General features: G+C 39.8%; 13 protein-coding genes across 15 annotated transcripts in view; 7 read left to right on the top strand and 6 right to left on the bottom strand.

Moving 5' to 3' along the window:
- The window catches only part of LOC115812583 (inactive all-trans-retinol 13,14-reductase), a 5,590-nt gene extending 4,242 nt beyond the window's left edge, over positions 1-1,348 (top strand). The window contains exons 9-11 of the mRNA XM_030775069.1: positions 129-295; positions 891-1,050; positions 1,182-1,348. Coding sequence (XP_030630929.1) covers positions 129-295; positions 891-1,050; positions 1,182-1,348 — 494 coding nt within the window. The remainder of the gene's footprint in view (positions 1-128; positions 296-890; positions 1,051-1,181) is intronic.
- Positions 1,349-34,963: 33,615 nt separating this feature from the next.
- col1a1b (collagen, type I, alpha 1b) lies at positions 34,964-58,533 on the top strand. Its single transcript, XM_030773669.1, has 51 exons — positions 34,964-35,143; positions 36,598-36,795; positions 37,314-37,339; positions 37,521-37,553; positions 38,667-38,759; positions 39,738-39,803; positions 40,256-40,300; positions 40,734-40,787; positions 41,186-41,239; positions 41,373-41,426; positions 41,766-41,819; positions 41,924-41,977; positions 42,228-42,272; positions 42,482-42,535; positions 43,533-43,577; positions 43,882-43,935; positions 44,145-44,243; positions 44,513-44,557; positions 44,658-44,756; positions 44,979-45,032; positions 45,194-45,301; positions 45,577-45,630; positions 45,970-46,068; positions 46,173-46,226; positions 46,345-46,443; positions 46,726-46,779; positions 46,957-47,010; positions 47,131-47,184; positions 47,427-47,480; positions 48,896-48,940; positions 49,822-49,920; positions 50,221-50,328; positions 50,610-50,717; positions 51,068-51,121; positions 51,369-51,422; positions 52,088-52,195; positions 52,363-52,416; positions 52,635-52,688; positions 52,854-53,015; positions 53,471-53,578; positions 53,691-53,798; positions 54,358-54,411; positions 54,508-54,615; positions 54,897-54,950; positions 55,039-55,146; positions 55,399-55,452; positions 55,804-55,911; positions 56,117-56,393; positions 56,608-56,798; positions 56,960-57,202; positions 57,390-58,533. The coding sequence occupies exons 1-51, from the start codon at positions 35,062-35,064 to the stop codon at positions 57,534-57,536; spliced, it is 4,344 nt and encodes a 1,447-aa protein (XP_030629529.1). The 5' UTR covers positions 34,964-35,061; the 3' UTR covers positions 57,537-58,533.
- A 1,476-nt stretch (positions 58,534-60,009) lies between these two features.
- Positions 60,010-63,703, bottom strand: sgca (sarcoglycan, alpha). The gene is made up of 10 exons (XM_030775700.1): positions 63,661-63,703; positions 63,094-63,222; positions 62,652-62,806; positions 62,263-62,332; positions 61,784-61,982; positions 61,434-61,605; positions 60,957-61,165; positions 60,673-60,699; positions 60,228-60,422; positions 60,010-60,040 (listed from the first exon to the last, which is right to left on the bottom strand). Exons 1-10 carry the CDS (start codon positions 63,701-63,703, stop codon positions 60,010-60,012), a joined length of 1,230 nt encoding a protein of 409 aa, XP_030631560.1.
- Positions 63,704-66,141: 2,438 nt separating this feature from the next.
- rfng (RFNG O-fucosylpeptide 3-beta-N-acetylglucosaminyltransferase) lies at positions 66,142-73,071 on the top strand. The gene is made up of 8 exons (XM_030774386.1): positions 66,142-66,652; positions 70,018-70,066; positions 70,307-70,409; positions 70,898-71,051; positions 71,221-71,306; positions 71,644-71,809; positions 72,361-72,446; positions 72,726-73,071. The coding sequence occupies exons 1-8, from the start codon at positions 66,200-66,202 to the stop codon at positions 72,790-72,792; spliced, it is 1,164 nt and encodes a 387-aa protein (XP_030630246.1). The 5' UTR covers positions 66,142-66,199; the 3' UTR covers positions 72,793-73,071.
- Positions 73,072-75,511: 2,440 nt separating this feature from the next.
- On the top strand, positions 75,512-80,655 carry dcxr (dicarbonyl/L-xylulose reductase). Of its 3 annotated transcripts, none has more exons than XM_030773940.1 (10): positions 75,512-75,555; positions 75,744-75,833; positions 76,028-76,111; positions 77,375-77,472; positions 77,739-77,893; positions 78,127-78,169; positions 78,278-78,377; positions 79,019-79,083; positions 79,661-79,778; positions 80,065-80,655. In XM_030773940.1, exons 3-10 carry the CDS (start codon positions 76,060-76,062, stop codon positions 80,166-80,168), a joined length of 735 nt encoding a protein of 244 aa, XP_030629800.1. In that variant the 5' UTR covers positions 75,512-75,555; positions 75,744-75,833; positions 76,028-76,059; the 3' UTR covers positions 80,169-80,655. The 3 variants fall into 3 exon arrangements, with proteins under 3 accessions (XP_030629800.1, XP_030629801.1, XP_030629802.1); XM_030773941.1 differs by lacking the exon at positions 75,512-75,555 and adding an exon at positions 75,563-75,584; XM_030773942.1 differs by lacking the exons at positions 75,512-75,555; positions 75,744-75,833 and having other exon boundaries at positions 76,047-76,111; positions 77,339-77,472.
- Positions 80,656-81,919: 1,264 nt separating this feature from the next.
- On the bottom strand, positions 81,920-86,158 carry rac3b (Rac family small GTPase 3b). The gene is made up of 6 exons (XM_030773227.1): positions 86,118-86,158; positions 84,552-84,623; positions 83,967-84,084; positions 83,420-83,482; positions 82,859-83,018; positions 81,920-82,050 (listed from the first exon to the last, which is right to left on the bottom strand). Exons 1-6 carry the CDS (start codon positions 86,150-86,152, stop codon positions 81,920-81,922), a joined length of 579 nt encoding a protein of 192 aa, XP_030629087.1. The 5' UTR covers positions 86,153-86,158.
- A 927-nt stretch (positions 86,159-87,085) lies between these two features.
- On the bottom strand, positions 87,086-94,330 carry lrrc45 (leucine rich repeat containing 45). Its single transcript, XM_030775324.1, has 18 exons — positions 94,274-94,330; positions 93,246-93,532; positions 92,797-92,858; positions 92,611-92,681; positions 91,872-92,050; positions 91,460-91,588; positions 91,048-91,160; positions 90,876-90,934; positions 90,619-90,696; positions 90,267-90,402; positions 90,001-90,078; positions 89,721-89,832; positions 89,547-89,617; positions 88,803-88,895; positions 88,511-88,603; positions 88,110-88,283; positions 87,719-87,866; positions 87,086-87,358 (listed from the first exon to the last, which is right to left on the bottom strand). Exons 2-18 carry the CDS (start codon positions 93,499-93,501, stop codon positions 87,162-87,164), a joined length of 2,049 nt encoding a protein of 682 aa, XP_030631184.1. The 5' UTR covers positions 93,502-93,532; positions 94,274-94,330; the 3' UTR covers positions 87,086-87,161.
- Positions 94,331-97,547: 3,217 nt separating this feature from the next.
- Positions 97,548-107,401, top strand: LOC115812582 (WD repeat-containing protein on Y chromosome). Its single transcript, XM_030775068.1, has 16 exons — positions 97,548-97,621; positions 99,727-99,973; positions 100,124-100,270; positions 100,440-100,571; positions 100,793-100,975; positions 101,282-101,419; positions 101,850-102,038; positions 102,729-102,920; positions 103,393-103,638; positions 103,733-103,897; positions 104,768-104,869; positions 105,268-105,462; positions 105,648-105,750; positions 106,133-106,278; positions 106,395-106,547; positions 107,213-107,401. The coding sequence occupies exons 1-16, from the start codon at positions 97,548-97,550 to the stop codon at positions 107,399-107,401; spliced, it is 2,601 nt and encodes an 866-aa protein (XP_030630928.1).
- A 6,417-nt stretch (positions 107,402-113,818) lies between these two features.
- On the top strand, positions 113,819-124,198 carry fam20a (FAM20A golgi associated secretory pathway pseudokinase). Its single transcript, XM_030775334.1, has 11 exons — positions 113,819-114,478; positions 117,780-117,973; positions 118,400-118,450; positions 119,972-120,050; positions 120,322-120,414; positions 121,655-121,770; positions 121,912-122,092; positions 122,294-122,403; positions 122,547-122,628; positions 122,713-122,772; positions 123,036-124,198. Exons 1-11 carry the CDS (start codon positions 114,132-114,134, stop codon positions 123,301-123,303), a joined length of 1,581 nt encoding a protein of 526 aa, XP_030631194.1. The 5' UTR covers positions 113,819-114,131; the 3' UTR covers positions 123,304-124,198.
- A 4,319-nt stretch (positions 124,199-128,517) lies between these two features.
- On the bottom strand, positions 128,518-133,186 carry prkar1ab (protein kinase, cAMP-dependent, regulatory, type I, alpha (tissue specific extinguisher 1) b). The gene is made up of 11 exons (XM_030774380.1): positions 133,100-133,186; positions 131,049-131,248; positions 130,734-130,901; positions 130,518-130,609; positions 130,361-130,422; positions 130,204-130,250; positions 129,926-130,084; positions 129,684-129,744; positions 129,289-129,410; positions 128,991-129,072; positions 128,518-128,701 (listed from the first exon to the last, which is right to left on the bottom strand). The coding sequence occupies exons 2-11, from the start codon at positions 131,220-131,222 to the stop codon at positions 128,529-128,531; spliced, it is 1,140 nt and encodes a 379-aa protein (XP_030630240.1). The 5' UTR covers positions 131,223-131,248; positions 133,100-133,186; the 3' UTR covers positions 128,518-128,528.
- A 1,415-nt stretch (positions 133,187-134,601) lies between these two features.
- cntd1 (cyclin N-terminal domain containing 1) lies at positions 134,602-136,545 on the bottom strand. The gene is made up of 7 exons (XM_030775067.1): positions 136,383-136,545; positions 136,098-136,173; positions 135,835-136,015; positions 135,581-135,743; positions 135,258-135,402; positions 134,921-135,017; positions 134,602-134,718 (listed from the first exon to the last, which is right to left on the bottom strand). The coding sequence occupies exons 1-7, from the start codon at positions 136,543-136,545 to the stop codon at positions 134,602-134,604; spliced, it is 942 nt and encodes a 313-aa protein (XP_030630927.1).
- A 760-nt stretch (positions 136,546-137,305) lies between these two features.
- On the top strand, positions 137,306-138,464 carry coa3a (cytochrome C oxidase assembly factor 3a). The gene is made up of 2 exons (XM_030775321.1): positions 137,306-137,504; positions 137,893-138,464. Exons 1-2 carry the CDS (start codon positions 137,306-137,308, stop codon positions 137,994-137,996), a joined length of 303 nt encoding a protein of 100 aa, XP_030631181.1. The 3' UTR covers positions 137,997-138,464.
- Positions 138,465-139,804: 1,340 nt separating this feature from the next.
- wnk4a (WNK lysine deficient protein kinase 4a) overlaps positions 139,805-139,814 on the bottom strand; it is a 36,195-nt gene continuing 36,185 nt past the window's right edge. The window contains exon 20 of the mRNA XM_030775066.1: positions 139,805-139,814. This exon is cut by the window's right edge and continues 5 nt beyond it. Coding sequence (XP_030630926.1) covers positions 139,805-139,814 — 10 coding nt within the window.

Below are 139,814 nucleotides of genomic sequence, written 5' to 3'. Positions count from 1 at the left end.
GAATGATCACTGAGACCACCACATTTCAATACAAATATAATTGGTCGAAGACAGTAATTTGCTATAATGCAGGGCCCAAGTCAAGGACCATACAGTTCATATCTTGGTATTAACTCTTATTTTCCCAGGGAAGTCATGTATGACAATTCTGACCATGGTTAAATATGAGTGGTTTGAGGAGTGGAAAGACACAACTGTGAGGAAGAGAGGAGATGATTACCATAACTACAAGATGAGATTTGCCAACAATCTCTTTGACTGGGCCTGTGTTCATTTTCCCAAACTGAGAGACAAGGTACTGCAGAGATGGAATGAAGATGATTGATTCATTTTCTGCCTTATAATAAGTGTCCCTTATTTGTAAAGACCATTACGTAGAACAATGTAGATACATCAATGCAAGTGCAGCATTAAAACATGGAGTCAGCGTTCTACTTACAATATACAAGGGAACAACAGACTGCTATACATCACAAATGACTAAATTCAGTGTACCAATTTGTACAAAGCAGCTACACGGTAAATGTTGTAAGGCCGTGAATGCAATTTAAAGAGAGACTTGAGGGACAATGCATTGATAGCTTTTGAACTAGTAAATGTTGTATTCTGTCACAACAGAGATGTTTGTAAAAAGATACGAATAGCATTAAACTTCGCCTGCAGTCTCTAACAAAGACAATTCCCCCCTTAAATTAAGTCCTGATTTGACAACTGCTCAGAGCTATCTTGCATGCAACATCTTATACTGGTGTTTGTGACAAAAGAAAATGATTGTGTATCACTTATATTGCATACCTTCTTTTTTTCTTTTTTTTCCCCACAGGCCCTTCCCATTCTTTCATAACAATGTCTAATACCGCTCTCTCTCTCTCTCTCCCTTCCTCTCTCAGGTGGTCTTCCAGGAAGTTGCAACTCCGTTGACTAACGTGCATTACCTGGGATCTCAGCGCGGCGCCATGTATTCTGCAGAACACAATGTAGAACGTTTCCTGCCCGAGGTCATTGCAAAGAACCGTTGTGATACACCTGTCAAGAACCTCTACCTGTCAGGTAAAAAGCATAGAGACTTATGCACAATGTATAGAGGCATAAAGAATGAGAGTCACCCTCTATCAATAGTGGCTTAAGAGCTCTTTGTAATTGTGTGTGGATCTGTGTCTGTCTGTGTGTGTGTATTTCAGGTCAGGATGTGTTTAGCTGTGGTATCGCTGGTGCATTGCATGGCGGACTCCTCTGTGCATCCACGGTACTGGATCACATAGTCTACCTTGACCTCCTATTTCTGAAGAAGAAACTAAAGAGGAGGAAGGCAAAAGAGATGGCAAAATTAGCAAAGAAGCTTCAGTGAATTTGAAACACACTGCTCCTCCGTACACAGCAGTCCGAGCGATTTCAAATGCCTGTGTTTTTTTTTTTTGTTTGTTTTTGCAGTCCAAACCTTCCAAACACAGGCTCAAAAGAAGAGTTAATTGAACTCACCTCAGTCGTGTTTTTCAGCAGTTAACGCTCGTAAATGCTGGTGAATGTTTTCACGAGTGTATCATCAGCTGTTCTCAATCTGTCACAGCAGATTAGGATATCAGCTCCTTTCCTATGTGTAGTCCAGAGCAGTGAGAAGTGGAAAACGTGAAAGGTGTAAAGAAAAGCTTTGAGTCCTCTATTGTACACCATTTTGTATTTGTTGTTATTGTTAACATTGTAGCTATGAATGTAATTCAGTTTTTCTGCTAACAACATTTCTCATAGTTAGCAAGAGAAGACAGGTAGTATTGCCAGATCATAAAATGAACAAAATGAGGCACGATTTGGGATGTGATGAAATGACAATGTTCCTCGCAATGGCCTCAGGATGGAGTGCGTTCTCATGATGTTGTGTCCTGGTGTTTGTGAACATGCATAATCATAGAAAAATGAAGACAGAACATTCTACAGCTGTTAATGTTCTGTTGAGAATGTTGGAATTAAGAAGAAAAATGTTCCAACGTTAAAACTAGTAAGGGAACAAACTTTGGTGAACGTTGAACTTAAATGTATTTACGTGAACAATGAAAGTTAGTATAAAACATCTTTAAATCTTGTTAAACTTTTCATAATAAACAGTAAACAATAAAACAATAGACAATAAAAAAATAAACAATAGACAATAAAAAATGTTTGACTTTTTGACAATGGCTCTTTTGTAAACAACATCAGATATACAGCTCTCTCTCAAATGTGTTTGCTTCACTTTGGTAATGTATGTCCATATATATATATATATACTGTATATATATGTGTGTGTGTGTGTGCATATGTACAGTACCATTGTGCTTTGTTTAAACTTTTTTGCTTACTATATAATTTCTTATGGGTGGCACGGAGGCGCAGTAGTCAGTGCTGTTGCCTTACAGCAAGAAGGTCCTGGGTTTGATTCTTGGCCAGGCAGCCAGGGTCCTCTCTGTGCAGAGTTTGCATGTTCTCCCTGTGTCTGCATGGGTGTACTCCCACAGTCCAAAGACATGCATGTCAGGTGAATTGGAGATACTAAATTGCCCCTAGGTGTGAATGTGTGCATGAATGTGTTTGTGTATCTGCCCTGCGGTGGCCTGGTGACCTGTCCAGGGTGTCTCCCCACTTTTCGCCCCAATGAGCATAAATGAATTATTCCATATGAGTTGTTTCACAGTTTTGATGCCTTCAGCATTGTTCTACAATGTAGAAAATAAAAATGATAAAAATAAAGAAAAACCATTGAATGAGAAGGGGTGTCCAAATTTTTTGATTGGTACTGTACACACGTGTGTATGTATGTGTATACATATATATATATATATATATAACAGTACAATATATATATATAAGGAAATGTCTTTAAAATCTGTCAAGTCAAAATTCTCAGTCAACAGGGAAATATAACAGTGTTGTTATCTCAGATTTTTTCAGACAGATTTCAGTTTGACTAAGCCACTCAAGACAGTTAACATGATTCCTGTGTTGACTTGGATTGACCAAATACTTCAGTGATATTAAAGACCGCTTCCCTCCATAATCTACCAAACATTTGGGTTAATTAATGTGTTCTAGTTTCTTTCAGTAAAGCAACAGAGGGTGGACAGTTTGAGGCGGGAGGTGACTTTCTACAGACACAAGTGAAACATCACCATGACAAAATTACCTTAAAAATAACGCTGTAGATCCTTAGAGGCTCATCACATTTAAAAGAAAAACAAAAGTCAAGTTTTACCACAGATATCTAATATTCTAATTTATTTGGTCATTATTCTGGTGAGAAGAGACCCCCAACACACCTATGTTGTTCTAACCTATTTTGGAGTCTTGTGGATATTTTTGCAGCAGTTGGCTTGAAAGGAACTGTTGGAAACCTCAGATTTCCTGAACTAAGTGAACATTTCCTCTGAGAGCTCCTTGCTGGCTGGTTGGTTGGCATAACATAACCTCTGATGGATGGTGTGGAAAAGGGAGGGGTGATGTTAGGAGTGTGAAGAATACCCCTCTGTGTGAGCCTTCAGTGGGCCTGCAGTGCAGGGCGTTTCTTGACTCAGCAAGGCACTTGTCTAGTGATCCAATGCTGGAGGTATTACGTAGGAAAGTAGGGGGATTTCAGTTCATATATACAGTAAATGACGTGGTCCCCTGAAGCAAAGCCATCATTAACTAAATTACTTGTGTGACCCTGAAATTAGATTTTCATAGTTTCATAGTTTTTTCTAAGCCTGTTTTAAGAGAGAGTTTTGGCACAAGAAAGAGTACAACTAAGTTATTGAAAAGAGAAGAAAAGGCAAGAAAAGAAAAGGAAAGAAAGAGATCTTGGTTATAGTGCAATGATTGTACTGTTATGATTGAAGTGGCAAAAATTTCTATTTCTTTGCAAAAATGAGAAATCACACTTTTCAAACTGTGCTGTATTAATGCTTACCAAGTGTAACCAGTGTATTTATTTTGCTTAAGCCATTTTAAATTAAAGAAAACCTTGGAACAAACTTCATTTTGTCAAGAACTAAATTTGAAATGTTTTTGAGTGAGATAATACTTTTTCAGCTATTATGGAAAATTATCATATTTCCTAAAACCTGAGCCAAGCCAGACAAAAACCTCACTTTTAATCCATAAAAAATTGTAGTGAATCTGAGACTGAATATTTTCAATTTCCATGGTCAATGTGGGAATCCAGTTTTTTAGCTGAGGTTACCTTTAGCTGGAAATTACAACTGAGGACAATCAGCTTCCACAAAAGACCAAATGTATGAGGAGTATTCAGGAAGAAGGTACCAAAACAACCTAAAATACAAAAATCTTAAGAAATTAGAATGAAATTTAGGATTGTGGGAATGTGACTGGGATTCTATTTTCAAATCATTCTTAAACAGCTTAGTTATTTCACCAGTAAATTTAAACAAAGAAAAATCTCTCCCATGATTTGGAATTAAAGTCACAACTGTTTTCAAGTGATTCTCACATCAAATGTAAGTGAAAGAACTGGCAGTGGCAGGAGTGCCTGTTACAGTATACATTACATATATAATATAAGTAGCCTAGCTGTCGTTGACTCTGAGGAAATCTGGTGGACCACAATCCTTTTTACCCCAACTTTCATGTGCATGGGAAGATATATTTAGCGAGAGGCCTGGTTTGAGTTAAATTATTATTTTAAAAGTTGGGAAAGCAGAGACTTCATCTTGAGAAATCTTGAATAGAATAAGGCACAAAATGATTCACTTTTCCATCTTCCGTTGCACTGCAATGGGAAAGTTGAACAGTCTGCATGTGCTTCCGCAAAACGTTTTGTGTGTGTGTGTGTGTGTGTGTGTGTCTCAAAGTAGCTGACGTGTTAAATTGTTCTATTTTGTAAACTTATTTCAAAATATAGTCTTGTCCTACAAAACTGCAAAAATGAAACTCAAAAGAAAAAAAAAATCATTCAGTTATATTTTTTCAACAGTTCTGACTTGATTCATACTACAGAGAGTGCACTCTAAGGGGTTTGGGGCATTTTTGCTGAACTTCTCTTTAGTCCGAGGATCTAGCCCCACCTGTGGGCATGGCATGGCAGGCTTGACCTTCCCTTTGACACACAGCAGCATGGGAGCCAGATCCCACAGCTGGTTCCAATTTAGGTAGACTGCATTCAGACAGCCCTGTGCTGTGAAAGGCACAATGCGAAAGACCCTGTCTAGGCAGAACGGATAGGAAAAGCTTACAGTCCGGGTACCTAAATATAAGCAGGGGATCACACAACTAATGTCAGAAAAGAAGGCATGACCATATCAGATCAGTGAGGATACTTGTATTTTATTGACTGTATACATAATTTTAAGATCACTTGGACGTGTTCCTGTCCTTGATTTTGGAGATAAACAGATAAAAAATACAACCTGCTTTGGTTGGTGAGACTTGCTTGACAGCGTCTGAACACTGTCATAGACGCTTTTATTTATAGTCTTGGACAAACTAGAATGGCTAAAATTGCAGTAAAAATGATCCAGGGCATACACAGCTTTCTCCGTGTCTGTGTCTGAGCAGAGAAAACCAGACTACAAGAGGAGAGAGTTTTCTCCTCAGAGACGGCAAATGATCTCTTTTGACTTTGGCGGGGTGACTGGGAAAAAGAAAACAGATAACTTAACATGGCTGCCGGAGCAAGAGGACAGTTTCTTTACAGGAAAATATGAGTCATGTTTCAGAAGCACACTTAGCATATTACCCAGTCGACAATAAGCAGGGTTTTATACGCTCCAGAATAGGTTTCCTTTCATAAGAAATATACTGTGTGTTTCACACGTTGGTGAGAATGGCTTCTAATCTAAGAGGGAAAAAAAATGCCTGCAAATTTGGTGTCCCAAAACAGCTTTCTTATGTCCACACAACATTTCATATTTCATTTCACATGCATTATGATTCGTTCAGTGACCGAACATTTTGTTTGTGAGCACACGGTCTACTTCCAATCTCTACCCCTGATCTTACTGATGAAATAAAAACATATTAAATTGATTACACAATCTCTTTATTTAAACCTACATGATTATCTAAAATGTGTCATTTCAGTTTCAGCGTCAAGCCATTTTTTTCAGGGTCATCTCCCCTATAATGACACACGATGAAGAAGGCCTGTATTGACTGGACTGAGCCATGCTTGTCGTTGACTCACATTACAGGAATGTTTCTTGGCATGCCTTGTCCTTTCCTTGTTCAGCTGTTAGTAATTTCATCTGCAGGACTACAGAGCACATTGAATTATAAATTACACTATAAGGACAAGCCAGAGTGGAAAGAATAGAAGAGAAAGAGTGTGAGGGAGGCCCAAGAAGGAGAGAACATTTGGTTTGCAGCTTTTGGTGTGAGAGAAACAAAAGCAGTAAAAAGGAGTGAAGACCTGAGATAAAATACATGAGAGAAAAGTTGTGGTAGAGAGTAGGGAGGGGGAAAGAGAATGCTAAGAGATCCAAGTAAGGACAGGGACAGTTTAAAAACAGCTTGTAGTTTTACGACTATACGTAGAAATTACATGTTGCGCTACTTTTAATTTCTCACCTCAGCACACACAGACAGCGTGTGTGCTTGAGCTAGTGTATATGCTCTGACATGTTTAGGGTTGCCTGGTGCGCTAAGAATAGAAGCCATCCGCTCTTACTGCATGATCCTTCCGTCCAAAGCAATCCTCTTAAAATAGTTTTTTATTGCTTTTCTTTGTATTTATGTTTTTTTGTTTTGTTTTGTTTTTTTGCAAATGTCAAAAGTCCACTCTCTTCTTATCTTATGTCTCTGTAACAACAGTGACAGCAGGAGATCAGAAGGGTTATTGAGTTATAGGGAGGGCAGTCACCGCCCCCATCTGCCTCATTGCCCCGTATTTGTCCAAATAACACCCCTCACAGCACTTTCTGTCAGGAAAGTTATTGCCCTTACTTTACCCTAAATACTCCCTGTTGACAGCACAGTGACACTAAACAGGTCTCTTCCCTATGAGGGAAGCTGTTGATGTTGATGGAGTGCTAAAGAAGGTTACTCTGTTTCTAAACTATTCAGAAGAGACAAATGATGTTTACCTCATCCATGAGCAGGAAATGAACAATGCCTTTGCTCCATTGTATATTTATGAATTAATCAGATTGGTTACTTACCATCAGAGCGTAATTTGGGCATACAGAGATTTTCTGATAAAACAAAAAAGTTTCTTTGTAAAGAGTAATAATTTTTTTTTCCCTTCTTGTCAAGCCGTTATAATCCTCTGCTCTTGTCTGGATACTGGGATTTGAGAAGATGATTTTTCAACATTTGTGTATTGCAGACACTCAGAAAAGTTTTTTTTTTTTCAGTTTCAAACACAGAAGGAGATCGCGTACCACCGTTTTGGCGCACACCGAGTAAATCTGTCACAGACAAATACTGCAAAGTCCTTTTCTCCTGTGTGAAATCCATCTCTTTGATTCTGGTGTCTAGAGCACTGTTTGCTGTCCCACTGGGAGTGTGGGTGGAAGTGCCTCTGTGTATATGTGTGGAGTGAGGGGTTTACTCTCTGGCTGCACCACAGATAGAAAAGTCAGGGGCAGAGGTTTCACAGCTTGTACTCTCATAGGGATCTAACCGCTCTGTGTGCTCATCTTGCTTTAGTATTAAGACTCCACCCTGTACCAGTCACTGGAAACACTGCATACATATAGCACATCAGTTGCACAAACTGAAAGTGAATGAACTAACTTCAATGCCCAACAAAATACATTACGCCTAACTTTTCCATCCATTCACATAAAGTTGTAAATTCATCTTATTTATACAAAGCACTTCCACAATAATCATGTCCATCTTTTCTGTTCTAATTTGGTGTTTTATTACTGCCTTGTATGAGTATTGTGTTTGAACAAGTATTACAAATGCTTTTCCCTCACCGGAGGCTTTTTGAAGAGTTTTCAGCTGAAGCAACAAAAAGTCAGTATCTCTCTGAGGGGTGTTTTACTTCTGACTGTCAGGATGAGAGGAATATACAGTCAGTTACTGTTTCAAAGTTACTGAAATAGAAGTCCTTTTAGTTGGTGGCTTGATCAAAGTAAGATCATAAACACAATTATAGACGGAGGCCACTAGTTTGGTCTTTTAGAGGAAGGATCTAAATCTCTGCAGCGTGTCGGGGCTTAGCGTTGCTGTCTGATCACTCCTTCTGTCATTGAGTGAATCATTCTCTCCTAACAGAAATCCAAACGTTGGAATACAAGGCTCTGTTGGAATTATGAAAGGGAAAATACATTACTGCATTGCCAGTGGATATGCCTATATCAGTATGCGTTATGTGCCGCAGTGAAGCCATTTCTGTCCGTCCATGGACCTTCCCCCTGGTCACGCCTGCTAAAATTCACTCCTAACAAATAGGGCAGCTGGTTAACCCTTTGTAAACCACTTATCAGGTCACAAAGTCCAGACCAGATCATAAGTGATTTTGAAGCATAGCCGTGGTCTATAGGTCAAGAATTCAGATGTTTGATCTAGGTTAGAAAAAAAAGCCCCGTTAAGGTGGAATTTAAAGAGAATTTATTTCAATAACTGCTTGAAATGTTAAATCTTAAATCTGTGTGTCCAAATAAACATTGAGTGAATCATTTAATATTTCACTTGTACCCAAAATAGACAGTTTAAAAATATGTAAGTGTATATTTGTCTTAAGATCAGTTTAGTAAAGAAAACTAATTTTCACTTTTCTTACCTGTCTGTACATTCAGATTGTCAAATGCATTTGTTTTAGTCACCCTCAGCATTGTCAAATGTGCAGAAGGCAATTTGGGGAAAGATTTCCCGTGCCTATATGACATCGTCTGGTTAGAAAATTAAACTGACCAGGTGAAAATCTACATATAGATCCTTTCAGTCCCAGAAAGTAGAACTTTGCTTGATCTACACATAAACAACTGTCCCCTGGCCTTATTGTGAATAAAATGGTTCTTGTGTTGCAAGTTTAGTGGGACTTAAAGTCAAGAAAACAGTTGCTGGTATTTCTGAGAACATAAGAAGCTGTTGTTAAGAAAGCTGTGCATTTGCATTTAAAGAAGCTATAAGAGGCTTTCCTATGAGAGGCTCATGCAGAAGCTCATGCAGGGGAAGTCGGCAAATGCGGCACGGCTTCTGCCGAGTCGCTGGGATGACCTGTTCTTGCTTGCAAACACCTTGAGGTTAGAAAACTTACGCCTGAGAAGAGAAGGGCATAATGAAAGTGCTGTAGTAGAGCATACTGTACAGTAAATTCACCGTGTTAATTTAACACTGAGAGTGTAGATATTAATCCACTCGAATTCCGCCCAGACAACGTAAAATGGAGACGTTTGATTTTAATCACACAATACCTTGCAGTGGTTTTTAATCTGCATCAAGTGGCGTAGTGTTTTTCTGTATGTGTACTTTTCAGCCATTTTCCTCCTTCCAAAAACACACATAGTACGTTTCATGTGAACCTTTTCTCCACAGCTGAATTCACACATCTGCATGCCAGATTCCACCTATCAGGGTTCTCCCACTCCTAAAAAAAAGGGGTGGGGGAGGGGGGCTCAGTCTGAGTGAGCTGGGAGACAGGAGGAAAAGAGTTGACTTGGGTTCCAAACCACAGGACACAGTTCTCTCTAAGTGTCTATTACTGGTGTCTCTGGATGCACAGTGCTGTGTAAACAATAGGGGGAGACAGAGAAGTTGTGTGGAAGTTAGGCTCGTCTGTGGGGTTTTTTTTTTCTTTTTTCTTTTTTTTTGCGTGTTCCAGTTTACAAGAGCATCTGCTGCTTCTCTGCAGCTCCCACTTTCTTTTAAATGACACAAGGTTAAGCTGACCATTTTGCTGTTGATGCGCTGAGGAGCTAAAACCTTTTTCAAAATCCTCTCACAAAAAAAATTCAGCTTAACGTGGTAATGTAGTGTAATGTAACATATACAACATGACATTGCAAAGGAAAATGGCCATTATCAAAAAGTAATTAAGAAAATAGGGCATTTGTGTACATAATAATTTGGCTGTAAAAACAAAAAAAGAGAGTGTGTCGTGGTATAATGATATGTTACACAGAGCATCAGGGAGTGTTTCATTTCACCGTGACTCAGTGAGTTTGATTTAGCCTTAAACATTCAGACGTCCCCTCTGCTGGACTTCTCTTTTCATAGTTCAGAGTGCCACATGGACGTGAGTCAGAGATATGATTCTCTCTCTCTCTCTCTCTCTCTCTCGCTCTCTCGCTCGCTTTCTCTCTTTCTCTCTCACTCTCAGTCTCTCTCGGTCTTTCTCTCTCTCTCTCTCTCTCTCTCTCACACACACTCTCTCTCTCTTTCTCTCCCTCTCTCTCCGTACTTGTATGTGAGTGTTTGTCTATGTGTTTGTGTGTGGGCGTGTTTATGTTTTGTCCGTGTTTGCCAAACCAAAGGTTGATCATAGGTCTTGTTGCCAGAGGTGGCTTACAAGTTAAACCAGTGAATTAACACTCAGAGGAAGCAGTAGTTTGTATTTACAGACATGTCGTATCTAATCTCAGAGTATCTAATCTCACAGGGATATCCTTTAAGTGAAAACGTATAAAATGCATTGAAATCTTATGCCAAACCATCGATGTGGCGCATAGTATTAATAATATGCTATCAGCAAACTTCAGCTCACACTAGAGCAGCCATCTTATTCCTGTAAATGAGCTTTAACTGCCATCTCAATTCCACGCTGTACATATTTTGCCTCCGAAACTTTATTCACACAGTCGACAAGCCCCCAAAGTTCTCAGTGACTTAAATGCTTCCAGATGGCCTTAACGCTCAACTTTATCACCAGAGGCTGTTTGGACAGAAATGTGCCTTTTTTGCCTCAGAAATCTTTTTCAAAGACAGACAAAGAGGGACACCCCACCCTTTTTTGATCTGCATTGTCCTGTAGGCAGGATAGGCTATGTATTTTTGTAAAGTAAATGAGAACAAAACTCATTAATTTTCATTCCAGAACAATCTCATATGGAAAAACCAAGCAAGATTACACCACACTGTTGTTCTTTTCTTCTACATACGCAATTCTCTTCTTCTTGTGTCTGAGTCTAGGAGTCCACATCGAAGAAGAGCACATATTTAGGAAGAGAAGAGTTGCTAATGGCTAAGAAAGGCTGGAATATGCATATATTGGGTTTCCTCATGAGGGGATGGAAAAAAGGCAGTCACCCTCTGGTGGGAGGCAAAGTCTTTAAAATGATAAATGGAAAAAAGTGCATCAACACCAAACACCAGCCTTTTTTTTTTTCTTTTCTTTTTTTTTTCACTTTTCCTCCAGTGTCTCGCTGAATGTAAACAGTTCTCCTTGCAGTCAAAAAGACACTTGGAATATTTAACTGAACATTGACAAATGCCCGTTCTGGCTTGATGACAGACCTGATATACTTCTGAAGTATCACACATGAACAAATATTTCAATCCTTTTTCACTTATGTTGATTGTTTCTCGTGTTATTATGGCATCATTTTTTCTTATTATATAAGATGCTGAAGAGGCAAAAAGAGGCATTAAGGGTGAAGCCATGCGAATCTGTTGAAAAGTGAAATCATCTAGGAATTTCAGCTCACTGAGGAATGTTCATCTTGTGAGCATGTTAAGCATGTATACCAATTTTTTTTTTTTCAGTGAAGGTGCATTTGACGTCAGAGGTTTCTTTTAGATTGGCAGTGAGAATGTGTGTGAGCTACGAACAGAAGCTCAGAGGCTCTGTGTGGGTGGGTGGGTGTGTGGGATGGGGTTGGGTGAGGTTGGGTGGTCCCACGTGAGGCGTGGCAAAGCTGAGGTTCATCCTTTCAAAGCCAAGGGTTAAACGAAGGGGGGGATTGGATAGGAGGAGTGCAGGGAGGGGAGTGTTGTAAAAAAAAAAAGTGTGTGTAGAAAACTCCTGTAATGTCCCAGGCAGGTATAGGCAGGCACGGAAGGAGAGAAAAGGAGGTAAGGAGGAGGTGGAGGAGGAGGAGGAGAGAGTGAAAATAAGATCAGTGCATTGAGGATGTGGCAGTATCTGGCAGATTGCATGTCTCTCGTCCACTGTATGAGACTAAATATAAAGCATAAAAAATGTTTCTCACAGCCACAGATCAGAACTGAAAAATCATTCCTTTACCCCTTATGACATCACAGTAAATATTACATATCAACCAGAAAGATCACAGCAAGTAGGCAAAGCAAAGCAAAACAAAAACCAAAACAAACAAACAAGCAAAAAACAAAACAAACAAACAAAAAAACCCAAATGCAATCAAATATTCAAATCTAATGTTGGTAACTGCTTTCAAACAGTGATTTGAGACAATCATTTCATTGATTGCAGACTCCCTGTGCTTGAAACATGCCATATCTTGATATCTTGGTGAATTATTATTAAATTAAACACAATAGTTTTGTGTCTGCTAAAGTACCTCTCATGTCTTTTTGTGTTTCTGCTGTTGTGGGTGAACGAATGTCCAGTAGAGAATACTGCTTTGCCTGTCTTAATGTTAAAGTAGCTGTGCCGTAGAGGAATGCTGTCTGTTCAGTGTCTCAACATGTTCAGCATTAGGGAGGGGACATGGGCACATGCAATTAATGGCCATCTTCTATCTCAGCTTCAGGGTCAGTCTTTAACCTGCTCTCTATCTCAGTGTCTCTGTCTCTCTCTGTCTGTCTCTGTCTCTGTCTCTGTCTCGCTCTGCCTCTGTCTCTGTTTCTCTCTCTGTCTCTGTCTGTCTCTGTCTCTGTCTCGCTCTGCCCCTGTCTCTGTTTCTCTCTCTGTCTCTGTCTGTCTCTGTCTCTGTCTCTGTCTGTGCCTCTCTCTCGGTCTCTGTTTTTGTCTCTGTCTCTGCTTCTGTCTCTGTTTCTCTCTCTCTCTCTCTGTCTCTGTCTGTCTCTGCCTCTTTCTCTGTCTCTCTATCTCTCTGTTTCTCTCTCTGTCCATGTCTCTGTCTCTGTCTATGTCCACATATACCACTATCTATAAACACTGATAGTTGACATTCTTACAGTCGAAGAATGATCATGTGCTCATCTCTGTTTTTACGCTGTGGGACATACTGTTTATTATTGCAGAGTTAGGGTGAAATAGCTCAATTTAGCCCATTTAGCATCATGGTTTTTTTTGTCTGTTAAGAATGACTGGTTGTTGTATTTGCTACTGTACTGTATGAAGAAAGAAGAAATATAATGTTGCTATATTGTCCAAAATATCACCTGCCTCAAATGTGTTCCACCCATTTAATTATCCTTCCTTTGGTTGTTTAACATCTGAAAGTTATTAGAATCACTACGTGGCAAATTCAAATGACTCATCTGTTCAGTGAAACATAAACAGACCACAAACAACATTAGGCTTATCCTTGTCATATGCTTAAGACAATACAGTTAAATTCATTTTTGTCAGTAACATCCCTGAAATTTGTCAGACACTATTTAGGGAATCTTTTGTTTTTGGTCCAGTGTTTGCTGCACTCTTGAAACTATATTAACTGAACACAGCATTGATCATCACCCACAATATAAACTAGAGAATGAGAGAGGAATGAGTCATGCGTTACCACAAAGACCTGGATTTGTTGTAAACAACTGGAATTCAAAGAGTACTCGTGGAATGCTAAGGGTGAGGGAGACTGAGTTCAAAATCATGTTGCCGAAAGCTATCATTTCATTAACGCCCAATCTGAGACACCTGTGTTGCAAAAGAATCTATTTAAGAGAAGTTAAGGTTTGCATGCAGTCTGAGAGTACAGAAAACAGGGACGAACCAAACCATGAGAAGCAGTGTTTGAAGAGTGGAAACACTGTCGTTGACTCAGACAGCACATCATGGGTTTGGGCATGGACGATGTGGTGTGTTGGCAGAAGAGGATATGAAAGAGCGCAGATGTGTAAGAGACAGAACAACAAAAGAAAGGAAAGAATAAGAATAATGTATGTGCTCGTCATACATCCAGCAATGTATAAGTTCAGTTCACCTTTAAAACAACCCCTCCCCCGACTCTTGAATGACTGTGTCCCATTTCTCTCTGTCTCTCTCTCTCTCTCTCTCTCTCTTGCTTTCTCATTCACTCATTCTTGTTCTCTCTCTCCCAGTTCGATCTGAGGACATGGTTTATTCCTCCCCCTTCTTCTTCTTTTTTTTTTTTTTTTGTCTTGCACTTCAGCCAAACTTGCTCCCTCCTTCTGTAGATGTGGCAGGCTTAAAAATGACATCTTGCAACTTTTGTGTTTGTATGCTCTGCAAAACAGATCTCTCTCTCTCTCTCTCTCTCTCTCTCTCTCTCTCCCCCCCCCTCTTTCTCTCTCTCTCTCTCTCTCTCTCTCTCTCTCTCTCTTTTCTTGCATCCCTTTTTCTCACTGTCTCTAAAACACTTGAAACTTAAAACTACAGTGTGTACAGAAATGTAATGTATATGTAACTGCTAAAGAACTTCATGTATTGTGCTGAGAAACTGAAGAGAAAATGCTCATATCCTAATTTGTCAGTGGCACAAAATATCTGCAGCCATCTTAGTCTCCCTCTGCTCTCATGATGCAAACTACAAAATCTGGAATCAATCAATGTAACCAATACCAGATATTTTCAGGGCCATTCGGCATCAACATTTTACCAGTGAAAGACTATACTCTACATCTGACTTGATCTTTTTGAAGACTTTACACTATCTTCAATTTCACATGAATTCTTTTTCTGTGATTTATATTTAATAATGGCTGACTTCAGAATGAGCTAATCAAACTGATATAATGAGAAAAGGGCGGGGCATGTGATGCTTTTAAATGCATTCTCTTGTTGTGTGCAGGTATTTAGATGTGATAATATAATATAATGTAAGATAATACAACCCTGTTCTTTTGCTGAGTGATTTGGTTGCAGCCAGTCACAGAAATGGTGGAGTAGAGCAGCAAAAAATGGTGTGATGGAGGAGGGGGACGAATGCTTGGCAAGTGTTTCCATGATGTGATGAGGAGAGAGGAAACAGGCTGTTTAGCTCTCTTGCCAAAGACACAGCCATACACAAGACTGAGGAATTACTTATCTAAATATGGTCATCTGCTCCTAGCCAATCAGTGAAGACATTTCTGACTAGCTCCACCCATCACATATTAGCACACATGTGAGTACATAGCTCAATACCACCCCCGTGTACTTTTTGTCTCACTCTGTCTTTTTCTCTCTCTTTCTCTCTCTCTCTCTCTCTCTCTCTCTCTCTCTCTCTCTCTCTCTCTCTCTTTTCTTTCTCTCTCGCTCTCTCTCTCTCTCTCTCTCTCTGTCTCTCTGTCTCTGTCTCTATGTCTCTCTCTTGAACTCCAGCTGGATAATATAAGAGTTAAACACAAACCAGAGCATGGGACCAGACGTTTCTGTTTAACTGTGGTCGTCTCTCTGCAGAGTCTGTTCTTCACATATGACAAAAAGCTGACTAAAGATAACCAAGAAACGTTTAGACACAAAAACAAACAGGTTCAGTAAAACACAATAAAGATCAATTTTACCACGGTCACCAGTTTGTTGACCATTTTATCAGAAGAGCAAACCAGGGCACATTCACTCTTTCCATCATTGGTTTTCCTCACTGGTTGGGTTTCAAAATCTCATCTCCTTTCAAAAAGATCAGATCTTCATGTTCTTTCTTTTTCGTCTTGCAAGGTTAAAACGCTACAAATGTCATATCTATGTGTGTCATGCTACTTTTAGAGTAGTTCAATACCAGAGTTGCATGCCCTACCCCTCCTCTCTAACATCCAGACTCATCTGTGTATTTTCCCTGGAATTTCCTGCAGGATGGTTGATGACATAAACTTCTGCTCATGGAGGACTTGGACCATTCCTGGAAGGTGCTTTGAACATTCTGCTTGACACAAAAAGATTTCATACTATAATATCTGTTATACACCTCCGTCATTATGTACTACTTGTGGCCACAAGTATTTTCAAAGCCAGAAAATTAGGTTGATGTTAAAATAAAACTTACTTCTCTCCCTTAGCATAATAGTTCTGATATCAGCAGTATTAATTCTGGGTATGTGAAAATTTGTGTCATTATGTTCTTGCTGTTTGGTGTTAGTTCTTTAGCTTTTTACTTTATTATGGAAGAAAATACAACTCAGACAGGTTGTGTCAGTCCACGTAGACTCATCTCAGACTTGGCATTTCTGACTCAGAAGCAACCTCATCAATCAGAGGACTCTTAACAGATGGTAGATATGGTAGATGCTATTTTGTTTAGGAATTATTGAATCTCGTTTGAATGATATCCTAACTTTGCCATACTTGTTATAGGCGTTAGCTGTACACTGAAGTTTGCATTCAGGGCCCTAACACTTGGTAATTTGGTTTGAGGGAAAGGATCTGCAGCTTAAATAGAGTATGAGTGTAAATGACGTTAAGGCAAATCCAGTTTCTTTTCTGTTTATACAAATGAAAACTAAATATGAACACTATGTGTTCAATATGCATGCCCATTCATTTTATTACCATTCAGAATCAGCTGATGGGTTCAGTCTAGTCTAAACAATGGCTGGTGGAGGGGTGCATGGCTCACTTAGAGTTCACGCCAAAAGATTCTCTCTCTCCCTCTCTCTCTCTCTCTTCTCTCTCTCCCTCTCTCTCTCTCTCTCTCTCTCTCTCTCTCACCCTCTCTCACCCTCCCCCCCCCCCCTCTCTCTCTCTCTCTCTGTGCATGTTTCTTTCTCTTTTTTGTTTTTTCCTCAGCACCCCTCCCTTAAGGTATGTCGGACTGCATGTCCTTCTCCTCTTGACCAATAGGAGGCGTTCTGACAAGAGTGAGTGCAGCTGCTTAAAGCATGAGAGTTAGCAGTTCTGGCCGGCCACTGAAAAAAAAAAAATAGTAGAATCTTTTTATTGCCTGGTGTGCAGAGATCTCATGCACGTTTCCAAGAGTCTCCTCTGAAGGGCTCCAGCTTAGGCCACACCTACAGTATGTACACTTCAACAATATTTCTGATCCACTGTTAGCTAGTCCAGAACAGGAAGCAAAATTGAAATCTTTTGGAGGCTCCTCGAGTTGGCACAGATGAGGTTAATAAAATATTATCGAATGGTATATCAGCTTTGAGAGCCTACAGAACAGAACAGTTTTCCTCCAACGCACACATCTGATTCCGTTAATGAACTAACCATTCAACCTTTGATCGAGAGAATCCACCATGTTAGTCCTGCTAGTCAAAAAAAACTTGGTTTCTTTGGTTCTACTGGATGAAAATGAGCTCCTCAGGTCTGCATTATTTTCCTTGTTTTCTGGTGAAATAATGGGAGGGACCACAGTGTGTGGTAATAGCATGGGAGGATGCCCTGGGTGTCTGAGACAGAGTGTGAGGTACTCTGTAAACAGCAGCAGGTTCTCCACAGGACCACATTATTCCCATATTTACTGTATGGTCTTTATTACCTAGCAATTTACTTAGGCTTCTTTATAGACCCCTATCTCCAGGAACTCGGGTAGAAACAGCCTGAAGGCTTCTTGGCAACAACAGTGGGTTCTTAGAGCACTGAGAAAGTTTGGTCCTGGTATTATTCCTTGATTTCTGTACATATCCTACCAGCTGCTCTGTGTTTCTTGTGTTTTCTCTTTCAGTGATTTTGAATTTGAAGGCTGCTTTTTGTGAAGCATGTGTGATACCAAATGTCAAAATTGTTGAAGCGCTGACATTATCTCATGTGATATGATTTTGAAGTGAGGGCAAAAAAAGACTAAAGTGGAGAGATAAATCTATCTATCTATCTATCTATCTATCTATCTATCTATCTATCTATCTATCTATCTATCTATCTATCTATCTATCTATCTAAAAGGTTGAGGCCTTGAGATCATAATGTGGATGATAAAACTTTTTGTGGAGCATCTCTGGAGACATCTTTTGTGACAGGCATCCAGTCCAAATGGTGGTATCTCAATAGCTCTCAGAGGTTAGGCATCTTTTTCAAGAGCACCGAAAATATCGGGAACCTTTACCAACTATTCTACAGAAAGTGGTTCATTTTCCCACCAATGTCAACAATTGAACCTTCAACCTGCTCACTGCTGCTCCTTTACCCCATACGACCATGAAATACAAATGCACGACAAATTTTCTACAGCGTTCACTTTAAATGTAGATTACACTGAAGTTTCAAACATGTCTTGAGTCCTGACTTTGATTCAAAGTACAGTATGGTAAAAAAAAATTCACCTTTTTACAAGACGTTTTCTGACAAATAGTTTTTCGGATTTGTAATGAAGGTAATGGATTCAGTTTTCATACTGCTGCCAATGTCAGTTCCATTGACAATGTTCACAGTGTTTCGACCCATAGAGTCCAACTCCATCTGGTTTTGTCCCTCTGTTTTCTCCAAGTGTTCTATGTCAGTGAGCACATCCTGCAATACAGTGGCCTGTTTTAGACATTAGGCTGGGTGAAACCCTTACTGAAGTGCTTAAGGAAAGCCACAGAAAATACAAGTTGTGGTGCACAGCTATATTTTTCTTCTTCTTCTTCTTCTTCTTCTTCTTCTTCTTCTTCTTCTTCTTCTTCTTCTTCTTCTTCCTTTTGTTATTCCATCTCTCTCTCTCTCTCTCTCTCTCTCTCTCTCCCTCCCTCGCTCTCTCTCTCTCTCTTCCTCTCTCTCTGTTTGTCTGTCTGTCTGTCTGTCTCTCTCTCTCTCTCTCTTGCTCTCATTCACACACACACACACACACACACACACACACACACACACACACACACACACACACGCACACACACCCATGCGCACGCTTCTGTCTGTTGGAATTTAGTTCAGCATCATAAATTTCTTCTCAGCCTTAACATCCTCATTCCACACAAATGAAAGTAGTAATCCACCTCAAAAAAGAAAAGCATAGTGCAAAATTTCTTTCCAGAGCAATTTCTCAAACAGTTCCAGAGAGGGATTAAAAAAGATGTGATGATCAGACATTAGAGAGAAAGGGAGCAGGGTGACAAAGAGGAGTATGGAGACAGAGAAAAACAGGGGAGGGGAGGAGTTTGGCGTTAGACAGAGACAGTGAGTCAGACTGCTCCTTTTCTTCGTTCTCTACCTGGCTGCTGACCAGAGAAAACATGGAGTTACAGTGTCTGTGTGGGGCGAACAAACCAGCGCAATCTTTTTTCTTCCTCTTCTTCTTCTTCTTTTTTTTAAACAGTTTCTACTTTTTCCCTTCACTTCAAAGCCTCTAATTTGGGGCTTTTTATTTTGGACAACCTCTCAGATTGCATTCCCTCTCATACAGAGAGAAAGAAGCTTGAAGTCAACAATTAAATTATGTCCTTTTTTTTTCTCCACCGTTTTACTGTCCTTCACATGAGTTTTAGCTGCTCTATAATTTAAAGGATTGTGGGCCTGCTACATTACAGTGTTGTGTTCTACTGTTGTGTCAGAGATGAGTATTCTAGATAAAAGAGAAAATAGTTCTATAATTTTTTGATTAATATCTTGAAGATATTGCTTTTATGAGTAGTGGTCATAATGGGAAATCCCATTTTACCTTTTTACATAAATGTCAGGAAAAAAAAAAGCTAGATCAGAACCATGTGAACTCAAGATGCTCGTTATTATGTCTTCTCAAGTCTCAAATTAAACTTCCAGTCTGAGTCTTAAGACTGAGGTTTCCACCAAGGAAATCTCTGCACAGGTGAGAAAGGTGAGAACAGGTGGAAACTGAGACATGTCATACTTTTGCTTTTAATTTCAATGTGGAGATGGTGGTAACTGCTAAAATACTATTACCCTTATGACTTTAAGAAGCTGGCTGTTCTCAGAATTTTACAGACTTTTAGCTTACTAAGATTTAAGGTCACATGATTACTTGGCTAATTATAACCATGGGAAGAAAATGACAAAACTATAAATATGTGTAATGCAAACTAATGTACTATTATGTATTATCCCATTATAAAACCATTATAATGTCCTAATCTAGAATGTAAATAATCCATTCCTTTACCAAGCTGTCTCTGCTTTAAGTAACTTAGCAAATTTTAAACGCTTTTATTTTCACATGAACATAGTCTTGCTCTTTTATGTTTATCAATGTTAATGTTTACCAATAATAAACATTTGAAAAATCATTTAACACTACACAGAGATAGAGTAGTGATGGTGGATCGTAGTTAACGCTGACACATCTGGATCTTGGCTCTCCCTCCCTTTATTATATCTCTGTATTATACACTTACATATTATAATTTATTGTTTTATATTATTATTGTGTGTAAGTACATACATTCAAACTTTTATCTTAGCATATGTCAAGCCTATTCCCGTTTCTTACTCCCAGGTTAAGGACAAAAATACATTTTTATTTGAACACCACAATATTGACTTTAATCTTGTATGGTTCAATGCTCCTATGTAGCCCAAATTGGGATAACTAAGAGAAAGAGTGAAAAAACTTTCTGACAAATGAAGCAAACAATATTCTCTGCAAATGAGACCAAGTAGGAAAAAAATTCTTAGTCACTGCATTTAAAGCCATCAACATCTGAAAACTGTTACCACTGTGTTTCCATAGAGATGAGTATAAATCTCCCTCCAAACCCCATATGAGGCATGTGGTCTCCAGCAGGAGATCCTCTCAGAAAAGTTCTCTCTCTCTCTCTCTCTCTCTCTCTCTCTCTCTCTTTTTTTTTTTTTCTCTCTCCCTCTTTCTCTCTCTCTTTGTCTGTCTCTCTTTCTTTCTCTGTCTCTCTTTTTCTCTCCGTTTCTTTATAGGGGTGTGCACAAGGAAATTCCACTGACGAGAACACAAGTAGGACAAAATCACAGTGTGGGTCATCACTATCTGAAATAATTAACAGTCATTTTTTCAACAAAATAAGAGTAAATGTTTCTTTTCTGTCCTCATCAGTTCTGTATTGTCCTCTCACTGTCATAATCATCACTATGGTTGTAAGACTTGCGTGCTGTCCTCTTCAGATAATTCGAGGAATCGCAGGAATTCAAAGTGTGCCAGAAACAAAACTGTTTGTTTTTGCAAAATCTCTGCTCCTCTCTCTCTTTCTCTCTCTTTCTCTCTCTCTCTCTCTCTCTCTCTCTCTCTCTCTCTCCCTCTCCCTCTTTCTCTCTCTCTCTCTCTCTCTCTCTCTCTCTTTCTCTCTCTCTCTCTCTCTCTCTCTCTCTTTCTCTCTCTCTCTCTCTTTTTTTTGGACAGTGGGAACCACAACATAGATTCCATACTCCATCAGACGTGGCAATGCTGCGTCCAATCCAATAAAGACGAGGGGGAGGGAAGAGTATGGAGACTGAGAGAGGGAAAGATGAGGGAGTGTTGTGGTCACTAAAATAAAGAAAAAACACATTCTGACTCTTTTCCTACCCTCCACTAAAGAGAGGGTTAGAGAGTGAATGTGCTGCCTGAGCGAGAGTGTTCAGGGAGGAGAGGAGACCGCTGCACATTCTTTTCCATTGAAGTCACACTTTCTGCTCAGTTCTAGAGATCCGAACGAGGCCCGAGCAGACAGAAGTACACATGTAGGACTACAGCTGTGTGGAGTTGTCTCGTCCTCTCAAGAACGGAGCACAGTTTAAGCAGCTGAATTTCTTCTGCGACTGAAGAAACTGCTTTAAAAGCGCTCCACTGATGTGAAAGAACGTTAAATGCGTGTTCTTGGTACCTATTGGGCAGTTGATGTGTCTTGTCTTCTTTGGCAAAATAAAACAGTTATAAACAAACATTAATGAGTTCATCAGTTCAGCATGCAGTCCTCCTTTCTACTTCCTCTGAATGGACTTCGTACTGACCCTTCAACAAGAGTTAGCTTTCTGCTTTTACACACTACTGATCTAGAATAGAGAGAACCTCTGGAATGTTTTCTTCATCCCATCTCCATCATTTGACTCCTGGTATAAGTGAGAGCAAACCATACCCACATCTCTCCCTCTCTCCCTGTCTCTCTCTGTCTGTCTGTCTGTCTGTCTGTCAGTCAGTCTGTCTCCCTCTCTCTCTCTCCACATACTTAACACAATACGTTAAGTGGCCTACTGCTGATCTCTCCATTCCTGTGAGGGATATCCTCCAACCACTGCTGAGTTGTTGCTCTTCCACTCCCTCCTACCACTGATGTCATGTGTTACAGTTGAGCTGTATGGGGCATGGTATAACAGTCCACAGGAAGTCCGGTCAAACAGTCTAAACCTGTGCCTTTTGGTAAAGATGGATGTCCAGTCTAAACACCAATGAGCAAATCCCTCCCCATGTTTCCCTTCCTTCTCTTTGTGAACTTTGTGAGATTTACTGCTGAGAGGTTTTTCTTGTTTTGTCTACGTGTATGAGGCTCCAGGTACCCACTACAGGAAACAAGTAATAACTACATGCACATTGAATTCAGTTTTAAATGGCAGTTTTGAAATCGGTTTTAAATAGTTTTAAATGGCAAATAGGTATTTATAATCTAGGTGAACCTTTGCTGAACATTACCACAGGTATTCATTTACATGATACAGCCCTCATGTGTTTGGTACCATGTAGTCTTACCATTCTAATTATGTGGCTTTGAAACTACATGTTATCTGAAAGCACAGTGAAGGTATCTGTTCTTGTTCATCATAAGGGTGTTTGGTGGTTAACCTACAGAGATGGTTAACATTATTCAGCTTAAGATTTGAATCTCTGAGGCTCTGAGTTTGTGAAACAAGTTGTAGTAGTGTTTAAGAGAATTTCACTTAATTAGTGAAACTAACTAAGTTGTGTTGTTTTCATATGTGAAAAAAGTGTTATGTATGCAAAAAGTGTTATACCAGAAAAAATATATTTTAAGATATTGGTCAAATATTTATGTCAAACTGAGCTCTTATGTGACTTCTTTTCTAGTCAGGATGCGTTTGTTTGTTTCTTTGTTTGTTTGTGCGAGACTCACCAGAGTCCATTGGAATTATATCAAACAAAAGGAATTTGAAAAGTAAAACTTGACTCATTTCTTTATCTGCTGGTTATCTATTACCAGGGGGATTCTGCTCTATCCAATGTAATCAAGTAACAATTTCTGTTATCATAGTAATTACTGAATAAATACATAAATACATATCAAGCATTGTATTTTCTTCTTGATCTGTTAGGGTTTGACAGTGAAAAAACTTGCCTGGTCTTACGCTCTACTGCTCCACAGATAAACTTACCTACTATTTGTGGAGTAAAAGGTGAAGTTAGACTCTGGAAAACTTGCTACGTTCTGGAACTTTGTTTAGGGTCACCAGAGACACTAATGGATTTCCCTGATGTGCTGAACAGAACAGATATGGCAGCGGTTTTTATACGAGACAGAGTAAGAAAGGGAAACACAGATTTCTTGTGCGATTTCCTGGCAGGTTAAGTGTGGGGGAGCAAGAGATTGGTGTTGGCGTTCATCTTTTCCTTCTTCTAACTTAAGACGACATTAGCAACAGAGAGACAGATCTTGGCTGTGTTATAGGAATGCTTGAGTGTTCGGGAGGTATTCCTTACAGAGTTTTAAGTTAATTGCCAAATTGCAATCCGTTGCCAGTATTTTGGAGACACCTGTCTTAGACATGACTTACTGAACATAGTGGTTCCAATCCACCTGCAGGGAAAACTATAACAGTGGTAATTTCGGTCTATTGGTTATTTCAGTGTATGGCCTCACATAAACGTAAATGAGACTCTATAAGTACAATATGTGTAGCACCACAGGTTCAAAATAAGAAGAAGAAGTACTTTATCAGTCACACACACCTTAGCAGTGAACAGTGAAATGAAGCCTCCGCATTTAACCCATCCTACGCACCAGTGAACAAGCAGTGAACACACACACACTAGGAGCTAGGAGGGGTGGGCAGCCACACACACTCGGGGGCCACTGGTCTTTTTGCCAGTGCCTCAGTCCAGGTCACTGACAGGAGTATCAATCCTAGCACACATGTCTTTGGTGGGAGGAACTGGAGCACCCGGAGGAAACCCAAGCAAACACGGGGAGAGCGTGCAAACTCCACACAGAAAGGACGGCCAGGATTTGAACCCATTGCCTTCTTGCTGTGAGACTACAGTGCTAGCCACTGGGCCACCGTGAAGCCCTGAAAGGCCTTGACGCTTCAAGCCATTAGATCGGTCAGTCTAAGCTAATCTGAATATCATTCCTTCCTCAGCCCTGCAAATAGTTTAGGTCTGTAAATATTCCAGAGAGGCCTGCGTAGCAGGGGTGTGTTCTTTTCCCTCAAAAGACCTCCCACATTCCAGTTACTGTGGATTTTCAAATGGGCTGTCTTTTGATAAATGTTTGAATAACTTAGCTTCTGAAACGCAGCAGTAATAATGATTTTATCTCTTCGGCCTCTGGTAGGACTGAGGTGTGAGGGGTTACCATTTTTGGGGGTGGGGGAGGAGCACATGGGCTCTCTTGATGATATAGAGAATGCAATGAAAGGCATCTGTAGGAGAAACAACAAAGGCTGAAGTAAACAATACAGGTCAATGCAAAGACTATTATCTGTATTATATCTGTATTATACTGTGTGTAAATCAGGCCTTGAGGCTATTTCAGGTACTGAACTCAAAAGCCCTGAAAAAAATGTCTGATTCAGATATAGATAACTCAACATTTTTCTGTTTTTACCACACGTTGGGTACATTCTTATATTACTTTACCTTTCTCTCTCCTTCTCTTCTCTTTACCCCTTAGGTTCTTCCCCAGTTCTCCATGCTTCATCCTTGCCATTTTTCCTTTTGTCTCCTCCTTGTTTTTTTTTTCCATGTGTTCTTTCTACTGCTTCTCTCTCTCTCTCTCTCTCTCTCTCTCTCTCTCTCTGTCTGTCTCTTTTCTGTCTCAAAGTTTCTGTGCAGACCTGCAGCAGTATTTATGAGTGCTTGTGTGGTGGCGTCAGGAGAGGACTGATGGAGTTTCCAGACGGAGCACTGAGCTAATTTCCCCCGAATCACTCTCTCCACACATCAGCAACAGCACTGAATGGGACACACTTAACAAATTTCACTCTTCTGTCATCTCCAAGCTTTCCTTCAGAAATTCCTTCTGTCCTGTATAAAATATTAAGGGCAGGATTATTTTTTTGTGCAGCACTGGTCAGTCTTTATGAATGTAGTATCATTGTGCAAGATGAGACAAATAAATAGTACTGAGGGTTAGCATATTATGTCTTCACAATTATACTGAGGCATTTAAATGTTTTAAGCTGAAGTCATGGTTGTATTGTGTACTGCAAAAATAACCCACTTAGGTACTAAGAGTAGAACTTATTGGAGGAAAAAGAAAGCAGGCTTCCAACTGTAAGGCAGAAAATAATTAAATCTGTTGTTACTTAATCTGTCTTCCATAATAAAATGTTACATCTTCACCATGGCACCAGACATTTTAACAAACAATAAAAGTTATGTTTCAATGACACTGTTTTTAGTATTTAGCACGAATTTATTATTGTGTTAGAAAGTTAAATGGCTGCCATTGTTGTACCAGACCCAAAGGTGATGATCTAGTGAGGGACAGAATAAAACCCAGAGGGATTAACTGTCTTTTTCCCCGGTAGTAAGTAACACACATTCATAAGGCTAAATGTGGACTCATCTCAACCTCTAGAAATGAGGTCTGATGCTTTTATTGTTTGTAAACTTCATATTGTCCTTTCTTATTTGGCACTGGATATATACTCATTATTTGCCTTTGCAAATAGACTGAGTGAGGGACTTGCCTTTTAAGATGATTTATTCACTAGAAATAAATAACTAAATACAAACGACAATAAATAAATACAAAGCGAAAGAGAGATAGCCACCATGAAAGATAATGCAGCTTAAAGAAGGATGATGTACTGAGTGCTTCAAACTTTTTTTTACCAGATGTTTCTTTGGGCAAACGTTTAGATGTTCAAAATGTCTGCCAAGGCAGCTGGAAATAATGTCGGGATCCAAGCAGACAGAACTAGGGTTCCGAAGTTTTCCAGCAAGAAAGGAGAAACAATGTCTTTTGTGAATGCAGAGTCTGACTGGTGTAGCACATTATGTTTAACTTATTGTATCATTGCATTCACTATAACACTTGTATTAACAAACATGCACAGTTAATAACACACAGAATTGTCATTATTCAGTAAAAAATGAATCAGTAACGTGAGGATAAATGGAGAGAAAGTATAACACTTTTCCTTTTTTTACAGTTTGAGAAGATCGTGGTGTAAGTTCAGACTCAATGCTTTAAGACATGTCATTATTACAATACAAAATGTCTAACACATGCACGACAACTTCTGCCACGTAACTACTGAGGTTGTGCTTGAAGACATAGGAATAAGAACACAGATCATCTATTCATAGTCTTTAATTCCCTTTCATAAATATATGCAACTCCTATCTTAAGTTGGAGCACTTTTTTTATCGTTTGGCTCAGAGAGGGAAATAACTCTCTCACGAAGTTGGTGCAACTTTGATTGTGAAAGGTAGTGCTCCTACTTTAGTCTCATATCTAAATCGGAATGTGTCATCAAAAAACAAAAAACAAAAAAACGACAGACTTATGTGACTGGTCTGATTTCTCCTATTATAATGTGATAAGTTTTTGCCTCATTACATATCTGCTGTGCGAATCCTGCTAAATCACTGACTGGTCTCTCTCCTTCTGCAATGGAGTGTGTCACGTCTACCAGCAGTCAAATTCACATTATTTGAAGTCTGGGAAGAATTCAGTCATATTTTCCATTCTCTTTTTCTCCTTCTCAGACCTCACCAGCTCTCAGTTGTGGGGTGTCTGAGGGAGTGGGCGGAGCCTGCAGCAGGGGGGGGGAGAGGGGAAAAAGGGAGGGATCTATACAGACAGGATCCAAAAATTTGGAGCAAGGCTTAGTAGAAAGTTGTGTTTCACAGGCTCCAACATGACCAGAAAATCGTTTTCATCCAGAATTCAGCAAAGACATGCAACTACCAGCTCTTGCTCCACCAACATTTCTCCATAAGAGTTTCTTCCCCATTTTACCTTTCAGTGTGGTGGCACTGGAGCCTCAGAAACCTGAGTAAGACCCCAGAACAAAATAACATCACTAGATACCATGTAAACATAAGCATTTAACACACACACACAACTCAGTTCAAAGCTATCAAGAGAAGTTCCATGTTGAAAACATCACAAGCTTTCCTTGGTCATGCATTCTTTGGGGCAGAGCTTTGATGGGTGGAGACTCAGAGGTCATAGACAGGGTTGAATTGCATAAATCATTAGGGTTCTTTTGTTCCCGCCTCTTTTTCATGGCCATTCCGCTGATGACGTGGTTTGTGCAAAGAGCACAGTAGTCCATGCAACAGTATAGTCACGTCTACCAATGTTGTGAATTTTAAGAATAACGTCATGGCCTTCATGGCCCCCAGGAAAATGTCACGTGCTTGAAACTAAGAATCTATAGAGTCTATATGCCTGTGACTAACAACTCATGCAGCCAAAGCCTTCCCATAAATTCCCAGCAGAGTGCAGTAAAATATTGCTCTCTTGGTAATAATGGCTAGTCTGGAAGTGGAAGGCGGGTTAGGCATTAGTCTAAAGACAGCCAAACTGAATGATTGCAGTTCAACAAAGGTTCCACATAGCAAACTGTAAGATTGCCAAGCAGTCAGGCGAAGGACTTCCACCCTATAATTGAAGTTGTCTTTACCCACACGGGAGGAGTCAATGTTGCCTTGGACAGATTTGCTCATGTGGCCATTTAGTGCAAGTGCCACATGCTATTTGACATCTGAACCTTCCCACTGAAGATCTTACTTTTTTGTTGTTGTCGTTGTTTGTTTCTATGTGTTATGAAATTTAAGTTGAAGGTTTGCAGCTATTACAATGACATAGCGATCTTTATTTTTTTTTTCTCCAGTGCAACAGGCAAACTCGAATTATCTCGTAATGAAAAGAACAAAAAACAAATCAGGAGATGCATTTTCAATTGCTGGAGGAATACTTTGGTGTAGATTCTATGGAATTTTGGTTTTCCTGATTCTGAAACAAACACTGTAGTTCTGTAACTCCAACCCTCTCTCTCTCTCTGTCTCTCTCTCTCTCTCTCTCTCTCTCTCTCTCTGCTTGTCTGAGTAACATTTTGATGCAAGTTATATCTTGGTAAATTTAAAATATAAAAAAAATAAAAAAGAAGGGAGGGCTGGATAGAGGGCTGGAGTGAGAGATCAAGGATGGGAGTGGTGTTTCAGCTGTGTTGAAATGTCCAAAGTAGATCCAGAAAAGCCTTTCCACTGAAGACATTTTTACAGTTGGAAGCTTCACAAAAAAATGTTTACAGAGTGAAGTTCACTTGTTTTTTTTAACGCTCTCCACAAAAGAAATCCTTTAGAGTTCAAAATAAATTTCTAAAATTAAGACCAATCAAACTGTGATTTGATCAAGCCTTCTGTATCTGCGACATCCCAAAATCAACATTTCAGTGCAGCATTGTCCCTCATCCACGCTCTTGAACATGCCTTTATTCTGTCTGCTAGAATATCTCTTGTAAGTGTAGATTGGAAAAACAGAGCAGAGATTCTGGAACGTTTCAGATTGCAGGGAGTTCGACATTTTGCAGAGAAAAGCTGGAGTGATGTCAGGAAAGCATTAGTCAGACCCAGATTTTCTTGCTGCTATCTCCAAACTTTCCTTTAAAACAAGCAACAGTCCCTGAACCAAAGCCTCCAATGAATTTCTTATCCTTTTTAGTTGTTTAACATCAGCCACACCATTTGCATTGTGTAATAGGTAATCAGTTATATATGCAATATATCCCAATAGCCAGAGCTCCATACCATTACTTTAAACGTGATGTAAACCTAATCTCTAAGAAAGGCTTTTGAGTTTTCAGTGGATAATAATTTAGATCAATTCACAAAGTGCACAACAGCAGCCATATTCAATGGATAGCTCAGCACCCTCATGAACAGCATGTGCGCACTAGGCAGGGCTGGTAGAATTATCTGAAGCTTTTTGAGAGAAAGAGAGAGAGAAAGAGAGAGAGGGAGAGGGAGAGAGAGAGAGAGAGAGAGAGAGAGTGAGAGAGCAAGAGAGAGAGAAAGAGAGAGAGAAGAAGAGAGAGCAAGAGAGAGAGGGAGAGAGAGCAAAAGAGAGAGAGAGAGCGAGAGAGCAAGAGAGAGAGAGAGAGAGGGAGAGAGAGAGAGAGAGAGATCTGGCGAGAGTCTAGCGTTTGCTACAAGTAGAAACACGTGGAGAGGGCCAGATGCTCCGTGGCTGTGCTTGTTCAGAGACCTGTGAAGAATCCTCTCTGCCTTAGGCCCTCCTTCCACTGCCCAAACACCACCATCACAGCTTCTGACAGTCATATTTCTCTCCTAATTCTAACCACCATCTGCCCACTGCTGATTCAAAAATACTGGAACTTTCCCTTTATGATTACAGATTAACACCTCTGTGACATTTAGTGTCAAGTTTATTATAGAAGTGTTACAGAAATAAAATCACCAAAATATTGATATCTATCTTTCTTGAAATGTTGTATATATGTGAAATGATGATAATACCATTTATATAAAGCTTAGGTTAAACCTTTTTTACATGCTTATTATGACACAGTACAGACTGCAATGTTTTTACTGAAGCATCTGTTAAAACCCCAGAGTAACAAGAAATGTTTCAGGGATGAAAAATCAGCAGACACTGTCATGTATTATCATTTTAGAAGCCTGTTGTCATGATTGTGCATTTTTTGTTTGTAGGCCTATGTGTTGTTTATTATAGAGAACACTACTGTATCATAAATTTCAGTTTTCATTTTGGTATTGTCACCTTCCCACTGCAGTTCACCTCTGTACATATTTTAAGAGGGGTGAGACAGGATTGGAGAGTGATTTTTTCCCCCTTTTTTTCTTTTTTTTTTAACAAACTGCAGCACCGACTTTTCCCTGTTCCTGTAAAAATTTTTCTTTTATTTTTGCATTGGAAGTTTTCCTCTTTTCTGGGTAACCTGGGAAAATAAAGCACTACCTACCTTGTACCTTCGGACATCTCATCCATTGCTTATGGAAAAAAAAATATGTGTTGAAATCCCAGCTCCCACACCAGACATGTCTTAATTGTGTTTGCTGGTGTAGAAAGTCACTACACCCAGTTTCATTTTGTTTAGTTTAGTTGAGGTAAAAGTATCTTTTGTTATTTATTTTGCTTTCGGTGATGGTGTTAGTTTACCATTCAAACAAACCAGTGAAATGTTAAGAGGAAACATGACTGCAGGGTTATTATTTCATATTCAATATTTACATGAGTAATTGAGATGCAATGATTAAATATTGACAATGACACGTTAAGACTTTCAAAATTTCAGAGAAGAGTTCTTGTGACATTTGTTTTCAAGGTCCTGTCAAAGATTTAACTTTCTATGCCTATCTCATTTATACTTATACTAGATGTGGCACTGGAAACTACTTTAGAAAAGCTAAAAGTTTGCCTTACCACTGACCTGTCAGATTATTAGTGAAATAAGTGAGCACCAGATGAGAAGTTACTTCCCGATGGCAGCCATAGGTGGGTTTCCTATTGTATATCTACTTGCATTTGTTGGGTGTTTATTAAAAATGCATAATTAGCCCTGAAGGGAGGGGAAAACGCTCCAGGCTAAGCGAGTAGCGACACCGTTAAGCGATACGCCACTTTGACGAACTGCTGAATCCAACTGTGAGACCTGCTGAGTCTATAAAAAAAGGTGAAGTTTAAATGTATGCTGTTAGGCTCCTCTGTTTAAGGTTCTCACTCAGTACCATCCAATTAACTATGTCTTTAACAGGAGGAGCTCCATGTACCCATTTAAAAGTGTCATAACCCCCTCTGTGCCATTTTACTCTGGTTTATCCTCTCTCAAGTGGTTCTTTACAGTACTGGGGAGAGATATATGGCACTGAACATAGTAGACTGCAGCAGACAAATGTTTTCCAACCTATTGGTAAAATGACATTAAGGGAAACATGGGCATGAGCCTATGTCTTTAATATGCTTTAATACTTCAGTAATTCAGTAAAATTTGGAGTCATTTCAGAGACAAGGCCTGGGAAATCAGTAATATAACTTGATCTTTGATTAACTTCCATGGACACATCAATTATATATACAAAGAATTTTTCAGCAGTTTAAATTCAAAGACCTATGAGTCATAAAACAGAGTGAAGTAACTAATTGAAAAATACTTAACAACTGTCAAACATTTCACAGTTTAGGATCTAAGTCCCTGCTGCTTAGTTCATAACTACAGCCATAATTACATCATGATGTTATTGGAATTTTTTTTTAATGTTGTCTCTTCCAGTTCGAACGTAAATTGCAATACATATTGACACCTTGCATGCATTATCTATCAGTGAAGAGTCTTTTTGTACTTCACTAGCCTTTCTTTGTCATTGTAGCCCTCCGTCCGGTTACACATGTGGAGAAAACACCGACTGATATTGGTGCAGTGCTACTAAGACACAAAAGAAAGCTTTCATGAAAGCTGTATAAATGGCTGCACTTTGCAGTGCAAAGTAAAGAGTCACCGCTCTCTACTCTTGACCAATATTCTTTTACCCTAACCACCAGTCTGAACTCTCCCAGACACTGACCACAGAGGCACACATAACTGCCATTCCTGCCAAATGAAAATACAGAAAATTACCACTTCTATTTAAACCCATCCCTGCTCTCCACCTCCACTCAACCCCTTTCTCTCAGCCTTCAAACGCCTCTCCGTCGGATGTATGCATACCCTCAACACGATCAGGTTTAGGCCCTCTCTACTCCATTACATCTGTTCAACACGACCAGGTTTAGGCCCTCTCTGTTCCATTACATCTGTTCAACACGACCAGGTTTAGGCCCTCTCTGTTCCATTACATCTGTTCAACACGATCAGGTTTAGGCCCTCTCTGTTCCATTACATCTGTTTGATTGTCCTCTTTCAGTTAAATGATCAGTTTAGATACTTTTCTATTGGCAATTATTTACATACAAAGGCCAGAGTAAGCCACTGAGTGACTGAGACAATGACAATGTGCATCCTGGATAGTAAGAGAAGTGTGAAGAGAGTACATTCTGTAATATGAAAATGGTTGACATAAGTATGAAATCAGAAATAATTTTGGCGCATCCCTAACACGATTAATAACATAGACAATAGTCTAAGGCCATCATAATCCTGTCCTATGCCACCTAATATAGGTTTTTCAATACATCAAAAGATAATGAAATATTTTGTCTGTGTAATTTTAACTGAGAACTAAATCACAATCAGCATCACCTACCTTAAACCAAGACTAAAAAAAAACAAGTTTTTTGGGTTTTTTTTACAAAAAATTATAAATTCGTATGATTTGTTGGTAGTTGGTTTTTTGTTTTGCTGTCACACTGAATATTTTTATGGTAAGCAGTTTGGGAAAATAACAAAATGTGAAGATGAAGGCAGAGTCAGCATTTATCTTTTCTGAAGTGAAATTTAATACAACAGATAAAAAGCCATCCTATTAACTGATTTCAATATACTCATTTTGAGGTTACGCAAAGATCAAACAAAGCATGGCCAAAATATATACACTGATCCTAATGCACTGACAGAATCACTCAGAGATCCTCAAATCAGCAACATCTTGAGAAGACAGTAATTCAAGATCATTGTTTTGCCAATATAAATATGTATTTATGCAGTATTTTCTGTGACAACAGCCACGGAAAGTAAAAAAGGGGATTATTTAGAATATGTAGCCGTCACATCACTGACATGACTTTAATGACTGGTTTAATGACTGAAATTTATGTTGTCCCTTGCAACTAATGAAAAACACAAAGTCTCATTAGGAGCAATCAACATCAAATGGAAAATTCAGCCAGTACAGATGTAACTCTTTCGCAATTGTAACATGTATGTTTTCAAAATAAATGCCACATCAAGGCTGAAAAAAAAAAAAAAAAAAAAATATATATATATATATATATATATATAAATATAAAAAATCTATAGCTGATTTTAACTGGTAGGCGCCTGTCTGTGAGGCAGGTGTCACTCACATGCCCTATCCTGTGAATCCCCTTTGGCCTTCATGACATCTCAAACAAAGACTTAAAAATATTGGCTTTGTTAATCAAACAGCATCAACACATGAATTTATCAGGAGAGGTTTTACTCCCTCTGATATTTCAAGCCACACCATAAAAAATCTCAGCAAAATGTGGAAGCCGGTACAATAGTGCAAGCAGTCGTTTGGAAGAACTCTGCAGTTTGAAAGAAACACCACATCGAGTGTAGACCAGCGTGGGCCGCAATGGTTCATAAAAAATCAAAACGACACCACTAAAAACATTCCTAATAATGTTTATCTGGCCTGGTCTGTGCTGTGTAATGCTACATCAAGGAATTCTTCATATATTCCATGGCCTCTTAATATTTCTCTGATGTCAATGCTCTTTCTATGCTTTGATGAACATGTTCCACACACCATCCACCCTTTGGTTTGTGTTAAAATATCGATTTTCAGAAGAATAGTCAGTACTGTAACACTCTCATCTTCCCTGATTACGAGTGAATTAAAGCCAGCTCCTGAACAAGTGATCATGAACGTAAACGGTACAAAAAAAGAAAGGGGCGGAACAATGAAGGAGAGAAGGTCAGATAGGGCCGTGGCTTATGAAGTTGCAACGTGTCCACAGTGCAGTGAGAGTCCTTTGAAATACTGCCAAATCTTTCTCTTTCTCTGTCTCTTCCTCTCTTTCTCTCTCACTGTCTCCTTCCTTAACATAATACTTATGGAAGAGATGATACTGAACAGTTTGGCAATTTGCATAAAAGGTGAATTAAAAACTTTATTGACGTTCCTGATATGAACGTCACATTACATCTGCAGTTGTAACCATGCAGAACATCTTAAGTATTTGGTATGGGGTCATAGGTGAATACTGTTGGGATACACAGGTATGTGTGTTGTTGATGATTATTAGTATGATAGTTATAATGTAAATCTGCCCATCCCCATCTGCCGTATTTGCATTAGGGGCTCTGAGAATGTTATCAGACATTACTTATGTGAAATCTATTCCTTGTGAAGTATACAAATGATTTTTGTAATAAAGAGCCATTATTAAATCTATTTACATATTCTAGTACTTAAAATGATATGTGTGTCTATGGACATGATATAATCCTATCCATGTGTAATATGCATATGAATACAAATCATATGGACGCTGAAAATGACAGCAACGGAATCCTTACAATTTGCAATAAAATATTATTGTATCCTGACCATCTGTGAACATTTATTATTGGTCCTTGTCCATACAGCATCGTTAAATTTCACACCAATTCCTGTAAAGTTCAGAGCCAAAGAGCTGGTCGGTTCGGTACGCCTTATTGGATCAAGTTCTACTGAGATATATTCTTCAGTCACCTGCACCGAACCATTTCTTTGATGAATGCACAACGGTAAGTGGTATACTAAACGACCGTCTTCTTGCAAATGTTATACATGCGTCACTCTGTCTCAAGATGCAAAGGAGACACTATGAATACATATTAGTTGTAACGACCTCATCATAAAAGGGATTTTTAAAAGGCAAGCTACATAATTTTCCTGAATTCTAAGTCATGTTACGCTCAAAACAACGTCCATCCCTCCCCAGAAACTATTAGTAAAAGTTATTAGTGTTGTTAATCATGTATGCTTTAGTTTTGCTGGTGAGAACACTCAAATTCTAAAATTATTACGCACATGTCACGCACAGACAACCTATCTGCAGCGTTTCACGAAAGTCCTTTGGAAGTGTCCTGTCTTGATATTCCAGTTTTTATGAAAAAAACGACAGCCTCAGCTGCACTGGTACATGTTCAAAATGTCCACGTTGTAATGAGAATGTAGACTTATCGACATGTTTTTAAGGCGGCCCCTTGTCTTAGCGAAGGAGGGACTCATCTGATTCGAACATGTAGAAGTTATATGGTGCGCTCAGCGCCTCCCTAAAACTTTGGCATATAAAAACCAGGGTCAATCGTTTGTTTAGGCAGTAGGGAGTTTCTGCTAGGGTCTGGATTGGAGTTACACTGGCCGGACCCTACCTATATGATTGGTGTCTGAGGAAAAAAACAGGATTCCCCTTGCCTCAAAGAGTCTACATGTCTAATATTTAGACATGTTCAGCTTTGTGGATATTCGGTTAGGGCTGTTGCTCGCAGCAGCAGTTCTTGTGGTGAGAGGACAAGAGGAAGATGATAGTGAGTATAACTTTTATTCGTCCTTTATTTCGCAAAAGGAAATGGGAGTCATATTAGAGAATCTGATTTTGATTTTTGTCTCGTGCTGGTGCAAATCTTGTTTTAAATCACAAGTGACATACGGAAATTTCTTCACAAGGAGAAGAAAAGAAGACGGAAACAGGCAAAAATTGATATGTCTAATTCAAATGTTTAAATGCTCTCCTGCTGGGTGGATTTTAATCCATTTTCTGTGAGAGGCTGAGAGTTAAGCTGATGCGTGCCGTTACATGTTCAGTGCGTCTTCAGCTCGTGCGCTATTTGATGTCCTCAAGCAAAGGAAATTCTCGCAGCTGCAAAACCTTGGACGTGCTTTGTGAGGAGCTGGACAGAGATGAAAGTTAGGGGGCGACTGGCGTCTGCTCTCCTCATCAAGAAAAAAAATCGTTGGTGCAATATTTAAACTCTAGAGTCATTGGAGGCAGACCTAAATGTCATCGAAAGAAATGGGATAAACATGTACAAATTAACACCACGTCATCTTAAGTGTCGTTGATGACTGGAAGTAATGCAAGGTTTTTTGGGCGAAAAAGAATTTAAAACTCAGGTTAAACGCACAGTCATTGTCGAACTCTAAACTCTCAAGTTTATCCAAGTTTTTTCTAGAAACCAACAATAAAATATAAAACTGTGTAAAACAGAGCGGAAAAGCGCGGAGAAATTTTAAAGAGTTTCCCAAATGTGAACAAAGACAGGGTAGACATCACTTACTGATAAGTGGCAGATTCGGTTGGGGGAGGTGGGAGCAGCAGGTGTCATTTTAAAGTACTATAGCGCCAATCTGTGGTGAAGTTGGAAACTGCAAGGGTCTTTACTCACTAGGGGGTACTTTCCCATGCTGTAAAGGCAGAAGCACCAATATTCAACGCCTTATTTCTTCGTGTATTTTAATTAGTTGTTCACAACAGACAGGCAACAGAAAATGTAATTAACCGTTTTCAGCAAAACTGTCCATCGTTTCATTTCTGAAACATTTCTGAGCTAGAATCTTTGAAACGATGGACAGTTTTGCTGAAAACGGTTAATTACATTTTCTGTTGCCTGTCACGTTCCTCTGAGTTCGCAATAGTATCGATCCGATGATGCAGCGACCTGTCACTTGCAGTCTTGGATGGCATGTAGTACACTAATTATAAACAAATTAGTGAAATCTTGGACTGCCGTTGATGTCGGTCGGTCTAGTAGACCTACTTTTCTTAAATGGGTGTCATGCTTAGTTACCAAAATGAAGAGCGTGTTTCCAGAAAGTATGTTGTTTTCATTATTGACAGCTTTATTTTTACAGTAAAATAAGATGCTCATTGTTAGGTCACTATCATAGTTTTTAGACACGTTGCATTAACTTCTCAGAAGAGACCAGTTGTTGTTTTCTTGTTTGTTTTGTCCTTATTTTTGTTATGTTTGTTTCTCTCTAGGCACATTCGGTAGCTGTACTTTGGACGGCCAGCTGTATAACGACAAGGATGTATGGAAACCGGAGCCATGCCAAATTTGCGTTTGCGACAGCGGAACCGTTATGTGCGACGAGGTGATTTGCGAGGATACGTCCGACTGCGCCAATCCAGAGATTCCCGACGGCGAATGCTGCCCTATCTGCCCTGACGACATTTATGGTATAGCCTACTATCCCAGCTTCAACCTCAGCCCCTCGCGCTCTGCGGTCATATTAGCTAATTATCGCTCACCAGTTGCCAATAACTTTACCTACCTAGACTGAGAAAACTGAAAGGATAAATAGGCAAAGGGTCCACGCTTTCATATCAGAGAGCTAACCCTTTCGGAGGGGCTTTGAACGCCAGAGGATCAACTTGGATGTTGTTTTGCCCTGACCACACCTGAACTTATTTTGGACTAAGATTCGGTTCTGGGTTTTGGGCCAATATTAACCTTGCCTTTGGCTCATCTACTATCCAGTCCAGTCCAGTCAAACTCATACATCTCAAAATCTACGACATTTTACCACATTTGGAATCTGTTTTATGTAATATGTGTTAATGAAGCATTTATTTCATTGTCAGGTTAACTACAGATTTTTAACTTTGCTTATGTTGCTGTTAAAATTCAGTCATAAATAAATTTGTTTTATGATTTTAGTTCTTATACAATCTAATTTTCAAAATTGATTTTATAGATCCAGAGCCAACTACTGGACCAGAGGTTAGTAATGAAAACAAATCTAAATGCAGTAGGATCAAAGCTAACTTTCATATATCATTGTTTATTTAGAAATACAGAATTATACTCTAAAGTGAAACCATACAACAGAAATAAGTCACAGAAATGCTTAATCTGTGCCCACATGCTCAATAATCAAATCGTCTGATTTTTCCTCTTTAAGCCTCCCATTCTGCCTGGACCTAAAGGCGACAGGGTGAGTTGCTGCATTTTCCATGTTACATCATATAATGTCTTTATTTGCTTATGTGATCAGTTGACCTAGTTTGGTTGTACATATGTGACAGTGCTTTGGAAGTGCATGTAATGGTGCATATAAAGCTCCATTAGAGGCCACCACTATGTCGGTGAGCATACTTTGTAGGCGTGGGGCTTTTTAACTGGCTGATGCTCTGATATTCTAATCTTAAATAACAAACTACTATGATAAAGCATTATGATCTTGACTGTGGCTGAGATTTAGAGTTATCTTAAGACTTGTTTAGATGCTGCTTGAATTGGATGATAAATGCAAAGATGTAGAAGTACATGCTCTTCTAATGAATTCTTCTCCACATGAGATAGTATATGCATCTCGTAAAATTTCTGAGGCAAGTGGTCTCATTTGCAATGTTGACCTCAGTTCACCCATGTGACCTTTGACCTCTGAAAGGCAATCAGTCCATGGCTAGTCAGTGATAATAATGTGATAATCATTGCAGCCCAGCTGCATATACATATTGGAGTATATAAATACCCTATGTCTTTTGATAAATCTTAAATTGGAACAGTCTTCAGTTCAGTTGACATCTTAAAATGTTTTGGTGTTTGGAACTGAATATTAGGGGAAAGTATATCAAATTAACGAATATAAAGATGTTTCTTGCTTTGTTTCAAAACTCAGGTTTTTTTTCTTTTTTGTTTGTTTGTTTTTCTTTGTTTTGTTTTTTCATTTAGAGACATAGATATAGCATATTAAAGTAAGCATTTTTTCAAATACAGTACTATTCTAGGATTTTGACAATTGTCAGAAATTAGCATACAGCACTGTTGTTCAGCCACAAAAACATAAGATGTTTTCATATTGTAATTTTGTCGTCACATTGTGATGATGTAACAAAGTGATGTTGGTCTTTAGATGTATATGTCTAGCTGGCTATACATGAGAATTCACAATTGATACATTTCAGTAATTGAATGTGAAGTTTTCAGGGACAAGTATAATACAGGAGGTTTATTCCAGCGTTCAAATGTTGTGTAAGGAGGAGTATACTCTGCTGCAAGTGTCTGTTAGTGAGAATGTCTGATGTAGTTCTTGTATTTTTCATAGGGTCTTCCTGGACCTCCTGGAAATGATGGCATTCCTGGGCAGCCCGGCCTTCCCGGGCCTCCTGGACCCCCTGGACCTCCAGGCCTTGGTGGCGTAAGTAACTCCTTTTTTTCATTTTCATTTTTACAGTTAAGGTCAAAACCTCCATTTGTCAGATGTCAACTGGTCAGAAAAAGGTTAAACCAGCACAAAAGCAATTTTAGGTGAGGAGGCTAATGGTAGGAGGGGCTATAGCCCATGTGGTCATGGAGTAGCTTGACCTTTGGTTTGGGTCAAATCTTTAAAAGTATACAACTTTCTGAATTCCCTCCCATCTGTTCTATTTGATATTCTATAAATCTTATTTTATCCTTAGTTTTTGTGAATTTTCATTTAGATTGCACAAGTACATCATTCCATGTCCAACTGACATACATTAAGTCCTGGAGACCCAATAGTCAAAAATTCTTTAATCTAACCTACACCTAATACACCTGAAACAACTCATCTGCTAATCTTAATAACATAAATAAGAGCTATTAGCATAACTACCTTTATAATATTCTGTCCAAAGAGACCTTGTGTCTATATTTAAGAAATAGCTAAATTGTACTGATGTGTAAAAAGAGAGTAGTATAATTTTGGCGAGAGTGAATTGTAGGCATGCAGGTAGAAAAGTTCCAGCGAATGAATGCATTCTTTGTTTTTCTTCAGCACCAGTTCTGTGGACAGCACTTAAAGCCCCTGTGGTTAGTTCTCAAGAACTCAGAGAGCTGGTCAGTCTAGACAGAAACAAAGTAGTGACACCCAGTGAACTAAAGAGACGTTTACATGTCACCTATGAAACTTGTCATTTGGGACCTACAGGAGAGTATTTTAAATAAGCAACAAATTAGTCAGTCATAAGGGAAAATGCTATGTTTGTTACACAGAACTGGCACAATATTGTCTGCAGACACCAATTTTTATGTCAATGAAGTGTCAATGAATGTTATTGCATATAATGCTGTCAGCTTGCATGTAAGGCAACTGCAAAACAGATATTCTTTTACCCTGGTGTACACATAAATATTATATTTTTGCTTCCTGCAGAACTTTTCACCACAAATGTCCTATGGCAGTGAGAAATCAAGTGGAATAAGCCTTCCAGGACCACCGGTACAGAAACCTCTCTTGTCATTTCTAGGCTTGTTCATGCCTATTATACGATCATTTTAGTCACTGAAAAATAAGATACCAGCTTCATGTTCATAAATCTTTACTTACTGACATTTTGAGTCATTCTTGGCATGTATTAAATTCTACAGTTAATTTCTAGCCTAGATTCTATTATTATGATCTCATTTATTTGATGAAAATCAAATTTTCTCAGGGAAAAATGTGTACTTAGAAATAGCTCATTCAGTTTTAAAGTTTACAGAAATAGTTATGGATAGTTATAGTTATAGATATAGTTATAGTAATAAAACCAGAAGTTATCTGTGTAGACTTTATTTATTCCACACTCACACAGAGGAGAACTGACTGAGACAGGTATGTGTCAGTGCAGTTTTACTCACTTTACTCACTATTAGGTTCTCATAGTGTCTCACTTTTTCTTCATGTTATAGGGTCCTCAGGGACCTCGTGGCCCCCCTGGACCTTCAGGCTCCTCAGTAAGTACATCAATTCCCAGAGGTTTTCAGATCATTAGCGCAAAACATTTTTGTTCAAACTCTATCCCTGAGTATAAAGTTTGACATTCGCAAGACTACTCATCATGATTGTATTAGCAAGCTATATGCACTGTTCTCTGAACAGTAGCTCTACCTATACTGCAGTAGAGTGTGATTTCTATTTTCATTGTTTATAGTTTGGAATTTCATACTTCCCAATATAAATATCTGAACACCTACAATTTGTGAAACTAATTCATTACAACGGCTTGTATTTTTTTAGAGTTACATACATTCACATTCATACTGTACACATTGCCCTGCATTTCTTAATTAAAATTTAAGATATTTTATGGTCAATAATACACCCAAATCCATGACAGATGTCTTGCCATGGCTTACCTCTGTCTTTTTTTTCCCTGTCCTTCTTTAGGGCCCTCAAGGATTCACTGGCCCCCCAGGCGAGCCTGGTGAGCCCGGTCCTTCTGTAAGTATCATTGTCACATGGCTTCATGCATCCAAACAGATTGTCTTTCCCCCTGAGTCACGAATTGACACTTGCCCATATCTAGCTGAACAGGTTTCCTTTAGCCTCTGACATTAGTCATGTTCTATCAGAAGTTTTGGTTAAGCAGTTTAAGAGTGACCAAGGCTATGAACAGAAAAATGGAAAAACAGAGCATGACCTAAATCTGAAACAGCACAAATGCATCATCAGCAAATCTGACACCTACATTAGAATTAATTTTGTAGCAGTATACAGTACTGTTCCTGCCAACATCAACTGACTTTTACAAATAAAATACAGATATTACCTCAGGTTTATATGCATACCAGTTTGAGCATTCTTAAACACAAATATAATTCTGCTTTGGTCATATGCAGGGTCCCATGGGTTCCCGTGGCCCCCCTGGCCCCCCTGGAAAGAACGGAGATGATGTGAGTATTGTTCTTATTGTGTTTTGCTGTCCACCTACATTGATTATATATCCTCCATCCATCACTGACCTTGTCCTACATACAAATTAGCTAAAATCTTTCTCACTTCATTCTTTCTTCTCTCCTCTTTCAGGGTGAGGCTGGTAAATCTGGTCGCCCTGGTGAGCGTGGTGCTGCTGGCCCTCAGGTGAGTTTTAGTTGCCCACTTCTCACACCTGACTACAAACCTTCATCCATACCCTCCCCAGGATGCTGTACATACATACACTTGTTCCTAACACACATATATTTGCCCATTTAATCTAGTATGCAATATACCAGTTTCCATATCCATATACAAATAGACCTTCTCAACTTACCTGTCTGCAATCACAGCCACCACAAAAAATATATCCAGTCAAAGAAATCTAAATATAGCATCTACATGTCATAACTATACAATTTTATCTGTCTGATGTTTCCTAAATCTTCATATCATAATATTTATTAATTTATTGACTTATTATTTTTAATCTCTCATCCACAGGGTGCTCGTGGATTTCCCGGAACCCCTGGACTGCCTGGCATCAAGGGACACAGAGTGAGTATAGACACATGGTGACCTAAAAAGGCTCAGCATCCAGGAGGTCAAAATATAATTTCCGCACTGACCCTTTGCGTGACCTTTTTGATGTCCCCCATCAGGGTTTCCCTGGTCTAGATGGTGCTAAGGGAGACTCTGGCCCAGCTGGACCTAAGGTAAGCGCAGTTTACTTGTATGACTTGTAGGTTTTACACCTCTTTCAATTAATACATTTTAGTACTCGTGTATCGTGAGTCTCTGTACTTTCGGGATGTATCTTTTGTTTGCCTATTTAAACATGCGTAGATCGTATGTATCTTTTGTATCCTTGTTGCACCCTTAAACTTAAGTGTCAGTTGTTACTTTGTCTGGCTGATTTGTCTGATTTTTCAAGAATTCTGAATCTGTTGACTTGTGTCTTTCTAGGGTGAGCCTGGTATTCCTGGTGATAACGGTGTTGCTGGTGCTATGGTGAGTCTCCACTCTGCTTATCTAATGAAGTCAAGCCTCCTGTGAGACGTTTAGTATCACTTTTTGCTTAACCAGTTCTGCAGATGAGATCAGGCCATATGTAATAAATCAGGAATGTGGTATAACGTGTCATGAAATGAAAAGTAACCTCTCTCGCTCTTTCCCTCTCTCTCTCTCTCTCTCTCTCTCTCTCTATTTCTGTCTCTCAGGGCCCTCGTGGTCTGCCTGGTGAGAGAGGTCGCCCTGGTCCCTCTGGACCTGCTGTAAGTATTTTCACATATCTTCACATTTGTCACCGTAAAAATAACATTTTCAAAGCCAGATTAAATACATCAGCCATTCTTATACCCATTCTACAGTCAATAACATAAACAGTATATAGTGTCTATAAACAGCATCCGTGAATATTATAATAACAGCCCTAAGACTGAGACTCCATTACTCACAAACGTAAGTGCACGTAAGAATCATAGTGCAAGTCAATACACTGTAGAGGGACTCAGTAAAGTTGTAAGCAATTGCATGTTTAAGGATTATATCGAGAGCATAGCTAGTGTAATACGTTGTGACTGAATACCTGTAGTCACTCAAATAGCATTCATTCAGAATGTAGACAGTAGTCATCTCCTCCAAGGCACAAGAAGTCCTGTTAAGGCCCTTATTTAAACAAAAACAACAATGAAGTGCAGTTTGTTGTCCAATTTTTGTAAGTCCTAAAAGCACTGCAATGATATTTTTTTCCTGCTATGATGAAAAGCCAAAAAAATGGCTGATTAAAAAAACAGGTCGTGTTTGCAGTAAATTACAAACTTATAGTTCATTTTTATTGAAAATAACCAAATTATTCTTCCTATTCCAACACTTTTTCTGGTACTTGGAGGAACCAAAAAAATTGTGAAATGGTTAAAAATTGCTCTCAGGGTACTCTGTTTCTCTTCTACATACATGACATGGAAAACTTAAGACTTCAAGAACAGAGCCAATTATTCAAACTTATTAGACCACATTACAATTATACACAGAATTTGTAAAACTAACTTAAACTAAAACTAAAATATAATATTAAGTAGTCTCCTCAGACAAAGTACATATCAGTCATCTAACACAGAGCAGAGAATCCAGACCAGCTGAAGCACAATGACTAGTTTCCTGTCATTAGTAAGATATATAAGTAATCTCAGACCTTCAGTGATAGCTTAGAAAAATGATGTTAATAATAATAATAATAATAATAATAATTTTGATTTCTTTTTTTCACAGGGTGCTCGTGGTAACGATGGTACCTCTGGCCCTGCTGGACCACCTGTAAGTATCCATGAGAGAACAAACCCAACGGCACTTAAACAGATGTCTCAACACTAATCACAGCTTTCAAATTCTGATAGTTTTTTACATATATACTATATGCCACATTTCCTATTTGTAGGATTCAGTGGTGAAGGAATAACATAGTCTTCCATATAAATGATAACGGAAGTTTTGGATATAGTTTTTAAATGCTGCAATGTGGCACTGAACCTCCTGTTCTCTTTTTACCTTTTTTTAGATATCAAGACATGGTAGAGAGTTTTACATTAATTTTCTCTTTTTCTTTCTTGCTCTAATTTAGGGACCCACTGGCCCTGCTGGTCCTCCTGGATTCCCTGGTGGTGCTGGAGCTAAGGTAAGTCACTCTCTCCCTCTGTCTCTCTCTCTCTCTCACAGACACACACACACACTCACAAACACATGTATGTAGTCATGTAAAACACATCTGCCTTCCTCTTCAAACACATAATGCTCTCAACAGTAATTTTCAACCAGAGGTTCATATGCTAGTCCCAACCAGAACATCTCCTCAAAGGCCGTAACTGGTTTGTTCTGTTTTCACAGGGAGAGACTGGTGCTTCTGGAGGCCGTGGCTCAGAGGGACCCCAGGGAGCCCGTGGTGAGCCTGGTAACCCCGGCCCTGCTGGACCTGCCGGACCTGCTGTAAGTAGCCTCTTGCCCAGTGTTTACACTTCAAACTCTAAAGTCAGCCAAGATTATTTGCTGAACTGGACCTTACCTCTGTTCATTGTACTGTGTATATCTACCTCAGAAGAAAGTATTGATCAGGAACTGAAATTAGGCCTACACCCATTTTAAGCCTGTTTTGGAAGGGTCATGGATCCAGTGGAACATTGTCAAAATATTTGTACTTTGATCCTTTGAAATATTGAACATTGAACTCACCTGTGTTTGTCTCTTGTGTTCAACAGGGTGCCCCCGGATCTGATGGTTCCCCAGGTGCCAAGGGTTCTCCTGTAAGTATGCTTCCAGTTTGACCCAGTAATGGTTTGCCCAACTCAGTTTTACTGTTCTGTTTCCTTCTTCTCTGTTATAATATTTTTTAATCTTGTCTAGGGTGCCGCTGGTATTGCTGGTGCTCCTGGTTTCCCTGGTTCTCGCGGACCCGCTGGACCCCCAGGACCTGGTGGTGCTCCTGGTCCCAAGGGTAACAATGTAAGTAAACTGGCACTCCTATAAACAGTACACTTCTAATGTCCGACTGGACTTCATGTCACCAGAATCATCAAAGACCCTAACACTACAGTGCAATTTAATCACTGTTTCTTCTCTATTTAATCATTTGTGTGCCTGACAACATGCAGGACCTGAATTTGTGCCCAATTCAGTTTTGTTTTTTTGTTTTGTTTTTTTGTTGTTGTTTTTTTATAAACAAAGGGCGATGTCGGTGCCCAAGGACCCAAAGGAGAGCCTGGTGCCAAGGGAGAGCCTGTGAGTACACTTACATTTTAAACATTACACTTAGAGATGAAACCTGCTGTATGCAATTACCCCCTCATAGCTAAATGTCTTAAATTATATGCTACTGAAGTTTATTTTCATATTTTCTATCAGATATTCTCATCCCTCTTTCATCTTTTTCTCTTATGCAGGGCCCAGCTGGAGCCCAGGGTCCTCCTGGCCCTTCCGGTGAGGAAGGCAAGAGAGGAGCCCGTGGTGAGCCCGGTGGTGCTGGACCTGTTGGACCTCCTGGAGCTCGTGTATGTGTTCACCTCCTTTACACAGTCCTCCTCCTTTTGTTTTACACAGTTTCTATTGCATTTTGGTTAACAACGGGTCGGCAAATCCTTCAATTATTCCCTTTCTAGTAAATTGCTAAGAAAGGTGATGTACTTACTTATGGAATTTATGCACAGAATTAATTTCATAAAACCTGTGCATGTGTAAAGAAGAGTGTGATTACACTTGCTGTTATGCAGAAATAGCTGAGTGTGTCTCTCTTTCACCCAAACACACCCCCTTTCTCTCCCTACAGGGTGCCCCTGGTGCCCGCGGTTTCCCTGGTGCTGATGGAGCTCCTGGCCCTGGTGTGAGTTTACTCATCAATTTAATAGCTTATCAGTTAATGTTTCACTTGAGCATTAAAATTCAGTATGGTTTTGAGTCCACAGCAGAGGAAAGTGATAAACAGCACCCATTGTTAATCCTTCACTTTAACGCTGTTAATCCTGTAGTTCTTTCTAGCTTTATTCAGGCATTTGTCTATTTATCCATCTATTTTGAAAGGCTAACTGAAGTACAGTAGCTATTTTTTAATTGGATTGTTCAGCAGATGTGCAAATATACAGGCCTTGCCAAGGGGAGCTGTCCATGGTCCTGTGAAGGACAGGAATCTAAATTTCGTTCCCTTTCCTCTCTGTCGACATAGGGTGCCCCAGGTGAGCGTGGTGCCAATGGACCTGCTGGAGCTCAGGGAGCCACTGGTGAGGCTGGTCGCCCAGGAGAGCCTGGACTGCCTGGATCTAAGGTAACGTACACACATACATACTCACACACACACACAGACTCACTTTCTTTGTATGTATATTATGGTTAAAGTTTAAAGCTCTCTTGTCTCTCTCAATGCTATAGGGTGTGACTGGTAGCCCTGGAAGCCCTGGACCTGATGGCAAAGTTGGACCTGCTGTAAGTGACATAGAAAAGTATCACTGGACAATAATACAGTATCATCTTTAAAATACTGATATCATTTTGAAAGAGTTGATTTGCAGTATATGTTGGCTTCCTCCCTTTTGAATGAAAGGGTATCTCTGGACAAGATGGCCGCCCTGGACCACCTGGCCCTGCTGGATCTCGTGGTGCTCCTGGCGTGATGGGATTCCCTGGACCCAAAGGAGCTGATGTACGTCGCCAAATATTTATCCTAACATACATAGAAAATTGCAAACATTAATATTCTTAACACCTGATATTGTACACTTAGGGTTTGAGTATACCACTTAACGTTCTCTCTCTCTCTCTCTCTCTCTCTCTCTCTCTCTCTCTCTCTCTCTCTCTCTTTCTTTCGCTCTCTCTCTCTCTCTCTCTCTCTCTCTCTCTCTCTCTCTCTCTCTCTCTCTCTCTCTCTCTTTCTTTCGCTCTCTCTCTCTCTCTCTCTCTCTCTCTCTCTCTCTGCTTTTCACAGGGTGAGGCTGGTAAGCCTGGTGAGAGAGGAGTTGCTGGACCTCCCGGTGCCCTCGTAAGCACTTTTTACTCATGGTTTCATTTACAAAGACTCTGTATTATAACATTATGTCTTATAATTCAGCTCTACAATTCTGTCTTGGTAAAGAAAGAATAATGGAAATTCATTGCATTTTTCAGGTGGGTATTGATATTATTTTTACTCATGTAAGTTGTTGTTATGTCTATACAGGGTGCCCCTGGCAAAGATGGTGATGTTGGTGCTCCTGGTGCTCCTGGCCCCGCTGTACGTACTCCTATTTCTATCCTTATCTCTCTTGATTAGAAATACAGAATCTCTACCTTTTACTTTTTACAAACAGAATATGGTTAAGTTTTGAGTCTCTAAATGTTTGTCTTCTTATAGGGACCTGCTGGAGAGAAAGGAGAGCAGGGACCTGCTGGCCCACCTGGATTCCAGGTAAATACATGCCTGCACACACTGCTCACTGTCTTATATTCACTCCAATACAAAAAAAGACAAAACAAGAACACACACACGCACACACGCACACACACACACACACACACGCACACACATACACATGCACACACAAACAACAACAAAAGACATTGTTGTTTGTCTGATACACTGCTCATATCGCTTAGGTCTCTTTCTTAAACAATCCTCGTTTTAATCATTCGTGTTTATCTGTATTACAGGGTCTGCCTGGAGCTCAGGGAGCTACTGGTGAGGCTGGCAAGCCTGGTGAGCAGGTGAGCATCATGTCGCCCTTAGCCTTTCCCAAATACACATAAAGACTACAAAAAAACCCCAAAATATATATACATATATCTATGTATCTATATCTATATCTATATATATACACACACACACATACCGGTAGTTGTCAAACTATAGGAAACATGTACACACAGAGTCTTGATAGTACATCCCATGTATGTGCTTTTGCCCAGAGTTGACCTTAGCTAATGATGCTTTTCCCTGAGATTTCCATGCCTATCTTATCTAAGCTATTGATCCTAACAAAATATCAGCAAATCTTCATTACAAAAAATTCCTGTCAAACATGCCCCAACAATCGGTTCTCTTTCACTAAGATCTCTGTGTCTCACTGTAGTAGCGATAGGGGCAACGGGGCCTAATCAGCATATTTATTAGGGGTGGATCTCTGTCTGAGATGGATACAATATACATCTCTGGAAGTTTTCTAGCATTCAATACATGGAGGACACATTTTATGCAGCTAACAATTCAATATGATAAAATTTAACCCAGTTTTATTGCAACACAATATTACAATAGAATACATCATGATTTAATGTAGAACAAACAGTTCAATTTTAATTCTACTATTTTTTGACACTGTTTGCTAAACCCAAATAAACCTGTTATGGGAGAGAAAAACAATGTTGGCTACATTATAATGGGCCCTTCACATTTTTACCATGATAACATCTTGTTTGGAACCTCATATATTATAATTTAGCAGATAGTTTCTTAGCAGATAGTAAAAAAAATCAGTCAACACTCAATCAATTAACACACTATTTTTTATCAATGAATTGCTGCAGCCTTTACATGAAATAGAACAATGTAATCAAATTCCCTCAGAAAAGCTGAATAAATTAAACTAAAGCTGATCATCTGCTCAGTATGTTGTACTTAGGCTCTGGTGTAGACTCTCTGTATTTTGGACTTTACGGATACAGAAGTACCCTTTTCGATTGACATAAACTTTTTTTGAACCAGTATCATAAATATTTAGCCTTGTGCACTAATTCAAACTAGTGAATCTTTATGCACTTAATATTAGGACATTAGATGCTTAACTGGTTGCTCTCCTAGGTGGAAACACCTGCTTTGTAAATGCAAAGCACCTCTCATTTGCAAATGTTTTTTTTTTAATTGTAGCAGGTGCCTGTACATGTACACAGACATACATATACACACACACTCAAAGGTGGTGGCAATGTGTAATTTTATCAAAACTGTATTACTAACAGAACTAGACACAAGTTATAGTTATATTATCAAACTGTCCAGACTTAGTCCTTAAATTTGGTAGGGTTTTAAGATTTTGTAAAAGCTTTCCTTTTAATCCAAAGCATTCTTGTCGATCTCTGCTCTCTGCAACGCTAATATTTCTCTCATTTTTTTTATAAAACAGGGTGTGCCTGGAGAGGTTGGTCCTCCTGGACCCTCTGGAGCCAGAGTAAGTACTCCTGAAATTCCTTGAAACCCAGTTCTCAAAGATCATAAACTAGGACCCATTACTTTATTTACTGCAAGACCTCTAACTAACCTGTCACCCCAAACTCCTTAATACCTCTAGCTAAACTCTGTCAATCAAACACCTTGATTCTCTAGACTAAAACCTGTTACCATCTTTGATCTACCACTTAAGCTTTCTGGTTAGTCTCCCTCTTTCATCACCTCCTTTAACTGAAGCATCTTCTTAAATATCCCATCCTTTACATCATACACCTCATCCCCGACTAAACCATTGGTTCCAACACTTTAATCTCTCTGACCAAACACTGTACGCCATGGAACCATAACCCTTCTGATCAGGTGTATTCTACCTGAACTTTTATGGCACACAGAGAAGCCAAAATGACCATCTCTAACAGCTGAGCACACTGCCTTTTAAAACTTGACACAAACCTCGCAGACTTTTAGCCCTATCTGATTACCCATATCCCTACCTGTGCCTGTTATTCTTAATACCACGACTTCTTCCTCAACGAACTACCTTCCATAGCCAAATACCTGTATTCCAAAGCCCTCTCTAATGAAGCTTGGTGTAATATACTGTTTATGTACATTTTTTTAATTGTGCCCTTAAATGTACATTTCATTGAAGTCTTTACTTAAGCTTACTGCAAAGTTCTATAAATATTCGTGTTGCTCTTATAAAAAAGAAAAAAAAGACACAGAAATAAATTCTGTATATATGAATGACAGCAAATAAATACTTCACATTGTAACTCCTCTAAGCATTTACAGTGTAACCTGCACGTGTCAGCACTAACAGATGGCCATTCTCTTCACTCTCTCTCTCTCTCTCTCTCTCTTTCTTCCTCCCTGCTCCAGGGTGATAGAGGCTTCCCAGGTGAGCGTGGTGCTCCTGGCCTGGCTGGACCTGCTGGCCCTCGTGGTGCTCCCGGTTCCGCCGGTAACGATGGTCCTAAGGTAAAACAGGCTGAGACACATGACATCATAACGATGCAACAGAAATGATTGCATTGCTGAAATAAGGGACCTCCCTGGCCTGATGGCCAGAGCATTGATTTATAATCATTTCATCTGTGTAGCAACAGGAAAAATAAATCTAATTGTCCACCTGTTTCTCTCCTCCTTGACCTTTTGTCTCTAACCTTCTCTATTTCTCTATCTCTCTGTACCTCTCTCTCTCTCTCTCTCTCTCTCTCTCTCTCTCTTTCTCTCTCTCCACATTCTCTCCTGTTCTCTCGTGGTTGTGTGTGTGTGTAGGGTGAGCCAGGTGCTGCTGGAGCCCCTGGTGGAGTTGGTGCCGCTGGTATGCAGGGTATGCCTGGTGAGCGTGGAGCTTCTGGTATGCCTGGTGCTAGAGGAGACAGAGTGAGTGCACATGACAATACAGCTCATACTCACTGAAGATTAATAACTAAATCAACTGATAATTCAGTCATAGATTCCTTCAATTAATTAACTGATCAGTCGATCAACCCAGTTCACAAATATTACCACTTAAATATTTTTGAAGGCTGAAAAAACAAATTGTTGTAAGCTGTTGTGTTCTATAAGAAACAGACTATTGTAAGCAATACTCCTGATTATACGTAATGGTGATGTGAATAATGTTATTTTCTGTATTCACTGGTGTGATATGCTACCTACAGGGTGAACCTGGTGCCAAAGGCCCTGATGGTGCCCCTGGCAAAGACGGTCTCCGTGGTTTGACTGGTCCCATTGGACCTCCTGGCCCTTCTGGTGCTCCTGGTGAAAAGGTGGGAAAATAGTGGCTTTGTTACAATGATGCAAAAGTAATAGATCCACATTATGTCACATGTACTTACATACCATAGGTGACCATTTTAACTCTATGACCTTCGTCAGCTTATATTGGCCTTTCATTTTTAGTGTGGTTATTTAGCTGTGTCCAGTATAGCACACGAGGCGCATGGAGTTTGTCTTACGCTGTGTCTTAAAATGTTGATTGTGTATTACCACTGTCAGTGGCTTCTATCCAATGCCTCAGATATTTTATACTGCATATAACTGCAGAATTAATATTTTATATTATATATAGTTTCAAGTTGCCAGACTGTGTTATTTACCTGCTCTTCCTGTCGTACAGGGTGAGCCTGGCGCCGTTGGACCTGCTGGAATCACTGGACCTCGTGGTGCCCCTGTGAGTAACTCAGCATGAATTCGGAGAAACACTCACACACAAAAATCAAATCAGCAATGGAAAAGAACAGCTCAACTCACCAGCAACACAGCTTAAAGCACTTAAACAATGATGTTCATCCCTGCATTGCAACTCGACATAAAACCTGCAACACAAAAAAGAGTTAACTGCCAGGGGAACTCAGGGAGGGTGTTAGCAGTATATACATGATATGTGTAATCTATTGTTATTTTTCAAAAATTCCTAGGGTGAGCGTGGTGAAGTTGGTGCCCCTGGACCTGCTGGTTTTGCTGGACCACCTGTAAGTGTGACATCCTACCTCTCAGAGCATTACCAGTTATTGACTGTTTTTCTGCAAAGTTCATCTTACTCTTCCAGTTAGATCCTTAAAAGAGTAACTTTTAACAGTGTCCCCCCCCCCAACACAGTGACCTGCCTGAAAAAGTTAGCTTTATTCTCTGAAGTACGATGTGTACACATATTTCAAATGACATTTTGAAACTTTGACAAAGGTGAACTGATGTCACTATGAATAATTAGCCAGTAGATTCTTATACAAAGCTCCACTGTTTAACTTTTGAATTATGAATATAACTTCTAAGTAAAGGAAACCAACTGTCAACATGTTTTATCTTTTTTAGTCTTCAGTCTAATGAATGCTTAACTGCAGTACATGATTATGTTTATTGAACTGTGAAACATGCTTTTGAGTATATTTTTGGTTAATGCAAACACAATGTACTATAAGTACCATAATTTCTTGTCATGTCATGAAACATAGCACATTTAAGAGATATGGGATGTGTATGGGTTTTGACTTTTGTTTGTACTAAGGGGAATTTTCCCTATTGTCTTTTCCCTCCTCTAACCCAAGTTGTTAGGATGATTATTCAGTCTGTATCACTTTGTGTTGAGAATGAAGTGTAGTTTGTAATATCGTTATTTCTCATGCTTTTTACAATATAGGGTGCCAATGGTCAGCCTGGTGCTAAGGGAGAGAGTGGTGACAGTGGACCCAAGGGTGATGCTGGTCCTCCTGGACCTACTGGACCTGCTGGTGCTGCTGGACCTCAGGTACAACTTTAATCAAGCTGCCCTGGTGACCACACATTTAAAGAGCGCTCAAAATGTGCTCATTAGCTTGGCTCAGTCACTTGCCAGTTCATTCTCAGTTTACATTTTCATAGATAGGTAGATAGATAGATAGATCTATAAAAATAACTTTTTTTCTCCTTACTCAGGGTCCTTCTGGTGCTACTGGACCCAAAGGAGCACGTGGTGGTCCTGGACTTCCTGTAAGAACCTTTTTCATCTGTTTACAAAATTATATCATTGTAACAAAACCTGGGAAAGATACCAGTAAATTGACAATCACAATAACCATTACTTGTGCTAAACAGTACAATTTTTCATAACTTCCCTTGTCATGCTATCTTAATTGTCAAAAATCATATGCAATGAAATGTGGAATTTTGCTACAGGAAAGTTTTGCCCCCCCCTTTTTTTTGGATAGGGTGCCACTGGTTTTCCTGGTGCTGCCGGCAGAGTTGGACCTCCTGGCCCAGCTGTAAGTGTCATAATCACTCTCAGCATCTATCTCTATCATACATCTTCTCTCTTTTCTCTGGCCACCCAGCAGCCCTTTGGGCCTGGGCAACATAAACAGAACACGTGTTTGACCATGAAAACATTTCATTTACCACACCTCTCTCTCTCTCTCTCTCTTTCTCAGGGTGCTTCTGGCCCTCCTGGACCTCCTGGCCCTGCTGGCAAAGATGGACCAAGAGGTGCTCGTGGTGAGAAGGGTCCTGCTGGTCGACCTGGTGAGGCTGGTGCTGCTGGACCTCCAGGACCCTCTGGAGAGAAGGGCTCTTCTGGTTCTGATGGTCCCGCTGTGAGTAATCATGGAGAAAACCTTACTCTCATAGCCACCTTTCCGCAAGAAAAAACTCATTCACTCAGTGCGGTGTGCAGTGCACAACAATATACTATGCAGTATATTGTTTCCAGCTAAACTCATGTTTTTGTACCTGCTGAATCCCCTGCCGCAGTCAATGCTGCATTTATGTCTGCTTCCTTCTGCTTAGATCATTTGACAGTGACCATACTTTATACCTTATGTGCAAAACACTTATGAAATACTGTTAATACTATTCCCATCCAACATTTATCATCATAAATCAACACTTTTAGCACAACAGTTCATTTCATTTCAAAGCATAAAAAACGGTATTATCGATTAAGTAATTTTTGGTATTATTTTATTAAATTGTAATATTTTGGTTAAAGTAGTTTGTAAGAAGTTAATCTTAGAAATAGCTTACTCTCGGTCCTGGTTCTCTTCTCTAGGGTCCTGCTGGTCCTCCTGGACCTCAAGGTTTTACAGGAGGCAGCGGTATTGTGGGTCGTCCAGGATCAAGAGGAGAAAGAGGTCTCAGTGGTCTCCCTGGCCCATCTGTGAGTGATCTTTTGTCATCACTACATAGGCAACATATTTCTTTCTCATGATAAAGTTTCTTTGGGTCAATATTGCTTTTATGCATCCAACATTGCTCTCATATGTCCACAGGGAGAGCCTGGCAAGCAGGGACCTCCCGGACCTGCTGGTGCTACCGGACCCCCTGGTCCTGCTGGCCCCCCTGGACTGAGTGGAGCACCTGGTGAGGCTGGTCGTGAGGTGAGTCAGTGTGGTTCTACAAAATGTTTACAAACATAAATGTGATTAACATATGGTTTCCTCAACAACACAAAACACAGCCCAACATTTGGTAAACTGAGCATATTATCTGATATGTCATCATTTAAAGAGCCTTACCAATACTGTGTAATTTATGGCCTATCAAAGCACAGACTGGAAAATCAATGTACTTTTAATATGCACACTGTGTAATTTATGTCAGCGTGTATCTTTGGGAAGAACTTTACAAGTAAAAACTATTGCAAAAAGTGCTCTCCTCCAAAAAATGTTCTATCATTACATGATATCACTTTCAAATTGAGAAAGCAATCAGACTAATCAAAGGAACACTGTGCTTGGTTTCACTGCACCAGGTTGGCCTAGAAAATATAGCAGTGGATTCTGTCAAATTGGGAGGCATAATTTACATGATGTTAAAAAAATTCAAATCTAGAATTTATCATTATAGTATGAATTTTACAGCATTTTAACCATGTTGTAAAAACTTAGAAATACTCTTTTTTAACTTTTTCATTTTTTATCTTCTTTTTCTATACAGGGTAACCCTGGTCATGATGGTGCTCCTGGTCGTGATGGTCCCCCAGGTCCCAAGGTAAGCTCCTTCACATATATTTTATGGTGTAATTTCAAATATAAGTGGTGAGTGAGATACCATAACCTTTTCATCCCTTTCTCCTACACCCTGTAGGGTGACCGTGGTGAGTCTGGAAACGCTGGTCAACCTGGTGCTCCTGGTGCTCCTGGTGCCCCTGGCCCTATGGGCCCATCTGGCAAAACTGGTGATCGTGGAGAGGCTGTAAGTAAACAGTCACTTGTTCTTAGGCTTTGAAATGAACTCATTTTATCAGGTTGCTTTAGAGCATACTCATTGTGTAGTATGCTCTGTGTTGGACTTTGAAGCCTAGTCAATTACACAACACAGAATTAAAGCGCACTTTGTCATGGCCGTATGTAGAACTTCATTTAGAATTTTTGGAGTTTTTTTTTCTTTTGAGGCAATTTTATTTATCGCCGAATTCTGACTAATCGATTGAGACTTTCACTCACACCCTTCCACTCCATTCTCAATTTTTCTAGGGTCCTGCTGGTCCCGCTGGCGCATCTGGACCTGCTGGCGCCCGTGGTGCAGTTGTAAGAATTTTTCAGAATGTTTTGATTATTTAAATGATGGAATATTGTTTAGGCATTACTGAAGACACTTGTGCTCATCTCTTTTTAGGGTCCTGCCGGTGCCCGTGGAGACAAGGGTGAAGCTGGAGAGACTGGAGACAGAGGCATGAAGGGACACCGTGGCTTCTCTGGCATGGCTGGTTTGCCTGGACCTCCTGTAAGTGCTCAATTTATAACATTCAGAAGAATAATTAACATCAGCACATCCTCTTTGCTCTGATGAGGAATGGCTGTGATGTATTTAAAAGTGGAAATTGAAATATTTGTGATGTGGGCACACTTCCAAATTGCCAATAATGGAATGAACATGTACAAAAGCTACTTTTTTTGTGAATCCTGTGTCCAGTGGTTGTATTTTAGGCAATCGTTTTCTGTGCTTTGACTTATTAGTCTTTTTTTCTGTTTATAGGGTCCTCCAGGAGACCATGGACCTGCTGGTCCTTCCGGCCCTGCTGGACCTCGCGTAAGTAATGATCCTGACCCTGATAAGGGATCCGCCGAAGAAATAAAGGATTTACCATGGATTTCACTAAACCTTATTTCATGTTTCATGACAATGCCAGTAACCTTAAAATAATTACTCAAGGAAATCAAAATAAAGTAAGTTACTTTATAAATACTTGCCCTTTGTAGGCCATGTTATTCTTTCAGCATGTAATATTGGAATCATTGTTAATGAAAAAGGTGCAGTGCTTTTGATCTCCATCATTGATCCTCCAACAAGATAAGCTGTAACTTTTACTAGGACAGCAGGGTGATTATGAATGATGAATGGTCCTGTTTTTTCAACTTTTCTTTCTCTGCTTTCATGTAGGGCCCTTCTGGTTCTTCTGGCTCTCCTGGAAAGGATGGCATGAACGGTTTGCCTGGACCCGTTGGACCCCCTGGACCCCGTGGTCGTGCTGGAGAGATGGGCCCTGCTGTAAGTTTCATAAGATCCCCCAGCACGGCTTCGAAACTTTTTTCCCCACATTTCCTTTATTTTTATTGTGTTTGCCACCTTATGAGATTTATTCTCATTTTTACACAGAATGTTCTGAACACAGATCGCAAAAGAGTAGACAGTAATGGTGGCCGAATACTGTCCTCATTGACTGCATCTCTTTTCGCCTTTCTCTTCTTTTTAGGGTGCTCCTGGTCTTCCTGGACCCCCAGGTCCTCCTGGACCTGCTGGCCCTGGCGAGCCATTTTTCCCTATTCCTCAGCCTGAGAAGGCCCACGATCCTATCCGTGGCTACAGAGCTGATGATCCCAACATGATGCGTGACCGTGATATGGAGGTGGACACCACCCTGAAGAGCCTTAGCCAGAAGATTGAGAATTTCCGCAGTCCCCAGGGAACCAAGAAGAACCCTGCCCGCATGTGCCGTGACATTAGGATGTGCAACCCTGAATGGAAGAGTGGTGAGTTTAGTAGTAGAGTGAATATAAAAATATTGCCATTTACTTGACAGTGACATCTACAAGGCAATAAACATGTTTGACCTTGGAAAAGTTCTTGGCAGACATAAAGCCTGGTTATGTAGTTGGCTTGGTTTTAAGAGCCCAACACCATCATTCACTCTATCCATTTGTCATTCCCTCTCTCTCTCTTTTCTCATTCTCTCTCTCTGTAAAGGCTCATACTGGGTTGACCCCAACCAGGGATCTCCTTTGGATGCCATCAAGGTCCACTGTAACATGGAGACCGGTGAGACTTGTGTGTACCCATCTAGGTCTAGCATTCCTCTGAAGAACTGGTACGTCAGCAAGAACATCAAGGAGAAGAAGCACATCTGGTTCGGCGAGTCTATGCCTGAGGGCTTCCAGGTAAGATAGAGGAGATCTAAACAAACTGAAACATTTATGGTATCTGAATGCAAATCTCATAATGCTCTACATTATATACATATCGTTGTGTTTTACTGACAAGGATTACTGACAAGAATCGGCTGTGAAATATTAAAATCTGTCTTGTTCTCTTTCTCCAGTTCCAGTATGGCACTGATGGTGCTGATCCAGAGGATGTGAACATCCAGCTGACCTTCATGCGTCTCATGTCCAATGAGGCATCTCAGAACATCACCTACCACTGCAAGAACAGCATTGCCTACATGGACCAGGCCACAGGCAACCTGAAGAAGGCTCTGCTCCTGCAGGGCTCCAACGATATCGAGATCAGAGCCGAGGGCAACAGTCGCTTCACATACAGCGTCAGCGAAGATGGCTGCACGGTCAGTTTCTCACCAGTCTTGTCTCATGTCACTTTTGACTCACCTCATTTCATTTCTTATCATACATACCTCTCTTACATCACGAGATTTCTTTTCGTCTTAACCATGTCATTCTCAAAGTTGTACCCGCAAATGAATTGCTGTGTGACCTAATCATTTCCCCCCTCTATCCTCCCTCCTCCCACAGTCACACACTGGTGCATTGGGCAAGACAGTCATTGAGTACAAGACAACGAAAACATCTCGTCTGCCCATTATTGACATTGCTCCTATGGACGTTGGTGCTCCTGATCAGGAATTCGGCATAGAAGTTGGCCCAGTCTGCTTCTTGTAAAAAGAGAAACATGGACATGAAAAATGTTGTTGTTTTTTTTTCTAGCAGTCATCTCCAAATCTTTTTCTGTGCATTAAAACAAAAAACAAAACTCTCATTTGGCTGCAATTGATGCACGTGCTTAAACCTACATCCCTGAAGACGGTGCTTGAGTGTTTTTTATCTTGAGAAACATTCTGCTTTTTGAATTTTTCGAGGACCACTATGTCAACCAGCATCGACATCATGGACACTTAGCAAGAAACCTTTGCATCAGCTGACCACAAGAAAATAATATATACTTGTAAAGTATAAGATTTCCCCGGAGCCAAAAGAGAAAAGAACCCCAAACGTAATGAAATACCGGTGACTTTTATTACCACTGCGGAAGGACAATGAAAAACAACCAAATGCTATGTACCATACTCTGGTGTTAAATAAATTTGAAAAAATGACATTCAGTTGCCTGATTCTTCTGACCACAAGGGGGAAAAAGCAAACTTTTTGCCTTTTTTAAAACTAGATGTGATACAAGGTCAAGGGTTCAGTTTCATTTTGAAATCGTTAAGGCTACCTCAGAGAGAAGAAATCCATGTTACCTAAAGGGGGGTGACACTAGGTCAGGTTTTTATACTCCGTAAGATTAAATAACTAAAACACAAGTAACAGAAAGGTGCTATTTCCTCTAGAGGGAGTGTGTGAGAGTCACCCTTCTCACCCATTGATTACTGTCACTTGTGCCTGTTTGGTGCTAAATGTCAACAAAATGTCATGCTGTCAATGTGATACATCTGTGTTCTTAGTTAAGTGTAGGTTGAAATAGACTGAACAGGATGCTTACTGTAGATGTAATCCACTCAGTCATGTCTGATGTAGCTTAAGTAAGTGTATTCATCATCACTTTCTCTAATTTGCCAGCCCAGGTTTGATTGAAGTTTCTTGACAAAATTTGACCCCTCCTGCCCCCACCTCATTCTTTTTTGTTTGTTCTTTTCCTTACAATGCACATCCTCCTTTCATTTCCCCCTGTTTCATTTCGTTTTGTTTTGTTTTGGTTTTGTTTTTTTGTTGTTTATTTGTTTGATTTATTTTTAGTGAAAGATTTCTAATAAAAATGAAAAGAGGCAGCAAAAAATATAAAAGAGAAAAAACGGACACAATTTTCCTGGTTCCAGCACAAAGATCTGTACTTATTTTGTACATGTATAGAACTTCAAGATGTTTTTAATTATTTTGGATGCTGAAATAAAGCATGTTAAGTGGTCGACTGAATGTTGAATATGTTATCTTGACTCTGTTGCCTTATGATCTTTCCCTAAACTTAAATTAAACAGATATCATTGCTTTCACTGAAATAATTTCTATTTCATTTTTAGATCATGTGATACACAGTAATATTTAAATTCATATGATGCATTTAATGAATATTTAAAGGGCTTTGTCATAGAGAGAATGCAAAAGCTTACATACATCTACAGCATAACACATTAGTAAGTAAAATGGAGTTGAGGAGTCCAATTACCCAGTCATTTTTTAATGGTTTGGGGGTAGACAGATCCTGAGATAGTACCTGCAGGTTACATCTCTTAAACTACATCTTGTATACTCACATGCAAAACTCCTGATTTGCTGTAGCGTTCCACTGAACTTTGAGGGGAAGTGGATCAGTATTATTTTCCAGACAAAGGGCTAACTTAAGATGGTGGAAAGGTCTGAAATATAAAGTGTAACACAAGCTTTCGCATCAAGGGAGACACCAAGTGGAACTGTGTTTAACTGCAGTGTGTACACTTGAACGTTGCCAAATGAAGGGGATGAAATCAAATCGGTAGGTGGGAGCAATAATAGAAAAAAGTTCACCTGGATTTCACTTCAAAGAAATGTGAGTCTTGCAATACTCCTTTATACTCTTACTTGGTGAATATGAAGTACAGCCTCTATGGGTGTACTACATACATAACCATAAAAAAAAAAAACTAAAATAACTATTTTTGGACAAGAGACAATGTTGTCATTCAAGTCAAATGTATTGATTAGCCTTACACCATTCCAGTTCTTTTAATATTCTGTAACTGATTTAATTTTTTTTAATAAATTTGATATCTTTTTATGATGTAATGACATGCATATTGACATAATTCCACATGTGGTTAAGATAAAGAAAGAAGAGAAAGCTTTGCATACAGCTGTACAGAGATATACAAAGAAAAACAAGAAGAAACATTATTTCAACAAACAAATGAAAGAAAAAAAAATGCTTTATTTATAATCCACAGCAAACCTTGTCGTTTCTTCTTGTGGAAAGTGATATCAACCACATCTCTCTTACTTCCTTAATGAAAGAGAGAGAAATGTGTAAAACAGTCTCATAGAACCACAGAGTGAGGAATTCATTTCATTCATATTTGCTAGATTATACATACAAATTTGCTGATTCAGTGAAAAGATAGTTGACAGTAGTAAGGTCATTTTAACATAGTTTACGTGTTTAAATTTACCTGGGAAGAGTGTCAACATTTGGCTCCCTATTGAAGGAAATAAAACAATTAGTGGTTGCTTCTTGTATTGAATTTCATTGTGCTGTTACACTCACACTGCAGGATTTTGTTCATAAAGAAGGCCAATCAACAGAGATACAACACATTTGGCATTTAACTGATTATATTATACTACAAAAGCATCCTTAAGGTCGTATGATGGCATGGAACTCACTGTTGAGCCATGATGAGGGGCACGCTGACACTGTCAGATGGGTAGGGGCTTTGAAGGGGCGGCGCCCTCTCACCCGTGCGGGCGTTGAACATTGGCAAAGTGGAGAGGGGTTGTGCTACATCAGTACGACTCCCTGCCATGGTCCGCAACTCATCGGTGTTACCATGGATGGTGTGATGATGGTACAGCTGGATACTGGGGAAAGGAGAGGATAGTTAAGGCATCAGGAGGGAGAGAATCAGCAGTGAAAGAATAAAATAAATACAGTAGCAGTTATGAGGGGGAAGCAAGGAGGAAGGGAAGACAAATCTGCTCCGTTATCCAGTCGTTATCATATACAGATATTAGTGTAACCTGGATTTTCATGAGTGCACTAATGTTTTTACATGCAAATATTAACAGAATACTGTAATTTTTTACTGAAAGGAATGATGTGTGTACATACTCTGCAGTCCTTGCGTTCCGTTTCTCACTGTAAACAGAAAAAGTGAACCTAAGTAAATGAGCCATAAGTCAGTCACAATTACAGACCACCATTTAGCTCATGATATATGCTGCCTCTAGATCTCTATAGCAAAAGAGTGTCTATGTGCAGTACTACATCTAACTCATACAAAAGTGTCCATTAAATATTTTATATTCACAGAGCAAAAATATACCATACTTCATATATTCTTGAAATTATCCCCAATTTAAACACTCAGACCATTTTCCAAGAAAGAGACATACACTCCCTCTCTCCTGCAACACATGATGTAGGCCAGGATGAGGCTGAGGACTAGGGCCAAAACCAAGGGGATGATCACTGTGACAATGTAGTCTGGGAAAAAATCCCGTGGGGGTGGGGATTCAGGAGGGTTAAATTCCCCCCCATCCTCCAAGATACCTGTACCCATAGTGGGGTCAGGGGGAGGAGGTGTAACCTGGGACAGATCAATCTAGATACAGAGACAGATATACATATAGACAGAGAGAGCGAGAGAGAGAGAGAGAGAGAGAGAAATGGAAACACAGCAATATTAGCAAGTCAGAGAAACCAGCTGGAAGGAACTCCATATTAATGTGGACATATAGTTTGTTGCTATACAGGATCATATTACCATAGTTTTATCAAAAGAAAGGCATGAAGCCATGACTGGTGGCTGCGCTATTTAGCTGTGCCAAAGACTTCTGGCCTGGTGCACTGTATGGTGCTGGCTGACTCACCAGGACAGACTTGCACCAGCTCACACAGTTGCTGGGGTAAGTACAAGCAATGCAGTCTCCAGGAATCTTCCATGTCTTCCCACCTGCTTCACATTCTCTGTGGTGCTCTGGTGTCTGCAGCCTCAACAGACAGTCTGAGTAGTACTGGTCAGAACCCAGTTTAACATATACACTGAAATGTACAAAAATACAGACAGACAGCAGATACAAACACACCCACACACATACACACACACACACACACACACACACACACACTGTTGTTTTATACCATATATTGTTTTGTTTCACCCAGGGAGTGCCGTACAAAGTTGTCAGAGGGGTAAACAGAGCTTAAGTTATTCTCTCACCCCTCATAGTGTCCTGCCAATGGGAGAGGCACACGACCACCTCGATCCAGAGCAGAGGTGATATTCACAAAGTGTAGCCTCTCTGTTTTCCATGCTACCTGGATGTCCTTTTTTATTTCCTCCTGAACAGTAGAGGGCAGCACCTTTTCAATCTCCCGCAGAGGAATGAAGAACTCAGCCTGATATGGCATTGAGTTCACTAAAAAGAAAGAGGGAAGAACTGTCTACATATGTAATAAAAATATTACTGTAATACTATAAATTATAATATTATAAATATTATTTCAATGTGCAACATGTTGATGTTGTTGTTGTTGTTGTTGCTGTTGTGATTGTTGTTTCCTTTGTTTAAAATGTTAAATTAAAATTTAAAACTTGTTAAAATAAACTTTACTTCAAATTATTCATTTTAAACATAAAATCCTGGGAAACACAATCCTTGATTACTCTGCTTAACTGACAAAAAGCGTGACTCATACCTGCAGGCACCACATTTAACACCAGCCTCTCCCTGAAGGTGTCATAACTCCGTTTATTGGTTACAAAGATCTAACCAAAAAGACAGAACATATTTGTCAGTTCCTTGACAACAGCCTGTGGAGTACACTTCTGCCTAAAATCAGTTAACAAGGGGAAATAGTACTATGCTTTGGCATATATCTCAATTCACAGAGATAAACCCCATAATGTATATGGATGGAATGATGTGATTGCCAATATCATACAATGAGATGTATGACTGCAAATGACTTTAACCACATAAAAAGGTTTGTGTGTGTGTGTGTGTGTGTGTGTGTGTGTGTGTGTGTGTGTGTGTGTGTGTGTGTGGAATGAAGGTCTTTGTTTCTCCCGTGGAGCAGTATTTTACCTCTATGATATTCTTTCCCAGGTCCTGCTGTAGTGGTGTCCCATACAGATAGCCATTATCATATGGGTGTCTCTGAGTAAAGCGGAGCCAGCGAGGCAGATCTGGGAAGAATTCTTTATTGCACTTAAACACCATGGGGTCGTTATAGATCTGCCCTGCTCTCCCATACAAGAAAAAAAAACAGAGTGGATTTCACAGAGAGGTGTATTTCATGCATTTAGACTTCAAAATATAGCAATTATATCAAATTAACCATTGTCCCAGGTCTATTTCATTATCTTTGCTCACCACTGAGAGTAGAGCTGTTTCTGTTTGTTAGACTTTGTAGTGACTTTTGACACAGATTCATGAGTTTAAAATCATCCATTTATATTTTCAAATTCCGTACATGGAAATGAGTTTTAATATATAATCTATTATTCTTGTTTTAATTCCTCCTTACCATAATGCTTGAGAAATGGGGCAAACTCATTCTGGAAGTTCTCTCTTTGCAGCTCATACACAAACAGCTGCTCTGCAGGGACGGGTATCATTGTGTCTGCCTGGACCACCAAAAAACTGGCCACACACACTGCACAGAAAACAAAATACAAACTTATGATATGTTCCACGAATGAAGAGAATCATGAGAGCAGACATCTACCATGCATGTACTCTATTTTAATCTTTCGTGCAGTACAAAGTAGTGTTTCTTTTTTAGCAACTGCCATATTAATAATTATTAATGGATACTTCTTTGCACATTGCAGGAGGACGAAAATGTAAAAAAGACAAAAAAACTTAGTCTCAGAAAAGACCTACGTTTTTTTCTCCCCCAATGCAATACTTTTGCACTAAACATAGGTCGTCCATCTACAATGTGTCCCACATCACTCCTCAACACATACAGATCCACACACACACACACACACACACACACACAGTCTGTGTAATCCCAAAATCTGCTCTCTATTACCCAGATCCCTTCATATAATCAGAACAGAGAAAGAGAGAGAGTAAATGAACTTGCCTGTTAGTGTGAAAGCCAGACTCCCTCTCCCTCTGTCTGCCATCTTGTTTTAACTTGTTTGATTGACAAAGCCAGACGGAGAGGAGGGCACAGACCCTATCCCAGACTGACAACCGAGGGAGTCTATTTTTGCCCCTTATGTCAAGCTATGACTTCCTTCCTTTTCCAAAACCTATATATATATGTGTGTGTGTGTGTGCGCGCGCGCATGCGTGCGGGTGTGTTTGTGTGTGGGGGGGGGGTGGGTATTTTTTTAAGTTACTGTCAACATTTTAAACACAACTTGTAAAGACAAATATTTATGTATCATATATTATATATGGAGAATGCAAGTGAATGTTGAATTGGTCCCTCCTAAAATTGTGTGCAGTAAAAAGGTTCCTCAGAATGCCCCCCCCCCCTCCCCCCATCTTATTTTTAGCATTTGAATAATTAATTGTTCTGTCTTTGTGATTCATAAGTCAGGTAATGTAGTTGTAGGTAAGTTTGACCATAAGCTTCAGTCTCCGCTCTGCTCTGAAGTTCAACTGCAGAGCGGATAGTCTCCAGGATTTTCCACCAGATGTCAGACGAGTTCCAGTTTGTTTAACCATGACGTCAGATCCACTGTCAGGTCCGGTCTGTGTAGTTTACGCCCCAAAGAAAACATCAGACCCATCTCCTTGCAAATTCCTATATTCTGACATTATATTCTACCTTTAGGAAAATCCCTCGTGCTGTCTGTGTTTACGCGCATGTGTGCGTACATGGTTAATGTCATGGTTGGGTGTGTGGGTACAATTACTGTTAATTTAACTATGGAGGTAAAATATGTGTGTGTGTGTGTGTATTATATATATATGCAGAACACGGGCAACTAACTGATCAATCAGCGACTTAGGTACCTACCGACTACCTGAAAAAGTACTAACGTGAACTAAGACATATTTATATAGTCATTATTTTTTCATTATTTTAGTGTATTAACTTGGTCAAAATGTATTGCTTGGTTCAAATAAAGAAGTAACAACACAAATACATAAATAGGCACATAACAAGCCCCACAACAACTTCAAAAGACAGCAGGTTTTTTTTATTTTGGGCAATGGCGTCACATCATCCAGAGGGCGCTGAGGTTCAAAGCATGCGCCTTTGAAGATCAAGAAGCACAGGGTTAATTGTCAGCTAACATAGCTTCAAATCGCGTGGACTACTATGAGAAACAGGGGTCATGTAAAAATGTAGACCAATGGCAATGAATGTAGACTGACTCTTGGAAGAAGCTGGTGGCGCAGTGCTATGTTTGCAATGTTTTCAATTGGCCAACACCGCGAGAGAGCCAGCAGCACGGGCTAGAACTTCAAGCCTCGGAAGCCCGGTCTACTAGAGAACAATAAGAAGCGATTGTAATGGAAACCTTTTGCCTTTTTAACTGTTGGCTTCGCGGTTCTTAGAAACATTTCAAGAGAATCTTTCTTTGACGAGAGGCGAAGACGAGCGTTTTGCTGAGTTCTTGTTATTTTCATTTTTATTTTTTCATATCTCGGCTATCCAGAGATGAGTATTGTCATTTTCCAAGAAACATGTGCCGTCCAGTGTTTAATGGTAAGTCGCCCTAATGTTTTCTTTTGAATCTCACAAAGATTTCAGACAGAGACACTTTAAACAAATGAGTTACACAAAAAAAATCCTAAAAGGGCATATTTTAAGAGGAAGTATTTCCCGTCAAGACCCATCATCTAAGTTTATTTGGTGTTTTTCATTCACGGTTTTGTTGTGAAGCGGAATTGTACCCACTCATAAACTGACCGTATCAAAAATAGAGGAAGGAGAGTATGTCAGTCCTCTGTTGTTAAATGTTTTTCATATGAAACACGAAGCGTTCCTAGTGAGCTAGCACAGTAAGACACACCACCTTTGTATTAGTCGAGCAATCTGTCCCGACGTCGGTAAAGTTATCTGAGTCATTGCCCTCCACTTGGATCCTCTCCCTGAGTAAGAACTGCTGACACTGTTTACAGATCTGCACTTTCATTCTCTCGCCGTGTTCGGAGCTTGGACAGTGGTTAGGAGTCTTCTAGGTGTTTGCTTACACAACGAGCGTTGAAGTAGCTGACTTTTACGACTATCCTGTCAATTAAACTGTCGTTTCATGCTTCGACTTCACATCTGCTACTGGTTAAGACATCATTGCCTTTCTGAAAATAGAAGCCAGGAAGTTACTCACATTAGTGGGAAGAGTTCCTGTCAGAGGTGAATGGGGGCAGCTGCCAAATATCGTTTTTACAAAGGCCATATCAAGTGCGTATTCAGCAGAAAATTTATCGTATTTACCAATGATTTCAAAAGTCGACAAGTAATTGTCAGCATTCAAATTTTCAACCACATTTTGTTACACTCTTGACATTGTTAACTTCATACGAATTCCATTGTTTCACATATCTTGTTTATTTCTCTGAATTGTTTATTCTTAGAGTCAACTGTGATGCAGTGAGGATGGACAGCAGGGAAGAGAGACTGGCTAGCCCTGGTGGCTGAGCTTCTGTTGAGGTCAGGAAGAATGCACTTATCCCATGTTGGCATCAGCAAACTCTGCTTCTTGCTCTCTTTGGCACTGTGTGCCCTCTTGTTGTTACTGATACCAACCCTGCAGCCACCAAAACGTCAGGGGGACCTCCCCCAACCCCGACCCCATTCTAGACCCTCCAATTCGGGACAAGGGCACCAAATGCCTCCCCGTAGTGACCTGGAGAACAGTAGCTCCCTAAGCCATGGAAAATACGGAGATGCCAAGGGTTTTCACTCCACCCGTCCACCTACTCTCAGGGGCAAAAATAAAAGCCAACAGGAGGTTCTTGGAGAGGCTGTTGCTCATGCTGGCTCTGCTGGATCTCGTTCCAAAGACCCTTTGGAACTAAAAGACATTTTTATAGCCATAAAAACAACCAGAAAGTATCACAAGAGTCGCTTGGAGCTACTTTTCCAGACATGGATTTCCAAAGCAAAGGAGCAGGTAGGGACAATCCTGTATAATTATGAAAGTATAATTCCAGTCACATTCAAGGTTCTGATTAATTCATGGTCACAAAAATCTTTGTAGAGATATAGCTGAGTGCCTGCTCTGTCCTTTTGAATAGTGCTTCCCAGTTCTGTTCCTAGTACCCTGCAGCACTGCATAATGTAGGTCCCTCTCTGCCCTGACACCACTCTTTCAACTAATTCAGTAATTCTCAAACTCTTAACGAACTATGGGAGCTGTGAATCTTTATTGGCCCTCTCGAAGCAGAACTAGGAACTACTGACTATTTCTGTAGTCTTGGTGTTTTGCTCACAAAAGTGTAAAAAAGATGCAACTCCTGTAGTCTTAATCTTCCTTTGCTTCTGACAAGAAGTAAAACGTTACTGTATTCATAACATCTATGATATCTAAGCTCAAACAGATTCCAAGGGTTTGTCCTTCTGGCAGAAAAAACAGCCTGCCGGGTCTGGAGAACAGATGCCGTTCTTTTTGGATGATGTCCATGGAATAAAGACCATAAATTATGCACAGCATTAAATATCAGATCTAAATCCGTCACATCTATATCTATAAGTATATCTTAGATAGGATTAAAATGTGTGTGCAGAAACACACAAATTCATAATTATTTATTTTATGCTCCCGTTGCCGTGGAATGACACGTTTGTTCAAACTTTCCTTCTGCCTGCACTAGTCTGTGCAGGTATGGTATCTAACACACATACAGCGTCTAGTCCAGGGTCTAGTGTTTAGATTTTAAAAGTGGACTCAAAGAGTCACAGGGAGAGGAGGTGGCATTGGTAGCATGTCTAAAGGTGTTAATGTGAGGAGCAATGAGCAAAGAGAATTATGTAGGTGAAATGGCAGCTGCACACTGGCAGTGTACTTGGTAGAGCTAGAGTGAAGAGTCAGTGGTGGGGGTGGGAGATTTTTTTTTTTTTTTTTTTTTTTGGCCTTTGTACTTGAAGGGCCCCACAGAGCTGTGTGTTCCTCAGCAATCTGATCCTTCAAGACACATGTATGTATGGTCACGTGTCTTCGTGTTTGCCCTAGAATATTCTCTATGCTTGCAGAGCCTTTGGGGCCAGGGGACAGAGAGCTGCCCTTCTTGAGGCCTTTCCCCGGGTGTCGTGGGCCCCCAGGGGAGCGACGGACTGACCCTACCTGTGAAACATTTGCAATCTGTTATTGTTCTCCATGACTTTTAGACCTGAGAGTTTGAGGAGTTTTGGACTGGTGTTTGCAGAAATGTTATACGTGTGCTCTTAGCTTGAGCTCATGAAACTAGGATTTGTTTAAGATAATTTCACAAAACTGTTCTAGCGTTCAGCAACAGATCCATCCAAGGGTAGTGTTCTTTTCCAGTTAACCACAGAGTTTGGATTGCAGTCAGAATTTTTGGGGGAGGGGGGGTGGGGGTTGGAAAAGCCTGCTAAAAGCTTCATATACAGGTTGAGTAGGCCTATCCCTTATCCAAAACGCCTGGGGCCAGAAGTGTTTCGGATTTTGGATTTTTTTCAGATTTTGGAATACAGTCGTGTGTTGCTTAAGGAAGGAGATATGTTCTGAGAAATGCGTCGTTGGGCGATTTCGTAGTCGTGCGAACATCATAGAGTGTACTTACACAAACCTACGTAGATGGCTTGGCTTTATGGTATAGCCTATTGGTCCTAGGCTACAAACCTGTAGAGACGCGGTAAACACGAGATTTATGAGGCTGCTGCCGGCGTAAAACGTCATTCTTTTTTATAAGTAGAAAGAGTACACTCTGAAATCGCGATACAAAGTACAGTATGGTAAATACATAAACCTGTAACATCGAGGTTTATGATCATTATCAAGTATTACATACTATACATGATTGTATGTGCTGTACTTTTATATACGACTGGCTGCACAGTAGGTTTGTTCACACCGGCATCACCACAACCACATGAGTAATGCGTTGCACTACGACGTTATCACTGTCATCCATAGGGGTATCTGCAGCCCTTTTTGACATTTCCAACAATATTTTTGTACCACAGAGCAGATAATAAGTGGAAAAACACTATGAGTAATACACTTAGGTCTGGCATTGACAATGGTTGGTAACAACCTGGCGCCAACAAAGAGTCAGAGCCCCACATGGGCAAGTGAGGTCAGGTGTAGAATTTTCCACTTGTGCTGTCATGTCGGCGCTCAAAAAGTTTTGGATTTTCGAGCATTTCGGATTAGGGATGCTCAACCTGTAGTACTGTATGTGACTGATCTGATCTGACTCTTGCTGTATTACCTGCTCAGAGAAGGATAAGGGGTAACTCCAGTCACATTTATTAACTGTTACTGAAAGTGAATCTCGGAGTGACATATATATACCTCTCTGGCTAGACCTTTTGGTTTGCCCGTCACTGTCATGTGTTGTGAATTAGACACTCATTAAGAATGTAAAATTAATTACATCGTTTTGAGATTAGATGAAATGTTCTTATTCCTTCCAGGGGCAGATATGCAGGCAGAAAAAAGTGAAGTGATTTCAAATCATTACTTTGAGTTGTAGCAAAGTCTAGACCATACAACAGAATACTTGGGTGAGAAGTGAAGCTTTTCTACAATGACAGAAGCAGTTATATATATTCTGAAAGAGGCTTTGTTCATGCAAGAGATTTTTCACAAAGCAGATTAAAATACACTAGAGAGGAATGAGAGTGCAAACATAGAACAGGCACTTTAAGTGTGGAAAAATGTCGGGGGTGTTTCCCTGTCACAGTTGTCTCAAGGCAGGTCACATAGATGCCTTTTTCATAGCAAGTTGTCTAATATAGCCACTCTATTATGATCAACATTACCATGTAAGCCATAGCTATTGTGTTCAGTCCTGTTTCTTTTCATGAGCCCCCTAAATGGACGGTTTGCCAAAATCACTGAAATAACTGTGCTGATGTAAGATTTTTTGGAATCCAGTTCCTCTGTTTCCCTGGAGACTAGGGCCTAGTGGAAGATTTATGCTGCACTGGCGTCTCCACTGGAGTGGGTGTGTTTGATCAGGGAGTGCCACTTGTTGCCAGATGCCTGTGGTATATCTATGCCAATGAAGGATGGTGCGGTTGATGGCCACACTCTAGAAAGACTGCCTAGGAAGAGATTTGGAAAGTCCAGTTGTGTAGTGTTCCAACAGAAGTGGATTACACTGTTTGCTAAGTTCACATTTAGAAAAGCAAAATAATCTTTCTCTCTCTGTCAGTCAAAAACGGCACCACCAAAATTCACACTTCCATTCTTTTACCGTGAATTGTTCGTTGCGCCTCGGGCAAGTGCAAGTTGTGTGGGTGCCATGTTTTCAGGTAGAGGCAAACACTAACTCCTTTGTCGTCTTTCAGGCGTTTATCTTCACAGATGGAGAGGATAAGGGGTTAAGGCAGAAAGCAGGTAATACAGTGGTAACAGCAGTCTGACATCCATTTACGTTTAATTTAAAATCTTACACAGAAGATCAGTATTATTAAATTCATCTTAGTTTTATATTAGCCTAACTAGAAAAGATCGGCACTCAAACATTAATGATCATTTTAGCAAAGATGTTCATTACAATGTATAGAAACACTGAATGTACATCTAGTTAAAAATGTTCCTATCATAAATCTATTTGGTTTCCTTTTTTTTTTAAAGGAGTTAATCTTATCAACACCAACTGTTCCGCAGCACACACTCGACAAGCCCTGTGTTGCAAGATGTCTGTGGAGTATGACAAGTTTATCGAATCTCAAAAAAAGTTGAGTTCTGCACATGCTATGCCATGCTGTGAGAGGTCATGTCTCAGCATGTGGCCAGTAATAAGCCACCTACATACACCATTAACTTGTGTATTCTCATCATTAAGGGTAGAGACCTGTTATGATCCTGTTTGATCCTGTTCTCATATACACATTAGAAGATGGTTATAGACTGACTTGCTACTTTGCAGCCTTTTCTCTTCTTTGTCTCTAAATGTCTTAAATTTACTTTTTTCCCCAGTTCTCATAGCAAGACCTAACATTTTATCACAGTCTGTGCAAAAGTCACGTTTTTGTTACCAGTGTAAATAAAGACATTTTTTTCCCCCCTTCAATTTCATTTATTTGTTTGTTTTTTGGGGGGGTTTTTTTGGCATGTATAACCATCAACACAATACCATTTTATGCAGTATTGTGTTATGTAATGGTTGGATATTAGGGATGCAGGCAAAGTTTTTTGTTTCATTTTTTTGTCTTTGTGCTTTAGGTGGTTTTGCCACGTCGATGATGACAACTATGTGATACTGCCCGGCCTGCTGCGACTGCTCTCCTCCTACTCACACACACAGGACGTGTACTTGGGCCGGCCCAGTCTCGATCATCCCATCCAGGCTGCAGAGAAAGTCAAGAGCGATGGATCGGTGAGCTCTCTCTCCAACACTGAGCAACAATCAAATGCTGATCTAGAGGCAGTTTTGATAAGTGATAAACGGAATTTGAGAAACTGGATTCAGTTTGCTTATCTCTGAAACCACTGCATGGGGGTACTTGTTTGTAAAGACTCGATGCTCTTATCCATTTAAAACTCAGGTTTCGGTGAAGTTCTGGTTTGCCACTGGAGGTGCTGGGTTCTGTATCAGTCGGGGGCTGGCACTGAAAATGAGTCCATGGGCAAGGTAAAGGCAGGCTGTTTTACATTACACTCTCTTCAGTGCGTCATTGGAATTCACTCTGGGACATCTTTTGTTTTTAATGAGTTATGTTGTTTCTTTTTATATGTGGGTTTTGCATCAAGTGAAAAATGCGTGTTTCTAGTCGACATTTCAAATGTCTGGACGGTTTTGATACTTGTAGTAGCTTGGGCCTCGTTAAAAACTTAGCTGGACTTGTCAAAGAGATGGTAAACCCCCAATTATAGTTTGCTTGGGGGTTCAGTCATACGGGGCCTTGGTCTCCATGAAGGGTCTGGAACTGTCCTATAAAGTGTCTCCTCTCTACTGTCCATACCTCTAGCCTGGGGAACTTTATCACCACAGCTGAGAAGATCCGACTCCCTGATGACTGCACTATCGGATACATCATTGAAGCACTGCTGGAGGTTCCTCTGACGCACACACACCTTTTCCACTCTCACCTGGAGAACCTGCAGAGACTGCCCAGTGACAGCGTGTTAAACCAGGTCAGACACTTACCTATTTCTTTAGAATGTGATGCTCTCCATGCATTGTCAATAAGAAGACCATGGAAGAGAAGGACACACAGAGTTGGCATTGTAAATTTGCATCTTTTCTCCAAATTAAAACAGATATTGCACAACACTGAGTAACCTCATGCACAGTCAAGCATACTTAATCCTATCTCTTTTAATTATCGTGTTAATAAGCTCTTTTCATTAGGTGTTTTGACTCAGTGACATAATTAAGATGCTGGATGTTGGTGTAGGAGTAAATGCATTCAATTTCAACTGTTCTGCTCACATCTAATTTAAAAGATTTGCACTAGTGAAAATGTACTTTTTGCCTGGTGCAGGCCAGCCCCCGTAAAGTGCACATGTAAACTCTCCAGTCATTCACCCGCTCTAAACACCAAATCTATTTATGAACTTTTTGTGGTCTGTGTTCATGTCACAGAACAGAAAGATCTGCCAGGTATCACTTAATGCTTATGTGATTATTTTAACACTTTTGTGAATGATTTTTCAACCAACTGTGTGTATTTGCACTTCCGCAGGTGACGCTTAGTTACGGTGGCTTTGAGAACAGGAGGAATGTGGTCAGTATTGGAGGAGTCTTCTCCTTGGCAGAGGACCCGTCACGGTATGCTCACAAGACCACAAGTCCACTGACGGTTATGTTGGATTTATGATCTGTATGGTGCCCTACAGTACCCTGTGTATGTGTGACATTTGAAGAATAATAATTGAGTAGGAGTCGAAGCTGCTACGGTTTCACTGATGGAAACATATTTTTGCTGTCCTCTGTGCCAACGAAATTTCCACCCACAAAAATGTCTCATAGTGTTTGAATGAAATGCCCATTTTTACAGTCACCTCTATTCTTACATTATGTCATAATGCAATGCATTTTCATCCACAGGTTCAAAACAGTACATTGTCTTCTCTATCCAGAGACTGATTGGTGTTCCCACAAAAGTCGCCACTGACTGCTCTGATGCTGCACAAAACGCTGGATAGAAGAAAGACACTTTTGATCTCTTCAGAACTCTGCTCAAAAAGAATTTTCAGAAGCAGCTGCATGTGGGCTCGCTTGCTGCTGTTACACTTTGCCACCGTTGTGTGTTTTTGCGTACAGATTTCTCTGAAAAGCTGTGACAGCATTATGTAATCACACGTTTCTGATGGAAGGTACCAGAAGTTAACTGATCAGGTTATACAGGGTGATAGTAATTTATTATTGGTCTCCCAACATTCATAAGACTTAAAAGTGGCCTGGTTGAAGAATATGACAAATCGGAAGTATTTTTAAACGAAAATGATCAGTAATCCAAGTCCGTGGGATATCTGATTTAATTGCTCCTTACTTGCACTCCTTCCAAAGAAGTGATTTGGAAGATGAATTTTGCCTCTCTCATCATATTAATAATAATCACTTCTTCCAAATGTTCCAAGGAAGTCAACCCCAAATCCTGAGAGCTCCATGCACGTTGTTGTCAGAGACATCTGTCATGTTCATTAATGAAGGAGAAAAGCAGCAACCATTGTCCAGACATAGTGCTGAAAAATACTGGGCGGTACTGAAAGTTTTCTCTCTAGAAAAGCATTTAAACTAAGGTTTGGCAACAAGCATTAAGTCACCCAGGGAATAGAAGGATTTTCAATTTGTTCAGTGTTATTTGGGTCATGCCATAAATGTCTGCAGACAACATGACATTAAAGCAGGCCCAGTATCTTTATCACAAAGGATATTTCCACAAAATAACACAAAAGTCTAGTTGTACAGTTAAATAACTGGGAATATACAGAACAAATAGCTTCTCCTCATCACAGCTTCTTCTCATCAAAATATTAAACATTATGGTGTGTCAGTATTTTTCCTTTGGAAGTAGGCTCAGTTGAATCAGGTTTATTTATTTGAAAAGTACATCTGGAGAATTCCATTTGGTCTGTTAGGAACATGCATCTCGCTGAATCAGGGCCAAGATGAACAAATAAATTTTGAAGCTTCACTTACGGTATCTCTCAAATCTGTCGAAATGTTTCTACTCAGAAACAGAGCGTAAATTCCTGCCATTAATGTTTTGTTCACATCCTCATGATCTTTTTTACTTCTGTGCCTGTTGTTCAAGGTTCTCACCCTCTATTTTGCACAAACATGTAACTCCTCACTGCAGGTCAGTGGCTGACGTGAGCATGCCAAAGTCACACTTGGGCTATGTTTTCCTTGAGTCAATAGCAACGAACATTTGTTAAGAGTGATAAGCTTTCTATTCTAACACAGAGAAATATGTGTTATGAAGCAGTCATCTCACTCGAAAGTGATGCCAAATAACTGTTGCAACTGACTATGTTTTCTCTACTTCTAGTGTTTGTCATGCAATAAAATAAACTTTAATATGACACAAAACCACTAAAATGGTCTCCTTACAGTTGTTTTATATCTATCCGTTCCAAATGTTTTGAAAGAGCTTAATCCTAAACTGCTGTAGCTTAAAGTGATAAAACGATGGCAAAATGGAACAATGCACAATACACAGTGTTGTGCCGAATGAAATGTGTTGTTGTTCCAACTTAAATACCCCTATGAGACGAATAATTCTCTTCAGTTAATATAAGCTCTTTATTTTCAAACGTGTTGACAATTTAAAAATAATAAGGTCTGTGATAATTATTCAGAGGAAGTCTTTGGAATGCATAAAAATCCACAGTGTTGTGAAACCGATAGATTTACAATTAATCCACCAGTGTGGCAGTGGAAATACTTAAGAGCGACATTTCTATACAGCTAGAACTTAGCAATGCCTGTAAAACTGCATATGATTCGTTCTGGTCAGAGAGTGCATTTCAGGCTTTTCTTGAAAGCCAATGCAGATCTCCTAAGTACAAATGCTGGCTACTACAATTACACTAGTGTGCTTGTGTTTTAAACTTTAGTTACACCTGAAAGTCCATTGTAAACTTAGTCAACTGAAAGGTATACATTTTTACTACACTGCACTTAACAGTAATTATACTGACCAAATACCAAATGATTCATTTGACTTAAACAAGGCCAAAACTTTAAATTACTGAAATATGAACGACCAGTTATACTGGTGGACCTATTATTTTCTTTGAAATGATGTGTTTTGTTTAAGACCTGGTCAGACGCAGATATCAGGAGTTTTATTTTGTTGTAAAGGAGAATGAATACTTTATTGAGCTGAGTTCACGAGGTTCAGCGCTTGGACATAAACACTCAGAAGGAAATGGTGGTTAAAACACTGGTCCATAATGACACATGATCCACAGAAATGCCCTCCAATTTCCCTCACATTTTAGGACATTCCAGTGTAGTTCAGGTTTCTCTTGCCAGACGCAGTATGCTGCTCCCACGTACTTATAAATATTACCGAAAAAAGTTATCTACACTACCCAGGACAAAAAAAATAAGAGCAATACTCAAGCGTCGAAAGTTAGAAAAGAAAAATAGCTGAGACCATAAAACTGGAAATGTGAACATGTTGAATAGGGGGAAATAATAAACAGATAAGTTGAAAATGATTCAGGTAAAGTCAGATGTTAAATTTACACTGATATAATCAAAGCAAATTAAATTTTATGAGCGACTTGTTATCAGGTGTTTTTAATGGAACATGTGTGGTGTGCAGCAAAACCGCAGGGACTGAAAATCTGGATAGAGTAGCTTTTCCTACAGGAACAAATCTGTTTTATTCAACACCTATGCCATCTGTTGGTAAAAAGCTAAAGTGAGTAAGGCAATGCAAGCAATTATAACGTATGTATATCAATACAGCTGAAATATAGAATGTACACTTTTACCAGTGTTAGTGTGATTATCAGATCGTAGTCTTGCTACAAGTAATAGTTAATACAGGGAAAGTGTCGTATTGCTTCGGCTATACAGTAACCATTTTTGTTGACATTAACTTTTTAGGTTGTGGTCTTTCCAGCCTCTCGAAACTGAACTTTGAACACTCTGTAACGTAACGTCGGCGACGGCAGAAGAAGAAGCGTTTTATTAAGGGTATGCTAATAGTCAAAAGAAATTAATAATCAATAATTACATTGCTGTGAGCTTGTTTCTGGTCGTGCTGTTTCCCCTTAGATGATAAAACATGGCGGATTTTCACTCTCGCTGTTGCACTTCCTCGCGTTCTGTTTACCGGTCTATGAACACCACTTTGATTCGTTTTATCTGTTTTCATTTGCACAAAACAGCGCAGACTGCCTGATAGAGAGCTCGGAGACACATGGAGATAACGTTTGCGGGAAAGCGGGCCTTGGTTACAGGCGCAGGCAAAGGTGAGGTATGGTAGCTAAGGGAACGGTGATAGTTAACTCTTTGCTGTATGCATTAGAGCATGTTTGAACATACAGTTACTTTAGTGATATCTGGAATATAACAAGTTATAATACCTGTCTTTGTCCTTTAGGGACTGAATTATTCTTTTTATGTTAAAACTGAGGTGTTTGTTTGGTCGGGGTTTGGCTACTCCCTTACTGATTACAAAGAATTGCTGGGGTCTGTGCATAAATGAGTTTTACCATTTCAGTTCAGTTTAAAAACTGGAATTTAAATTTGATTTGAACAAAAACTTGAAGAAATGTAGCTATTCCCATAATTAAATTGAATTACAGGGAGCTGAGTTAAATGCCATACCTTTCAATATAATTCTGTTTTCTGGGGACCGAAAGCAGATATCACACTTAAAAGCAAACTGACCTGAAATCTAGAAAAGTGTTCTAAGTTACATTTGAATAGTTTACATAGAGTGACCTTTAAAGCACATATTGAATAATGAAGCTAAATGCAAATCATCAGAGCTTACATCTTGAATCTTTATTGACCTTTTAAATAAAAATTTAATAACAATTCTAAAAACATAATTAAATCAGTCCAACTGTTATGTAACAGTTTTGGGTTAAGCTGAAATTGAATTGAAAATGTCACATCAACATGTGTTGTGCACATGCAACTGGATGGCAAACTAGCTCTTACAAAACTCTGGGTAGGATTTGAGCCGGGTCCTTATCTGTAGCAGGCTGCTCCATCTGGTACCGTGAGCAGTTTGGAGTTTGAGATTACCTTCAGGGATTGATGTCGCCTTTGCTGAACTGTAGCAAAATGATGCAAGCTGAGCTGTGTGAATGAAACATGAATTTCTGGCACATGGAAGATAAACAAATTAATTTACCGTCACTCCCTCAAAATCAGCTCCAGCATCATCATCATGATCATCATCATCATCACCATCATTCATGTCATTGTGGTGGTGAGAAAGGAGTGAACACTTTCACCGTGTTTGTTGTCAGTCACAGGACAACTTTATTGGTCTTAACTGTAAATTACAGTGGTGTCTTCATAGTTCTGAAAGATGGGGTCAGTTGCTACTCTAATTCAGATTTCATGAATTGATCGGAATTAACTGTCAATATTCTCAGTTCAGTTCTGAATCTCCCTTAGCCATTTGATGAAACATTAAATGGTTGAGTGTGTATGTATGTGTCTTTTCTTTACCAAAATGAAAGTGATCCAGTGAATTTGCCATCATCCAAACACTGCAGGCATTGGTCGTGCCACCGCACTGGCTTTGTCACGCTGCGGAGCAGAGGTCATGGCTGTCACACGGACTCAGGCTGACCTGGACAGCCTCGTGCTTGAGGTAATGACCCCCCCAATCGCTCTCGTGTCCACAGTCCAATAGAATTCCAAGGCACAACTGCCCCCCCCCCCCCCCCCCTCCACCCTCCACCCTCCACCCCACCCTCCTGCTGAGCCATTGTGCTTTTGTTGGCATTGGTTCACTAATCTGCATACCAGTGGAGGATAATAGCCTGCTGATCTTTTATGTCAAATGTCTCTCTTTGAACCTAACCCTGACAATGGAGAATCCCTTTGTGATTTTTCTTGACGTTTTTTGAGCACTAGTGTCCTTCCATCAAGCCGGTGTGTGCAGATCTGTCAGACTGGGATGCCACAGAGCAGGCACTGAAAGACGTGGGTCCTGTGGATCTCCTGGTGAATAATGCAGCCTGCGCTAAGCTTCAGCCCTTTCTGGAGGTCACGCCAGAGCAGTTTGACATGTAAACTGAACAAGTTCCAACTCCTCTCTTATTTAATTTCTGGAAAAGATGCAGATGGTTTGATTCTAGTCCTGAGAATTTTGTGTCATCTGTTAGGTCGTCTGTGCTTGTTAAGCTGTAACGCTCCACATCAGGAAAGCATTAGTTTGCTTTGAATGAAAGTTATTTCACTTGTATTGTTTCAGCCTGAAATTTGTTATTAACATTGCAATTTCTTTTTTGTGAAATCCCAGATCTTTTAATGTCAACGTGAAGGCTGCACTCCATGTTGCACAAGTAAGGAAAGTGATTTGCCTGGGTGAATTGGTGGACTACAAACATGAAACCACAGTTGTAACCGAAACTGAATGAATCTATCGTTATATGAATCTGACACTGTTACAGATCGTGGCTCGTGGCATGGTGGCCAGGGGAAGTGGTGGTTCCATTGTGAACATCTCCAGCCAAGCTTCACAGTGTGCCTTAAGAGACCACGCTGTGTACTGTGAGTAGTCTAGACGATAGACTCCATTCAACTTTCTATATCCTGTCAAATTCTCTCCCTCTCTGTTGAGAAATGGTCTGTATGCTTTTTGTTCCATAAATGGACCCATACCAGGGGCATCAGTGACCCACTCAACAACCAGACCGTGAAGACAGATGAAATCAGTGATTAATGGAGCTCAGTAACGACACACTGTAGTTGAAGTTTGATTAATTAGGCCTTGTAGGATTTCCAGAGGTTGTTTTGTACGTTTGTTTGTTAGCGAGATTCCCTACATAGAGCATAACATATTCTAATATCAGGATTAAAGTACAATGGATTTGTTTTTTCACACCCATGTAAGCATTTTTCATGCATCAGCGCAAGCAGATTACACCTGATTTATTGTTCATTTATCGTGGTGTGAAACAGGGTTTGTTTGAAAAAAAAAGAGAGAGAGAATGGATTACTAACTGAAATTAATTATTTATTTTCTGTTATTGCAGTGCTGCCTGTGCACAAAAGAAATGCATATTTAACATCTGCTACTCTGCTACTTATGTCTGACTGTACACTTAGCTCAGTGACATTACATTTCTTGTCGGCCAAAGATCGACTGATGGATGATACATTCAGTTTATTTATATGACCTCTTTATCAAGGTGCCACCAAAGGTGCCCTGGACATGCTCACCAAAGTAATGGCACTGGAACTCGGCCCATATAAGGTAAGTGGTCCGTAAGAAGGAGGGCAGTCACTGAAGATATGTAGGCATCTTTTTGTAATTGCTCTTAATACATGGGTTTTTTCATACATGTCTCTCATTCTCTGAAGTATTTCTTGACGTCATAACGGAACTTTGGTAGAATAACCAAGGACATCCCTTCATTTCCCTGAATGGTGAAAATGCTAGAAATCTTTGATTATGTGGCTTTCGACTAAAGGCTTTTTTTTGTACAAATGGTGTGATACTCTGCTCTCAGTATGAAGCCAACGTCATCCAAAGCCCCTGGTGATATGTTTATGGCATAAGGTCTTGATACTACATAATTTATTTCTGTGGTCTAAGAACTTGCCAGCAGGTATTTTGACTTTTGCTGGGATTTAAATCATTCCCCAGCTGTAATAAATCCTATATAACTGTACTTGTCACAAACCATCAGTTTCACATGGGAGTTTAGATTATGGATTTTTATGGCTTTTTAATTGATGTGGGTGTTTCTTTGCATAACGCCAAAACAGAAATCTCTTTATTTTTTTGTGTTCCTATCTAAAAAACATTTCATGCAATCTTGCTTTTCCAGATCCGAGTGAACTCGGTAAACCCAACTGTTGTCATGACAGAGATGGGCAGATTGGGCTGGAGCGACCCTGAGAAAGCTAAGACCATGACATCACGCATCCCACTGGGCAGATTTGCAGGTGTGTCTCAGATATCTGTCAAACTCAGGCAGGTCACTGTGAAGAATAGATGTTTCTGAAGATAGATGGGTCTCAAAAAGACCAAAACAAAGGCATATAAGTATTTCCAAATAGCGTTTTAAATGCAGTCAAATGTAATTGTTGAACATGTCTGTTGTCCTTGTTTTGAGTGCGTGGTGAACATAGATTTGTTTGCTTATCTGTATCTTCAGGGCAGTAAGTTTGTCCAGCCTCACAGCTTCAGTAAAATCCCAAAATATCTGATCGGTTCATTTCTGCCTTTCAGAGGTAGAGGATGTGGTGAATTCCATACTGTTCCTCCTCAGTGACAAGAGTGCCATGACCAATGGTGTTACCCTGCCAGTCGATGGGGGTTTCCTGGCCTGCTGACCTGGAATTGCTTGAGTTGGTCATACTGAGAGTTCATATAGAACACAGGAACAAGCGCAGTTCCATAATGAAACTCAAGTTCTGATCGATGTTGCTGCTTTGCCAAAATCATGTGGCTGAAGCACTATTGTCGAATATCTTGTTCTTACTAAAGTACAAAACCAGAATGGCTGTCCGAATGATAATGATCACTCAAGTCAAGTTAGGTAAGAGCTTAGGCTATAAAATGTCTATCTCTTAGAACTAGACTTTGTATGCCATAAATTTATATAAGAAGAAAACAGGAGATCTGATTTGCATAATTGTGTATTGTAAATTACACAGGTTGTAAAAGCAATTGAATGCACTTTAGAAATGATCTCAAGAGATGAATATGAGATGAATCCTCACACACAGATTTGCAAAAGGACAAGGGCCAACCACGAAAGAAATGACTGGAATTAAAAATCGAAGTAAAGGTATACACGAATAAATTTATTAATGCATTCCTCATCTAAAACGTTTGTTCTTTCATATACTATTTTACATCATGGAAATGCGATTCGTCAGCTGTGAAGATCCACCATGTACACAGAAGGACTTCATACGTTTGTTATGCATTCTCAAGAGTTATTTACAAAGTTGAGTGTGTTACTGAAATATCATAGCACCTATGCAAGGTATAAGTAGTGAATAGGAATATCCAAAAACATTCTCTCTTTCTCAGTCACACACACATACATACAAATCTCTGCAAAGACACATGCCCACTCCTACACAACATGCATACAGATACTGAACAACACGCTGTATTCCAAAGTGGGGGAATAAAGAATGAATGTCCATGCAGATCTTTCCATTAACAACACTCTCAGCAGGGTGGGGTGGGGTGGGGTGGGGGGGCCCTTTTCATTGTAGCTTTTGAGTCAGTCAATATATCAAACCCATTTACTGCTATTTATTCTATTAATCCACGTAAACTTGAAATTGTTGGACAGCGGAGTTACGAGGCTGAAAAAAAAAATCTTCGCAGGTAAAGGGTGATATATTCCTTCCTCTTCATCAAGTGGAGGGAGGATTTGTTCATACATTTTTCAAATTACTGATTCACTGTGGTTGTATACAATGTCTTCATGAAAAAAATCAAGAGAGTGAGTTTGCAGCTGGAAAAGTACAGCTAGTCAGAGTGAGTTACTCTCCTGTTTGACAGTAAAACCTCCCCTTTATTATAAATATAAAAGAACTGTGTTCCATTTACCTGCAACAGTTCAGATGTTTATGACTAGAAAGAGGGGCATGAAATATCTACTGTGTTCTTAACTGAGGATGGTTATAGGACCAACAAGAAAGGTAATACTTGTGCATATTTTTTGCCACATTCCCTAAAACACAGCCAAACACGAACACCCTCGTACGTCACACTTACGCTGTAATAACTTCTAAAACATCTTATATGAACCACGTGAAACATACAGTTTATTAAAGAGTATGTAACTCATTTTTTTTATGTTTTTTTTTTTTCTGAGGGGTTCCAAACAAAAGTCATCTACCATGCTGTTTCCCTTTGTGATAAAAAAAAAACAAAAAAAAAAACGACGCTTTATTATCAATTCATATCAATGATTCATTTACATGTAATTCCTATTCTTCCGTATTTAGTGTCCATTTCTAATACTGTGGTGGTGTTTTGTCAGGAAACAGCACGACGCCATCGTGTAGAGGGATCGGGAACGGCCATTACCGTGTGTATTCATGCTGACAGGGCGTGGCACTTAAAAGAGCGTGCATCTCTTGCCTCGTTTTTTGACCGGTGGAGGGCAGAGGACTGCGCGGATGGCCTCGTCAAAGACAGTCTTTAGACCACGCTGAGTCAAAGCAGAGCACTCCAGGTACTTTACTGCACCTAGAAACCCCCCCCCCAAAAAAAACAAAACAATGGCTTTGTACAACTGCTTACTTTTCTGAATTAGCAAAGACTAGGAGAAACAAATATTAAAAAACTATATATAAGGAACATTATTGCAGCATTGACATATGTCACACAGTATGAACAAACTGAATATAATTCAGTTACCTAAAACTTACTTAGTTTGAGTTACCAGGAAAGGAGGAGGTAACAAATGCAAGTGGACATTTACTGTGTTACAGAAACAATGACTTTGGGCATTTCTCTTGTGTAACTCAGGCCTTTATTGTTTCTGGCAAACTCTAATGGACATTCACACTTGGACCCTTGCCGCATGCGGGTCCCATAGTAACACGCTAAGTGCGCACTACAAAGAGCCCCCTGTATTCCAGCTGAAGGGGTGGCTCTCTTAAGGGAGGCCATTTTGTTTGCTGAACATCTTTCTCTGACTCCCACTTTTCCCTTTAGTTTAGGAAGGCCAGACAATGGCCCTCTGTTTGCAGCCTGCTAGGGGGAGTACGACTCAGCAGCTCCAGCACATGACAAAACAGCCCACCCCCTCACAGACACCAAGGGAGTGACAACACAGTTTCCTGACTGTCTTGAGCAATCTCAACTGCTTCCAGATTTTCTTATTCTCACACTTTTTTTTGTTTTTTTTGAAGTGTGCGTTTAAATTCACTTTTTCATTTACATTTGTGTTTGTGGTCTAACCGTTTACATGCACCTCTATATGATTCTCTCTATAAGCACTACCTCCTCCTCTCGTGAAACCCCTCTGTGCTATCACTAAAGGTTTCCTTACCTATCTCACGAGCCATTGCCAGACCCTGTGGGTAGGTGATGGGGGAGAGTTTTTTGTCACGCAAACGTTCGATGGTGTCTTTGTCATCCCGCAGGTCCAGTTTGGTACCAACCAAGATGATTGGAGTGTTGGGACAGTGATGCCTCACCTCTGGGTACCACTGTCCCGAGAGAAGGGCAGAGTAACAAATATTAAGGTTAGGGTTTGGCTGACACTGTATTCACTTTTTCATTTTTCCACAGTGTCAACTAAATATGATCATCCTTTGTAATAACAAAATTTCAGCGCTACACACAGGATGTTATCGTGAAATGGGACAGTATTTTAAAACAGTTTTAAACAGTTAATAAAGCAGTTTTATTTTACTTCAGTCCTAACTCCACAAGATCATTAAAAATACTAATGTTTCAATAACTAATTGGGATTAATAAAAATTACATCATAGGAAAAAAACATCCTAATCTACCAGCGAAGAGTGTTTGGGGTCATAAAACCAAATCTGAGTAATGAAACTTCAGAAATTCACGTCTCTAATGAAGCTTTTGTAGTACTAACTCAAACCTTAGCTCGGACGTTTTCGAATGATGCTGGGCTCACCAAGGAGAAGCATATTAGGAACACATCCTGAAAAAAACCACACAGGAGACATGGGGTTGTGAGCATTATAAAACAAAATGAAAACAACAGTCCTCCTAAAAAATCCCTATATCCTCCCTGTTCCCTGCATTGACCACTGCCAAAATCTGTTCATAAAAGATATAAAAAAAACAAATTAAATGAAAATGAAATCCCTTACCAATATTATTTTTTTTCAAATTGTGTAACACTGGATTTCTGAATTTAAACCTGGACCATGGTTTTATATGTCTTTACAGAGAATCTACATTTTGTTCGTCTTTTATATGGAATTTTTCATCTTTCATCTTAGCCATAATAATCTGTCTGGGACATGCGTGCAACTACTGCCACTGCCATGAACAAAACAGACTTGTCTACAGGTAACAGATATCGCAATGTTTGTTTTTTTTTAAGTAGATCTGATACAGCTTTTAAAGATGTAAACACCAGACATAAACAGGTAGGCATTTAAAGACAAACAAACACGCACCGTTTGTGGATATGATAGGGGGCGAAGGCGGTCATAATCTTCCTGTCCAGCTGTGTCCCATAAACCAAGGTTAACTGGTTTACCATCAACCATAACATTTGCGGAATAGTTATCAAACCTGGAAAACATTCAAGTTTTTTTTTTCTAGAATTTATAAGAAACTTGAGCATGTCCTTTAAAGTTGTTTTTATAACTTCTTTATAGTTCTTCACATTTTTGTGGTTGCTAGGTTTGCAAAGAAATCTGGAGTATGCAACAGAAGATTGAACCTTCATTCCAAATCATTAACCCTTTATGAATGGCCTTTTCTCTGCTAAATGTGTGATTACTCATCATGCCTCCTTTGACATTCCAAAATGTCACAACACTCACTCACTGATTTTAGGATGTTTCACCGCATAGAATCAGTGCATACTTCATTAGGTCTATAGAGCGCTCGCCTGCTTCTTTCATTGGACGGCACATCAAAAGTGTCAGCTCTGTCAGCTGTATGGGAGCCTGCATAAGCTTGCCTGAGGTCAGTTAAACAGTAATACTGGACAGGTACATATTAATTATGACAGTCTAAAATCTGTGAGTACTTACACTGTTGGGATGTACTCTCCTGGGAAGGCATTTGTGGTGTAGCTAATTAGCAGACAGGTCTTACCCACAGCCCTAGAGGAAAATGGAAAAACAAGATTAAGCCAATACTACTCGGATAACCAGTCTTACATATACTTCATTTTTATCACAACTCATGGCTGACTAATAATGAAATGTTAGGTCTGAACATTAATTTAAGCGAAAAAATAAGATAAACAAACTACAGAGATGCCCAAAAATATAAACTTTCCAGACCCTCTTCACATTTTCATTAAGCTTATTCCTTTACTAATGGGGAATCTCTTTAGCCTGGGTTTGTCATTAACAATGAGAGATAGCAGAAAGACTGCTCAGAGAACTGATTACTTCAAACACTACAGATTCCTGATAAAAGTAAGCTATTGTAACCCTCAAATTGTGTCACATATCTGCAAGAAATACATATTTACCTAATACATATTACATATTACAAAGCTTCAATATAATTCTATTAATCACCTTTCAACTGTACCACACACTGTCTTCCATAAAACCATGCAAATTCACACAAGAAATAATGAAATTGTAATTGTCACATTAGATACATTATTGATTTTGATTCATAGTCTTTAAACTGAATAGTGTGCATTTAAAGTTAAGAACAAGTTAAAGATCAAACTAGAAATTCATAATCCTTGTGCTGAGGTTCAGTGGATAAGGGTGTATGCCTGAAAAGTTACCGGGACTTCCTCTGCCTATATGTGTGTATGTGTGTGTGTGTGTGTGTGTGTGTTTCAATGATAGACTGTCCCAGATTCACACTGCCCCGGGGCACACTCCCAGCCCCCTGTCCTTCCTGCTCCATCAGGAACTGAGTAAGGGAATCCATAGTGGCAGCCACGGCAGAGAAGAGTCATACACACATTCACACATACGCGCGCGCACGCCCACACACACACACACACACACACACACACACAGACTTCCCAGGGCGCGAGTGGAAGCGGCAGGGCGGGGGAGGGAGTGGTAACGTTAGTAGTAGTGGGTCGGTCTTTCAGCGTAAACGGGTCTGCGCTGCCTACTGGGTCAGTAGTCCAGCACAATCTATGTTGTAAATTAGCACCTGGACACACTATTCGATAAAAAATAAATAGACCTGTGCAGTTTATGCAAAGATTCCTGAACTAGATCAAGATAATAATCCAAGTATGACATCAGTTTTCATTACTAGTGCTGACAAAATGAATGCATAAAAACGGTCTTGGCTCATGCAAGCACGATCAACGAATTTTGATGGTGGTTGATGTTATCAGTGTATTAACTGGTAACAAAAACGTGACATCAAATAGCTTTATTGTATCTCACCACGAAGGCTGGGTAACGTAGGGCTCGTAAATATTTGTACAATGCATTCTGCTCCCTTTGGTGAAAGATTCATTTATGCTACAATTTGTCTTAGCTGTGTCATGCTCAGGCACCAATCAGGGAAATGGACTCATTAACAGACTACCACAGCTCTTCTTGCAATAAACTGTTCTCCAAGGATGCTGCTCTCCATCACTTCAGCACAATATCTGTCAGACTTACCCGTCGCCGACCACCACGCATTTAATAGCTTGCATTTGCGGAAAAACCTCGTTGATTCACCAACGCAGGAAATCGTGCACAAATGTATCAATTTCGATGGCTTGAAAGAAATATCTGAAAAAAATACGGTCACTGCCCTACTCGCCTGACTTGCAGCAGCGTTTGTGACGGTTACACCCGAACCGTCCGGAAAAAGCCGATTTCAGTTAAAGGCCCAGTAACGTTCGCAATTCCATGGCTTTTGTAGCAGGATTACATTCAACGCCCCTCATTAGGCGCAAAAATCCACTTAAGATATAGATTTGTGTGCATCGTATTTGATTGATATTTCTTGTCACACCACATGTACGTTTGTTTGCAAAAATAGCATTTTTAATTATGAAAAATGTCGTTTATTTCAATACTGCAAAAATCGGTCGGTAAACATAGGGATGATCCTTCGAAATATTTTTAAAAAACATACAAAGGGAACGAGTATCTCATTATTATAGAATGTACATAGTATAACACTCACTCCACACAACAGTTGAAATCAAGTTCATAAGGAAACAATTTCTAAATTAAACACAAATCATTTAAAAATAATTAAGGCTGCGTGAATTTTGTGTTTTGATCAATCAAGACAAACTTTTTGTGAAAGGTTTTAAACAAAGCTTTACTTCTGTCTCATTGAAAGCCTGAGGTATGAAAACACAAAACTCAACATCAGTCTTTCTAAACCAGTGACACGCCTTGTATTTATTTACTGATTAGTCCAGAAACACTACATATCTTTTCAGAACTGGTCCAAATGAATATCTTACAATTTCTATAAAATATAAAATTCAAAATATACACAGCACATCAAAAAACACTACTTGTGCCTCTTTCTGCATAAAAATCGATAAAAAAGACTGTAAACCAACAGGTTTATTTAGTACGATTCATGGAGGTGCCCTGTAAAAGTTTTAAGTCAGCACAGGGGAGATGGCACTTCTTTTCCCTCCTTTCCTGTGGGTTGGAGTGCTCATGAGGTCACTGTGGGACGGCCGTGGGGGCGGGACATCACTTTTTGGGGCTGAAGTGGGCGAGCGAGGAGCCCTGGACGTAGGTGAGGATGGCATTCTGCAAGAAGCTGGCCCTCTGGGCCTCGTCCTCGCGCATACGCTGGATCTCACTCTCTCGCAGACGCAGACGCTCCAGCAGAGAAGAGATCTCACTCTCCTTATCCAGCAGAGCCTCACGATGGTTATTACTCAGCACTGCCACAAGCACAGACCCAGAATTAAACAAGCCGGTCCAATCATTTCAATAACCTCTCACCTTTACAAATGGGAAAAACCGTCTACAAACAAGGCGAACTATGACAGTTCACAAGAGGCACGTGCTTCAGATAAAGACAATAGATAAAATAAAAGATAAGATAAGATAAAATTCATAAGATAAAAGATTAGATTACAAATTTCTTATCCTATATCCCTCCATCTTTGAGCACTTCCTCCTAGTTCAGCAATGACGCACATTTTCAAATGAAAGATATCAGGACAATCTTAGATTACAGAGCTTGATTTTTCTATGGTTTATAAAACAGAAGTTTGATAAACATAACTCAAGAGAATCACCTTTCATCTCTCTCTCCAGAGCGGCGATCTTCTCCCTCAGGCCGCCCTGGGCCGTCCTCTCGGCCTGCAGGTGACCGATCTGCTCCTGCAGCTCCACCCGCACACGTGTCACCTCCGCCACCTTCTCCTGCTCCTTCCCTGACAGTTCCTGTATTCACGGGTCCACGTCACAGAACATGACTCGTAATGGCATCAAGCGTGTGATTGCGACTAAACAACATGTTTACCGTCAGAACCCTAAGGAACTAATTAGCAGCTGACAGTGAAAATAAAACAAAAACACAAAAATCAGAGGTGTTTTTTTAAGACTCTCTGGTATTTGAGAGGAAAAGGATTTTAGCTTCTGCCTTTGAGATAATGTACTGACAGAGATTTGCGCTCTGTGCATTACCTGCTGCAGTTCCTCTATCCTGCGGCGTAGTGCGTCCATCTCTATGGTCTGCTGCCCCACCCTGGCTTGCAGCTCAGCTATGGTTTGTTTCTGCTGGGTGCAGTGGTTCTGTGATTCATCTCGAGACTGTCGGACTGCCCGTAGCTTCTCCTCCATACTGCTCAGATGCTGTTGCTGCAAAAGAAACAGAGAATATAACAATTCAATAGCAGGAAAGGGTATGTTGTGATTTGATTGTATACAAAGTATTTAATTTAAAACTTTTAAAACATAAAAAACGCTATAAACCCCTTGATCTGTAAGTACATAAAATCAAAACTTCACTATCAAATCGTAATCTGTGGTCCCTCTCTGGTTGCGGTGAATGGACATCCACTTTTGTGTGTGAATTGTTGACATACCTCTTCAAGGCGAACCTGCGCACGCACTTTCCCAAGTTCCTCCTCTGCCTGAGCTCTTTCTGCCACACTCGCCGCCTTCACTCTGCTCAGCTCCTGACAGGAACAAACGGCCAATCAAAATTCAGCTTTTCACCTGCCCCCACTGTCTCCTCTACCACTGTCTATCTTAACCGATCCTGACCGTGTTCACCTATTTTACTCCCAAATAAGCAAGGATACATTTGCAGTGATGACTTATATAAGAAAGAAAGGGTCAGAGTAGATATTTTGGGACAATTTTTCTGAAGGTCACCTCCTCTAGCTGAATCCGCTGTCCCTCGAGTTTGAGGATACGATCTTGAAGAGCTCTTTCTGTCTCTTCCAAGTGGCGATTAACATGATCCACCTAAAAAAGAAAATAACCTCAACATTTTTACGTGAACGTGATCTATTTAACAGTAATTCCGATGAAAAGAAAAACAAAGCAGGACATCTGACACATACAACAGACGTGAAAATGGCCTTACAAGGATTTGCGCTCTCACTGAGAGAATGGATCACAGAATTGGACGGGAAATACATAAAGCATTTCAGAAGTTGTACTGGACTTCATATTAACTCTAAAGCTGCGTTTCAACGGAACGTGAAATGAAATTTCACTTCACTTTCCTCGCAGGGGTTTGATCGCTTGCCCGAAAAATGAACAAGCAAATTTCATGCCACGTCACACCAAGCATTTTTGATTACACCAGTCAGATTACGCACGAGCAGCTAGTCCCCCATCTTGACTGAAGGGAATTCTGGGAAGGGGTCGTGGCTTCTAGCCCTACTTGAAGGTGATTGGCTTTTGCCAGGTGAAATTTTCACTCGAGTTGAACATTTTTTTAACTCAAGCGAATGCTCATTTCGCATCGCTCGTAGTTTCGCCGACAGTCAACTCCGCCCATTCGCCTCCAACCATTGACTTTTCATGCATTCTCATGCATTCTTTGTTGCTCATAAATTTGACATTGCCTTCAGTTAAAACGCAGCTTAAAGATGACATTTCAGTCTTTACCTCCTTCTGTCGTAGATTATCCATGTCCTCAAGTGCCTGTTTAGACCGCCTCTTTTCCATGTCCAAGCGCTCTGGCAGAAAAACAGATCTGAGATCAGTCATGTTGCATGATGCACACCCATTTTGTAATGTGTCTGTGTGACGGTGCTGACTGTAGATCGTGGTCAGTTGTACCTTCAGCCTGGGCGAGACGCAGCTTTAACTCAGCAGTGCTGTTGGTCAGCTCTTGTTTCAGCTCAAATATCTGCTGCTGCTGAGCTTTACACCTGCGTTCAGCTTCTTCCAGCTGCAAAGTATAACAAGGCAAAAATTAAGGGTTAAAACACACACACACACACACACACATACGCGCGCACACACACACACACGCACACACACACACACGCACACACACATACACACACACACACACACACACGTACACACAGATACAAAGCAGAGCATCTTACTGTACCTTACTCTTCAGCTGATGGTTCTTCTCTGACAAACTATTCACTTCTCTCAGTAGCTTGCCCTCACGTAGAACGCTCTCCTGCAAAACAACACTCATTCATTCATATTTTGATAATCCTCGATAACCTATTTGTGATTCAGTCATTTGTATATTTAAATATGTCTGTTATCACATTTGAAAACACATTTGATCTCACTGGGGGAAAAAAAAACAACCTTTAGTATATTAGTTTACAGCAATGTGGCATGTTGTGACAGCTACTGTACCTCCTGCTCTTTCTTCATCTCTCTGGTCTGCCTCTCCTTCAACTCAGTCTTCTCCATCTTTTCTCTGGTCAGGAGCTCGCCCAGGTTATGGACCTTCTGTTCAGACATGGCCAGAGCGGCCTCCGTCATCTGCAACCTGCACAGATACAGAAAACAATGTACCAGAAAACATCAATAACAACAGCACATTAACAGTCTAAGATGGAGTGATACTGCAACTATAAGTGACCCCGAAGAGATTTATGTTTTCACAAAGAATCATTTTTTTGTCCTTTCATGAGGGTAAAGTGGGGACGATGAGGAAACACCTCTCACATCTTATCTCTATACGTACGCGGTCAAGGCAACTTACTTTGCTGTGAGAGAATTCACTGCTGATTTTCTTTCAGTCAGTGCCTCTTGTAACTGCCCAAGACGTACTGAGGAGTTTCTGATGGGAGAAAAAAAAAGAAGAAGTCTAAGCATATGTCTCACACTGGTTAGGATTTCATGTTGAGTAAGAATGTTATACCTGCCTGGCTGACAGAAGCTATGGCCTCACTGGACTGGTAATGGATAATTCTAGAGTTATACCACGCGTGGCATTTATGTGAGTTATGGAAAACCAACCTGCTGCTTCGTCCCATCTCATCCCTCTGCTTGTCAATGGTTTCCATCAGACTTAGGAACTGTCAAGACACATGCGAGATAGGAATTTTTTTACCAGATTTGTTCACTAAAACAAATAACAACAACAAAAAAATTCCAGAGCCCAACAATAAGGTCCGAGAGCTGGTCCCACCTGACGGCCTTTCTCTTCCTTCAGGATCTGAATCTCTTTACTGAGAACCTGAGTCCTGGAGCGGCTCTCCCTCAGAGCGGACTGACGGTCTGAGTTATGGTTCATGGCCTGCTCTGTGGAGTGGCATTAACGATAAACACACCTGTTGAGTCCGCATAGCTGAACAATATGCTTTATCAATCATATTTAACAAACTGAATTCCCAGGAACCTTCTCTCCTACGTCTGGTAGAAGTTGCCCTTTTATGCTGATGTAGGACTAGTTCCCTCTGCTCAAATCTTCATGGGATAAATGTCAAAAATGATGTCAGAACAGTCTAAAAGAGCAACTTCTAACAAGGCTCTATGACATTACCATTCTCAGTATATTGATACTGTCAGTTGTACACTGCCTTGATAGGGTATAATTTTACCAATGGCTTTGAGTGTGTCACTAGGGATATTGTTCCCAGCCATCTCCAGCTGCACCAGTGTCCGGTTCTGCTGCAGAGCCTCCAGGAATGAACGCCCCCCCAGCAGCCCAATGTTATTCCACCTGAGATCTGCAGCACACACCAAAAAAGTCAAACATCTGTCTCAGCACCTGACCAGCAGACCAACAGAGCAACGACATGAAGACCATTTCTTTCTTTGAAAAGGAAACATTTCCTCCTCTTATCTATAGCCTATTACATACCATATCCTTACATGGACTTGTGATTAGAAAACTGTCTCCTTTCTTGAACCTAACTTTGCTTAGCTACTGGGCTCCTGGCACAAGTAGAGTGTTGTTTGTCTTTGTATCTAGATACTAGTGCTGTTACAACTGTTGTTGTAAAAACTTACCAAGTTCTTGCAGAGTTCCATTTCTTTTCAGTGCTAGTGCAAGTTCTGCTGCTCCCTGGTGGTTGATCTGGTTGTTGCGCAGGTCAAGCTGGGTAAGGCAGTTATTGGAGGCTAAACCTTCACAGAAAATGGTAAAGGCTTCATCCCAAATGCCCAGGGCATTCCACTCCAGCACCAACCTGCAACACAATGGTTTGCATGATTTTATAATGGCCACTTTGACAAATGTAAGCGACGTGAACACGCTTTCACTGTCTTCTATCTCAATTCTGCTTTACATGAAGTGTTTTTTAAACGATTTGTTATGTGGATAGCTATTTAACGACCAGCTGGGATAAAATCCGAACACAGGTAGGGCACTTTAATGAGTTTACTGTCCGGTCATATCACAAGTCATCTACCCCACAAATTAATGACTGGTTTATTAGGCGTCTCAAATTATAGGGATACGTTTATCACAAAAATAATCAGAGGGAAATTTTGCTGTCTAATCACTATTGTGATTAAGTGATCAGTTACCCCAACACCTTTGTGAGTGTTAATCCTATTGTTTTGGTGTGGAGACATTTAAGTGGAGATTTTAGGATAACTGTATGGATTTCTGTTCAATACACTCTTTATATGCATATGTCAGGCTTTACTCTAATTTATTTCTGTGCTTATAATGTGTCTGCACAAAATTTAGCTCTGCTCTGTGTACAAAAAAAACTGGCATTTTAAAAAGGTCTGTCATTCTCACCTCCGCAGTGTCTTGTTCCGTACCAACAATTTTCCCAGAGACTCTGCTCCAGTTCCTCTCAGGTTGTTTCCCTGGAAATCAAAAACATGAGGAAAATCACACACACACACACACACACACACACACACACAAACTCACAAACTCTAAAGATGAGGGAGGAATTGTTTTTGATTCACTAAACCTTACTTTCAGATCCAGTACTTTCACTGTGGTGTTGGAACACAGCCCATTCAGAAGAAGCTTGGCACCTGGGAATGACAGGACCAGTGCAATTGGCATTGAGCACAAATGATTAGTTCTAGGTCTATAAGAGGCTGTAAATGGGCCACTAAAAGCTATGCACTCAGATATTCAATCCTTTTCTTCAAATTGCCAGCAATCAGAGATACTCCAGTGTGACTCAAGTGAACTGTATTTTGACAAATTGCTTGATAAATTACTCTCAAGCAATTAGTACAGTAATATAAGACTCCATTCACCATGTCAAAGAACGTACTGCTGCATCTATCTTTACAATGCATCCTGCCTCAAGCAATCCGTAAAAGTGACAGTGACATCTGTAAACGTAAAAGTGACATCTGTAAAAGTGTCTGCTTCAGACAAATAAAATTAGGAGAACCAAGGGCTCCACTCACCCTCCTCACTCAGCATACAGTCACTGAGGATGACCTCTGTGAAATGTGTGTCTTTATGTAAGACTCTACCCAACACAGAGCAGGTGTCCACAGAAAGACTGTTCCCACTCAGGTCTAGCCGAGTACTGCCTGAGAGGGCCCGTGCTTCCTGCAGCTGGGCCAGCACAGTCTCCTGTGGTTCCATGCCTCCCTCCTTACAGAGGCGCAGATAAGTCCGTCTGAAATCCTCCATCCCTGGACTAGCTTCTCCCAGCATAAACAAAAAGGCACTCTCACTATATGAGGGGCTGCACAAAATAAATAAGCTGGATATTGTAGTACATTTGCTAGACCAAATGTGACTGAACAATAAACATTTATAACAAACATTAATATTTCATTCATTGTAATATAGCTGGATAATACTCTTATTCGTTGTAATTGCCTAAAAAGGCTCTAGTGAGCAGGGTTCCATACAAGAACACTGATTTCCATACACATACGAAGTAGCTAGTTGGTAAATATGCAATAACAGTAACTGTTGCTTGCTATATACCCATGTGACTTAGCTACAGTGTTAGCTTACTACAACTAAATAAGAAAAAAAAAACATAGCAACACACACCACGTGGCGGGCTATGACGATTTTATTCCAATCCAAATAATGTAACGATTAACATCTAAAAACATGAAAACCGAAAAAAATGTTATTTAGCAAGATAGCTGGCAACAAGAGTTGCATTGTTGTCATTACGATGCTAACCATTTATCTTAGAGTGTATCTGCTGCTACACTTAGCTGAATAACAAGGACTTCGGTCACGAAAACTGCATTTTATTGTAAATTAATGATGTAGAAAATTAATCACAACATTGAGTGATGCAGAGCTTACTTGTGCGCACGTTTGTGTGTAAACAAAACAAAACAGTGGAAATGGGCTGGCCAACAAGTGACCACATTATTGATATCTCAGAGGTGCAAAGGCTATGTATCAAACTTAACCGCGCAGATTCAAAAGTAGTGCAAAGTAAAAAAAAAAAAAAACTTACTCAGTGTCATGAAATTACATAGTCGTTTTCCTCTTTGCTTTATGATTTTGACAGCTGTACCGAACTACTAGCTAACTATTCCTTTCATGACTAACTGACAGTTAGGAAGTAACCAGGAAGCAAGATGCATGCTGGGACAAGCTCCCATCATGGGACGGAATAGTGAGGAGTGAATAATTCAGTGGGAGTGGCTAACGTTCCTGTTAATAATCTAATTTCTATAATAAATATTCTCTTCAATAGATACGCATAAGAGGTTCTTATGCATATCTGTTTCGTTCAGGTAAGATAACAACTGAGGAGTTAAGTGTGGCGTGTCTGTTAGAGGACACGATGTTTTTAGAACGCAACGACTTGCTGCAAATGCAGCTCCAACCTCGTGTTTTTTGTTTGTTTGTTTGTTGGTTTAGCTCGTAACTCTGGTCTGCTATTTATTGGTCAACTGCTGACCCAGCTTGGTAATAAACCGGTTAAGTTGATGGACCTTCCTGGTCAAGTTAGTACACCAGCTTGATCAAACTAGTGTATGCATGGTCAGTTGGTAGACCAGTTTGCAAACCAGCTTACTTCAGGTGGTTATTTAAGGTGTGATGTAAAACACGTGTCCATACTGCAAAGCTGACGTAATGATAATCTCCATGTAGGAGATTTATCAAAATCTACTTGTGGATTGACTCGGATGGCCATTTGATGCATAAAACTGGCACCAACCAAGTATACACTGCCAGAAGTCTATGTACAATGTATGCAGAATTTGGTGCTTATGTACAGTAAAATAGCTTTTTTGTGCCTTACACCTTTCATTGAACATATTACAGTAGGTGGCACTAAAATTATACAAAAAGAAGTCGATACTGATAAACAAAGAATTACACCATCACAGCAAATGAAACACTGATATTTTGCACAAGAAAATATTCTGTCACCACATGCTGCAAGGAGCAAGCGGCTACTCATTGACGATCTGCTGTAAAGTGGGTGTGTGCCGTGACCACGTAAGTAGTTTCAGGGACTCATGATCTTCTAGTTATGTACACGTATGTGCAATACAGCAGCAGACTTAAGCTGTGATGAAAGTGGTCAGGCAGAAAAAAATTGGAAAATTATCTTGGTCTGTCATTTAAGTGTGGTGATTGACGACCAGTGAGCCCTCTGCCTCCATCCATACGCACCACCACCATCGGAGAAATACATTGATTCTACACAAATCTTGTGATCGATGCTCTTTGGCCTGGGAAGAACAGAAATCTGCTCCTGATCCGCAAAACTGTTCCATCCCTGTTTAAGGCCGGAGCTCATAGTAGAGACATAAAAACCATCAAGCTGAAAGACACTGAAGACTTCAGTGAAAAATCAGTATTATTGGATGGGAATCGGAAGAGTAGTATCACAAGGCCCAAAATCTGGGATGGGTCAGATTCCTGCAGTTATCAACAGCTAGATCGCTAGCTAACATTGTCAACTGACACTAACAGCTACCATTAGGTGTTGCTAACTGCTTACAATCCACTCTCATCTTCATAAAGATACAGCTTGTGCCTTTTAGTTTTCCTTAGGGCCTTTTCCACCTCCTTTGGTATGCTCAGGTGTTCCATTTTACTTCAAGACTTGCTTGTTCTCTGTCTAAATGCTGGTATTTACAATGCTTATGAACATCACTGCATTGACCCATTTATTGTCAATGGGTGACACGGGTGAGAACAAAGGCTTACAGAAAATTGTCCATGTTAACTGTACATAACATTTACAGGTCAATGTAAACATCAAGGCAAACTTTATTGTACCCCGAGGTACACCTAACATTAAAAATACTGTATAAAACAGTATACAAGACAGGATGATATGTAGAATGTACAACAATATGTACAACACATGCATAAAATAAAACACTACGCTTGTTGAGGAATATTCTCCTACTAGGGAAGGAATGCTGGACAATGAGGATATATTGTGGACTCTGCACTGTGAGCTTCCATTCACAATGATGGGTTCCACCAAGAGCCATGTTCTCCTCTTCACATTTTGTGATGTAATGCGAGGCACTCCTCTTTCAGTGGAATCAGCAATCTGTGCTTACCTTTATCCACAGGAAATGCAATGAGGGACGTAATATTAAAATAAATAATATAATATTAAAATTAATTGCAAGAATTATTTATTATAAAAATCATTTTTATTTTCATGCATACATGTGTGCATGTATTTGTTTGTTTTTTTGTAAATTGTGAATTTGGTCCAGGAACTGACTAGACCGAGATCCAATGACGGGTTTTGAAAGATAGTTCATCACTCAGCTGCTGCTATCAACACTGATGCACAAGAGCAGAACCGTAACTACGGCGATTAGAATACACAGTTTAACATAGCCTCGGACACATCTCCAACATGTGTTAATAATTATCACCATCTCTCTCTGATCAGCAGAGTGGAAGACTCATAAAATGCCCAGTATTGCTCCAGTGAACACTATAACCTCTGTGGGAGTTAAACCAAAGGCATAATTGTTTTATTTTGTAAGTTAATGATACCAAATGTATCATGGCATGCAGTTTAAGAATCTTGTGTGTAAAATGGGCAGGCACTCTGATCAAGACCAGAAAATGCAATATTTGGTCAATGAACACATCACACTAGTGGTTCATCATGATTTTAAAACCAAGCTGTCCTGAGGATCTCCTGGGTTACAGTTCAACAACACCAAAATTGATGAAGTTTTCAGAGAAGGTGGTCAGGAGATATTCCTGTACAAGTATAATTAATTATTCTCTAAGTAAGATAACAGGATATCTCACCAACAAATTGTCTTTATACCACAAAATGTTTTTATATGGTCTGTACTACAGTACCTGTGGTACTGTTTTAATATGTAACAGTTTAGAAAACATTTTCAGTCATTGCATGATAAATAGAGGGTTTGGTGGTTTTGACTAATTATATGTTGACTCTGCAGGGCTTTTCATTGTGTTAGCAAACCAAAGTGATTGATGATTAAACTGGAAATCTGACCATTCTTTCCTGTTGAAAAAAGGAGCTTTGGGATTGGTTTGTCCAAATGGAGGTGGTAAAACAAAGACCCTGTGTAAACTTAGTGGAGCCAAAGAGGAATAAGAATTGTTTGCTGTTGTGAAGAAGCCATTCTGTGTTTAGCATCCCTTAAAGCCCACTAATATGTGTGAGTATAAAACGGGTCACCTGATTATGTATTAAGAACTTCAGGAAGCGTTGTGAGGACAAAGTAGATTGGTTAAGCTTTGCACACAGTGTTCTCTGCGGCATGGATAAGCCCAGAAGGTGCAAAGATGACCCATGGAAAGTCTATGAAGAGGAAATTCCCAGCAGTGTCACTCGGTGAGTAAAGTGCAGGATTTATCACAAAAATATTTTTTTCAAAAATGACACACCCTGAAGTTTATGTGTTTCCAGGTGTGTGTGATGACGTTAAGACCATGAGGGAAAAAACAAGTCATTTTATGGTCTGGGTATTATTATAATTATGAATCAAGTTAGGTAAAGGTAGTGGTTTCCATACACCGAGGACACTGGGTTGCTTATGAATTGAATCAATACTCAGTTCCGTGTAAATGTTGAGTAGAATAACACTTTAACTTACCAATAACAGTTAATGGTTTGACGATAAACAAATACCTTAATTTCCTGCAATACGGTACCACTCCAATAACTTTAAAACAGGTTCAAAACAATAATCCTGGCCCATAATAAGACTGCTAGTTTAATTTCTAGTTTGGGTTTGGAAGCCAAAACATTTCATTTCTCGTGACAGCTTTGTTTTGATATATTCAGTTTTTCCCCCCACATATGCTACTTTCGATCATGAGTGTATCGTTGGTAGCAGGCGGTATACGTTCAATAGAAGAGATAAAAAATGTGCACTGCATTTGTCAAGAGATACACTTTGCTTTTGAGAAAAGTGTACAACCTTGAATACTAAGGTCCCTCTGCAACCAGTAATTAAAATGGATTTGGTTATCTCTCTTTTAGGTGTAAAATTTTTACATATTTTATCAGCCAATTGATCGACATTACTTTTCAGCCATCCTAAACCTGAGTTTAAACAATATTAGTATTTTACTGTACTTTGGATTAAATGTCAGACAAGATGACTTTTAATTTTGAATATCTTTAAAATTATCAAGAAAATGTGAATCTGTGAAAAGACATTAACTCCACTGATAAGTATGTCTTACCCTTTTGTCAATCCTTCTTCTTTTTCTTGATATGTAAGACATAGACAGCTGCATTTTAAAATAAGAGGGGGAATATGGGACAATTTACCATTTTATTGTTTTCTGTAAACACACCATTTTGTATTTTCTAAAAAAATCCTGAACAGCAACAATGTTATCAACAAATTGTTCTCCATAACAAAATTTCTTCAATGGCTCACATATCAACTCTGTCAAAGGCTTTAATTAATTCTTTAATTAACCTTAGATATCACTGGGCTGATTAAGAACCTAATTAATCAGGTCAGAGATAATTAAAGAGATGTGTCTGCTTTCATAAATCCTGACTGAATGTTGTAAAAAAATACTATGCTGTAAGTATGGCTTGCTAGGCTTTTAGTATATTGTATTGACAAAATGGTACATGCCAGCGACGTCTGAGTAAAGAGTATCCAAACTGAGTTGTATTTAAAAAATCATGCAGAAAAGGAGAATTCCTCCCTGCAAACGTTGCCTGTCTACTGAGAGCTCCTTTAGATTTTTCACTGTAAGTCTTACTCAGTGTTTCCTACAGAAAATACTGTTAATTTTTCTGATCAGTTACACAGTTGTGAAGTTGTGAAAAGGACATGTGTATCCTTCAAGATGCTTGCTCTATTTGCTTCCTGCTGTTTTCCATATTATATAAGGAAAGTGCAGCATTGGTATTTAAAGGCTTCCCATTTTGAGATTCCATATTTTTGCTTAAAAAAAAAAATAATAATAATAAACAATGAAAACAGTGGTTCTTACCAAATACACATTAAGAGGGATTTTGCAAAATAAGAGCAGCTTATTTTTCAGTTGTGGTCTCCTCTTTTGATACCACATGCCATCACTTGGATTTGGAATGTTAGCTGACATTTCGAGCTGTCAATTTAAAGTGAGCGACTGATGTATTTCTATGTTTTTCCAGCTGAGGGCACTATGTTCTACTCGTTTCAAGACTATGAGAACCACAGAACAGATTGAAACAAACATTTCAGACTGAAGCAAAACTCTCACAAACAGCTGTGCCATTAGTCTACTGATAGAAGACAAACTGTGGGTGCATTGGTAATTGTGGAAAAAAAGATAGAAAATTTGAAATAATGCATTACATCATTGTAACTGTTCTGAGAGTCTGATGTTGCAAAAAGGAAATCAAACATCGATTAAAATGATCACATTTCTGCAGATCTATCGTCTCTTTTGTTTATCCATTAAACTTACACTGTTCATGGTTTCCAGCTATGATGGACAGAGTGGCTACTCTCAGGACACATTAACCCTGAATCACCTGTTACTTCTGAGGGAATCCTTTTCCAAGCAGCAGAGTCCAAAATCCAAATCCCTTAAGAAGAAAGGATCCCATAAAACTGGATATGAGGGTAGGTTCTCAGACAACTGTATGTGTCTGGCAGAGTTCTGCTCCACTCTGCGTGCTGTGGTTGGCCCGGACTGTTGGACAAGCGAGATGGAAGAGTTTCTCAACGAGGCAAGTGTCCCAGTGCGGCTAGTGTCACTCAAACATGAATCTGTTTTGACTGGTTGGGAAATCGGGCTTTTTTCAGGATAAGAGTCCAACATGCTAGACAACATTTATTCAAAGTATTTCCAGATCCCAGAGCTGCGTTTTCTTGCACAGATGGATTTGTCTTGTGATGGCCACGTAAGCTGGGAGAAGATTTGCACCTACATGCTACAGCAGTACAGACAGAAGGACGAGATGTCACAGGGTGGACACTCAGTGTCCCTTTCTGAACCTCTGATACGCCACTGTCTGTATAACAAGGTGATAGCCACTAAACTCTTTAGACAAACTCTTGTTCTTACCAACTGTACTAAGGGATATTTATCTCAAGTGAACTGAACTTGAGCATTCAGTTTGCTGCTGTTTGTATAACATCCTTACATTTTGTTCCTGCCCTTAACTATGTCTTTTAATCCGCTTACTGTGACAGCAAGAACCAGTCACACGTGTTGTGGCAGTGAGCAAACCACCACCATTGCGTTATGTGTCCGTCAGTAAGGGTGGGACCATCACCGTCTGGAGCAGCCACCTCCACATGCTGAAGTCACTAGAGGTTGGAAAAGTAATAAACATCACAACGCAGAATATTAACTAAAGTTCTTCTAAAGAGTGAAAACATTCCTCTCGAGTTTCACTTTAATTACTTCAGATATTAGAAAACCTTTTTTTTTTTTTTTTTTTTTTGATGAATTGCATTCCCAGTTCTCATATTCATGTGTTGCTGTGAAATCTTAACCGCCACTAAATGTTTGCCTCCTCTTTTCTACCGCTGTTTTCTTCCAGCTATCTGGAGGCCGCCATGGGGAGGTGGGAACACGAGGGAGGTCTGGGACCTGGATAACTGATGCCGTCTATATGCCCAATGTCCACAAGATAGCAGTGGCCACCATGACCCGGGATATTCACTTTATTGATGTCTCCACTAACTACACTGAAGAAATTCACTTATTTGGTGTGTTTCATTGGGCCAGAAAATACAGAATACTCCCAATACCATGTAAACCTTTGCTTATTTTGTGAATTTGTCATACCTTACAGGCTGCATTGTTTCTTTTTTTTTATTATTATTATTTTTACAGGTTTGAGTCATTATGCGACCTCATTTTGTTACTGGTATGACAGAAAGGTAAGGGTTCAGGTTCTATTGACATTAAACTACATTGGAATCCACAGACTTATAAATGTTCCACAGATGTAGAGTCTTTTCAAATTGCCACATGGTTTTGCCTTTAATACGTAATTAAAGCAATAGTCCTCATCTCCACATTACAGGCTCCAGAGGAGCAATGTGTGCTGATGTGGGGAGACAAGAGTGGGTCTGTGAATTTGTTACGGTTCCTGCTTCCTTACAAGGGGCTGTTTGAAACCCCGTTTAAAGTTCAAAGTGGACCCCACAGGATCTTCATGCGGGTTTGTTTGTTTCAATTTTAAGACGAAGAACGAATTCCTCATTTATGTGAATGTTAAATTACCTCTATTTGTGGCTCTCTGAGTGGTTCTTGTTCCAGGAACAGGAGCATTGCTTTGTGATATTTTGTTTAGTGTGGAAAATGGGACCATTATGAGTTCTCAAGTATCAGTCAACAAACTGTTACACTGGCCATTTGTATGGTTACCTTAACATCAGTCACCATACACAGCAAATGTCTCAGACAGCTTTTATCATTTTAAATCAATTTCATATTCATACCCAGTGTAAAACTGGGATACTAAAAATACATTAAATATACCCTTACTGCACTGAATGTAAATACAGAGGAAGTAAGTATTTCAAACATTGTTGATTATAATAGAATGCCTGATACTGATGCTATTTTGTTGTTTTCAAATCTCTCCACAGAACATCCATGACCACAGCTCTCTGGTGTCCCATCGGGTCATTCCCAACGTCCACCCCGAGTCAATCAATCGAATTATGTATGAATCTGATGCAGATCTAATTATTACATCATCAGAAAACCCTTCCAGCTCAGTTGTCATTACTGATCTTCACTTGAAGAGAAAAAATTACATTTGGAAAATTCACAAGGTGAACATGTAATTACAACAGAAATAATATTATGTCATTAAGAATATTATATTACAAATATGGTAAAGCCATTTCGTTTCAGAGCTCATAATCAGTTTGTGTTCCTTTCTGTTCATGCTGCTTTAATCAGTGTTGTAATGGAAGAAATTTGTTTTTGCATTCTTAAGTCACAATCCCGGCCATGAAAAGTGTAGCCACACACACGCTGCCTGCAAAACTCTTTAAACGATCGACATGTCTTGGGAAATCCGGTTATGGCATTTTGTTCTGAAGAATTTCTGTTATTTTGTTGGGTGCCAAAAATACAGACATGATTCAGAAGGGTGGTGATGTTGTGCCTTTATTATTGTGGTTTGGAAAGGGTGTGTCTAAGTGACCATAAAAATATCTCAATTTGATCGTTTTAAAAAAAAAAACTGAATTTATTTGAACAGAGTGGGTTAAAAAAAGTCTCCCTTGCTGAAATAGTTTTAAAGTGGAAAAAAGAGCAAATGGTTCTTCAGTAATTAGAAGGATAGAACAATGAAAAAACATTTTTTGTAACATTCATGAACATTCCATTGCCAAACATGCAAAACTAACCTTTTAGCTCACAACTAATGCATAGACTGCAACTGGGGAAATAAGTGCTGTTTGAAGTCATATGAAACTGTGGTATTTAGTTATTCCCTCTCTTGTGATGTCCTGAAGGGTGTTAGGTGTTTTGACTTCAGCTTGACTCTGAGTCTGCTGGTGACAGGAGGGTTGGACCGTCGCGTCAGGCTGTGGAACCGCTATGTGACCAAACATCCGGTGGCTATTTTACAAGGCCACCAATCTACTGTTTTGGATGTGGCTTTCCATCAGTGCCAGGGAAAGATCTTTAGCTACTCCAAAGATGCTGTAAGTATGCAGTGGCCCTACCAAAACCAGCACTATAAATACACAGTCAGTCTGAACTGTTACAGTAACGTAATACTAATTAATTTTAGGTCTGATTCTCTCTAAAGGTTATAAAATCAGTATGTTTGCTGTTATTAGGAGTATTCACAACTGTCAAGTTTTCATGTTCAAATTGCTTTGGGGATGCTACAAAATGGAGTGATGAACCCACTGTCCTGCACGTCTTTGTTTTAACTCAGGAGTAATACACCTGATTCCACGGATCAATTAATCAACAAGCCCTTGATTAGCTCAATTAACTGTGATAATGAAGAGTTAAAACAAAGATGTGCAGAACAGTGGGCTCCCAGGACTGGAGCTGAGAATCACTGCTCTAAACCTTCCATATGTACCAACCAAATTCACCAGCTGCAATAGGAAATATGCATTATTGTGAATAATCATCCAGTTAAGAATACCTGTCTTCCTACAGGTGCTGAAAATATGGGACATCTCATCCGAACAGTGTGTGAGGACCCTGCAGCTCGATTTTCCCTGTATTCAGCCTGGTCGGAGCCCTGAACATGGGAGCTTTCCGTTTCTGCTGGACTTCGCAGTGACACCTGTGTTACTGGTGACTTGCAGGGAGTACATGGCTTTGCTGAGTCTAGACACTGGGGACGCCGGGAATGGGCCGGATCAACTGTCCTGCATTCTCTACAATCCCCTCTTCAAACAGGTCTCTAGCCATGTCAGCACGGTGCCAAATGTGTGATGTAGATGTTTTTGTGTTGACTGATAATGGATGCATGTGCGTTTGTGAACGCATTCAGGTGGTGACGGCATACGTGAACTCCTCATTGGCTGTGTGGGATGTGGAGACTGGAGTGAGGTGTTTGGAGGTGAAGAATGCCCATGGTCGGGCGGAGATCACCTGCATGGCCCTGGACAGACGTCAGAGGCGACTGATCACTGGAGCTTCCAATGGCACTATTAAGGCAAGCACTGGAATCAACATCACAATTCATTTTAAACAACTCTTACTGTATTTTCATGGTGATGACAACGTTAGGCAAGAACAGATGCAAGTAAATGAGTAATCAATCATAATTAGTAAGTCAAAAGTAACAAGAATAAAAACCCCTTTAATGGAATAATTTGAACTCCAGTTTATTTTTTCCAATTTTTTAATTGGAAATATTGTCTGAAATTTTAACATTTGTGCCATGCAACTAACAGTTATATACTGCCACACTCTAATATTTCATTGGATCGCCTGTAGCTTTGATTATGGTGTGCATTCGCCATGGTATTGTTTCGACAACCTTATGCAATGTCACAACATTTATTTCCATCCAGAGCTGCATTCATTATTAGCTGAGATCTTGTTTACGACAGGAGAGTCAAACCACTCCGTAAAGTCCTCCCCAGCACGTCCCAAAAACCTTCAATAGAGTTAAGGTCAGGACTCTGTGGTGGCCAATTCATGTGTGAAAATGATTCCTCATGCTCCCTGAACCACTCTCTCACAATTTGAGCCTGATGAATCTTGGCTTTACCGTCCTGGAATATGCCCCTGCCGTCAGGGAAGAAAAAATCCATTGATGGGATAACCTGGTCATTCAGTACATTCAGGTACTCAGCTGACTTCATTTTATTGCCACATAACGTTGCTGAGCCTAGACCCGACCAGTTGAAGCAACCCCAGATCATAACACTGCCTCCAGAGGCTCCTAATCCAAACGGCGACTTGTTTTTGGCCAGGCAATGTATATACAATAGTCTAACCAATTCTGGTATAACACCAAGATTAGATCTCTTTCTCTATGGGGGATGAGGTTTGTTTATGACCTTTTTTTTCCAATTAGGTGTGGAACTTCTTGTATGGTCACATTCTTTATAAGCTGGAGGCTGTTTCTAGGACAGAAGTCAAAGGGGTCATCTGTTACCATGACAATCAGCTTCTAGCAGTGAGCAGTTGTGAACAAATTGCTCAGTATAACACTACAGACCCAAATGTAAGGCCAAACATTTTTCAGTCTGTTATTGCATCTATATCTACACATGTACACACACATGCACGCACGCACACGCACACGCACACACACACGCACACGCACACACACACACACATATACATATTCACACTTCAATCAAAACATTTTTAAAATGGAAAATGTTTCAAAGCCAGAATAAGCACATAACCTTCATTTTCAAGTATCACCTGCAATTCGCAGGTTGTTTTGCACACTTGTGGTTACACCCACAGCTATAGACAGCTCTGATGACAAGGCAGCTGGTACAGTCTGTGTAATTCTGCACAGGTGCTGAGATAGCAGGAGTTAACAGAGGCTCTTTGTGTTAACAGAACATGTATGTGAAAGCAGACCTGCCCTGGAAGTCTGCACGGCAGCACAGGGAACCCATCTTGGCAGTGGACCACTGCCCGCATCGAAGGCTGCTGGCTACAGGGAGTTCGGATGGAGAAATCATAATCTGGACTTTGGACACCCAAAGACCTCTCTGCCATTTTCATAAAGTCCAACATGGAAAGTTAGTCGGCGTAATATGTGCGCAGATCAAAAGTTTCATTAAAAATATTATCTCTGCCTAGGGGGCATACACTGACACTTAAAGACTAAATTCACAGAGGCATTGCATTTAACCCTGTGTTTGTGTGTGTGTGTGTGTGTGTGTGTGTGTTTGGTCAGAGTGATACCTCCAGTGGACAAACTACTGTTTCTGCAGGGCCGAGCCCAGAATCAACAATGGAAGAGAACAGCTCTGCTCTTCACTTCTCAGAGAGGTTGGCTGTACTCCTGGAGCATCCAAGGCCCTACACACTGCCACGGTAACACACACACACACACGCACACATGCACATGGACACACACACACACTCACACACACGCACATGCACGCACACACGCATATACACACACACAATAGAATAAAAGAAAACTGTTCACATCACAAATGTTCACAAAGTCTACTGCTTGCACCATATATTTTAAATTTACTCCATTTCAGAAAAATGCAAGAACTGATTCATGACAGCTCCCAGTTTAATCCCAAAACGGGCCACAAGCTATGGTTCACTTTGATCTGAAAAGAATCAAAATGAACCATAGCAGACAACATAATGTAATAACCTTTATCATTAGCCTCTCTCAGAAAAGCTTTCAGGAATCTAATTGTGTTGTATCTTAAATCTTTGCCTCTCCTTGGTTTAGGCCGATTCTACGTACCAGATAAAGCCAATGAGTTCGTGCCGGGGCTCAGCACTGACCAGGACAACACTTTTCTTGTCACTGGAGACACAACCGGACACATCCAGGTCTGGAACATCTCCCAGTACGCCCTAGGGACTGGACATGAGGTGAAGGGAAAAGTCGTGAACTCCTCCACATTTGTTAATACTTTTGTTTGTTGTTAATGTGGTTTTTTTTTTTTCAATCTGCTTATGTACATGTGTGTCGTTCCCACCCCCTCAAGCCTGTGGAGGAGCGCCCTCCACTCTTACATAGCTGGAGGGCCCATGAAGGTGCACTGGTGAGTTTGGAGGTGCTTGCGTTGAGCTCACGCCTCTTCCTGGTCAGTGCATGTCAGGACCAGACTGCCCGCCTGTGGACCAATGATGGCAGCTTGGTTGGTTCTTTTGGACCGGGGCAGCACTGGAATTTGAATGATCCAGCTACTTATCAAAACAACAGGTACCACTGCTACTCTGTATATAGTATGAACGTGCTCTCCTTGATAGCACACTTGGAAATTTTTTCACTGGATTACTTCTCAAGCCCATCCGTCATATTTTCTTCGATCATATTTCTATAATGGTCAAAGAGCTACATACAGTACCTGCCCCTTTAAAAACAGTCACATACCAGACACCAATGGTCTTGCACCAGAGCTTCACCATCAGTCATTCCCCTTTTGTGATGTCAACAAATTCTGTATGTGCTGAGTTGTTGCTGTTCTCTTTTGTGCATTTATGTTCTTATCAAGCAAATGGTAGAACCGCAAGTTGCTAATGGCTCATGAAACAGACTAAGATGCGACTGTACCAGTGGGAGCAACAGACTAATGAAAGCACTCTCCACTGTTGGCATTGTTAGCCTGGCACATCATGTAAAGAGATGCTATAACAAATAAACCGGCAGAGTGAATGTTCTTGTTGGGCGGATATGAGTGCTGCTAAACGAGACCAGATGGGAGAAACAGTTGGTAGGCATGGAGGAAGGGAGAGGTAACTTCACTGACCATGTGCTCAGTGTTTGTACATGTGGTTCTCAACTGCTGGATGCTTCCAGCAGTTTCCAGAAAGTTATGGGGTGGCAGGAAAAAAGGGACAGCTGTCAGCTCTTCTGGCTGTGGTGGAGGTCACCATTCTCAACACGCCCTCTGTCTCTGGGTCTGTAGACATGTTCATATTCTACAGACTTGTGCCCTGGACACCAGAATGGAGTCTCCAGAACACACAGGCCGCATGGCTGCAGCATTAGTCCCAATAGCTTACGATAGCTCAAAATGGGATCATGCTTTTGTTTGCCTCCACGAAATGATAGATTAATGAGTGGAGTTATAACTTGTAAAACCAGTGTGCAAACAGGATCAGTGCTGTGATTCACTCAAAATACTCTGTCTTCAATTATCATAAATCTTTGTGAGATATTTTAACTGATCCACGTAATACCGATTTTAGAACTGCAGTTATCATAATCAGTCCTCAAATTTATTCTTTAAAGTGCATGCAATGTTGGGTGAAAAGTGCATTAATCACAAACTTCTTACTATACTCCTTATTAAATGACCATGAGTGGTCACTGCTGTAGCAGAGTAATGACAGTAGCCAGCTGCCTGAGTTTACTCAAAGGATTTTTTGACCTGACTGAGAAAATAAGTAAATGTTTGTGTGCTTTAGTTAGTCAATAATTGTTGTATCGTATTCTCTACAGAGAACTTTTTAACCAACCCACTGGAACAATCAATGAAGGGGAGGATGAGATGACTGAGAATGACCAGTCACAAAAGAGCTCACATCCACCTACTTTTACCGACTCGAGTCAAAGTTCAAAGGGGAGAGGTCGGGTAATGAAGACTTTAAAAGACAGCAGCTCTGAACAACAAACAGGTAGTGACTAATGTCAGACTGACACTGACACAGACACACATGTGGATGCAACCACAAACACACACGCATGCACGCAGGCACACACACATACACACACACACATACACACACACACACACATACAGCCATCCCCTCTTTCTTAGCCTTCTGAGAGTGCTCTGTCTTGAGGGTATGACTTTCTCTATGAGCAATTCTGAAGCAATATGCTATTTTAAGGAACAGGATTCCTGGGGAATGCAAAACACATTAAGTGTGGAGTGACTTTTTGACCCTGTCAAACTGAAGTTTTATTAGACTAAGCTCAATTTAGCAACTGATTGCCCTCTATGAAATCACACTGACTGAAGGAGGTGATATGACAGAAACACACTGCTAAAGACCCATGCAGTCATTTCATACTCATGTCACACCATATGTGTCATAACATAGTAATGATTTTCTGTGAAAATATATTGTCAACACTATCCTATAAGATCATGCTGCCATGTCAAGCTTTCATGTGACTTATAAGGACAGCATTTATGACTTGTACTCTCAGAACTGAGGTGATATAGAGTTTCCCAGTAATTAGGTTCAGTTGGGAAATGACAGCAGAATGAGGAAATCCAAACTGACTAAACTGACTAAACTGACATAGTGTCACAGAGTCATAGTGTCCTCAAAAAAACCCCAAACAAAATACAAAACAAACAAACAAAAAACCCACTGCGAGTCATATCGTCTGTAAATACACCAAAGGCTCAACCCTTTACCTTGGCAAAAAGACTGAACGGATTTTAAATAAACCATTTGCTTTAGTCTCAAACTATTGACCTGACAATACAAGAGAACGCATTTACTAGATATGAAGGCTATAAAATAAATATGAAATCATAATCATTTAGACCTTACATTAGCTTCGTTACTAAGCAGGACAAAAAGTTCTCTCCACGTGTATTAAAAAGCTAAAGAGCATTTTTCTGTAGCATGGTCACTGTATGCCTTATCTACCTACTCGAGTCCCTTATGGTCAAGTACTTTTGAAATCTAAGAAATACATTGTGTGCATGTTGTGTACAGATCAGTGGGTTATCACAACAAGCAGGACTTGTAATGGAGTAAAGCATTTTTATCTTCTTGGTACATTTGCTATGACTTGTGTAAATGCGTTAGCAAGTTGAAGCTGCCTGTAAATTGTATGCTCTGACCTGTAGATGACGAGCTTTGATGTTTTGTGTGATGCTGCGTAGTGTAGACAGACAGATGTGGCTATGCAGAGAATAGCTCTTAATTCCAGACTGCCTTTAGCACCCAGTGTGCCAAAACAAGCGATTTGCTGCGCCTCTGGACTAAACTGGGTGTGTGCTCCTGCCCGCGCTATAGTCCAGATGCGCGTTGTAGCGAATTAGGTGTCTGTCTGAGCACAGACGTTCTCCCCTGTCCCCCTGGTAACGATATAGGCTCAGAGCAGTCATTTAAAAGTGCAAGTCACTCATTCCCTGGATATAGACCCACAAAAATGTTATTTTACATGTATAAATAAAGCCTTTGCCTGTAATTTCACACAAATGATAGTGAGAAAATTGGTTTTCCAGACGAGGACCGGGGCAAGTCTAAATCACAGTTTGAAAAGAGAAACTCTTCTCGGAAAGCAGTTCAATCCAGGATTATACTCATGTGAAAACTCGGCCCACAGAGATGTGTACGAGAGGAGGCTTAGTGAAAGGTAAGAGACCGTATGAGCGACAATCTAACAAATGTCCATTAAAACAGCTCCGGTTCCGAGCCCTGGAAAGGAGACCCCAGACGAATCTCACAGCCACCCTTTCACCTCTTCACTACAGCAGGTGAGACTTAAAGAAAAGCTTGACAGTTTTCTTGCTCAGTGTGAAACAGCAGTTACTCTGAATATAAATATGAAATTATGGTATATAATCTCTAATATAACAAAGGAGAGAACAGATGCCTTCATGCAGCTAAATCTGATGGGAAGTACCTTCTGTTTCTCAAAGCTTTCTCTGGGGAAGCACGTTATCCTTGAGTTGAATAGAAGGACGGCAGCCAGACAAGAGAGACGACTGCTCTGTGGCTACATTGACACAAAGAAGCTTTCCTGCATTGGCAACATGTGCACACCCTTTCAAGCCTTAAAAATTCCAGTAAGTTTTTTTTTTTTTTTTCCCCATATTTCTACGGAATGCTCTGAGAGGTGCTAATTCCACACAAACAAAAACAACTGTGGACACAGCTTGCCAAGCAAATAACAAATGACTTTGAGTATGATTGATGTCGTAGATGAGCCACTGGCCAGACAACACCTACATATTTCAAAGGAGACTTTTTCATCCCTGCTCTGTGAGGTCTGTGCTGCGGTGCAGGTTCTAATGTTTGTTGTGTATTTGTTGCTATGCTAGCTTTAATGCGTAGAATGGTTTGCTTGGCCAGCGTTCTGCATGGTGAATTGGAATGGACTTCCTTGAATACTCATCTGGTTTAAGCCTGAAAACCAACGAAGAAGCCAAAGACATTGAAAAATGAGGGAGTAAATCACTGAACGACTGTCAAAGAGTTTAAAGGCATTGACCAAGCCAGGATCAACTACTGATCATGGGGGTGAGATGGAGAAACAGAGACATCGTTATGGCAACCGCAATACACAAGCGCGGTGTTCCTTAGTGCTACTACCATAGGGATTAAACTCTGTGTGCGAAGGAAGAGCCCAAATGGGAGGGCATGGTAAAATACTGTAGAGTGGAGAAATACGACATGCAAATCCAATTTTGTAAATCAGAAAAACCGTAGCAAGCAGGACCAACGTCATCATTGAAAAGAGAAGAATACTCTCAAATCAGTGCATTGAATCTCTATACAGTTCAATATGTTGATTTAAATGAGGAAGAATCATCAGAAGATGACACTGTAAAAAAAAAAAAAAGTATCAGAAATCATTTTGTCTTAGAAAGAATTCATGTTTGATTTCTTTCATATGACATTACCTATGGGCTGTGGAGCACATTTGTCACGTATTGTCACGTATGACATTTTAATTGCTTGGAACTGGATTACAGACAGACGTGGCTATGCAGAGAATAGCTCCTAATTCCAGACTGCCTTTAGCACCCAGGCAAAACTGAAAGGCTGTACTTTTGATGCACACATACAAAAGCATGCTAAAGTTTAAGGGTTTTTTGAAAGCCACTTTCTCATGAAATCTCTCTGGCCCGACAGGAAATTAGAGAGCCTGAGGACGTGTGGAGGAGTCCCAGGATGCGGAGTGGATCGCTGGTTTTCTCCAAAGAACCAGACTTGAGCTCTCCTTTACTCTCAGCTGTTAGCTCAGAGCACAAAAAAACACAGAGTAACTAGCCTAGCCAACTCTCCATCGGCCCTTGTTACTGTGGTAAAGAATATAATGAGATTGTATGATTTAACACGGTGGTTGACAAATGGCAAATAAAAGTCTTGAATTTGATTTGCATTTGAAATATAAAGTATGATATGATTCCTGTTTTCCTTTTTGTATACATTAAAATATGTTGCGGTCGTACCAAAAATACGTTATAATGAGGAGCATTGATCATATAGATAGAAGCCAGAGGAGTCTGATTTTGAAGCAAATTTCTGTGATGGTTTGTCTGGCTGCTGAGCTGTGGCTTTGAGGTGTCCACACATGCCAATTATCTGCGTGTGATCGTACTGGCTCAGCCGTCATTTAGAGCAAAAGGAGCCAATCAGTCACTCAGTAGTACCAAGATCCCAGAGAGGAATGTGTCCAATGCCTAAAAATACAGTCAAAGAACTGATGAGTAAAACAACATGTGACAAAACTCAACCAAAATGAACACTTCAATGCTTACGCACTGTGGGGGTTTTTTTTCGCCTTAAAAATCAACAATGAAACAATACATGGCTAGCCAATGACCTCAGAGATAGCCACAGTAAACTGTAAAATTCAATTTTAGTTCTTGGACGCATTGAATAACCTGCTTGCCAAGAGACATTTATCCTCAAAGCATTATTCTATCCATCCATATGATAAATGCAACATGTCATTACTTCTCACCAACAACAAAACTCTGCTCCTTGCACTCCATCAGTCATAGAGCCAGGAGTTTTAAAGATACATTGCTTAGCATAACTGCATGTTATGATCAGTTACTCCACTGACAGGACAGTGAGAGCACATCGCTATAGATAAAAAAAAAAAAAGCTTGAAAGTTGAAGGTTGGCTCCGCTTTTAGTCTGGGAATGCTGAACACCTCTCTCTCTCTCTCTCACTCTCTCTCTCTCTCTCTCTCTCTCTCTCTCTCTCTCTGTCTCTCTCTCTCTCTCTCTCTCTCTCTGTGGAATGTATCCATTTGACACAGTATTGGATCTGTCTGTTGGATAGAATAATGGGGGCTGGATGCTGGAGGGGTGGGGGTGGAGGTGTATGTGAGGATACTCTTATTCGGCTCACACCCCTGTCCCTGTGGTCCCTTTATATGAGAGCAGGACAAACTCCTGTGAATTCTGAATATAGAAGCTGTCTGTCTGAGGCACCACTGAGGCCCTTTTTCAAATTTATTTTTGTCTCCTATTCAAACCAAATATGTCCTGTGTTTAAAGGAAACGGTGAATTAACATGGCAAGCTGTCTTTTCAAGTTATCTCCAACCCCCCCTGAAAGGTAACAAACAAACACATTTGTACTCCCAGTGGAAAAAAATCTTTTATGAGCACTCTAAAACAGATAAGACTGAATCCAATGATAAGAAGTTCCTCAGACATTTTTAGCTCCAGGTCTGCACTGCATACCATTTAGAGAAAAAAAAAATGCCAAACAGCTACACGTAACTGCACTACAACCTATAGGTCAAATCAGGTTATATCAATACAGTCCCACGGAATTAGGTGATGGTGGAAATGGCTGACCATTACAGTCATAGACCATCTTACGTTACAAACACTTTTCACTGTCATTCCCTCTAACACTCTCAAAGTTTACCTTTTACTTCATTTATGATTTCAGTTTATAATAATGGACGGGGTATCAATGAAACACTAATTTCAGAACGTGATACTTTGAAACGTACATCGTATGTGCAGCTGATAGTTAGAATATTTCTTTAAGAAAATCTTTCTTTTCTTTTTCTTTGCATTTAACTGTCTTGGAACTGTCAATTGAAAAAGAGCTGTGAAAGTCTAGATTGTGCAATCATAACAGGAAGAACACTGGCTGAGTGAGTCTAAATATCATTTTAGCTTGGTTTTGTTTTCTCCAAAATAATCCACTTTTTTTCCCTTGGGAGACAAAACACTATTCTCTTTAAATGACAGAGAATTTCAGAAGGTTTTTTGCACCAGTTCGGCACAAACAAACGACAGATGTTCAAAAATACCACGCAGCCCAGATGCAGTCTGGGAAATGCCCTGTGTGTTTCAAATTCACTGATCCCTTCAGTTTGACATAGCAATATCAGGTTCAATTTTAGGGAGGGCCACTCCTCTTGAACTTGCTCTCTTTGTGTCTGTTTCTTTCTCTCTCTCCCTCTCCCTCTCCCTCTCCCTCTCTCTTTCTCTCTCTCTCTCTCTCTCTCTCTCTCTCAGTCACTCACTCACTCACTCTCTCTCTCTCTCTAACTCTCTCACACTCTCTTCCTCTGTGTGTGTGTGTTGTGTGTTGTGTTTGTGACCAGGGCTGTGTCTACATGGGAAGTGGGAAGGTGCAGCTGGAATTTTGCCCAGAAGCAAGGGTAACGCACTGCCTCCACGCTCCAGTCAGACCGGAGCGCAATACAGCGCAGTGGATGAGGACACAACCTCAGTCAGCCACAGGAGAGCCCCAAAGAAACGAGACAACACGCGGCTTCAGTCAGGTAGCTGCTCTGCACTCTGCCACACTCCACAGGGGGAACACTTCTGAGCATCAGACAACACATATACCCTGGAGGCTAAGAGAGCAACATAGCATGACAGAAAAGTCCTAGTTCATCCAGAAATTGTTGTAACTGTCAATGAGAAGAGTACGGGACAGCACAGTAAACAACTGTGGCGGTGAATCCAGAATACAGAGTGTTTCAGTCAGCAGAAGAAGGATTTCCACACAGTGAGGAGAATCACCAGATCGTTTGGGCAGAAGGTATGAGGCGTGACAGGCAACTGGTGGCTATCACCTTGGCGACCATCCTGGCTGCCGATGTCTACTTTGTGCTGTTGCCCAGGCTAAGAGACTGGTACTATATGTCCAGGGATGGATGTGTCTGCAAGGAGACAAATGCCAGTGCAAGCTATACAGACGTAGCAACCTCAGAATGGACGTCATCCCTCAACTCCACTGAGTTCTTCTCAAAGCACGGTTCTAAACTGGAGCATCTCTTCGCCCATCCACTCTACAAGATCAGCTTACCTGATCTGGGACCAGATGATGTCCTCCTACAGAAGGAAGAGCTAATGGAGTACTACAGGAGAAAGGTGTCTCGCTGGGAGAGGTGAGGTACAGGAACACCATTCACGAGACCATGCACTTATTCTTTTCATTACATTCAAATGCTGCATTAGGGTAAAAAGTATCAAATCTCCTGTAAACTAATGGATCAAGATGTTCTATCTGGCTTTCAAATTAGAGAAAAAAAGGACAATTTTGTCAAGCAGTGCTTCAAAGCAATTTCATGAAATATATTAACAGAGAATGAAGGAATCTAAATGTGCAAACTTTAAAGAATCTTTTGTTCGTAAAATTCGTTTTTATGAATGGGAAAGATCATTCTACAGTGTAGTCACTGTCGGTTTGAGGTTGACTGCAGGACACACACGTACACCTCTCTCGGAACAGATGCAGACTCTCTGCGGTTTTTGTGACATTTCTGGGGGTCATTGACATGCGAGGTGTAGTTGACTCTTGTTATCTCTAGAATACACTGAATCTGATAATCTGAGTGAAAAGGGTCACAGATGGTCCCAGCCTACTTCTGACTCAGTGCCCTGCTCACATTCTGAAGGGCTGAGCAGCAAAGTCTTTCACGGTATTAGAGTAGCCGTGATAGATTCTGTGATACCTTTACTGCAACCTGCGTTCATTTTACTCGGCAAGTCTGTGATCAAGCTAAATTACCTGCTTAGAGGGAAGGTCCAAACCATTTAACATGCTAGCTCATTATAACCCTTACTATGATAACCTGTTAATTGACAATGCAGATTTCTTTTAGTGAAGTATGTTCGTGTTAATCCGCTTCTCATGTGTTCTCACAGGATGGCAGGACAAAGCACATTTTTATTTTTGGTCTTTGTGACAGGATGTAAAGCGAGACAGCCATATATTGACTTAGATATATATGTGAAACTGTAAACAAGCAAGCAAACAATTAAACAAGCAAGCCAGCAAACAAAGAAACAAACAAATATGGAATATTGAGAAAAAAAGTATGAAAAACTCTGACAGTTTAATTACGGAGGCAACTGTGAAAATGGGCCATTATGTCAACAAAGTTGAACATGTCCTTCTAGGACTTAACATACTCGGGACGTTACAAGTCTAATGGTTCGCCCACATAGCAAAATGTCATATTATGTCATCAAGAAGCTGACATACACCTTAATATCTTCTGAAAAGCAAAACAATATTCAAGGAATGCTGATGAATTCAGAAAATGTCAAATAGCTATAAATACAACTGAACAAATTGGAAAGACAAAATTCCACATGACGTTCCATTGGTCACAGAATCAACTGGAAAAATAGAAATAAACTGGAAAAATATAGGGCCTGTTTTCCTTTCAACACAAATTACTGATGTTCCTTTAAATGGGCTGTGTTGCTGTATGAGAAAGAAAATACAGTATGAAAATCTAGCATCAGACGTCTTAGATCAAAAATACAGATAATCCCAGTGTGCTGAAAGGTGTCTATGTTTTTCATGCACTAGATTCTGCCCATCAGAGAGCCTGTGGACAAGTCTGAACAAGTGAAACCAATACTCTAATCCACACCATAACACAAAAGCCTATACGTCAATTAAATGAAGGACTCTCAATTAAAAAAAAAAAAAAAAAGCTATCTGCCCAAGACAGCTGTTGTATGTCTAACAGATCGCCTGTTGTATCACGTGCTCTTCTCTACATACCATTCTTTGTTTGTTGCGCAAATAACTGCTGTCTTGGTTTGAGTACTAACTTTAAGCACATCCAAATCAGGGGACACTTAACTGTCCCACACTCAATCAGGAGTTTAGCTGGAAGGTCAGCTTGCCCACTACTGCTTGTATTTTCGAAAGGTTTTGTGGTGCACCCTGTCTCTCCTGCTTTCCTGTCTGTGGGCTCCCTGAGGTCTACACTGTTGATTGCACAGGGCATTTACCGGGGCGCGTAATCACCCCCTTAGGTGTTCCACACGAGTCTTCTTCCTGTATACACATGGAACGGAATGTTCATTGAGACATCCATACAATAAACATTGCTTCCACCCACCCTCCTTTCATTGTGATTCTCATACCTGGGAATACAGCATTTGTTTAGACTGGGCGTGAATCTGTGCCAGTCCATTCGAAAGAACAAACTGGATAAGAGAGTCCATGCGCGTTTGGAGGAGCAATTCAGTGGCCGAAGCAACGTGTCTTAGGTGTGCGTCTATGCAGGGGTTAATGTCTGGGCCACAGCCACGAAAAAAAATGAAACCTGCTGCTTTGGAGTCCGTGTTTACGTTCTTCACTTACTCTGTGGCAAAGCAGAGGCATGTGCATATTTAGAGCCAACGTTTACATTGGGGGGTGGTGTGGGGGGAGGAGGGGGGGGGGTAGATGCGATACGAAAAGTACAATTCATGCAAGACACAATGAAACGCAAGATTACTTAGAATATAAAATGTTTTTGCATCATAACGTGTTGATCTCACAATTCATTTTTCAACAGTGCTTGACATACTCCTCAACAGTTTCAACAGTGAGCTCATTAATCAGTCATAAAATAAACTGTTCAAGCTCCTCACGCATAAACATTAGAGGGTTATGAATCCTGTCATTCTTCAGATGTTAAGAGAATATACCGTAAACTACATGAGCATGCTGATATGAATGATGATTTGGAGAAGGATTTCATTCATTTTCAGACACACGAAGATAAATATTATTAAATAGTAGCAATAACTTCTGGTCATGTTAACACAAAACCTCCAAACAAACTGATAAAAATGATTCTTTCTCTCTGTCTGTGGAGACAGCTGTGTTTTAAGAGTGGTTTTGCACTCTAAATTTAGAGAGTTCTTTTTCTAACACTTTCAGAGACTCCAGCATGTGAGGACTTGTTCACAAACTGCATCATTTTAGTGTCTCATTGCTCCTTGAGAATTTGATGACTTAAGAACTCCTTCCAGCAGAGGTGTAATCTTCTATCATTTGCAGCCCTCTAAACTGTATGATTTTCTGACATAGATAATTGTCTCAATTCATTTTTAAGAATGGTTAAATGGACACTACACAATTACGTAAAGTACATGGGAAGCAATTATACACAAAGCAAGAGTATGAGTTTAACATTCAGTATAAATGATATGATGTATGAGTGCTGGCCAGCGGTAGTTACAGTTTTATGAAATGAACACTGTTTCATAATTAAGGGGACTGCAATTTGATTATTGTAAGGAGAGAAGAAAAAGTGAAAGACTAGCTGAACAACTCTCTCTCTCTCTCTCTCTCTCTCTCTCTCTCTCTCTTGCTCTCTCTCTCTCTCTCTCTTGCTCTCTCTCTCTCTCTCTCTCTCTCGCTCTCTCTCTCTCTCTCTCTCTCTCTCTTTTCCACAGACAGCAGAAGTATTACATTGAGGCGGCGGCAGCTTCCAACATTTCTGTGTTTGATCAGCCTGTGACCTTTGACCCCCATGCCAGCTGGCTTAAATTCCACCTGGGGATTAATCGCCACGCGCTGTACTCACGGGAGGACGACAACATCGACAGGCTCCTGCAAGACATGCAGAGTGCAGCAATCATAAGTGCAGGTGCCACTTTACGCTCAGTTTAAACGAGGCCACATTAGCAGCTCTGCATGTGCTGATATTACGCCATATGGATTCTGCAGATGCTGCAGTGTCAGTTCCACTGGGACTCACCAGTTCAAAGGAAGAATGGAACCCTGATTTAGAAACACTGTCTGTTTTTGTCACAGGGACAGTAAATCAACAGAAAAAAAGAAAAAAAAAACATATCTTTTTATTTTTTAACTCAGTTTGAGCCACAGATTTATAGAGGACCAAAATGCAGGGTTTAAAGAAAGGGATAATTGGGTAGACAAAGCGGAGTGGTACAGGAGAAAGGAGGCATGGTCAAGACAGTTTACCTCAGGTCATGTGTTCATTTAGCAACAATACTCATGCCGAATACAGTCCAGTGTTGTCTTATGGAATTTGCACTTCTGTGTCTTACAGATTACACTCAAGATGAGAAAGCGCTCAAGGGTCTTTGTGACTGCACACAAGGTAAGTGGGGTTTTGTTTTGTGTTTACATTCTGAATTATCGTGAAATTCTGTCCATTGTTGTTTATTCCACAGTTTTGGCTTGTGAAGCAGAAAGGCTTTTTTTTTTTTCTTTCTTTCTTTTTTCTTACACTTTACTCATCTCATGTTGTTTCCCCCTGTTTTGTTTCAAACAACACCATCCTTATCACAAACACTCAGTCCCTCTCTTGGCAACGATTCATTTTCATCTGTTTCCAATTCCATAAATTACCATACTTTTAATTCATTTGTGAATTAAGAACTCAAGGCCTTTAGGCTGGTGCAGAAGGCTCACTCGGTTTCAAACGCAGAGAGGTTTTTCTGGAAGCTTGATAACGAAAGGCTTAGAGAACGGATTGGTGCGCTGGCATCTTTCCTTTGTCCCATTGCCCACCAGAACTCTGGAAAAGTTGCAGCTACAAACATCCTCCGGCCATAAAGTCCAATCACTCCAGAATGAGGAGTGAGCATTTAGCCCTGGCATCTCAGCATGTGGAACCGAATACCACATTCCCTCAAAACAAATAAGCAGTTCAAAACCACAGCTCTAGCATAGGCTTCCAAGTGCAGAAAAAGAAGGGTATATTTTTTTATTTTACCCCTGATTTTTTTTCTCCTTTTAAGGGATTTACTTTTAAAACTTGAGTTCTTGTGCAACTGTAAATTCACGGTTGGTCTTGATCTTTTATGTTGCTCCGCGCAGCTTATGAGTCACCTCTGTTTTGAACCACTTCTGAGATTGTAAACTATTAATACAATAAAGGCTGGGAGAAGCCAAATGAAGTTAATGGTGTGGTTAGGTTTAGAGGCTGTTTGCCATGGGACACCACAACCTCAGACAAAGGACAGGGAACACCATTCACCAAGAGAAAATACAAACCAAAAGCCTGTTGTGTCCAACCAGTCCCACTATAAGCGATCACCAAAATGATTTTGGACTGCAGAGGAACTGTTGGCAGCTAAATAGAACTAAACACCCTGAAAAGAATAAATCACAATGAAGCCTTAGCACAAAATCGTTTCTAAGATTCTTGGCTGGTACAATTCACGAGAAGGCCCTTTTTTAAATTAAAAACAAAACAAAACAAAACAAAAAAAAAACACCGGTGGCCTGTGAAGGTGAACCCAGAGGGTATGAGTACTGGCAGTGCTAACATGTGGTAGTACTGTAGTTTATTCACGGATTGCTCAAGTCTTTGTGCCCAGTTAAACACCTTTAACAGATTTTGTGTATTAGGAAGCTTCGTTGCATTGCTCAAACCCTGCGTCACTTGTGGAAAATAGGCTAAACGGATTAAGGTTTCCTCTAAGCAAATAAATAATTAAAATGAAATGTCTCATTTATACATTTTTCAAAATTTTCAGTTTTAACAAAGAGGTTTCTGCAGTTTGTTCTTGGGCAGTGTGTCAGACACTGGTCAGGCCTAAATTGTTTTAAGGATTACTCAAGATCTCCGGGTCTTTTTAAATTCTCAGATCTCTTTCTCTATTCACCTTATCAGTGGTGAAGCCAAGTGGACATCATCTGAAGCTAGCACTGAAGCTCCAGGACTTTGGCAAAGCCATGTTCAAACCAATGAGGTAAGTTTCCTCTGACCTTTGACAAATTCTACAAAAATCTACGAAAATCTGTCAAGGACCTGCTCATGGTGGATTTTACCTGTCACGTGTAGTGTAAATTACTTTATCACAAACATGAACTCTTTTTTTTTTTTCAGTTGAAACCACTGATAAAAAAGAGCATGCAAACTGGAAAAACCATTGTCTTCATGTTCTCTATTGCGTAATACATTACCATTCATTATTAATTATAAGATTTTAGTCATTTGTGCTGTACAAACTGTGGCCCTAGGCAGGAGAGGCATGAAGAGACGCCAGAAGATTTCTTTTATTTTGTTGACTTTCAAAGACACAATGCTGAGATTGCTGCCTTTCATCTTGACAGGTAATTCACTGCAATTTATCTTGCACCTTTGAGCACTTTACTTTGCTCTGTAATGGCTGTTGTGGAGTCTAGGCATATTCAGTTTGTATGTCATCACAGTTCAACTGAGCACTATGAACCACACCAAACGTTTAAGGGTATTCAAATTCGCCGTGTCAACAAGCTAAAACAGATTTCCACTGAAAAGTTCACAACAAGTTTGTTAGACAACTTTTAGAATTTTAACCAAGGTTTAATTATTTTCCTTAAAAAAGGCACTTGATGCAATCTCAGGTACAAACCCACAATATATAAGTTAACCAAGACATGAAGATTTAAATTCCACACAGAATTTTAGACTGTATTTGAATTTAATTATACATTTAGTCAGATATCATTTTCTAGAAGCTGAACCTTCGATTAATCAGATAATGATAAACATCCATTGGTGGACATGGGTACTATGCATTCAGTAATCATATCGGTGGTAACTTTAAGACAATGAAACAGTGTAGCATGGGAGTAACTGGTGAATTGCATATTTTCTCTGAACAGATGAATATGGAAACAGGATAGTGATAGCATGTGATCTCTTCTGAGTCATGTATGGCTGAAATAATCACAGCTGAGATGACTGATGCATGGACCATTACTGCTGAATTTCTCATTTGTCAAGCAGTCCAATTGTATAGTCTTAGTATTAAAGACGGAGGTCACTTTAAATTCAGGTTTTTCTTTTATGTGTTTTTATTGTTGATGGATATATATGTAGGAGTGATAGGAGTGACTGTAGGCTGTTTATGATTATTCATTCCCTATTAGTAGGCTATTTATCATTATTCATTCCATCTGAAAATATCTTTGAGCAAGACAAAAATTTTAGAGCAAGAAAAAATGAAATTTGACTCTGAGCATCAGTTTGTGCTAGAGGCTCTGTAGTAATCACCCCTCATCCCAAACCAGTATCTCATAGGAATAAGAATGACATCATTTACAACACCACGGTGAAACCCTCTCTTGAATACACTGAATCTGCTGAAATCTGCCTGAAAATACAATTTAAACATGGATTAAACTGAGGAAAGTTTTGAACTGCAGTGACGGTCGGGTAATATTTGGTGGATTTCATTTAAACCCCAAAAAAAGTCAATTTCAAGGTTTTTTGATTGGAACAGAAATGTCAGCTTTATAATTTGGTTTGCGGATTCTCATTAAAAATATACTCTGCGTATCATATATTATTTGCACAAACAAATTCTAGAGTGCTGGATTTCCGGAGAGTTCCGCCAGTCGTCGGGAGACTCATCAATATGACTAAAGAAATTTTACACACCACTCACAACGAAGATCTCCGCAGTGTTTTCTTCACCTCTCCAGGTGAGTCCATACATTCAACACCAAATTACAAATAAACTGAAAAAAACATAATAAATATCATAAAATAAATCGAATGAGCATCCAAATCTTAATGCTCAATGTATTCTTGATGACCTTTTACTCTTCCTCTTCTCAAACTAGCAAACAACACATGTTTCTTTGCCAAGTGCTTGTATGTGTGTAAGACGGAATATGCAGTGTGTGGACGTCCGGATCTGCTGGAGGGCTCTATGTCAGCTTACCTGCCAGGCCTCAGCATTGCTCCACGTATTTCAATCCCAAACCCATGGATTCGCTCGTATTCTTTCACTGGGAGAGCGGAGTAAGTCGGAGCACGACCCAAAAAAACACCCCAACAGATCATCTATCGATCGTGGTCAACAAATATATAAAAATACAGTCTTGAGGACATGGTTTGAGGACTTGAAATGTTTATTAATTCCAAACACAAGATTCTACAGATGCTAAGTACGGTACTTGTAAATCTTATTTTGAATTTAATCATTATGTCACTGTGTATCAGGTGGGAAGTAAATCCATTGTACTGCGACACAATTAAACAACACTATCCCTATAACTCCGGAGACAGACTGCTGAACATTATCGACATGGCAATATTTGACTTCCTCACTGGTGAGTAAACATGACAGAACATGCTTTGTCTAGATTCAAGGGCCTGTTGCCTCATTCACTGCGGCTGACTCAGTTGTTTATTACCACATGTTTTCACTCATCCTTTATTTATTCCAGAACATTCTTCTTGATCTCTCTTGTAGGTAACATGGACCGACACCATTACGAGATCTTCACCAAGTTTGGTGACGATGGGTTCCTGCTTCACTTTGACAATGCTAGAGGGTGTGTGAGTAATGAATGATAAAGTTTTTATAGATTTCTTCCCTACTTAATGCATACATTTGATTATCATCATGTGTCCTGCAGATTTGGGAGACATTCCCAAGATGAGATGTCCATACTGGCTCCTCTATCTCAGTGCTGCATGTAAGGAATCATTCAAATTGTATATCACAGAATGGAAACTGTATGGAAGCCTTTAATGTCACACCTGCCATTCAGGGCAACCCTATATTAAATATTGAATAATGACAGTTGCTCACCTTCACTGACATCTAAACCATGCACTGTACGAGTTATTCAAACCACAACAGTGTGACATACTATAACCTAGACCGTGACTTGTAGACGGTGAATCTGTCCTATTGACTGAACTGATGTTTTGGGGGGTTTTTTTTGACCCTCGGCAGGATCAAGCGCTCCACTCTGCTGCGTCTCAAGCTGCTGGCCCAGCCTGAGTATCAGCTAAGTGACGTCATGCGAGAATCTCTGGATCGTGACCCCCTGCGGCCCATCTTGACCGAACCCCACCTCTCAGCTCTGGACCGGCGGCTGGAGCGCGTGCTGAGGGTGGTGATGAAGTGCGTGAAGAAACTGGGTGAACAGCAAGTGGTGATCGCAGACATTGAAGAGGCTTCAGGTGGAGCCCTGACTCACACGCATGACAAAAGGAGATGACATTTGGATGTGAGGAGTGAAGGGAGGGCTGGCAGGGGAGAAATAAAACGCACTGGATAAATGAAGACACTCAACCTCTGCTTTCCTCTTGACTTTTGGGAATCAGTGTGACTGAGAACTTCTTAAGCACCTTTTTTAAATTAAGTGAACGTAAGTGTGAGTAAGTATGACAAAAGGACATGTTAAGGAGCACGATGAAGATAGCTTTGGGTTAATCTATGGATGTTAGATATGACTATTTACAACCTGTTCTCAACAAATAAGCCGCTGAGAGCTGATATGACATCGAAAATATGTTCCTCTGCTAATCTGTTCCTTTTTTTGGTCTCTTTTGTTCAAAGTACAGTTTTAGTTTTACTCATCTTGCACACAGACAAGACACGTCAACATGTTGGAAGTGAGACAGAGAGAAATAGACAAACACAAAGTGAGAGAAGAGGCAAGAGAAGTGTTTAAGAGGCTGATTTCTCCACAGGAAAGCACAACCCATTAAAATGTCCAAAACAGCTACGGTTTATGACTAACTTTCCAGACGGATTGCAGCCTTCTAATCCTTGGCTGTCTCATCTGGACGCAGCTTCTAGGCATTCAAGTGGAATCTTGATATGAACACAAGCAAGTCTGAGTTTTACATTACGTTGCCAAGTCTTTGTCCCAACTTGTGTATCATGATTGTCTTGCAACAAACTGTGGCAGCTTGGTTTTCAGTAGGTTTCGGCATGTCTTGTTCTTTGTTGTCTGTCTCCGAAAAGGAAAGTTAACAGTGCTGAAGAGATCAAAATTACAATGGAATAATCAAATGAAACCTGATTCATGCAATTTGATCTCGGTCTTGTAGTTTGAAAGAACAAATTGGGGCCTTCAAAGAAAGAAGAGAGAAAAAAAGAGGTTACAAAACTTCACTTGTTTCTGTATTACCTTTCAGTGAATAGAAGGGTAGCTTACTTAAAAAGAAAAAAGAAAAACATATCATTGCAATGTAGCTCACATTAAACCCAAACACTACTTTCTACAAGATGGAGCTGTGTTCTATCTTATGTATCATTGGAAAAGTCTTGCACTTGACTGGTTTTATCTCATGAACGTTGCTGAGTCAACTTTTCATTAGTGCTGCATTACTCTAAACATATATTCTTTTCTAAACATATTCATTCTAACCCACCCTATTGAAGTGACCTATAATTGTTTTATATACACATTGGCTAATTTATCAGGTATAAACAACACCTTTAAGAAAATGAATCACATTTTCACGGCTTGCTAAATGAAGCAGGTGAACAGGCATTAAGGGATCCTGTTACTGGTTGATTTCATGTTATAGGAAACCAAAAGGCATGAATTAATCAACTTTGAGCATTATGTGATTTCTGGTGCTGGTTGAGACAGTTAAAGAACTTCGGAAATGTCTGCCCTCATGAGCTGTTCACACACAACACTCTCTAGTGCTGACCAAGAATGGTGCAACATACAAAAATCATCCAGTTTGTGGCCATCCTGTGGGTGAAAACAGTTTGTTGACAAGAGACATTGAAGGAAAATGGCATGAATCATGGAAGCCTACAGGCCAGATACAAAACAGTACCATACAACTGTGTTGTGCAGAACAGCATCTCAGAATCCACAAGCATTCTATCCTTGTGATGGATGGTCTATCAGTTTGTCTTTGGTCATCAGGTTCTCTGCCTTTGTTGAACGACACTCATGGCCACATGACCACGCTCATAACTTCAGCACTTACATACCAAGATCGTCTGCTGTCTTATATTAGCTCAGCTTACACATGGTGTATGTGTTCATTATGTAAGTCACTTAGGATCAAAGCATCTGTAAAAAGCAGAAAGGTCAATGTAAATAGATGTGCTATAGAAGCAAATGATCACGGCAGGTCCCACTCCTTACGTTTACATTCAGGCATTTGGCAGATTGTCCAAAGTGACTTACAAAAGAGAAGAGAGAATAAGCTGAATCTACATGTCTCTGCATGCAAAACTACTACCAAGACTCCAAGGACCTTGTATGGTTTTAGTGCTTCATTGAGGTTTCTGAACATATTAAATGTGTTTTGGCATCTGATAGTGATGCAACTCATTCCACCATCTGTCATCTCAAAAGAATCACTCACAGTGAATAGTTTAGGACTGGAGAAACACTGAGCTGACCATATGAATGCCATTTTGATATAAAACAGAAAGGATGCCATTTAAGCAGGAAGAATCCACAGGCTTGACCCTGCCTCATGTCAGTGGCACAGACTGGTGGCAATGGTCTAATGGTATAGGAATGTTTCTCTCTCTCTCTTACATTAGGCCTCTGGACCCAGTTCAGCATCGTTTAAACATCATAGCGTATCTGAATATTGTTGCTGACCAGGTGCATTCCTCCATTGACCCTTTCTCGAGTAGATATTTTGAGTGGAATAACCTGCCATGTAACAAAGCACATATTGTATCAGAACACTTCCAGGCACCTGACAGCAAGTTCATTTTCTTTTCTGTGGTTTGTGCAGTTCCCAGGTCTTAACATAATAAGCATGTCTGGGATGAGATAGACCAGGCTACTTGTAGCATGAATGTTTTACTGTACAATCTGCAGCAACTGGATGCTTACCATCATGTAAGTATGGACCAACATCCCTGCAGAACCCGTCTGGTACCTTCTAGAAGCCGTACAAATACATCGGGATGCTCAGGAGGCAGACTGGAGTCTGACCTGGTACTATGTGTATATATATATATATATATATATATATATATATATATATATATATATAAAATGTTAAGATTTACATTATAGGAAATATATCCTGCCAGCTGATGAGAAACTCTCTTAATTGAAAGATGCACGCATTTCAGTTTCAGTGTCACACTGCCCTCTTGTGGCGAATCTGAACATAGATCACACACCTCCAAGATGTGTGGTAGATGGTTTAAGAAACATTTGTTGAATTTCTCTTGCCCTTTTGAAGCTTTCTGGTTGCAAAGAAACAAATTAAGGTGATAAACAAAATATATGTATCATTGAAAAAAGCCTTTCCTTTTCAGTCCAACGTCAAAGGAAAAAAAAAAGAACTCCACAAGGCAATTTATATTATACATAATACAACTTTTTATTGCTTAAACTGCCATTACATCAACAACCTATACCAAAAGGGTTATACTTTGAGCAAACACACTGAAAATCAAATTTGGATTTAAGGTAAAATAGAAAAACATGGTCCTCTGTTGAGCTGCAGTTGGTATGACCACAGACTCCACAAAAATTAGCTGACAACTGGGCTAACAAGAGTAACTTACTCCTTAGTAACAGAAGCTAAGGCAAGCTATATTGATCTTTTCTTTTTTTTTTCTTTTTTGAACACACAAACATACATAATCATTCACCTACCCATCCATTCATCCATCCAGACATTCATCAATAAGATTAAAATGCAGCAGAACATGACTGCAACCGGGAGAGGTGTGGAGAAACTAGGAAAAAAAAAATGTTTTCAGACATCATGACATGGGTACAGTAAACAGGTTATGAGGGAATGGGAAAGCAACATAAGAAAAACAGGTCAAAAGAAAACTGCTAATGTCACATCTGTTGCTGTTAAATCTGTCAAATCAAAACTGGGTCCCCTCTAGAAACAAACAGAATCTGACAAGGACTCCTTTTTGCAAACACAACACCAAAATCCACAGGGAAATATTTTACAGCACAGAATATTTAGGGGATTGTGTCTCACAGGGAAATTCATTTTTATATATAATGTTGCTTGAAAAAAAAACAGCCAATGAACTCACTACTACCTTTTCACAAAGTCTAAATAGGAACCTATGGCAAATATTAACTCAGTGTTGTATACAATATGGTCACTATTGAACAACTGTCGGTCGAAATGTACCAACCACATTAATATCTGATGTCAGTGCTAAAACCTGATTGGGTATGGTACTTTCACTTTCTCTCATGTTTTAGCTTATCTTTCACATGATAACCATTTCTACATAAGTTCCAAAAATATTTATATATTTAAGCTCAGCATAATATAACTAGTATGTATTTCCATTTGGTTTTCATTTGAAAATAGAGCATGAAATAATTTCAATTTTATGGCACTGAGCACCTAAAGACATATGGAAAATATAAGCATATGAAAACAATTGTAGCGAAATATAAATTAATCTTGAGGCGTACACTGGCAAAAATAAATACTGATAGCTTTAGTCCCCAACTACTCTCTGTATGTTAGCTCCTCTCCGTTTTGACCTGCTTTCCCTCCTCTCACAGATTCAGCCTGGCCATAAGTGGCTGTGGCAGATGGGAATGATCTAGACTTTCAGTTTAATTCAAGTTAAGACATGCCTTTACGAGTTCATGTCTGACATTTGGCACTGGCTTGAGGCAGACCAGAAACTACAGGGTTTAGATCGACTTCTGTTAAATTTAAAAAAAAAAAAAATAGAAGTATACTAATTGGTAAGCCAGTATTTCTGCCACAGACACTAATTATACACACAGGATTGAGTTTAGGGGGGGGGGGACACTGTACCAATGAAATGTTGACATCTATAATTCTTACGTAATTAATGGGATATGGAAATGGAAGCACCCAACACTTCAGCTCTGACATTTTTTTTCCACTTAGGTTTGGACATGTTATAGGGGTTATCAGTAAACAAGAGAAAAACTAACAATAAGGCTTGGTCAGATATTCAGCTAAGATTTGTCTCCTTGGATGGACAAAGTCATGGTTCTTTTTTCTTTTGGTGATATCTGGAGGAAGTATACATTTTATAAAAACTATTATTTATAAAACTATTTATGCTGATGCAAGTAGGTCAAGACAAAAGAAATTAAGTGCGTTCTTGAATTGGTCTCTCTGAAAATAGTTCACCTTTATCTGCTTACTGTAGTATGATTTGAAACAACACAGCTGAATGAATCAAAGCAGTCCAGCAAAGGCTGAGATAATATATATTTGAGGAAATTAAGTTTGATTGTCTATCCCCTTACTGGTGTTACCACCCAATGCTGAAACTCAGTGTTCCTGTCTTAAATGGAAATCTGAAAGCATTACTGTATGGAGCACAACGTGTACAAATGTTACACAGTCAAAGCAGCGATGCTAGAGGGTGTTAAGAACAGTGAGCGTTAAACACAATAAACAGGAATAAAAGGTGTAATAAAAGCCAATTACATTGGACCCTGCATTGAAGAGGAGTTTTACGGGATGGTGACTGTCAGACAGACAGGGAGACAAAGCTGTTGTACTGCTGGATGTTACGTTTGAGAATATCTGAGCAGGGCCCCAACACTCGCTCAAACCGTGGCCGGTCCAGCTTGACACACTTCAGTGGGCCCCGGGCCACCACTGTGGCCGCTCTTGGCCTGTTCATTAGCAGAGCAATTTCACCTACGGAGAACAAGATGCCGTAGTTAATCTATGTGAGGCTCGCAGGCTGGACGATAAAAGACATGTGAAAAAATATTAGATTTAGCTTGACAAGTCTGCATTTAAAGAATGTCACCAAAAAAAAACGTGTGTGCTATCTTCAATTCCAATTCCAACAGTACAATAACAGGCATCGTTCTCAATCAAAACTAAGAGTCAAACAGTTTTTGAAATTGAAGGAATGAACCTAATTTGTTTGCTGAAATATAAGTTTGCCACATGAGCTAAAGTAAGGGCTGAAGACACTCACCGAAATAGTCAGAGGGTCCTAACCGTCCAACTTCCACAAACTCCTCGTTCTCAGATCTGCGCTGCAGCACAGCCGCACAGCCCTGAGGGAGCGAGAGCACAGGCCAGCTTCACTTAGATGACACAGATGAACAACACACAACCTCGTCTGTTTCCTGGACAAACCTCACGGTCAACACAGTCCCAGTAACTGATCAGTGAACTCATACATACTCTAGGTCTCATATCCTGCGCATCAGAAAACACACGTGGGAGCATATACCTCAAGTTGAGCAGATGTATTGTAAAGACAAATATACCTCTAATATGATGAAGAATTCATCCCCAGGTTCTCCTTGGACTACAATCTTCTGGCTGTCTTCAAACTGGACAGGCTCCAGTGCATCAGCTACAGTCAGACGTTCCCACTTGTCCAGGGACTCTGTCCATAAAGAGTTTCAGGTTAGGGCCCAAATTAGAGCTCACATTCAACATACCCAGCTGGACAGAGGTTCTCACAACTCAACATATCTGTACTGAGAACAGGCTAAATACATCTAGCATAAATGCTTTGGGAATGCCTTGATCAAAAGCTTGAAAATAATAACAAAGACAGACGCAAGCGAGAGGACACAAGAAACAACGAGCTCGTGTAGCAACTGACAACCAGCACAACAACATTCCGACGTTCTCAATTCCAGGAAGGGACACTCACCTAAAATGGATACTTTACTGAGGAATTCTTCATACATCTTTCTCTTTCTCAAAGTGCTTCCCTGAAAAAAAAAAAAAACAAAAAAAAAAACAAAAGTGCCCAAAATGTCAGAAATAATGGGATTGCTATTTACCAATATTATATATTGAATATTCTATCACTGTGTACTTCTGTTGAAGGTTTCACAGAGGTTCTTTTCACATTTGAGTTGGAGCCTTTACTCAGAGTATGGGCTGTGTTACCATCAGTATTCTCCTGTAGCTGTCTCTGTCAATGCCCCACAGCTTCACGTTGGTCTTGGCTCGGACCGTGGCGGCTCGTGGAGTGCCGTATATCAGGGCCAGCTCTCCAAAACTGCCACCCTCCCCAATACTGGTCACCCATTCGCTGTTTACGTAGACCTGCCGAGTAAATGGCACACAAAGATCTTTCCGTGTTTCCAAAAATTTTAAGCGAATAATGACAGAAGATATGAGGGCGCTTAAGACGCGCAGGAGACTGAAACAGATGTTTCGCTTACGTCCATTTCTCCTTGATCGATGACGTAGAAGTTATCACCCTCATCGCCTGTAGAAAACGAAAGGGAAATAAAACACAGTATGTGACGTTTTTCTTTTTCTTCAGGATAAAACTAATATATATATAAACTGGATACATCAATAAGGCAGGCCTCCTACCTTGCTGTATGACAATCTCCCCAGCAATGTAAGTGACTGGAAACATGGCATCAAAAATGTCACTGCAAACGCAAAATAAAGAGTCAACAAATCAACATTTCAATACAAAATAAGAAGTCTGTCCCCCTCCAAAAGCAAATATAAGAACAGAAAATACCTTCTCTCGTTGTCATCCAGATGTGAGAAGAGCACATTCTTTTCAATAGCTTTGGCCAGAGCTGCCATTGTTTTGTAGTCTTTAGGAATGACCTAGAAATTAAAATTTAAAAAGTTAAAAGTTTGCAAATATTATTGAATGCGTGGATTAGAAATGCCTGAGAGAAGTTTAAGCTGACTATGTATTTTTCCTCAGTATCTCATCAGTATCTTTCACCTTTCTGACGTAGGAAGCAGCATCCTCCTCTGTGTAGACTTCAGCACTGATGGCTCCTCTCCTCCTGCGCCCCTTCACCACGGGGTTCAACGGAGGAGACACCTCATCTTCGCGCGAGTCTGAGCGAGAGCTGGCCTTCTGCTGATTCAAGATCTGTTTGGCCTCCTCCTGTAAACACACACACACACCCGAGAAACACTAATCATTACTGAAAAGCATCATTTATTCAGTCTCTGTAGTGGACAGATGATGTAAACAGAATGAGTGGACTTTTTTGTGTATGTGCGGTGCGTACGCATGCGTGTGAAATCATACCTTTTCTAGTCTCTCAAAGTACTCTCTGAGGAAGGCCATGGGCCGGTCGGGCCTGGAGGTGCACAGCTGGACGATGCAGTCCTTGAGAAGCTGCTGAATGTTGTGTTTCTGCACATAGAACTCACACTCCCGCAGACTCTTCTCCTCCTCACTGCTTCCATTGCCTGATGCCATGGTGACCTACCAATTTCACTTCTCACCTGCGCACAGGTACACAACCACACAGTTCACAACATGGGACTTACTACAGTGCAAATGGAATAGGCTGGGAGCTAAAAGAATTAATACAAGTGAAACAATGTGCTCCTGATCCAATGTCTTATCTGTTTAAGATATAAAGTAGCAGTGTGGCTCTGCTCTGCTTTAGATATGGTAGTTAAATGGTGAGAAGATGTTTCACAAAATTAGTACACTTAGACAAATCTGAGTGACACAACTCTTATATTCCATATCCAGTTTCAATGAGCTGAGGTTCTCCAATAGTAATCACAGCTAGTCAGAGCCCTAAAAATTACCTCAGAAGAACCTCAAGAAACTGAATTACAACCTGAATTAAAGGCCAAATATGTGTATCTGTGTTGGTTAGGATTTATTTGGACAGCATTAAAGGGCCATTAGGCTATCACTGTACCTGCTTTCAGTATCTTTTTTGTAATGTTGCTATGATGACCAAGTAATGCTGTACAACAGTAGACATTATATTATACATTATACAGACATTAACAGATTATACCTATATATTTTGCAAAAATCAGGTGCAACCTACCCCATCCACTAATCAGTCCCCCATTACTCAGTTGCCTTCATAGAGACACTGTGCATCTAATCCATCCCCTGTAGCCTAATGTTCTGTATATTTGGTCCTCTGAAAACAATGATTTTGTTAATAGGTTTCAATGTCAATAATTGTAATAAGCAGCTTAAGCCGTCCTCTTTTCAATAACTACAGTTCTAACTGAGGCAAATCCGACCATTATTAATTTCTCTAAAAACTGCATGATCAGTATCACTTTTGCGAGATGAAAACCAGTTGGCTCCTGATTATCTGTACAATCATTACTCAACATACCATCAACTTAAGAGTTAATCCCACTTCTAATATTCATGTGAGTGTTTGAGTGCACCTATGACTGTGGAACTATGGGTTAAGATATGTTAATACACAATCATAATTAAATGAAACAGTAACAGATAATATGACAGTTTTGTGTTGTCAAAGCTGGTGCTGATTTATGAAAAGGAGAAGTTAGAGGGGGAAAAGACAAAGAAAATACAAGGCTGTACAAGTAATGCAATAAACTTACAATCAACATTAAAAGTCATATCATGGAAAGCATACAGTGGAAGAAGCGTGCTTCTAGATGCTGCCTATACATAGCCCAAGGATAAGCACAGGATTACCATATTATATCTATAATTGGACTCAGGTCAATAATAAGCTGTATCTGGTGATAACCTTATGAAAGACAAAGCTTCAGAGCACAGACAAAACTACATAACTGAGTGACACACGAGACCCAGTGTTTGTACCCCTTTCTCAAATATAAATGCAATCTTACATTATTATAAAATGCTGGATAATTTGGGGGGAATTTAATCAGTAAGCCTAACATCTAAAGTGCACTGTGGTTGTTGAACGATTCTTAAACCATGTCTTTTTTTTTTTTATCACGGTGGACGTATTAAATAATGATTTGTGAAGTGTCTCAGATAGGGGACGATCAATAGTCTATTTTATGCATAACTGACCATTACACAGCTTCGGTCCAGTAAACACAAACGCCTGCCATTACCGCTCCCGTATGCTAGAATTGCGGTGCGAAAGTGCAAATGACGAGAAGGGCAAGTTTGCTGATATATTATGACAATATTTTCTTATAAAACAGACGTCTTGGGGCCGCAGCTTCCACTGACGCCATCTTGCTTTGAACCATAAACAAATGAGAGACACACATCGCCATCCTCGGTACATATGGCTACGTTTATCGCTAAAGGCCAGTTACCGCACAAACCTTAGGTTACAGACCAAGTAGTGTAAAAGCATGTCTTACCGAGCCACTGGAATTCGACTCGGTCTCGGAAAAGGCTGTTTTCTTGAAACTACGTGTCCTCAAAATGTTATTCTTTCTTCTCACTCCTTGGATGGCTGCCCCACCGGAAACGGGTCAAGACCAATCAAAGACCGCTATTGACGTCAATTCGCCTCGTTCTGACATGGAAGTTGTAACTCCTGGCAACCTTAAAGGGGAACTCACAAAGACAAACGTCAAGTCGGACAATTGAAGCAATGTTGCGTGGATAGGCACTGCACACTATTGCTGTGTGTCTCTGTCTCACCAGGTCAGAATGTGGTTACATTTCCGGAATGATAACATTATGATGAAAATTAAAAAACATATTTCTATCCCAGTGTTAGTTAGATTATGGCACTGGGAGCTGCAGTTGTTAACACCTACTCCAACACAAAGCGACAAGCAATCGTGAGTTCCAGCTACTTTTGACCTGACCTGAAGTTTATCCTGAGTGCTTTTAGAAGTGAGAAAACCTGAGCCACATATGTAAAAGTTTGGGAAATTTAGTACAAAATCGTTGTATATGCACATCTGATATATAAACCTTGTAACAACCTTGTAAACGTATGCATATTTTATTTCATAAATCAGTTATCTTCGTTTTGTGTGGATGAGAACGAGTTTCACGTAATATCCTATAAATTCCTCAGAATAGCTTTCTGTTAAAACTACAATACAGCATCGCGGTCCGCTCAATCTGGAAAAAGAGCTCCTTAGTTTGTTAAGGAGTAGGCGTATGTAGTGAAGAGTTTGGCCCAACGCCAAATCATTATTGTGCATATTATAGCCCTGATATTACTGTATACGCAACTTGAAAATTGCACGCTTGTAATTGGTTGCATTCTCATGGGTGAAGCACGCACATGCTTACGTCACTTTTTTGAAAAGCGGAACACGCTGTTTTTTTTTCTAGGCCGGTTTTATGCTTCCGCCATGTTTTACCTCTATGCACGATGAAACGTGATGATAACCACACGGAATTACTGCTAAACATCGGCAGTGCAGACCTGTGCCTTCTCGTGATGATATTCATGATACATGATAGAATACACTATCGACACACATAGGTTTATTTCACAAAAGAGCCAACAGATTTTTTATATCAGGAAAACAGCTTCTCATTCTGTTTTTAACGAAAAAACTGCTTCTGATAAAATATCAGATAAATAAATAAAAATTCTACAAGTGTTCTGTCTGTCCATAGTTTTAAAGTAGGCAATGAAGATGACCTTAAATTGTTTTCATTGTCTGTTACTTAACCTCACTCAGATCTGTGAAATGGGTAAAATTTAAATGCATTTCAAACAAAAACTTAAACAATGAGTAATTATTACATGTCTGGAATCTCTACACATTACCTAACACTGAAAAATGACGTGCCAAATTACAAACTAAACTAAAAAAAAAATGACATTTCAATTTTGAGAACATATTTCAGTAATTATAAACCCCTCAACACAAGTGAAAGTTTCTCGTGGGGTTCACTGATTTAGGTGCTTGCAAGGGGGACATCCACTGATGTGCATCAAAACAACATGTGCAAAGTCCATTATGCTGCGTATGGAGATACCAGTGATGAGGTTTAATTCTGCCACCACCTACAATATAAAGCAATGATGTTGGTTATCTAAATACTTGAATCTCAACTCAGAATAGAAAAGCCAGTAAAGCTTTTAAGAACACAGAGTAAATGTAGATAACCATTTTATTTTTTCTGCACCTTAGTCTAATATTCACCAGTGAAGAAAAGCCACGTAAGCTATGAAGCTCAGCTTATTTTGAGTTACATTATATTCTTACCTGTTCCCAGGTAGAGATGTTATGAATGAATGCAGACACCGCAATGACAGCCACACCCAAAAGCATACAGTCTTCAGTCACTGACACAAACTTTACCCTGTTTCACAAAAGCAAAACAAGTGCACCACACAATAAATCAGGTTCTTACACATAATTTCAGTGTGCTTTATATTAGAAATGTATCAAACGGATAAAAAGGAGTGAGGAGAAAACATTCAAATAATGCTGTGCCAGCTCATTTGAATTTGTCAGCATATCTAAAGAATGATAAAGGGAACCCCATTTATCATGGCCACCTAAACACACATCTCCACACAATTAGACCTGCTATACACACCTGTGTTCTGGTGGTGGGCTTGAGCATCCAGTGACAACAACGAGTAATGACTGATATATTGGCCCCCTCTGCAAGTAAATGAACTGTAGTGTATACCTACAGAGATGATGCAGGTGTGCCACAGGTACAGATGGATCGTTGTATCCTGTCCAAAAAAAAATGTTTTTTTTGTTTTTTTTTTAAGTACCCAGAAACTGGAGCACCTCCATTCAAAAACTGGCAAGATTTAATTCCACTGATTAAATTGCATCCAAAAGCATTTGAGTTAAGATTTAAAATAAGGATCAGAGCTTTTCATCATGGTCAAGGACACAATGCCATACCCAGTATTTCCAGTAGAGTCTCCACATAAGACAGAGGGTTTGGGAGGTTCAGGTTGAAGTCTAGGGTTTTCAGAATCAGAAGCTCAGATTCCATGAGTTTTTCTTTAGAACATGTTCGGCCAACTGAATGAAGGAATTCCATGGCTGCATTATTGTCTATGACCTATGGAGGTACAGAAATATTGCTAAGTTTTGATTTTGGGTCAGCTACTGTATATGAACCATGCATGCAGCAATGAATGCAAAACTCTTACACTAGAGTGCAAGGCCAGCTTGCTTGCAATTTGCACACTGGAGAGAATGAAGACAAAGAACTTCTCGTTCACATCCTCAAAGACCATGTCCTCGTAGTTTGTCTTCTGTCCACATGTGGCACCTTGAAGTGTTTGACAGTTTTGACTAGAGTATATTCGCTCGAGGTGCTTTGTCATAAACCTGTAGAAAATGAATATGATTTCAGTTGCTGTTATGAGCGTTACTTAGTCAGTCTTAAACCCCGATCTTCAACCAACCCTACCTCTCCAGTATCTCAGTGGCGTGATACCCAACAGTTGGATCAAGTCTCAATTTCTTGCAGATAAGGAATACACATTCTTCCGACGTGCCGGGTCAAAATAAAGACAAATAATGACAACATGAAGAAAAGTAAACAGAAATGGAATTTAGGGTTCAAACTTTAGTATCCTACTCGCCAAGCTAATTTATTTTTCATTTGACAAGCTAGCCAGCATTACGCTTAAGCAGTAGCCTGGCTGCTACTAAAAGGGTGACTTGCTTGGAGATAACTATCTAGTTTTCATACCAATTATTTTTTCTTCTTTGAAATTTCCGCAGCATTTTGACAAGTTGTCCAAATTACTCTTGTTTGTTTTATCGAGACCGGCCAGAAAATCTGATAAAATTTCAAATGGAGTTTGACCAAATCCAAGCTTTTTCGTTCGTTCATTTGACGAAAATAAAGCCATTGTAAAATTACTATGCAATAGCGGAAAAGTTTCACGTAGAAACTTTAACGAAGTAATTACTGAATACCGTCTCAACTAAAACCCACGATATAACTACGTTTTTCAGGTGAGTAAGCACTAAGACTCGTCAAATCTATGATACTAGTTATTACTCAGTTGCTACACCAACCACACAACAGATGTCGCCCTCACAACGAATTCGGAGGAATGTTGGGAACTGATACACAAGACTTTTAAAAAACTAGATAGCGCACTCATTGCGATCGAATGGAAGCGAAACGGACATGGGGTTGTTACTGGTTTACATAATTCTCACTCAGATTGATAAAACATAATTGACTGTCTATACTTGGAACGGAACCAACGACGAAGACAGCGTATGAAACAAATGATATATTGGACATTTGAAATGGAGAAACTCAAGTAGACCGCCTCAGTTAGAATATTCTCATTTTATTACTATTGAGATTGTTACATCAATCCTGTGATGGTTGCGTTACAGATACGCAAAAAAGTCGGAAAGTTGGATTTCATTAAATTGACTCTTTCAGCCAAGAAATATCACAAAAACAATGGAAACTGACTGAAAGTGTGCTGAGTTAAAATGGCCATTTTTACAAATGCTGTAATCAGTTTCTTGGTTATATCAAAGTTGTTCCCTGCTCTAAATCCGTCTAGAACTGGACGTATCCGGAACTGGAAACACAAATACTGCGCATATTTGATCTAAATGACACTTCCCAGCATCACTTGCAAAAACATGGCTGACAGTGGAAGCAAAGGGGGGCCGGAGGCAAAATATGCGAAGAGAATAGACCCAACTAAAGAAGATTTGTCCCGGGAACAGTTGCAGTTTATACGGCAAGTGGAACTTGCACAATGGAAGAAGAAAACTGAGAAGCTCCGGGGTCGAAACGTCGTGACAGGACTCTTGATTGGAGCTGTAGTGTTGGGCATTTGTATCCTTCTCAACCTCGAGTACACAAGGTTACATTGGGATACGTAACATGTGCTGCTATCTTATTAAACGATCAATGAGCTTAATCATATACAATCACAGAGGATGTTTTTTTCTTGTTAAGATATTGCTGGTGTAACGAGTGTTTTCACGTACCTGACCTCTCATTTAGCTGGTTTTTACTGTTTGTTTTTTGTGCGGTTAGCCATCTTTTGTAATCAGTAATGTACTCAACTGAATGTTTAATCACGCGTCGGTCATAAAACACTGCGGCTTTTGTATTTAGCTTTTAGTATTTGTCAGTGTTTTGCAGGTCATGTTAGATTTAGACATTTTTAAATGAAGTTGTTTGTTGAGTTTCATTTTCCTTGACAGCCAATCTCTATCAGATGGATACACCTTTTACTCTGTATCTCAAGAAAGAATCATGGATGAGATAGATGAAGAGGCAAAGAACGCCAGAATACGGGGTTCAAAGACGGGAGCAAACTAATAACCACTGTCAACTGGACTTTTTGCCAGCAAGTTATATCGAACTGGCTGGTACTATACTGTGTACTGTAAGGGGCAGGCTAAAACCCATAGCACTGGCACAGCCAGTCCCACGCAAGTACAACGGGGGGCGCCCGATTTCATGAAAGAATCTTGCGGCTATGAAGGTCATCGAAAATTGCCCGTATTCAAAGTGTGATTTACATGTCTTTAATGTCTGTTAATATAGTAAGGATCAGACTTTCCCCATTTTCTGCCATAGCACTTGGTTATGTTTTTCTACAGTCGACTCTATGGAAACGCGAGTGAATCAACGCTCCCAAAAAACACACGGAATGTCTGCAGATTATTTAAACCATTGATTGTGCTCAGCATGGTTTCTGCAGTAGCCTTTAACCCAAACAAGTGTTTGGGAAAATGTGTAATCAAAGTAAGATTATTTAAATAGTAATTGTTTTGAGCTGTAACCTTTTTTTTTTTCTTTTTTTTTTTACATGTAAAAGTAATAATAAACAATGTCTGCACATGTTGCCCATTTGCAGTATTTATTCCCTAATGAATGGAGAACCATGTCATTGTTAATACATTTTATTTGCTTTATATACAAATATTGTTTAGAGCATAATACATAATTCAGCTAAAGAGAAAGAAAAGGCACAGATTCAGAATGGCAGTGTAGCAGCTTTGCAAATAAAAACTAAGTGACAAATGAATTGAAAACAAAGTGTAGAAATCACATTTTCCTTTGATTAAAAATATAAATTTGTATTTCAATAAACAAATAATATATATGATCATTTTAATTTCACTGTGCTGTGAAAGTCAAAACCATCATAAGAAATGTCACGTTTTGCGTTTCGTGATTAAATACGAACTGACTTTTTGGTGCTTTTTTCTTTTCTTTTCTTTTTTTTCAGTAAAATTTATTCGATTGTGTGTGAACAGGACACTCGTTTGTCACTTCTGGGGGTGTGTATGTATATGTTCGGTATGTTTCTGTATTCTGAAATATATAAATATATCAAATAAAATACATTCCTGTAAAACCATGCAGTACTTAAAAAGTCAGACCATGTCTCTGAACCATGCAGAATGTGTGCTTCAGTCACATCAGTGATTGTCTGGAATATTCTTTTCTGTTTCAGTTTTAGTATTTAAAATTCAGTTATGATAAGCTAAAGTAATTTTCCCAGGATTTCAGATGCGTTGGGTCTACTTAGATGATTATCAGTACGTTAAATACAATTTGCTGTTCTGTCCATGCTTTGCTTTGCTTCACTCTCCAGGAAAAATAGATAAATTGCCAAAGTGCAGAGTGCATGCTATAATTCTGAAGTTTATGAGTTGGCAAGTCTTGCTGTAATTTAGATATTTAGTGTTTCATCAATGAATTATAGAACACCAATCAGATGTAAGTTAAACATCAGATAAGACATTAAAATATTTGTTTACTGTCAGTTTTCTAAATGCATATGTTGGGCTATGTTTAAGAAAAGAATTACTGCCTTGAATTTCATGGGATGAATTTTTACATTATTGCTTGTGAATGGGCACAACTGTAACACTGAACAATGCAAAAATGAAAATAAACAAGCTTCCTACTTTTATTCACATTATAGACATTTTGCAAGACCCTAAAATAATTGACCGGGAAAACTTGCAAATCAGAGAATTTAATAGCTGTTCAATACTGGATCTTCTGAATTTTTAGGTTGACAGCTATCAGTCCTTGATGCTTCTGATTTTGGTGTCTCAGTGTCCTGGTTACTACAGCGCAAATACAGGCAAGACTACAGCGATTCAAACCATTCAGCTGTTG

This window comes from Chanos chanos, chromosome 5 (genome assembly GCF_902362185.1).
Source record: "Chanos chanos chromosome 5, fChaCha1.1, whole genome shotgun sequence".
NCBI classification, from domain to species: Eukaryota; Metazoa; Chordata; class Actinopteri; order Gonorynchiformes; family Chanidae; genus Chanos; species Chanos chanos.
Note: the sequence above shows the minus strand (reverse complement) of the source record. Positions and strands in the feature narration are given on the sequence as shown.

What these genes read in the sequence shown, in the direction of transcription:
- col1a1b (XM_030773669.1), top strand. Translation starts at nt 35,062, where the DNA reads ATGTTCAGCTTTGTGGATATTCGGTTAGGGCTGTTGCTCGCAGCAGCA. An exon ending in AGCCAACTACTGGACCAGAG is followed by an intron (nt 37,340 to 37,520) that starts GTTAGTAATGAA and finishes TTCCTCTTTAAG; the next exon opens with CCTCCCATTCTGCCTGGACC. An exon ending in CTGGACCTCCCGGTGCCCTC is followed by an intron (nt 46,780 to 46,956) that starts GTAAGCACTTTT and finishes ATGTCTATACAG; the next exon opens with GGTGCCCCTGGCAAAGATGG.
- sgca (XM_030775700.1), bottom strand. Translation starts at nt 63,703, where the DNA reads ATGGCAGACAGAGGGAGAGGGAGTCTGGCTTTCACACTAACAG. An exon ending in TGGGAAAGAATATCATAGAG is followed by an intron (nt 62,333 to 62,651) that starts GTAAAATACTGC and finishes CTTTTTGGTTAG; the next exon opens with ATCTTTGTAACCAATAAACG. An exon ending in TGTTGCAGGAGAGAGGGAGT is followed by an intron (nt 60,700 to 60,956) that starts GTATGTCTCTTT and finishes TTCTGTTTACAG; the next exon opens with TGAGAAACGGAACGCAAGGA.
- rfng (XM_030774386.1), top strand. Translation starts at nt 66,200, where the DNA reads ATGCACTTATCCCATGTTGGCATCAGCAAACTCTGCTTCTTGCTCTCT. An exon ending in TTTATCGAATCTCAAAAAAA is followed by an intron (nt 70,410 to 70,897) that starts GTTGAGTTCTGC and finishes TTTGTGCTTTAG; the next exon opens with GTGGTTTTGCCACGTCGATG. An exon ending in TTGGCAGAGGACCCGTCACG is followed by an intron (nt 72,447 to 72,725) that starts GTATGCTCACAA and finishes TTTCATCCACAG; the next exon opens with GTTCAAAACAGTACATTGTC.
- dcxr (XM_030773940.1), top strand. Translation starts at nt 76,060, where the DNA reads ATGGAGATAACGTTTGCGGGAAAGCGGGCCTTGGTTACAGGCGCAGGC. An exon ending in TGGACAGCCTCGTGCTTGAG is followed by an intron (nt 77,473 to 77,738) that starts GTAATGACCCCC and finishes TTTGAGCACTAG; the next exon opens with TGTCCTTCCATCAAGCCGGT. An exon ending in ACGCCAGAGCAGTTTGACAT is followed by an intron (nt 77,894 to 78,126) that starts GTAAACTGAACA and finishes GTGAAATCCCAG; the next exon opens with ATCTTTTAATGTCAACGTGA.
- rac3b (XM_030773227.1), bottom strand. Translation starts at nt 86,152, where the DNA reads ATGCAAGCTATTAAATGCGTGGTGGTCGGCGACGG. An exon ending in TCGAAAACGTCCGAGCTAAG is followed by an intron (nt 83,019 to 83,419) that starts GTTTGAGTTAGT and finishes CTCTCGGGACAG; the next exon opens with TGGTACCCAGAGGTGAGGCA. An exon ending in GGCAATGGCTCGTGAGATAG is followed by an intron (nt 82,051 to 82,858) that starts GTAAGGAAACCT and finishes GGGGGTTTCTAG; the next exon opens with GTGCAGTAAAGTACCTGGAG.
- lrrc45 (XM_030775324.1), bottom strand. Translation starts at nt 93,501, where the DNA reads ATGCTGGGAGAAGCTAGTCCAGGGATGGAGGATTTCAGACGGACTTAT. An exon ending in AGATGAAGAAAGAGCAGGAG is followed by an intron (nt 90,079 to 90,266) that starts GTACAGTAGCTG and finishes GTTGTTTTGCAG; the next exon opens with GAGAGCGTTCTACGTGAGGG. An exon ending in GGATAGAGGAACTGCAGCAG is followed by an intron (nt 87,867 to 88,109) that starts GTAATGCACAGA and finishes CCGTGAATACAG; the next exon opens with GAACTGTCAGGGAAGGAGCA.
- LOC115812582 (XM_030775068.1), top strand. Translation starts at nt 97,548, where the DNA reads ATGGATAAGCCCAGAAGGTGCAAAGATGACCCATGGAAAGTCTATGAA. An exon ending in AGTCACTAGAGGTTGGAAAA is followed by an intron (nt 100,572 to 100,792) that starts GTAATAAACATC and finishes GTTTTCTTCCAG; the next exon opens with CTATCTGGAGGCCGCCATGG. An exon ending in AACATGGAAAGTTAGTCGGC is followed by an intron (nt 105,463 to 105,647) that starts GTAATATGTGCG and finishes CTGTTTCTGCAG; the next exon opens with GGCCGAGCCCAGAATCAACA.
- fam20a (XM_030775334.1), top strand. Translation starts at nt 114,132, where the DNA reads ATGAGGCGTGACAGGCAACTGGTGGCTATCACCTTGGCGACCATCCTG. An exon ending in AATATTTGACTTCCTCACTG is followed by an intron (nt 122,404 to 122,546) that starts GTGAGTAAACAT and finishes TCTCTCTTGTAG; the next exon opens with GTAACATGGACCGACACCAT. An exon ending in CCTCTATCTCAGTGCTGCAT is followed by an intron (nt 122,773 to 123,035) that starts GTAAGGAATCAT and finishes GACCCTCGGCAG; the next exon opens with GATCAAGCGCTCCACTCTGC.
- prkar1ab (XM_030774380.1), bottom strand. Translation starts at nt 131,222, where the DNA reads ATGGCATCAGGCAATGGAAGCAGTGAGGAGGAGAAGAGTCTGCGGGAG. An exon ending in GGAGATTGTCATACAGCAAG is followed by an intron (nt 130,251 to 130,360) that starts GTAGGAGGCCTG and finishes CGTTTTCTACAG; the next exon opens with GCGATGAGGGTGATAACTTC. An exon ending in GCTACAGGAGAATACTGATG is followed by an intron (nt 129,745 to 129,925) that starts GTAACACAGCCC and finishes TTTTTTTTTCAG; the next exon opens with GGAAGCACTTTGAGAAAGAG.
- cntd1 (XM_030775067.1), bottom strand. Translation starts at nt 136,545, where the DNA reads ATGGCTTTATTTTCGTCAAATGAACGAACGAAAAAGCTTGGATTTGGT. An exon ending in AGCTGGCCTTGCACTCTAGT is followed by an intron (nt 135,744 to 135,834) that starts GTAAGAGTTTTG and finishes GTACCTCCATAG; the next exon opens with GTCATAGACAATAATGCAGC. An exon ending in GACTCTACTGGAAATACTGG is followed by an intron (nt 135,403 to 135,580) that starts GTATGGCATTGT and finishes TTTTTTGGACAG; the next exon opens with GATACAACGATCCATCTGTA.
- coa3a (XM_030775321.1), top strand. Translation starts at nt 137,306, where the DNA reads ATGGCTGACAGTGGAAGCAAAGGGGGGCCGGAGGCAAAATATGCGAAG. An exon ending in AGCTGTAGTGTTGGGCATTT is followed by an intron (nt 137,505 to 137,892) that starts GTATCCTTCTCA and finishes AATCTCTATCAG; the next exon opens with ATGGATACACCTTTTACTCT.